This window comes from Echiichthys vipera, assembly GCF_963691815.1.
Source record: "Echiichthys vipera genome assembly, chromosome: 18".
Taxonomy (NCBI): domain Eukaryota; kingdom Metazoa; phylum Chordata; class Actinopteri; order Perciformes; family Trachinidae; genus Echiichthys; species Echiichthys vipera.
Window position 1 is genome coordinate 7,014,878 of NC_139843.1, and position 144,179 is coordinate 7,159,056.

A 144,179-nucleotide genomic window follows, 5' to 3' on the forward strand; every position below is an offset into this window, starting at 1 on the left:
AACGTTTTTCCTTATAATAGGCTGAGTTTTGAGTATACTCTTTTTTTCTTCATCTGTGGAGGGTGTTAAAAAATCACATTAACATATGCGAAGTACAGAGAGCCACTATTTAACGTTAATTTAATAAAACACTGTCTAAACGCAGCGCATGGTCATTCGCTTTTATTTGTCCTCTGTGCTTACCGTAGCGCTGAATAAATGCCGCGCTAACCGGAAGTTCCGCCCCTTTTCATCCCCTCTCCGGCAGACTGAGTGAGTTTCACGTTAACACATAAACAACATTCACTGTTTCTATCATCATCCATCCTCTTAAACACTGATAATAACATCCCCGGTTCTGCTAAATTATACTTAATCAACCCAGTAGCCAGATGTCGATCTCACCATTTGCTTTCCGACACTTCTCTGTTCCTTCGTTATAACCGATAAACTGACTCCATCTTTCTCTGCTCCTCCACAGCCTCAGTCCGCTGACACGGCAGCATGGTAAGGACTTATTCTCATTTAAATACCTCAGTAGTTAAGTCTGCATACATTTATAATGTTCTATCTTATGAGTGTAATAAAGGTGTAACGTGAAATACGTGTTTGTGGTGATACACCAGGCGTCAGATGCGTTTCAAATGGGCTAGCATTTGTCATTAGCATAGTGCTGCTAGCTTGGGCCACCCGGCTAACCGCCTGTCGCAGAAGAATGACGTGCTCACGACCCTTAGAGTGTGAATTTACCCTACTTATGAGGCGTAAATATCAAACTATCAGTCTCTCTATATTGCCTCTTCTGAACTCTGGGTACTCATAGGTGCTGGAAGTCTTAATTGTGGTGAATTCAAGGATTGAAAAGTGCTTGAACTGTAGTACATGGGATGGCATGCGTGATTGTAGCACAGAGAAAATAAGATCTGCATTTTTGAGACTGAAAACTGCTTTCTGACATATTTGCATGAAAAATTAGCTCTGACAGCAAGTCTATTTACATCATTTGTCACCCTTCTGTAAATAGCTGTCATAAAAAACACAAGTTCTGTTGTTTTCAACGCAGTGTACTGTACCTTATATGTATGCATGTGTAGTTTACCTTAACTGTACAGTGCTCGAATCACATCAAAATGCACCTTTTTAAATGCTTGTAAAGTGTCTGATTTTAACTATGGAGAAGGTGTAGGAACTCTGAGAATGGCATGTTCACGAGCCTAACCGTATGAATGTACTTGCTTGTACACGCTGGAGTAATTGAAAGAAAATAAGTCTCAATGTTACCTGTTCTGAACTGAAGCATGCTTTGCTAATGTTATGCTTACTGTGGATGCCCATATTTGATTACAAGTAACTTTGAATATAGACCAGTTTTGCTGTCAGCAAGACATGCAATCATCTCAGGCTGATGTGCTCGTGATGATAGTAAGTCTTGCAAGAGTAATGATGGACCTAGTGCTGGGTTTCGGTTTCTCACAGAAACATCAGTTCCACCGGTCCCTTAACATCACTGTGTTCACTCTCAAGCTGAGTTTTTATGCTTTGCCTGTATGAATAACACCTGTGACTTCTCTGTTTTTATTTCATAGCCTCGCAAGATAGAAGAAATCAAAGATTTCCTGCTGACCGCCAGGAGGAAGGATGCCAAGTGTAAGTTGGTCTTAAATGTCTCACTTGCCTGTTCTGGTTGATGTTAATGAAAGTGATGTACAAGGCCCATTTTAACTTAACATACTGACTGTGAATGTTCTGATTGTGATTTTAGCCCATGTAAATATTTGTTGAGTTGAATCTTTACCGGCTTGTCTTCCTTCAGCCGTAAAGATCAAGAAGAACAAGGACAATGTTAAGTTCAAGGTGCGCTGCAGCAGGTACCTGTACACCCTGGTCATCACAGACAAGGAGAAGGCTGAGAAGCTCAAGCAGTCCCTGCCCCCAGGTCAGCATTATCAAGAAGTAACGCACATTTGAATCTGAACATAGTCATGTGTTGTGTTCAGACCGGCTGCAAAACTTTGCTTTCCGGACTAAAGTTTAAATATTTACCCTTGCAAATTTTGCCTCGACTGTAAGTAATTGTGCTGCCCAAATGCAGTCGCTCTGAACCTGGGACTGATTTAAAATACCATGTGGAGGCTTGGACCACTAATTACTTAGAACATGTTTATATGAAGAGTCTGCCCAAGGATGCACAGGGATGGTATGAATCATGATGGCGATAGTGGTAAAAGTGCCCTGTAAAAGGAATCAATGTACTTGTAATGAAGTAACTCTATCCATGGTAAACAACAGTTTTCAGAGCAGTCCTAGAAATGCAGTGCAGATGTTTTACAATGTAGGAAATGGATCCAATGTTTAATGGGCCTCAGCAATATAACCAGTGCATCTTGGGTAGAAACAAATATAGAAACGGCAGTTGTTTACAATAAAAAAAAATCAGCTGGGTTTTGAAGCATTTTAAATGGGAGGAACCCACTGGGGTGGAGGTCCTAGTGGAAAATGAGAATTGCCGACACTGCTGCCACAAGGGTGTTTATTGAGGTGGGGGGGGGGGGGGGGTGATACTGGGCAGGACTAACAGACAGGATACTGTTAAAATGACTTATGTGGAACATGGTCTCATATCAATGCAACATACAGTATGACAACAATATTCACCTCCCTGTAGTCATTAAAATGGTTGACACAGCCATTTACAAAGAAGAAATAAATGTTAGTGTACAGCGCAGTGACTCACCATGTTGTGATGTTTCACTCAAAGTTGATGCTTACTTCTCTAAAGTTGTCCGATTGAATATTATTGCTGTCAGGATTATGTACTTAATGGCTGTTTTGCAGTTTAAAGGTCACCTGTGAGCCCAGGTGCATGTGGGGGTTAGCTACTTTTCATTCTGATAATCTGAGTTTGTGACCAGAATGTTTTAACTACCGTATTCTTTAGGTGGTTGCTTAAACATGATAAAAGTTGGAACAATAGTGTGAGGGCTAATGTGGGCTGAGACTGCAACTGTTTTTTGAATATCTAGTTTGAATGCAAATAGCTGTGCTTCTAATAAGAAATAAGTTTGACTCAAACAAAATGCAAATGTGAGTAAATGAAGCATACGGTTGCATCTTTCTTAAATAGCGATCCAAAAGCTGTGATGCAAATATAATTGAGTGATTTGATTCGGTTATACTGTGTAGTTGTTCGCATTCAGGTGCTTAAGTAAGTTGACAGATAATTTGACAATAAATCTCCATAAAGCCTCCATAATAGCCTTGCTGTTTAAGGATTTGGATTAACTTAAATGTTGCTGTCAGCTGTTTTCCAACGCTAACAGCATGACTGAAACCAGTCTGTTTGGTTTGTCAGATGATAATGGAGGCAAATGTATAGTGTTGTGGTGAGTCCCTCCTTTTTTTTTTTTACAAGGGATTTTGCAAAAGTGTCTTCACTGGTGGGTACTCGTGACATTTCTTCAGTTTCCCCACAAAGAAACAACGTTCTAAGAATGACGGGCGCAGAAAACAAGTGCCCTTGTCTTTGCTGGTGTGATATTTTACGTCTGAATGTTTTCTAACCTGTCGTCTTTGTCTTCACAGGTCTGGCTGTGAAGGAGCTGAAGTAAATCCGTGATGTACAGATAATTGTAATAAAAATTGGAAAACAAAGTTAATTGTTTGTGGTTTTGTCTGGCCGTAATGCCAACATGATTGAATCAAACTAAATTGCATCATGAAGCGTTAGTGTGTAGCCAGCTTTTCAAGATGGGTCAAACAAGGGGTTTTGGCATTTTCCACAAGTCGTCAGATTTGAGCTTTAGTTGGACGTGTGAGGAGAACATGCTCTAGTCCAGACATGGAAAAAGAAACCCTCAATATAATATGAAACTTTGATACGTCTAATTTCTGTAAATGGCAAACCTTTTCAGACATTATCTGAAAATGATCTATCTAAAATAATCATTTAGGAGTATATTTATATGTGCTATGTCATCAGTTGTGGCTGAGGATTTAAGTAGTAACTGTTAAATAAAAGCATAAATTAGTTACATTACAAGATTACCAAATGTTTAAGTAAACTCATAAAAGCAAATTTACATTTAGTTTGTCCTGTAAATTCTTTTATTTTGTAGGAGCCTACTATGCTGCTTTCAATCTTAAATCAAACACCAGTAAATGCAAAGGCTTTTCTCTATCACCAGTGCATGAGTCCTGTTACATTGTGTAGTAAATATAATACAAAAATCATACATTTTTATTCCATAAGAGTAAAGCACCCTGCTACTAAAACCTCAGGACATGCACACACCTGTGGATGCCCAGTGAGGACAGGGACTAGAGAATGGCTCATCTGTTACTGTGTTCTTGAGGCTGCTGTGAAGTTTTTAAGGTGTGAAAAGGACTTGAAATCGAGATTATATAGGGTGCAGCGTCTCCTCCCAGGTATTATGAAACTTGTTTTCCTTTTATCTTTCTGAAGAGTTGCCAGAAAACACAATTTTGGTTGTTTACAGCCCAATAAGATCAGTTTAAAAAAAAGAAAAGCTGCAGGAAGCCAGGATTTCTCCACAGAGAGACTCACTCATTTCATCTTCTACAGTTTGTGAAGAAAACACTTGCTGGTGTTTTGTCCGGACGTCCCATGAGGACCAGAATGAACCCTGCTGTGACCTACAGTAGTCTGTAACAGTCTCATCTGACCACCAGGTGGCAGTGCAGTATCTGATTCCGCAGAGACGCGGATGAAACAACAAACAAAACATTATAAAAAAATAACACAACTGCAAATTGCACATGTGTATTTTTCAACATTGGTACTTCAGCGTCCAGCCCGAGGTTTCCAAACTGCTCAAAGGGGCGTCTTTGCGCGCTCCCGTATCTCGTGTCCCTACTCGCTGCGCGTCCCCGCTGGTGGCTGTTTTGCGTGCGTCTGGAGCAGCTGTCGGTCGGATAGGAGCCGCGGGTCCGCACAGACACGGAGACATGGGCGCACTGTGATTCTTCCTTCTTTCATGTAAAGAAACAATCATAATAATCTGTCGGATCTCACTTTGCAGCAGCACCGCTCTCTCTGCGGGACTTCTTGTGCGGTTCCTCTCATGCGTGGCTGACAGTGTGTTTCCACAAACGAGCATGCTTTTATCAGTGTCTTTGTCTGACATGAGTCGGGATTAGGATCTCCGGGCAGCGGACCGAACAGTCCGCTTCGGCAAAGGGAGGCTAATTTAGGCTGTGGCCGAACTTTTTTTCTCGGGGCAGGGATGTCTTCGGCTCGGGTGGATTACATTGCGCCCTGGTGGACTTACTGGCTTCACAATTTCCCTCATATCAACCTGAGGTTTCAGCCCATTGACAACAGTTTCCAGCCCGAGGAAGAGAACTACCAGCAGGTCAGTAGAGGATGGGACACGGGGCTTGATCAGGAGCCTACTTATCAAGGCGGACGCAAGTAAAACAGGGACACAATAAGCCCTTGCATGGCACTCAGTAGTGACTTTTTAACGGTATTGGGACATCTTTCTATAACAATCCTTCTATATATGGCTCATCCTTTTGCTGACACTCCTGTTGTTTCACTAAAATGAATTATGCTTTCATCAGCCTTCAGATTACATTTTGCAGGATGACAGAATTGTCCCATAATGTCTCTCTGAGTGTCATCCAGTCCACTTAAGAAGCAGCCACCTTGGCTCCAGTCCACCACATTTATTAGGAGCCAGTCTCCAGTCACACATCAGTGGACCCAGTCCCAGATGCTTGGTGCTGCCAGTTTTAGTTGTCATTTCAGTGGTCTCTCCAAAAGCAACTCCTCTCTGCAAAATAATATGCATTACATCTTTGAGTTCTATGCTTTTGTTCAAGGTAAATTACAAAAATGTGCTTTTCCATTAGAGACAGAACATGCATTTATTGTCAAACTGCCCTCATTTGGGCTTGTTAACATTTTTTCTGTTGGACAAAGAGACAGAGAGAGAGAGTGAGAGAGAGAGAGAGAGTGAGAGAGAGAGTGAGAGAGGGGACCAGGAAGAGCACCCCTGTGTGAATGCTGCCATAGATGTTTCCCTCATGGGAATTCAAGTGGTCGGCGTCTAACTCCAGATGTGGTGACACAACTGTTTCACACTGTTATGAAATGGGATGGGATCAACTGTTGGATGACTAATAGCCTGCTTGTGAACACATGTCAAGTGCTATGAATGATTTATTGTTTGGCCGTTGAATTTTTCAGGGTTACAGCTTACTTTCTGTCAGTATACATACATCACGCTGAGGACGGGTGACGTTTAAGTCCATTTCTGTAGCGCCTTAGCACAGTGGTTCTCAGTGTGAGGTCAAGGGGCCTTCAGGGTTCAAGGCAGTCGGGGGGGGGTGTTAGTGACAGTCAAATGTAAAAGAGACATCCAATATGGATACACTTGCAGGGATGAGTTCCATTTTAGCCTAATAATTCCTGGAGGATAGGAAGGATAGAAGAAGTAGAATTCCTTTATTAATCAAGGAAATTCAATTCAATTTCACTATTATATTATTCAGGTTACACACTCACAGGCCTGAAACACACACACATGCACAGACAGGACCTATGTACATGCAATTATTGGAGAGATGTTAGAGCGAGGGGGCTGCCAATGGATCGGCGCCGCAGTTGGGGGTTAGGTGCCTTGCTCCGAACCCCCAACTGCTCGGGGCGCCGATCCATTGGCAGCCCCCGTGCTCTGACATCTCTCCCATGCACAAATGTCACAAAAGATGTGATATATCACTTGATAGAACTTCGGAGTCACGCTTTCACATCATCGACTGTACAAAAATATGGGCAACAGGTGGAGCTGATGTGGAGTGTGGTGTGTCTGGGTTCGTAATCTAGTGGCGCACACAGCTTTGTGAATTTCACCGTCTTCTCCAGGAAGCACACCTGGATGACCGCCACCACTAGCGCTACTTGAGGCACAGATTTTACTGTGATTTAATTGAAATAGACGGATCCAAAGTATGTCGAAAAAACGACATCAGGTTGCTGATTTGTAAAAAATCTGGAGTTTGGGTCAGTAAGGGCTTTAATATGCAGGAGAATCTCAATGCTGGTAGCTTTAGCGACACAGCGTCACACAAATGGCGCAAAATTACACAAATTTTGCATATTAGCCTCATTTGCTGGTGAAAATTTGTGTTTATTTGCGACACTGTGTGAAAAAGTTTTTGGTGTGAACACATCATAACAATTACTTTCCTTTTAGATAATTTTCGTAACTCTGAGGGACCATAGCTGCTAAATGCTTGCTAGGCGCTAATTTTGCCTGTCCGCTGTTTGGTGCTGAGCAGATAGTGTACGTTAGCTACTAATCGGTTAGTCTAAGCTGTTTGGGGAAAGAAATCCCTGTTTTTACATTTGAGGGTTTTTCCCCAACAACTTTTTTTGGCGGTGGGCCAAAAGTCTTTGGCCTCAACATTAACTGTAATGCTATTCTTTGCCTTTAGCGGCTATGTCAGCTCTACAAAATATAAGATGGCAACACAACTATATTGGATTTTTGACGTGCTGGTATCATGTAAGAGACGGAGAGGTTTTTTCCTCTCTCATGCTGCCAATTTCTATTCTCTGTAGCGCTGTGGAAGAAGAGTCAGGGCAACGGGGTGAGGGAGGGGAGGGCGGTGGTGAGTCTCAGGAGGAGAGCAGCACTTCCTCTTGGAAAGACATTCAACAACAGGCCGTCACGTCAGGGATGGGAAACCCCCCTCATCACAACCATCAACCTCTCTTTCTCTCCGACCTTTGTATCTCTGTTACTCTCTCGGACACAACCAGCTTTTTTTTTGTCTTTTTTCTCACGGATATAGGTCAAGCCCTTCATGCTTCCACTTTGTAGAACACTTTCCTGCACAGAACCAAAGCCAATGACACGATTTCAAGCTGATGCAATGCTATTTAGGCCATTACATTTCCAGTCCTTTGTGGGCTGTCAGACTTAATTTTGATCACCACCTCCTTGGTTGACTGCATTAGTAGCGGTGTGCTGCATATGCAAACAAGGGATGAATAACTGGGCAAAGAGGTGATATATTGCCCCCGGGTGTACTCGCATGGTCGTTAAGTTGTGAATTATTCTTGAATTATTGGGGGCTGGTGTTAACGTTGCTAATGAAGTGACACATACAATCAACCATACTGCGGTAAAAACCTCAAAATACTCTATGTTTGAGAGAATTGTCCTGTGTTGCTTTGTTTCCCGACGCTGCAAAGCATCACACTGTGGTATTAATGAACATTCTAGGTTCTGGGATAAGCCGGGATGACTAACAGCGTGTTTAATAGTAAAGAATCCACTCTAATGAAACCTAAATTAAGCCTAATATAATCGAGCCGTGTAATGTTGAGTCACTCTTTTGTGAAGGAATTGCTGAATTGATGTTTAGTTGGCCGCTGCTGTGCGGAGTATTGAGCAGATGAGCCGTGCCTTTACCCAGCTTGTATGCCTTTTCAGAGGAGTTGTAATTGGCTGGTTGTATAGTGTAGGCAATCCTGGTGAATTCCTCTGTTGGCTTTGGGCCATCGAATGTGATGGAATGCAGGGGTCGTGATCTTCCACTGTTCTTTGTCTGCGTGTGTGCGCGTTAGAGGGTTTCTCACCCTCCTTTGGCCACTGGTATTGTCAATAATGGAATGTCTGAATCACCTGACTGAAGAGTTTTCCTCTAATTTCTGTCTCCTGACAATGAGCAAGCTATTCTTCTTGGCAAATCTCATCCAGAGCTGCATCAGACTGCAATGTTCAGAGTTCTGCTGAGATGCTTGAAATGAACTAGGTCCTTACGACTTGTTTTAAACTCGCTGAAAGCATGACGCATGCCTTTATAGCTGCCTGTAAGCTGCATCATGCTGCCTCCCTGATCTCTCTCTAAAGGCTCAGGAGAGTCTGGACATTTTTGGTCATTCCCTCCTCGAAGGAACTCATGTTCATGTTATTACACTCAGTTCTACGCACTATAAGCACTGTGTCTTGATCATACTGAGGCCTTTACTGTCCTCTCGGTGTGAAGATCTCCTCAGCAACCATTCTCTCCTTCTCAACCAGGTCGGTCTGAAGTGTTAAATGTGTTCCTCCTTCTAGCTCTCTCTGTCCCGAGGCCGGGAAGATGGAAAGAGGGCAAAAACTGAAAAAGCTCACCCAAAAATAGGACAGGGGCCTAGTTTTTCTAAGACGCGTGTGTGTGTTTGTGTGTGTGTGTGCGCGTGTGTGTGTGTGTGTGTGTGTGTGTGTGTGCGTGTGTGTGTGTGTTTTGAACCAGACACCGTGTAGGTCAGAAGGTCCTTGTCCATCTGATTCCCTTCCCATTTCCTGCTTTAGGGCCTCATACTCTGATACTATCCAGCAGCCTGGGTCACAACAGTTCATTGGTGAATTTGCGGTCACTCTAAATGCTATTAAGTCTCTGGGTGACATAATGCCAGACTTCAATTTAAAATGCTGAGATGAGTTATGGGGGGAAATGTGCATTACACTGAATGTCTGTGCTTCTTTGTAGTGAAATACGTTTGTGTTGTTGTTGTATTAGTCTTTTGGTATGTGACACAGCAAGCTAGCAGTGTCATTGCCATTATCAGGGACAATCATATCCAAACAAACTGAGAAATGAGCATTTCAGTTAAATATGAAGTCAGCAGACGGTCAGCAACAGAAATGAAATTGGATAGAAAGGACATTCCCATTCAAATAAACATAGCAGAATGGTCAGAGCAATGGCCAAATACAGTACATGTATGAATAGAATTATTTAAATAGAAATTATTTATACTGGGAATAAACCGACTTGTGGCAAGTTGCGGAGGAGAGGTTTTGCTATAACAGTCAAACCATTCACTCCTGTCAACGCATAGGGAAGCACATTGCTATCGCCAGATGTCGAGTGATGAGTGCTCAGCTTGTTTTCTGTGACTGGTGTTTTATGTTTCATGTGACTGGTGATGTGTGGGGCAATGGTGGAGTTAGCAAGCTAGCTAACTAACTAGCCGTCTCGCTGTGCTTCCATGCTGCATTGGCGACAGGAAATGAGACCAACAGTGGGCTGGGTTTTGGCCGACCTGCTGCTGCTCCTCCCAGCGAGTTGCGACACACTTTATGGCCCCCACTGACTTTATCTGACAAGCCCAGTCACATCAGTACAGTGACTCATACCAACAACTGCTTATATAGAGAGAGATTTATCGTGATTGTCCTTGTGCTTGCTCCAACTTCAGGTCACTTTAGAGAACGGACTCAGTAATTAGAGTTTAATGCAAAAATAAACCCCTTTTATTACCTTAAGTAACATGGGCATTTGGTTAGATTTCACACTTCCTGCACCTAATTACAGATGATTATGTAACATTTGTCTCTCCTCCTGCACCGGGGGAACGAAAGCACTTTGCTTAATAGCAGCAACATTTGTCCTTGACTAAACAACGCGCCCCTTTCACGTCTCACCACTGATCACTTTAATGTCCAGCTCGGACAAGTTTCTATCGAAAGCTTTTATTTTGCTATTACGGCGACCTAGAACGATACGAGGTAAATGAACAAGCCACAGACTCTGCTGTTCAATTACGGGAGCAAACACACACTCTTAACCCACTCCACCTTTCTGCTTCATTGGCTTTTCTTACAGAGATTCCCTGGGAACCATGTTCCGTCCGAGTGCATGCAAACAGTCGCCTCCTCCAGACCTTTCTGCTTCCTCTGTTGTCTTTGTTTCGTCCATCTCCCTCTCTCGCTTTTTTCTGTGTTCATCAGCATTTCCTTCACCTTCCCCTTTTTGTTTATGGATGTTCGGCCTTCACATGCATCTAAATGGATGTGCAGTTGTGTCAGAGCCATCCGTGTGTGGAAGACGGAGAATAAAATATGTGTTTTCCTACTTTTGGAAAAAGATAATGTCCTTCAAGTGATGCAGTTATTCTGACTGCACTGCAGCAATGACTTTCCAGTGCAGTCACTATTGTGTCCAATGTTTTTGTGTTGCCAAATATTTGATTCTCTTTGCAGCAGCTCATCTTCACACAACGCTGTTACAATTTGACTGATTACACCTATTTTTACAACTGGGCGCGTACGCTGTTGGTGTTAGCCGTGTTCAGTTTGTGTGATGGAAATGGAAAATTATGCATACCACGGGCGAGAAATCTATTATCCGTTCAGCTGCTCTGATCGCATTGGAAATTTAACAACTCCCATCGCCTCCTCCGCGAGAAAATCAATCCTAAATCTGTCGTTCTTGATTTCCATGCTCTTTGTCCCACCTCAGCCTCTCCCTGAATCGTTAAAGCAGTGATTCAGCCTCTGCAACAATCATGATGTCTTTTTTCCCCCTATATACTCCTCGTTTGTGTCATGCACACACATAGAAAGATGCACTCACAATGTCCCCTCTAGCTCTCCAGAAGGTCATTAACCCCAATCTGTCTCTGTAGTGCTTGAAGCCACTGATTAGCATCACCCGATTGGCTGGATGGTACGACCGGGGCCTGTACTAATAAGGCAGTATTTTTTATGCTGATCTAACAATATTTAAACAGGAAATGACAGCAGCGAATGACTATTCATGGTGCCAGGGGTTTATTTTTGTTTAGTATCATGGTGCCAGGATTTTCTTTTGGGGGGGGGGGGACGGGACGGGACTGGGACATGTGAATTCACGCGGCCACATTCCCCTCCAGCAGAGACAACAATGAAATCTGCTCTTCCATGGAAGCTGGGGGGAGGTTTGGTTTCCTTTGTTGTGGGGGGTGTAGCATCAAAATCACAACCTCTGACTCCCCTGAAGGAAAGGTTTGGCTTCACAGAGGGTGTCAGGGAAGAACAGGGAGATAGCTCGCTTCAGTGCACTCCAAAGGCGTCCCCGTAAAACATGGCCCGCACTAGAGAGAGATTCATTGAGGTTACACTGCACAACAGGAAGAAGACAAACATTTCTTTAGCCGAAGCTGAAAAGAAAATCTTTGAAGATGAGCGAGCACCACACCTCACAAAGCTTCTGACACCCTCAGTTTGTTATGGCAAAGTGTTGAGGGCAACAAAGCAGTGCAGCCAAACAAATTTAAAGGATCCTTTAGCTACCATCCTCCCATTTCCTCCTCCTCTCATGCATCGCTTTGCTGGGACTTAATGGCATCCCAGCTGTGAACATGGGCAGGCCCAGTCGAGTGCACTCTGCTGGAAAGAGCCGCGGCCTCTGGGGCGTTCACCCCAGTGTCAGAGTGCGACAGGCAGCAGCATGGAGGAAGACAGTGAGTCGGACTGTTCAACTGATGTCTGGGGAGGCATTTCCTCATAGTGTCATTTGTCAGGGCACTCAGCAGCCTCCATTCAACCCTGTATGGTGCTGCAAATTCATTATATAAAGTGTTGTTATTAATCCGTGCTGTATCGAAAGAGCAAAATGCCAGAGGGATCGTTTGGGGCTGTTTTACAATAAGATTTATTCGAGGAATCTTTCTGATTTCGCTCAACAGTTCATGGGATTATCATGAAAACAACTGAAAACATAAATCTCAGCTTGAGCTTGCAATTACCAGAATCACAGGATCCAGTGCATTTGGAGCCTTAACGCCCCGACACACCAGGTAATTGAGCATGTTGAAACAGTGGTGGAGTCCGTCGGTGAGAGAAATCCCTCTGATGTTCAGCTTAAGCGAATAATTGCAGGAGAAGAAAAAAAGAAAGTGAGAAAAGCAAGCAAACGACTAAAGTGAAAAGGGCGCGAGATTGAAAACAGATTTGTTGGATCCAGTGCGATTATATTTGTAGCCATCGAGCTCTTTGGCAGAGACGTTTCGTAATCGTCGGTGTTATTGTTCACTCATGCACGGTAAATCTCGATTGTTCCTTCAACATCAGGTGGTTAACCAGTGTCTTCAATCCATCCTGTCGGCCTTCTGGTTTCCCTTTTTGAATGATGAATACAGACCACAGCCGCTTGCTGGTACGGAGATTTATTCCCTCTAATTCATGCGCAGAATGTACGTTCTAGTTGGCCGCTGGCTGTAGTTTTTGCGTTGTGCTCGAGTGCAACTTTTTGGCCCAGATACAGGCAACGTGAGGCAACGCTACGATTAGCCTTCGTTGCCGCTAGTTGACAGGACCTTGACCTATACTTGTAACTAAAAGTCAGGATATCTCTGCCTCTGCGACATCAGCTTTTCTCTTGTCCCCCAACTCTACGATGTGTGATGCTAAATCGCCGGCTTTGACTCTTAAGGTGGAATTTCTTTCTTTGACATTGTCTTCTTCCATCTCTAACTGACCTGACACCAGTTTAACCCCCTTTAAGAAAAAGAGTAGACTAAGGACTACAATCATCTCTACTGATTTCCAAAAGCGAGAAGAGGCTCCCGCTGCTCACAAGGCTTTGACTTTTAAAGGTGGAATTCCTTTCTTTGTCATTGTCTTCTTCCTTCTCTATCTGACCTGACACCAGTTTAACCCCCTATCATGTTGAAGAAATGTCACTGCCCATTTGGGCCACACACATACGTATTGTATCGATGCACACTGCGCCTGGAGACTTCCTCCACCTACACACAGCTGTCTGCCACCTGCTGTGGAGCAGCCACGCCTGCGGAAGACTCTTCATAACGCTTAGCGCGTATTTAGCTCTGCTCCAAGCTTGTGGAATACCACTGTTAGTCCTGCTCAGCAGATGCACTGCAACAGATGGAGGTGCTTACCATCTCTATATATTAATTATGGTCTCTTGTTGTTTATTAAAAATGGATTTTTAATGGCCGCTCAGCATAAGGACCAAACTACTGTATATACCACTTAGACTGTTGTGAGTTTGCATCTGTTTGGAAATGCAGCATGTCCACATTGTCTGTTTCCTGTCTCATCCCATTCTGCTCCAATAAAGCACATTTGAAACATACAGTGGAGTGCCCGTCAAGAGGTATTTATTCAGGTCAAACTTCGGCAAACATGGCATTCCTTTATAGGGGAACATTGAATATTTAGGGGGAAAATGGCTGCAAGAAATCTCTGTGCAGAGTCCTTCTGATTAAAACTAAGCTGAGTGAATGTGAGGCTCAAAGGTCCCGATATTTCCATGTCTGTTTTTATTATAAAGCCGGCAAAGGTGCTATATAAATACTGTGAAAGTATCAAAAACGCTGAATCCACAGAGAAATGCACACAACCTTTATTCAGAAACTGTCTTTAAAATAGATGTCAGGACTTCTGGGGGGCGGCTGTGGCTTGGTGGAATAGTGGAATAGTGGGTCGTCCTCTGTTCGAGAGATTGGTGGTTCGATCCCCATCTCCCCCGGTCCACATGTCGAAGTGTCCTTGGGCAAGACACTGAACCCCGAATTGCTCCCCGTGCTGCGCATGGGTGTGTAAATGTGGTGTGAATGATCAGAGTAGATGGCATGTAGATGTCCACTGCCATCAGTGTGAATGTCTGTGTGAATGCCGCTAGAGTACCGTTACAGTCATTCCCTGGTTGCAGTGATGGTACAGAGACACTGAGAGTGCAGATGTAGAACACCTGGAAACATGTTTCTAGTAGAAACACGAAATACAAGCATGAACCTGAAAATGAAGATAATACAGGACCTTTAAATATGGATTCATGGGCAGGAGTAAAATTGGATTAATTGCAGGGCTTTTCTTTGGATTTAGTGCTTAAATGATTAGTAGATGAATCAGTTACTCAATAGACAGAAGCTTAATTGACAATTACAATCTAATTATTGTTAAATAAATTGTCGAGCAACATTCACTTGTTTCACCTAGAAACCGAGGACTTTCGGATTGGCATTACTCATTATTTTTAACATTTTATAGATAAAATGAATAATTGATTAATTGAAGAAATGACAGATAGAAGACTCATAGATTCAAATAATAATTAGCAGTACCCTTAATTGGATTACATTGGATGCACTTTATGAACTGGCAGCGTTGGAGCTTTGTATTTGTGAGTAACAGATGGATCCAAAGTTCCTTTTTGTGTTAACTTTGCTGGGTTCACCTACGTGTCATACCTTAAAATAGTCAGCCTTTCAGGCAGAGGGCATGGCCGAGTGTTCTTGCCATGCGCTTGTGCGTTTGTACATCCAACAATGAGATTCGTAGGTTGGCTCACCATTTTTGGGAACAAAAATGGAGCGTTATGCAACATTCCAGCCTCAGGGGGGAAGTCAGCTACAATAGACTTGTAACGTAACAGGAGAGAAAGTGGGCCGCGCACCGAGTGATGAAGAGTCTGTCTGAGGTAGCCGTGTGGATGAGGAAGCTGTGTCTTTGTCTTCCCGTCATGGACACAGGCACGTGCAAACATACACTTTGTTGTTCTCTGCCTCCACCAATGCTCGAGTGTGTCTCTCGTCCACACCCTGCCGTCTCACTGTTTTCATTACCATCATTATTCCCTCCATCACTCTGTCACCCTGTCTCCCATTTCTCTTTTTTCCCCATCTTCTTCTCCCCCCCCACATCCACATCTCAGGGATTGCCTTTCCGCTCAGCTAGATCTTCCTTCCTTTCTTTCCTCGTGTCATCGCCTCGAGCCTCGTGCTCACCCCACCCCCTCTATATTGGGACAATTGAGAGGAAACAACAGAGAAGACAGAGGAGTGGGCCCCTTGAGTTAGGAATGAGTAAGTAAGGAGAGGGGTGTTAACATATCGAGTGTGCTTTAATGGGAAACTACTCAGACCTAATTTAGGTAGAAGTTAAGTGGACAGAGCTGCCAATTTGATTTTTACCCAAGAACGATAGTGTGCACACTCCGGTCCGTAAAAGATAAATGGTGTTTTTAAACTTAATGGAAGGTTGGAGCACTTGGGAAGTGATGGTTCCAGGATGGGGTTGTGCTGTGTGTGTGTGTGTGTGTGTGTGTGTGTGTGTGTGCAGGTACAGTCTCTGTGTGCGATCTTCCAGTGAATAGATGCTACATAATTCAGAAGCCATTATTTTTTGCGCACTACTACTGAGAAGAAAGGACTGTATAGAGAGAGAGAGAGAAAGTGCAGAGTGTTTTGGCCATAAAAGCTACCTTGGGATAAATGTTTCTCCGGTTACATTTGTGAAGTCCCTCTAAAGCCCTGTGCAATTTTTTAAATATACAGTGGGTTTTGAGCAGGTTTAGAGGCTCAAACACCATCAAACTTACATCTTTTTCCACCAAAATTAGTATGTATAGGTTTTTAAGCATGGGACTCCTTTCCCCTCGCCAGAACACAAGTATGCCTCAGGAAGGAGACAAGGAGGCTGCAGTGTTTTTGTTTCATTTTAAATATCTGTTACTTATTTTAAACTTGGTGCCAACTAATTTGGGCAACTTGACGAACTACACTGATTGCCAACCATTCCCAAACTGACATAGGAGACCTTTCTATTCAATGTTGTGAAACGGTCACAGTTTTAAACATTGAGTTAACGTTGTGAAACGGAACTACTTACACTTTATGTATTTTCTTGTTCCTTTTGTGCCTTTATTTGGACATTTACAGCTGGAGATTGACAGTAAATGAGAGGGAGAGAGAGGGGGCGACATGCAGCAAAGGGCCCCAGGTCGGAATCAAACCCAGGCCGCTGCGGCGAGGCCTTTTTTTAGCCTCTTCACTGTACCACTGAGCCACTGCTTCACTTTAGGCAATGCAAATACTTGGTTAGGGTAATGAAAAGAATAGATGGTTGTATGCCACAGACTTACGTACGCAACTTTAAAAGATGGTTATCTTAAAAAAAGGCAACACTGGCTTTTGGTTTCTCAAAGCATCATCATCAGCGGTCACATCAGTTAGAGTCCCTTATCTGTTTGACCCATCCACCACCCTGACCTCCTCCCTATGTGGACTCTGGGGTTCTTATTCCACATCACCTTACAGACTTAAATACGGGTCAGGCTTAGCTGCTTGCACAATCGCCATATACGGCAGTTTTTTGGTGAGGATGGTCTGAATTTGGAGCAGTGATGGAGTGCTGCTCGCACTGAATCTGTTGTTGTTGTTGTTACCAGAAAAAGGGGTTAGCGTGTTCTAGCCAACAAATACTTATAGCTGATAAATATTTGTAACTACTGTAGAGTCATTTGTAACAAATGGGACCGGGAATGAATGCGATTGTAAACTTTCCCACTAAAGACAAAAGCCAGATGTTAGCGGGGGTTTTTTTGTCCATTGAGTGATAAAAAGCAAAGTTTATCCCTTTGATGGGCCCTATAAGAAGCCCCAGCCAGGTCCCTTAACAAGTTCCCTCACTGGTTCTCCCCCTTCTGCCACATTCCCTCCTTTCTCTGTATTGCCTGGCTGCGGGGAAAATCACAAGACAGAGGCATGGCAATTTCGGCAGGCCCCGTCACATGCTGCCTAATTCAAATAGGCTGTGATAATTCGCCCTTTCACTCATCCTCCCTCCCTGTCGCAAGGGCACCAACTAACCTGCACGTTACCATGACGATACGAGCGGGCTGGGTGGCCCAGTGTTTGTGCGTTCAGCAGGAGTTTCCCCTCCTTTTCTCCTCTGTTGAATACTCTGAGGCTGTCTCTCCCACCCACCCACCCCCAATGTTCATATTATCCACCTGCGCCCCCACATTTCTCCATCTCGTTTTCCGTGTTCACCTCAATTACACTCAGTTTACACCAACTGTAGTCGCTCCAGACCTCACCCCGCCTTCAAACGAGATGAGGAGCATCTCTTTGTCTCACCTTGGTGCACACAATGCCATCCATCTGTCTGAGCGAACCCATTACCACATTTACAATCCCATCTCCTAAAAGTGCGGTGCTAAATTTTACCGCTAATCTCCATATCTTTTTTTTTTATGGGGCACCGGAGAATATGAGAAAGTTAAGGGGTCAATGACGGAAGATTACCCCATCCTTCCCTTGACACTGCTCCTACGTTTTCCTTTTTTCTTTGTCAGCAGATGTGTGGCCATCTACATGAAAGGCATGTAGCCGTGAAATGCGACAAGATGAGGCACTGCACCCCAACAGATGGAGCCAGGGAGAGGAGCGAGAATAGATTATGTTTAGGGGGAAGGGAAGATTCAAAGTGCAAAATTAGGGAACACAAAATAATGGCATCTATATAAACGATTTATTTATTTATTTAATTTTGTATTTTATTAGTCAAATCGCCACTAAAGGGACTGTGTCAGATGATATTAAACAGCTGTTGAGAGGCTTCTGGAGGATTATTCAATATCACCTGCCTCTTTTATAGCACTCATTGACATAATCCTGCAGATTCTTCCATTTCTGGATGCTAATGCCACTACTTGACTTGGAGGACACACAAGATCACAGCATGGGAGCAGATGGCCCGGCACCAAAAAGATTTTCAGACAAACTACAAAAAAAGGAAGAGTGAAGGGAGGGGATAAAACAGGAGGGACTGGGCTTGAATAAACCAAGTAAGAATTCTCCATCCATCTGTGAGCAGATGGATGCAGGATTCATTCGAGGCTGTTAGGACGGTCTTGTTGCTATTTTCGTCACGACACTCCATCTCTCGCAGAAGGTGGGACGAGGGCTAAAGGAGGAATGAGAGGGGGGAACGGGAGGATGAAGAGATGTGTGAGGAGGTGTCTGTTCACCAGCTGTACACAGGGAGGATAACAAGCTCCCAGAATGCAACCGGTTTTGTTTTGGGGGGCTGGTGAAGACATGTTCATTAGTGTGTCTTAGTGCTGACGTTAGTGGGAGCATCCAGACATTGTGACGCTCTGCTTAGACAGACGTTTAACAGAAGACAGGGATTTCTCTCATGTCATTTTGAGACTCAGCACAGTGTAACGATACTTTTAAACGCGTCACTTATAGTACATTTAGCTGACGATACTTTTTTTAAAATTGGATTTTTGAAGTATTTTTGCTACTTTTACTCCTCTGTGTCCCTGTAACCTTGCTTCAGAGTGCATTTTGTATATAATATCTCACTATTGCTGTTATTAATATTTTCCTAATGTAACTGCAGCAAATATCTGAATGAATTCTTAACTACCACTTAGTGTTTATTCTGTTTCTTACCTCTGTACAAAGGATCATTAACCTGCACTTTATTTTTTGGGTTCTAACCTACATTTCTCTCTCTCTCTCTGTGTACAATGACAGATAAGTTGAATCTAATAATAATGTAAAGCACATTGCTGTACCCTGTAAATTGCATCCCCTTTGGGGCTACGAGACAGAATCTGGTGATACAATACGTATCATGATACAGGGGTTACCTTTTAATATATTGCAACACTTTACAAATCTAATTTTAATAATAACATTTAAGTATAAATAGTATAAAGAACTCCATGAACATACATTGTCACATTGGATTGGAAGTGCCACATGGCTGTTGATGCATTGCAACACTGCTATCTTGCAGTCAGGGGTTTAAACAACACAACATGAACTTTAGAGCTTTAATTAGCCCTCTTCCCAATAAGCAAGCACCATGGTTGGTACCAATGGATGCCTCTTAGGCGGTCTAGTTTCGAGTACCTTCATTCCCGCTTTTGGAGCCTACTACAGCCTCGTAAAGACAGTAACGTTGGCTGAAATTGCAGACGGTCTTGCAGGTTAATAAAGAAGTGTGTATAAGAATCGATACAGTATCACAAACCATAATATTGCATAAATGTATCAGTATTTTCTGACACCTTTTATTGCTCTGCCTTCAGGTAAGTTAATCTAGAGAGAGGCACATTTTCCAAAGCCTAAAGTTACATAAAACCTATGAATTATCTTGAATGTTTGATGATAGGAGGCATTAGTCTCAGCCGACCATACACTCCAATTTAATCACATTCTCTCCTTCACTCTCTCTCCCTCCCTGCTTCTCTCTCTCTGCAGTCTCTCATCTTTCTGGGCTGTGTGGCGGCTGCAGGGCTCGGCCTCAACCTGTTGTGTCTGGCTATTTACCTGAGCTGTTTGTGCTGCTGCCACAAAGATGAAGAGGAAGAGAGCAAGAAGACCAACTCCTGCTGCGTCACCTGGTCGGCTGTGGCTGCCGGCCTCATCACATGGTGAGAGAATCAAGGCTGTAAACGGCTGATTACAGTGCGCACACACACTCTCTTTTGATGTCTGCTGTACTGCGTGTTTTCCCATTTTCTTTATTGGTCACTCAGTATTCCTGACGTGGAGCTGTAAGTGGCATGGTGTTTTCACTGCAAACACTCTCATTCTTTATTCCCGAGGGCTGCAGTCAACCAAAGAAAATGTTGGTCGATTGAAATTCTACCTACTGTTCAACCAATCGATTGATTGGTAAACAAACCTGCATGTTAGCTCTAGATTAACTAAATTGTCCCCACATATATACAGTATATACCTGCACGCTTCATCCTTCCCTTCCCCCAGAGCAGGTACTCTACCTTGTTCCGACACTTCCACACATACTCCAATTGCCTTGCACCAACTGAACAAGTGCCAGTTTACACCAAAACTCTCCAGACTAAGATTTTATATGTAGTGAAGACTTTGAAGGAATATAATAAAAAGGGATTAAGGGCATTTTTTGGCGAATCATGGATGCTTTACATACATCTTTAACCCGGCAGCACTGAAGAGCTAAACAAGCAGCACAGTTTGAAGATTAGTGTGTCTAATTCAGTATCCAACCAAGGGTCTCCTCATCTGTTCCTGCGTTATGGCGTTGAATACTGGATGGAAAACTGTTTTTTCACCTAGAGGATGATGTCACAGTGACGTTGACCTTTGACCTTTTGGATCTAAAATGTCATCATTGTATCCTTTTAGACATTTATGCTAAATGTTCTCAGAATCAACGTATTAATTCTTGAGTTATGGACAAAAATGGGTTTTGGGAGGTCACAGTGACCTTTGACCTCCTAATATGGAGTCGGTTCATCCTCCAGTCCAAGTGGACATTTGATGAAAATCCCTCAAGGTGTCCCTGAGATATTGAGCTCACAAGAATGGGAGGCGGGAGGCCATTTTCACCTGGGATAAAATGTTTTATTGACACATTGGCCCTTATGAAAGGAATGCCAGCGATTCTCACACCAATGAGAATTTGGTCAAACCAGAAGACGTCAGCCCTACTTTTCCCACATCACCTATTAGTTCTCCATAATGCCCTACAAAGCCAAAGTGCAGTAACTATGAAATATAATATATATAATAATATAGAATATATAGTTACATCAGTTCCATGGCAAACCAGTGAACCATAATCCATCATAGATGCACCAACTATTCATTTATGGGCACGGTACACAAACTCAAAGCCATTTTTTATTTTTGTTTCCATTATTTCATAGTTCCTGCACTTTGGCTTTGTAGGGCCGCACACTGTGTGTCTGATTTCCTATTTGTATTCTCAAGGTGTTCAGACGTCTGTCTTTTTTGCCTTCATGCCTCTGAGGCCACCTCTTTCTTGAAATACCCTGAGCTTCTATTTGCAGTCCTTCAGATACTTGTGGTTTGGGTTTACAGTAGCATGTGCAGTCATTTCTTTATTTCCTTCCCTTTGATGGGAAATCAGTCTTTGATCCGTCGCTCTATTAAGTCTTTTTTACCTCGGTGAGACATCGGTGTGCTTGATGTGGATGAAATCCCTCTGATAACCCTTACCCTTTTCACATCTCTGTGTGATTTGTGCTTTAAAAACCAGACATAAAATATACAAGAGAGTGGAAGTTTGTTATATTTGTACAAGCAGTGTTTTCCTTCAACATCAGAATGGACATTTTTTTCAATACCTGCTCCTGAAAGCTGTGGCCTCTGGTTTTGAGGGGATACTGGCAGAATCCTTTCATACTTCACCAGGCTTGAGTTTGCAATTGAACAACTTGTGTCTGACTCTCAAGCGACCAGGTCATCCTTATGTGGGTGCATTATGAATGTCCTGCAGACGATAGCTCCATTGTGCAGCCGACTGACAGACACATCTATTTACCCTGATGCTTTGAACCTCTGAATAGGATGCGCCGACTGAGTCTGCAAAACAAAATGCAAAAAGCGCCGTGTCAGATGCAATAAACTCTGTTGTCACTGTATGTTACTTTAAGTGCAGGCGTACAGGAAACAAGAGAAGATAAGACAGAGCTGCATTGTAGGAATATTTTTTTACATTAAAAGGGTTGTATACGCTTGACTGGAAAAAAAATACCACAATACAGATCTTGAAACTAAGTACAGCCCAGAGAATATAATGGATTTTTAAAAACTCTTACACTACTTGAACTCTCGGACTGTAAAGTTTATCAAGCGTAGACTATTTTGCTTCCGTAAACACGTCCCGCTCACATCGCTGGCTGGATAATGCAGCACAAATAATGGAAAACAGGTCACAGGTTACTAATGGTGAGTCAAATTGAAATGTTCCATTAGCACAAATCTGGCGTCACCGTAACAAGACATAAAAAAACAATGAATATCAAGCCTTAACTATCATGTCTTATGCATGAGGACATTTGTTCAATAAGCTTAAATGATTCAAATGAGACTATTTTTCGAGGAGAAACGATATTTTTAAGATGATATGTGACCGGGTGTTTCCCCGCAGAGTTAACAGAGGAGGAGCGGCGCAGTACGATGTGATTTGTTTTGGCTGCAGGCTGCCGGATCTCATCAAGTCTACGGTGAAGTGAAAACTTTCCTGATGTGAAACGACATTATGTTTAGCTGCGATAAAGACAAGTGATATCAGTATCAGAGCCTTAAGCTGGTTCCCAGACGACCCGGAGCAGTTCATTTATTTTCACTTGGATCCAACTTCCTTTCCCTTAACATTCTGCTGCTGTGTCAAACTTGCGAATCAACCCCTAATGCTGCTGACATTAACCCTTACAAACTCGTTCTCCGTCACGGCGTGTTATTAGGTTGCCAAAACACAAGCCGCGTTTCCACCCAAAGTTTTCTGGACATTTAGTCCCAGGATCAACTTTTCAAGGACCTAAGAGGTTCATTCAGCCCATTGTTTTCACTTCGACAACATTTACTGCTGCAAACAGGATGTAATGAATGAAATGAAGAGGAGGAAGAGGTACCCAAGAGTTTCTCCACAGTAAATCATCATCTGTTGAGTGCAGCACTGTGTTTGACCAGTCCGCAACGGTCTTCCCTGCAACCCCAACCTGGAAAGTTCCTGTACTTTCAGACAGTACTGCCCCCCATCAGATATTTTTCGGGGGGTTAAATATTCCCAAAACTGAATTCAGACCCTGGCCACTGCGGTCCAAATGCAATGAGTTCCTCAACAGGTTTTCAGACCACGGGGAATGTTCCTGCGGTCGAGTAGTGGCCGGACTGAACACAGTCAGCATTCACATCAACAGATAGAACCTATTAACCCGTCAATGAGATGTGCTCCCTCCCCTTCAAAGTAGCTAATTTAATTTGTTACCAGAGGAGTGGATACTTCTCTCAACCATGTGACAGTCATGTTTAGCAACCAGTCTGCAATATTAAATTAAGCCTCGAGCGTTATCGTACATTTATCTTTTTCCAGAGGAGGTTAATGGATGCCCTGAAAGCTCAGCACTGAGGGGGAAAGCGTGGTGATGGTGAATCACACCAATGACTTACATTCTCCTTTTTTTCTCCTCTTAAACGCAAAAAGGGAGACAATAAATGCGTCTTAAAAGGAAACATTTGAAATGTTTAACCCCTCAAATCTCAATTTGAAGCTAAAGGCTGGTTGCTGAAAGCACAATGACGAACGTTCTGCATGTCAAATTACCTTTGAGTCACAACCGGGAGAAACCGCACTAAAGCACTAACCGTACAACACCTACCTTGATGTCGCTCACATTTATTCAGCGGTTTCAAATAGCTCCTGTTCCCACCCAGTCAACCAGTCTTCATTACGTGACATTTCATTATTAATGTGCAGTTTCTCAAAATGCACAGTGACTCAAACGTGGCAGTCCTCACATTAAAGATGTATGTTGCACAATCAGAATTAGAAGGGCTTAAAAAATGCAGCTGCAAGAAGAAGCCGGAGACAATGAGAACGGAGGTCTGCGTTGTACTTACACACAGTGTATTCACATACAGTCATGTTGCAGTTTGATTTGACAGATTGGCTCAAGCTGTTGGATGCTGTTTTATGAGTTGACTGCCTGGGTGGTGGATTCGATTTTTTAACCCTAGAACACCATTGTCGGATGGTTTTCACAGGAGCAAATAGACGTATGTGATTTTCATTCTGCTGCATTTATTTGAGTGTCATGGGTCTCTGGTTAGCCTCAGCATTGTCTTTGATATCTTTGATGGCATGGTTGTTTTCCTAATCCAAAACACACTTTTCCCTGCAGGCATATGTTTGGGTGATTTTCACCCAGCAATAGTGATAGATGGTAGCAGTAGTAGTAATTTTTTGGTGGATTCTACCCAGGGAAAGTGTTATTTATGTGCCAAGGACACTGAGCCTTCACCAGGAATGGGTGGACCCAAAAAAAATGTCCATCTTCATTTTTTTTTAGGGATTTTTTGTTCCCAAATTCCTATATTTCCAGTAATTTTGGAGCATTTTGTATGTGTGTACTCAATATGCTTTTCTTTCATTTTATTAGACATGACACAGCAGGAAATTTACCCTCTAAAGAAAATCTCGTCCATCTGTCTCGTCTTCGCTCATAGCAGCTCAGGCTTCAAGTGGGAACCTCCTTGAGTGCGTGCGTCTCAAAATCCGGTATTTCAAAAGTGTCTGGCTGAATAGATCTGGAGTCGGTTTAGAGATCTTGATAAGCTGTAAGATTTAATATTGGGAGATGTATGAAGAGGAAACGTCCTGTGGGAAATCAAGTCTCCTTCATGTGATTCCCAACTTTGATTATGTCCGTCTACTGGATCCATGGAGGAGATATCCAGCGGGATTTGAATCGGACTGGGGAAAAAGAAACCTGGCTTCATTTTAATCCGGAGTCCAGATCCTCCTTTCACCCTCACTCCTCCTTTCCCTTTTACTTCCTGTCCTCCCCTCATCCTACTGTCTCTGCCCAAAGTCTTTCCATCTTCCGCTCTAATTATGTTTGACAGTGGCTGGACCTGATACGCTGCCATGTCCATCCTAATTAACACTGGTGTAACCGAAACAGATGTCACTCAGCTGTGGTTGTTGCAGCCCTGCCCATGGTGTGTAGCACATTAACTGTGTAATTACACTGTACTGTAACTGATCAAGCTGCTCGTGCTGAGGACATCTGGACTGTAACAAAGGTGTCTGGTTCACTAGAATATGAACCGTGACCATATGACCGTATAAGAAACTAGGATTTCTGAGCAAAAAAGCAGTGTAAGGAATGTCTCCAGACACTTTAATTCAGCTGGTCATGATGTTTGTTCTCATTCCAAGAATATTACAGACTGCTGTTGGGTTGCTTCTGATAATCTATTCACGTAATCTATCGGGATATTGTTGTAAAGATTGTGCAGGCGTATTTATTCATCATACATCTTTGCACATTTATCGTGCCATGACATTTTTCTATGATATTTTTATACATAACCTACCTTTGCAAGGATTCAAGCTCTCTAATGCATAATTGCTAATTGCATTTTTATTCTCGATGCATTAGAGTTCAAAACTGTTAACTTGTTTCTGGGTTTTAGGAATTATTCTTGCAGCACTTTATAAAAAGACGTATAAAATATCAGTAATCTCCAGTCTACTCCAGATGAGTTTAATTCACATTGGCAGAAGAGACACAACATGGTATTGATTGTGTTTTCACTGCTTATGCAAATGGCTCATCAGGAGCTATTCTCCTTTTCCAGGACACTTGAAATATTTATTTGTATTTGGTTACCGTGATAGGCATCTGTTGCCAAGCAGAAATGAGAATGGAGGACACAAGGAAAGGAAGGGAGCTGTTGGTTTATATGATATTGGTCCCCCCCCCCCCCCCCCATTGGATCCCATACAGAAATGCTTGGCACGAAGCTTTTCATAGCACGCCTACAATATCTGCAGTTAAAGCACAGCAGCGGTAGTGTCTTAAAGCCTTCATTCACTACTTTGGGGTCATGCTTTTTTAGTAACTCATAATTTATAACTTTGTCTTTGACTAAATTGACTATTTTGGAAGTGCATGAAAAATTTAGAAAGGAGCTATTTGCGTCGTCTACTCTAGGCCTACTGCATATAAAGGGGATTGTTTTGGGTGGCCCTCGCTGAGACTCAGGGCAGAGGAAAATATAAAATGTCCATATTTGTCATCTTAGGAGAGTTATTGCTGCCGTTTTGGGGAAAAAATCTCAAATATCAAACATGTCTGTGAGTATTAATAGTGGCTGAGGGCGTTTTCCTCTGTAGGCTGATGCTTTTGGTTCCATTCTGAATTCCCCCTCAATGTCTTTTATCCACTTTGTCATTCATCAACATGACAGTTTGGACTTTTGCTCAGTATATGCCAGCTCCAATGTTCTTTCTTTGAAATAGACCGTAGATATTTAAAGAAGCAGCACTAGGGGAACTGAAAGGGGTCGAAAACGAGAGCTGTTCTCTCTCTTTGCCCATGCCTCTCTCTCCTCCCAGTTTCCTTATATTAATTAGATTCTACCTGTACCATGTTGGCATGGTTCAAAGAAGTCCATGTTTCTCCCAGCTACTTTTACCCAATACAGTTTTTTTCTGTGTTTAGACACGCAGAGATGAAAGGAGAAACACTCCTGTGGTATATTTTACGGTGTAGGTGATGTGTTTTTTTTTTGGTGGGAAACAAAAAACATCCAAGTAATAAAATGTACCAGCATGCGTCATTATTAGTAGATTACTATTCAATATGGGTGCTTGGAAGCCTTTTTTATGTCTTGCTCTATTTGGCTTGCTTTCTGCTTTTGTGTCATATTTTTATTGTAAACTGTCTGTCTCCCTGCCTGCTATATATTCAGTAAACACTGTATGCTTGTATCACTGTCAGTCTGTCTCATAGACCATCAATGGTCCGTCTCCTTTGGTCGATCTGTATCTGTCACTTGCATTCTCTCCAAACTGAAGCTTTTTTCATATCTGTTCTCCATATAAGTGCATCTAGCCCTCCCTTTCTCCATGTCTCTCCCTGAGGGTTACATTCAAACATGCAGAGGGGATGATTCACCTGCAGGGGGTCAGTTAATGAGGTTCTGTCCTTGTTGTACTAATTAGGGAAATAGCCCCTGTTTTTTGCTCCACCTGCGCTCAGCATTGACCACCCAACTGCTGCACAGCTACAACAGCTCTGCCAGACTTCGGTGATTCCAGATGAACGTCGCAGGAAGCATCGCCGACTGTGCATTTACAGTCTCTTTTCTGAATATCAGGGAGGAGTCAGGGGAAACCAGAAGGTTAAGAAGACTGCTCTCAAGTCTCAATTAGGCTGACTTCTGCCTAACATCCCTTTGGTACTGACCCAACCTGCCTCTGACCTTCATCTGGATTTCTGATGGGACAGTGGTGATTTATACCAGTGATTCCCAACCAGGGGCACACCACGGAATAAGTCTGTAGTTATGTGGAAAGACTGTGTAACAGTTTTTTAAAGCACTTCATGTATTGAGTGTGCATGAAAACTGGTTAGCACAAATGTTTGAACAGTTAGCTTAATGGATAAATAGTTTAAATTGCTAGCTAAAAGTAATGGATAAAGAGCTTAAAAGGTAATTGTGATGGCTATAGCTAAGGGCCGTGTTGGGCGGTAATGAGTAATGACTCATTTATTTCATTTAAAGAGCTATTGTAATGGATACAGCTAAGCTAAGCTAGCTTAGCACAATGGAGAGATGAGATTTCGCTAAGAGTAAAACATGATTGAAATATCTGTGCTTGAAATAAATTGTGAGAGTTGATGAGGTGATTAAGAGCTCAGACAAATCTGTATTGATGTTTTATGAAAGTGAACCATACCCATAAAACCATGTGGGATTAATGAGGTCACATTGATCTACAATTTAAATCATCAAGTCAATATGCTGCATCTGCTTGGATGGTATGGATCCCTGTTAAGGAGTAGTCTAGTCGTCCTTCTTTTATGTCAACTGGAATTGATCAGATAATGTCATCAGGTCCAAACTGAGGTGTCAGTGTGAGGTTGCTCCAAAATAACCACGAGAAAAACCCTGAGACAATGAATGCAAAGATGCTTGCATAGAGTAAATGAGGGTTTGAGAATGATGTACTAAACAGTCAAGCCACTTAAACACTCAGGAAACTGCGGAGCAATAGGACCACAGTATAGTCAGCGGTTTCCACCAACTTCATCAAAACACCAGACGTTATGGAAAACACTTTCTGTTTGGTGTTTCCCACAATTTCTCAGCCATGTTAACAGAATCAACACTCTTAAACCCGGAACGCTTCATAAAAGTAGAGTCACCGCTGTCGAGTTGAATCGCACTGGAGTTACTGCGGTGGCCTACTCGATGACTCAGTCAGAGGTGCTTAGCCATGTCATCTCCTGAGTATTACAGAACCTGCCTCTAATCTTATGATCAATTTAGAGGAACTATGAGATGGTCTAACCAAAAGCCTTAGTCATTACAGCAACTTTATGGCCTTTACTGTGTCATTTACTGAATCATTTTCCCTGGAGCTTAATGTTTAGTTCCATAAAAGGATAATGATTTCCTCTGTAGGCAGCATGGGCATTATTTCAGGGCAGGCAGTCCACCTCTGCTACACTATAAAACACAGCAGGGAAATTTAACTGCACTGGGATTGTTGTTCACTTGTTCCTAATATTATTATGTAACATGGATATCATTCAATTCAATTCTATTCAATTTTATTTATATTGCCAAATCATAACAAAAGTTATCTCAGGACACTTTACAGAGTAGGCATAGACCCAACAATTCCCCCGTAGAGTACGGTGGCAACAAAAACCTTCCCTTTAACAGGCAGGAACGTCGGACAGACCCAGCTCTGTGGAGGACGGCCATCTGTCTTGACCGGTTGGGGAGGAAGAAAAGGAGAGAGAAAGAGAGAAACACATTGTCATTGTAAGACATTCTCGTCCAGTGCCTTCAGAGTGTGTTGTTGTGAGACTTGTGTATCTACGTCTGATTTACTTGTGGGGTTTTTATAGAGAAGGGGTCATCAATTTGTCCAAAAGGGCCAAATATCAAGAGTCAAGGGATCACTTTGAAAATGACCATGCCAGTTTTTCCCTTGTACCATTGGATTCCTTAGGGTGTCTAGTTTTATATGATACCAATATCTTAAAACAGAACCATAGCCTCTTAAAGACAGTAATGTTGTCTGAGATCGTTGGCAGACCTGCGGACTGTATGGGAAAGCTTTGGTGGGCTCTATGTGGCCCTTGGGCATCCAGTTGACGATCACTGATATCGAGAATGTTTTTGTAGCTGCTTTCAAATCCCATCATATAGCAGAACACTGCTACAGCACTTTGGGGACAAAAGAAGACTTAAGAGTGTCCGTTTATGTTGGTGCTTATTGTTTTTGTGCTGATGCTCCATCTGAACAAATGCAATCCTTGGATGACTGAGTATGCTTAAGCAGTGTCAAATTATACACACACACAGTCCAAAAAAACCCTGTATTGTATCGTTTCTGGTTCAAAGAGTGTTGTTTATGAAAATGAACACAGAAACAGAAACCGTCTCTCCCAGCTCCCGTGCTTTATAGATGCAGTGTATTTGTTTTGCCAAGCCATTCAGTCCTGAGGTTTGCATAATCACGACCATGAAAAGTAGGTTTGCTGCACACAGATTTCAGTTTCAGTCACTTATCCTTGTGTATGCTTTAAAACAATTAACACAAAGTGTCAGTCTTTGAGTCTGACTTTGTGGTGCAGCACAGAAACATTTTATGGAAGGAGCACAAACTCTGAATGAATCTCATTTAAAATCTCCCACAACCTTTAATTGTGTGTGAAGTCGCAAAGATGTTCTCCCAGGACACACACATCACACGTGGCAACTTTCCAATCCACTGCCATTCATTCTGTGTGGATGACGGTTCATCTTGACAATTAACTATTGAACAGTCAATCCTTTCACAGATTGTCCCAAAGTGCCTCATTACCTTTTGCATTTTTTATCCAAAAGTCAGGGTTGATGGAGAAATTGAGGATACTGCTTTACGATAATACCAGGGCGAAAAACAAGGCATGAATTATGCATAAGATGTTGTGTAGGTGCTGTTTTCTGTTCAGCCACTCTCCTTGTGGGTAGTATCTCTATTGTAGGATTGCACAGGTTTTAGAGCAGGATGAAAAAAATCGTATTTTAGGTTGCATTTGTCTTTGGACTCAAATGTTTGATAGCTGACAGACCTGACTGAAGAGGACTGAAAAGGACACCTCTAACATACAGGATTTACAAGCCAAGCAGCGTTGATGTTGTACCCTTGTTGTTTTCATTCATTTATCAAAGGCTTACCTGTCCCTCCATGCCTCTTCTCTCTGCAGCATCGCAGTGGGTGTGGGTTTCTATGGCAACAGCGAGACCAATGATGGCGTGTACCAGGTCACCTACTCCCTGTACAACGCCAATCACACGCTAGGCGGAGTGGACAGTCTGGTAGGTAAAACCGTTAGTGTCATACGGTGATATATGTCTCCCACACATGAAACACATGTATACCTCATACTGTTCCTGTGTGAATTAAGTGGCATCATGTTTCAGACATTCAGTTTATTTTCTTAAGAGAGTTCGCAGATGAGAGACCCGCGTAGTTATTAACAAACAGCTCGGAGTGAAGGCTTCAAAAAGGCTGGTCTTGTTTATATTTACACAAAGCCCCAGAGGACTCCATTTAGTATGCCTTTAAATGTTTTTTATAGCCTCTTATGGCTTTTTTACCGCTACACACAAATTGACAGCCTCTCCACACAAGAACTCTTTGCTCCCAGACAGACAAACTCACGCACACTCTCACCCTCCATGTTCCTCCTCCTCCTTAAAGCCGCTGTGGCCTCAGCAGAAACAAAGCATCACCCTGTGTCTTTCTTCTGCTCCCTTTAGCTCAGTATGTGTGCATGATCCTTTTTTCTATTTTTATCCGCCTCAGTTCCCATCACACAGACGCCCGAGTGTAGCTCGCTGTTTCACAAATTTCACACTAATGACAAGGCATTTTTTTCAGTCAAGAGCCAAACTCAGTCATCAAAAGACTTGGATATTTGCTCTCTTCAGATTCTTCCCACACCATTTCATTTTATTTTTATTTTTATTTTTTTTTATAAAGAAAGGTTAGGTTTGAAGTAATATTAAAGTCAATTACATGTCAACACAGTTGGTGAAAGCACTTGCCAATTATGGCTTGGCAATCCACAGAACTGTGTTGTCGTCTGAGCGCTACACGTGAGGGTCGAGATTTGGCTGGAGTCAAATTTGCATCATAAAAAGAATCATTTGAGAGTCAGCTCGGACTTCACTTCCAAAAACACTTTCTACACAGCAGTGTGATATTCAGATGTTGTGTCATTTTAATAGTGAAGAGGAACCTGAAAGACGTCCAACTGACTTTGGAATTTAAAGATTTGAGAAGATTTAAGATGTGAGGCTCATCTAGACCTGTGCAGTTCGATTTGAGTCCACCCCTGAGACTGCACAGGAGATTCTCTCGAAACTTGTACAGATTGACTTGAGACTTGACTTGAAACATGCAGTTTGACCTATTACTTAACTTGAGACTTGAGACAGACATACTTCAGATTTATGAGATTTGTAACAGATACCCTTAAAACTTGTAAATCTTAACACGAGACTTGTACAGTTGAGTGACTTGAGTCTTTTTCCAATGTAGTAGAGACCCTGGGTGATTTGCTGTCGAAGAGTACGGATTAACTCTCCATCTGTGTTAATGGAGATTAATGTGGAGGTATGTGAGCCACTTAGTGCGGTGACTCAACACGGCCTCAATAATAAACACTTTACTGAGAGGGTGTAGAGCCCACAGCACTACGGTAGGACTTCTACACTGATGATGAGGGAACACCGTCTCAGATTTTAATGGAGAGTAGTTCTTCACCGTCTGGCTCTGATTGATGCACTTTGTAAATAATTTAAACTGGGAACGTGTAAGAACCCTGTGATTACTGATGTTAGAAGATCAGTGGAGCTGCTGTAGATTGTCAGTGGGGATTAGTTCCCATGTGACGTGCATTAACCAGCTAACATACCCCATAAACATTATTTACTCCATTGAAATGATATGATGATAAGTGTGTAATACCTCAATGCGGATGGGTAGATACACCTCTTTGTCATGTCTAGATCGTCTGAATTGCTCACCGATAGTCTCCTTTTTCTTGTTAAGCACTTGGCCACGATCATTTCTCAAAGTCATATTAACAAGAGGAGAGGAATCATTAACATATAGCTCATCTGAAAGCTTGTCAGTGTGTTCCTCCGGGACGTGTGAACTCGTGCAAACACATAATTGGACATGGTGGCCTTTATTTCAGCAGCTTATGTGCGCCTATGTGTGTATGTGCGCCTATGTGTGTGTGTGCGTGCGTGCGTGTGTGTGTGTGTGTGTGTGTGTCTGTGTGTGTGTGTGTGTGTGTGCGGATGGATGGAGTGGGTTCATTGCAGCCAGCTATAGACTGTTAAGGAGTCTAGTTCTTGAGTGGGACAAAGAGCCCAGTGTGCCACACACAGTTCCCCGTCTCCCCCCACCTAATCAACCATGAGCCCAGGAGACAAAGCCGTTTGATGGGGAAGAACAAGGAGCAATGCTGGCCTGTCTGATTGGCAGTCAGGATTGAAATCTGTATTGAAATCATTGACAATGAAGGCCTCACTGCCCTTTGGCCCACACAAATGCCTTTTAGCCCGGCTCCATGAGAGTTTACAAGTGAGTCTGCTTCTAAAGACTCAGTATATAAGAGAGGAAAGGAAGGAAGTTAGGCTCATTATAACTTTTTCTCAGCTACTGTTGAGACCTCGATTAGTTACGGTCTGGAATATATGCATATGATGTGCTTATGAACCGAGAATGTCAATTAAAGAAAACACTTGCGTACAGAGAGAGGCGCATTTGGAGACAGTACTTTCAAACACAGATACAAAACAGGGCTGTTGAATCTGGAAACAGGCCAAATTGAGATGCTTTATCGATGCTGTGGGACTGATGTGACATTTGAAGTGTTTAGCCACACTAATAATAACTCTATTGTTTGGAGATGGGCGTTGTTAGAGGTTTTGGCAGCAAGCACTCACTGGACGGACTGGGTCAGTGTCTGGGTCAGTCATTTAGCATTTGGCCAGAGCTCAAACACGGTTTGGAAGTTGGCCCACCACATAATTACAAACATGCATACTTCCGTAGCATTTGTAATAACGAAGAATATTAAGGCATTCATAAACGATTGGGGAATTAGGAAAACTGAGACATTTTGTCTTTTGGGTAAGGGGGTTGATAATGTATACCTGATAGTCAACTAAGATTCTCTTTGTGTGGGAGGAAGCCCTCACAAAAATGAGGAGAACTTCACATCAATGCTCCCACTTGACCCATTTTGAGTTCAGACCTCCTTGATGCGGGCAGCACAGGCTTTGTGTCCGACCATCCACCAGCACTGCTCCACGAATCGCACTTGCATGCGACGTGTTGGCGATCCACCAGAGGGGTTCATCTGCCCTGTCGCCTCCTGTCTGAAGTCGGCTCAAACATGTAGGCGTATGGCTGATTCTCTCCGATGTGTTTTGCGGTTTGCAGGCTTCTCTTTCACCTCGGGCCTGCACGTCAACCTCAGATAGAAGCTAGAACATAGTCACTGAGGAGTCTCAACCCAGCACCTGCGTCGGCAAGAGCAGCGTTGGGTGTGGCGGGGCCAGATGCAGAAAATCTCAATAAAGGAGAAAGAATCGATGTGCTTCCAGCCCCTTCTTTGAGTTTGCTTTACTTTCTATGTAGGAAAACCAAGTTAAACTAAATAGTAGTTTTTACACACTCTAACTGGAGTGGGACTTTAACAATCTTTGCTGTGTAGGCGATTGGGTTTTCAAAGGTCTCGATTTAATGCCTGCTCAGTGTTTCTTCAGCAAACCCATACAGGATGACCTCTTAAAAGCTCTGTGGTCATCAAGAATCTGCGAGGAAAGAAGGAGGTAGGAAGGAATATATTTTTAAACAGATGTTCTGCTGAGCTTCGTTACCCTGGCGGTGAGGATGGTCCCTATCTTTGCGGTGACCGAGCTGCTGCTGAGGCACTTCAGACCCATGTTCCATTTCACGCTCTAACTCCCACATTCAATTTTAATTGAATAAAAGTCTCTCTCAAGCAGAGACAACCAGTTAGAGCAGGAAAAAAAGGTTTACTACTGTATCTTAACCTGTGTTTTACTTTACTTCAAATACTCTCATTGGTGCTCATTTATGAAGCCATTACAGGACGAGTACAGAATATTGTGGAAGCCATTCTTGGATGCTTGCTCAGTAAACTGGCACTGGTCCATAGAGTGTGATTCACAACAACAACAACATGAAAACCAACAATTTTCTGTTTCAACTCAAAGATGGACACTCAGAGGTTTGTATTTTAAAATAAAAATATGCTCTTACACCCTCTTTGTTTCGTGCTTTCAGAGTCATTTCTAAAGCATCGCTTTCTCTGAGGCTGTGTACCGGCCCCAACAGGCTTAAAGGGAGAGATAATATCCGAGTAGAAGGAAGTGGGATTTATATTCTGTAGAGCCTGAGAGGCAGTGTTGTAATTCTGCAGGCAAGACACAGATAATTCAACAAAGAGTAGATTTCCAGTCCTTATCTTGCTGTCTAAAAAGACCTAGGTTGTATATTTGGTTGAGTTGTGTACTCACTTATTGTCGCAAATGTTTCCAATAATGTTCAAACCCAGAGAATTCCTCGATTTGGATCAAGTTAATGGTCATTTATATTTCTTTTTTTTTTAACCAAATGAAGAATTTTAGTCATTAGACCTTTGGATCTAAAGTTATCAGAGATACAAGTCGAGCAAACAAGCTAGGTGTGCAGTCCCTTTGGACCATCCTGTGTTCGCAGAACATGGATTTACAACGTGAAACTGCTACTACTTAGTCAGGGATTTTACCGGTTTAAATCACTTGGTCAGTTTGTTTTGGAGAGGAGACCTCTGCGGATTATTCAGCTACAGGTAAAAACACCCACCAACAACTGTCACTGTGACGACGGTCGTGGGCACTTGGACCACAAAGGGTTCATCATCATCGGCCTTGAAAGAGGTTAAAAACCTGGATCTCCACACCAGTTAGTTGGTCCAGTCCCAGCCTGGTCAGATGCGTACATGAATTGATGAAGCCTCTTGGATGAGAGGTGAAACGTCTTCCTAATAACCAAGTCCAGTTGCTTTTGACTGAAATTGCTTTGGGGATAATTGAGCACTGAAGGAATCCTAGCCAGGAGACGGTGACTTCAGTGGCAGCAATGGGGGTGAAGACGACAACTCCCATGATCCCATGCTACTTCTCATGATCCCATCTGATTTACTATATAGTCGGCCGATAAGTAGAAGTTTAGGGCTATGTGAAAGACAAAGATCATAAATACCAGGTTTTATATATAATTAGAGATAATTAGCCAATAAGAAGTACACACACTTTAGTCTTCACAGACTCGCACATGTAATCGAGATTCTTCACGTAATACCCGTTGATGTATATTTTCTTCCCTTTCCTCAGGCTACAGTGAAATACATGTGATATTTGACAGCACTCACTTTTTCAGCCCAAGGCCACTCGTCATTTGTCGCCCTTATGTAATTAATCGTGATTTTGCACGTCTTTTTTGTTTTGTTCGTTGCTTACCCTGCAGTGAGTAAAAATGAACACCCCGCAGTAAAATAGCCTTGCTCCGATGCAAATTCTTTGTTTTGAACGACTTGAGGAAGAGAGTGCTTCCAGTGCCCTCACAACATCAGACTGAGATAAAGACCGAGCAGACTGGGAATCATATCTGCTTGATCGCAGCTGATCACTTACACGGTGTGGATCAGACCAAGACGAGGGAGAGATTAGCTGGATCGGTTGTCTCCCCGGGCATTATAGATTAGATTCTCACACAGGAGGCAAGGATCAGATACATGCCTTCATTTCTCACCTGCGATTTTCATCTGTCTGTGGAAGAAGCAGCATCAATGAGTGATCAGATAAACTACAGAGCCTGTGGATTTGATCTCAGAGGCTGCTTCAGTAGTTCAGTAGTTTTTTTTCGGTCATTTAAAATATCAGCCACTAAGTGTGGGATCTACACGGCCCTGTTAACACTTTTTTATTCTTATATCATTTTATTTATAGAATTACTTTTGACCAGGGTAAACAAAATTGCATTGTCATGAACCCCAACACACCCTTTTTTCCATCAAATTAAATTGCATAGAAATACCTACTTGAAATGATGAAAATAGAAACAGAATATTTTTTTTGTATATATATATATATATATATATGAAATGTTTATAGATAGATATATAGATATATAGATTTACACCAAACATCACAACTACCAACACAGAGAGGCTCATTTGCATAGAAAGGGGCCAGATGTATGCATATCAACTAATTTAAGTATGTGCAAAGGAGCACTGAGACACTATTTGTTTGGCTGCACAGTTTAGGTGCTTTGAGAACTACACGGTTTCCTTTTTGTCTTAGTTGTGCAGGTTTAGCGACCGCAAATAACGTGCAATCCTTTTTCCGAATTCGCCCCTCAGTGTTGTTGTTCGCAACCGTCCAGTGTGGGCCGCACGCAGAATGCAAACCCAACTAATTACTTCCAACCGGCGTCTCCTCGCCTCAGCTTCAGCAAAGCCCGTGCCTGACGAACACAGCAACAATATGAGTTTTCTCTCCTGTGAATGTCAAGTACCCAGAGCTGAATAGAAGCGTTTATTACCCTTTTTAATTATCAAATAGCAGGATGTCTCTGTGAATGCCATTTCCCTGTAAACAACTTCTCCCTTCAAGCAAAGTAAGGAGTAATTAAACCCATGGAAAGGGCTAGGGCCTGTACAGAAGACGTTCACTCCACACACATAATCTGGTTATATTTGTCCGGACACGTAAAATCCTGATGTGTAAAAATAAGTCTGTCTGTATTAAGTTTTGTTTGTCTTTGAGGATACACTCCCCCTCAGGGAACGGATTAGATTCTGTATGATTACACGGCTTAAACAGGTAAACAATCCGTCTCATTAGTGAGGTACCTATTCGGAAAAAAGTCAGACAAACAACAGCAGTCGTTCAATACAAATCTCCGGCCGCAGCGAAGCTATTAATATCTGTAAACTGCAAACTATTTCACTATCTCACTCTCTAGTTGTGGCTGTTTTGCAAGCTGAACTGTTTACTCAAAAGAGACCTCTTGACCCACACCCACACTCAGTATTCCAGCTCTCCCACACTGTCCCCCCTCTCTGCTCTGCACAGACCAGCCTCATGTTCAGGCCAATCTCACCTTTGGTCACTCTCTTTTTCTTTTTCTTGGAAACTTTCCCAGGCAGAAACGTTGACCAAAAAGACTTCCACATATGAGCAGTCTTCTGTGCCTAAGAGAAGTCTGTCAATACTTTGTTATTTTAGTAAAAAAGGTGGAGGATATAAAACTAGTATCTCCTCAAACTGGCATTTTATTCTTCTGGCAGTTTTTAAAACTTCTAACTGCTGCCATAGTGGTGCTCAATCATCATCCATCATCGTTGAGTTTAATGCGTACATCACTGTGCCTCCATGAATGGTTTGATTCATTAGCGTTCATACTCGATATTCCACTCCCAGTGGCAGTGCTGGGGTATCATCTATCTCATCCCCCCTCCTCTCCTCTTCTGTCCCCTCCAGGTGACTGGCACCATGGGCAGCATGAAGACCGGCCTGCATCAGCACCTCGCCAGGTTGGACGAGATCTTTGCCACGCGGGGCGACTACGTACAGACTCTGCAGTTCATGCAGCAGATGGCTGACAACGTGATCAAACAGCTGCTGGGCCTGCCTGACTGGGAGGAGGCTAAAGTGGACCTGGCATCCATCGCTGATCAAACAGCAAATATAGAGTACTACAGGTGAGCAACAGAAATATACATGTGTTGGGCTTGTACAGTGTAGTGTGGGTGGTCAGGAGCTCTGTTCACTCAGGAGGTAGTGACTTGGTTTTGAAAGCACTGATCGCAGGGTCGATCCCCAACTCCTCCTGTCCACATGTAAGGCAAGATATTGAACCCCAAATAGCTTGCTGCCATGTGTGTGAGTATCACATACCATTTACAATGCTGGCGATGCTACAGTTAGCTAAGCAGGAAGAGAAAACATGGAACACATCCAGATCCAGATCCAACTTATCAAACATGGCAGCTTGGTCAGTGGTCCTCGGCGTCTGATACCAATGCACAAGGCTCCCTCTAGCGTCTTTATGGAACGCACCTGGCTGTCAACTCCTGTACTGCGGTGCATGCTACTGTATGTAGGAGGTCGGGATGGATGAGGTCGGGATGGATTAATGCGTCAAACAACCACAGGAAATTCACCATGGAAACAGCTGTTTGTGTCTTGCGCGAAACCAAAAGTCAACATTTACTTATTTTAACTTACTTACTTCAATATCCATGTAAGCAAAGTTACCTAACATAAGTTAGATAATACATGTACTTATTTGAACCCAAACCACGATCTTTTCCTAAATCTTACCAAGTGCTTTTGTTGCTGAAACCTTAATCTACCCTGCACATTGACAAACGACTCCAAAAACAACTCCATAAATAGTTAGTTATTTCTTGGGAACAAGTTGATTCTTCATACACATACACGTTTGTTTGGGAGAAGACATCATCGGCCTTGTGAGAGGTTAAATACCTGGATCTCCACACCAGTTAGTTGGTCCAGTCCCAGCCTGGTCAGTTGCGTACATGGACTGAAGAAGCCTCTTGGATGAGAGGTGAAACGTCTTCCTAGACAAATAACCAAGTCCAGTTGCTTTTGACTGAAATTGCTTTGGGGATAATTGAACACTGAAGGAATACTAACCAGGAGACGGTGACTTCAGTGGCAGCAATGGGGGTGAAGACGACAACTCCATGATCCCATGCTACTTCTCATGATCTCTTCTGATTTACTATATAGTCGGCCGATAAGTAGAAGTTTAAGCCTATGTGAAAGACAAGGTTCATAAATACCAGGTTTTACATATAATTAGAGATCAGATTTTATCTTTTGATCGTAGAGCCAATAAGAAGTACACACACTTTAGTCTTCACAGTGAAGACTCGCACATGTAATCGAGATCCTTTACGTAATACCCGTTGATGTATATTTTCTTCCCTTTCCTCAGGCTACAGTATAATACATGTGATATTTGACAGCACTCACTTTTTCAGCCCAAGGCCACTCATCACTCGTCATTTGTCACACTTATGTAATTAATCGTTTTTCAAGTTGATTCTTCAGACACTGGCTTGTTTGGGAGAAGATGTTTGAGTATCAGGGAAGATGCTGATCAACCAGGAATCACATTTTTATGATAATGTATAAATATATTTACAATTTAAAGAGAAATATAGACGCATTCGCTTGGCATGGATGCAAAACACACTTAAGCTTATGATATGCAATGACTGAGCAACCTGTCAGTTGAACATGCAGCTAAATAGATAATTCATGGGTGAGTAGTTACGTACTGTATGACCTGAATATATCACATGATATTTAGTGGATGGGATGAAGAAAGGTGGTTACATATGTGTATCGTTCGTTCATGTGAGTGGGAAGTCTCTTGCAGACATGGTTCTGTGCTGCTTTTGAAAATAAAAAAGAATCCCACGCAATTATTAGCAACCGTTGCATCAACATTACAGACTTTAATGACAGAGACAGCCTCGACAACCACAGTGTGTTACGAAGTGTTATCCCAGGTCTTGTCTCATTACAGTTAAACTCTCACTCTTGTTATCTCAGAGCGGATACAGGCCTATTGCCAGTTTTTGTTTAGTGCTTGTGTAGGCTCGTTGGTATTTCTGAGGAGTCTGCAGTAACAGACAGGCTGGTGTGTTTGTACGTATTGATCAACGTGACTCCTCTCCTCCGCCGATAATTCAATAACCCACACAACTGCACACTGAGAGAGTGCCAGCCGAGAGCAGACAGCCAGACACTGTAAACTGTTAATGGACTCATTATCACTGCCTCACGCCCCAACACATAGTTGCGGTCAGCCCAAGCGTGCGTGTGTGTGTGTGTGTGTCTGTCCGTGCATGTGTGTGTCTTTGTTTTCATTTCTCTGATTTGACTCATCAAATTGGAAATGTCGTGCCAGAGTTGGTGGTCTATCTTCAGTGCACGTCTTAGAATATTTACAGTTTTCTGACATTTCCACGTTGACTTGAGTACATTTTCTGATTTTCAGCTAGAAACACTCCAGTGCTGGTTGTGTGTAAAATGTGCTTTGTCAAATAAACGTATAATTATTGTTTTTATCAATCATAATATTGCCCTATTTTTTCAAATAGGTGAGCTGCTCCTAATATTTCCACGTTCCTCACTGGCAACAGCAGAATTACCTGCTTTAAGTGTGTTATTCACCTTTTAATACATACATTTAATTATACATTTTTAAAGATTATTTTTTTGCCAGTTTTCAAGCCTTTTGTTATATAGGACAGACAGGAAATGGGGTGAGAGAGAGAGAGAGGGGGAGACGTGCAGCAAAGGGTCGGAGTTGAACCCCCGGCCGCTGCCTCAAGGACCTTCAGCCTCTTTACATGGATGGCTCTTAAACTGTGGCATGAATCATGAACCTCACAAGTCAAACCGCTTCCTCTGTATTTTCTTTTGAACGTGAGTTAAATACATACTTTTAAAACTGAATATATAAGTTTCTTGTAGGGTTATATATCTTGTCTTTGTGTATTCAGCCATAGTTGCTGTTTACTTGCGACACTAGAGGGGGACCAGTAAGAAGAGTGCGCCACTTCACGCACAAGTGACTGTAAAAGCGAGTCAGTCACATTAGCTCTGCCCACCCTCTTCTGGCCGACCAACCACTGCATGGTGATGGACTAACTGCATGTACAGTCCATCTCATGTACGTCTGCTTCATACTGGAAAACCTGACTCTGAATAATTACAAGAACAAGGACAAGATATGTAAAAAAACAACAAACAAACAAACAAACAAAAGATAGATCATCTCGTCCGCCTATGGTTTTCATTACATTGCGCAGCAGCTTAGCCCTTTCCCTGATAAAAAAAAAATCCTGCCAGCTCAAATTGAAAAGGGGACAGAACCACATCTAATGTATTCTTGCATAACTCACTCATTGATATGATAAACTGATCATAAAAAAAGAAGAAAATGTTTTCACCCAGCCTTCTAAAAATAGATTTTTAGGTTTCCTGCCTTACAGAGAGGGTTTCGCATCAGTCATTTATGGTAAAAAAGAAAGTGGGATGTGATTTTATGGGCTTCTTAATGGGGTCCCTTGGTGAGTTTGTTTCCTGGGTCAGCCGCGCCGTAACACCCGCTATTGGTAGATGCCTCTGATCTCTGACCTCTCTGTGAGTGAGGTTCAATAAAATGTCATTTCTATTATCAATTCATCAAGCTGGAGCTAGCATAAGTGCAGCTGCTTCTCTGTTAAGACGAGAATTAAAAATCAATTAGAAATGTAACTCCCCCCCACCCATCCCTGCGTACCTCCACTCTGCACTTGACTCTAATTGGATTAAGATGGCGCAGACAAACACGGTGGCAGTGTCACCCGAGAGCCTCCGTGTGCGTGTTGACATCCCAGCCTCTCTTGCCAAAGGGGGGGAAAGATGAAACGAAGAAGAAATAAGCAAGGAGGTGGTGGTGGTGGTGGTGGTGGTGGTGGTGGCGAGGGGAAGACAAGAAGCTGAAAGGGAAAGACACAGAGGGGAGGGAGATTCAAAAAGAGGAGGGGGAAAGAAAGATAGGAGTGCGTGAGTGATGAGGGAGATGCTGCCGTAGAGTGACGGAGACACAGGAATTCAAATACATAATTAAAAAGAAAAGGCGACTGTGCAAAGAAGTGAGAATGATGAACGCAGGAGGTGTAGTGGAAAAAGAGAGAAAGATGCAGGCTGATGGAGATGTATTGATTGATAAATCAGAGTGAAGAGGTGATAAAGTCGCCCCTCCCCCTGTTTTTTTTTCACAGTGTAAAACATTCAGCCATATGGATTGGAGTCCATTATTAACCATCTGGACAGGCTTTCTGTGTGTCCGGTCACAGACTGACCACTGCTCATATGACAGATGGGTACACTGAGGAGGGCAGGACTGCATAGGAGTACACCCTCGAGCATCAACACACACTCACACCTCAGAAGACAGCATGTGTCTGTTGAGGTGAAAATAAGTGGGACGCTCTCCCCTCCTGGTCTCAACCCCCACCTATTTTCTACAGTCACAGAGCTTTAATGACTTAAATGTCCCACATTCTGCTCATTTTCAGATTCATACTTGTAGTTTGGGTTTCTACCTGAACATGTTTTAATGCTTTAACGTTCAAACACACATTATTTTCTCGTACTGTCTGTCTGAATATACCTGTATTCACCCGCCTGTCTCTTTAAGACCCCATCCCATAAAAATCCAGACTGATCTCATTGGTCAGCATTTCAGCGTCCTCTGCATCTGTGCTGTCTGCATCTCTGCACCTTCATGCAGCCAGGGAATGACTTTCACAGCACTGCAAAGGCACTTTCTACCTTTATATAGTACAGTTGTGACAACACAACCGTACAGAAGTCCTGACGACTCGTTTAAAGACACAGTTTCTGAATACGGGCTGTGTGCATTTTGATCCTTTCACAGTATTTACAATGCGTTTCGAGTTGCTTTATAATGAGAAAAAATTTGGCACCATAAAAATTCTGCTTTATTACATATTTGCACACCTGATGTTTCTATAGTTACAATTGCTAAGCGTTGATTGGAGGACAGGTTTAGCAAACATCAGTTATCTACAGTACAGTGGTGTTGTTACTGATTATGGTATTATTATGGAATTATGGGCAAACGCTCCACTAATAAGGTTACATGCAAACAGAATTCCCCTTTAAGAAAACTCCTCTTACTTTGCCAAACCACAGATTCCCTAACAGCGGTTTAATTTTCCGTCTCTGTCTGTCTCTGCAGGTGGCTCTCATACCTGCTGCTCCTCATCTTGGACCTGATCATCTGCCTGCTGGCCTGTCTGGGGCTGGCCAAGCAGTCTCGCTGGCTGCTCACCACGTGAGTTTCATACGCACTGTAAAACGAGCTCTGCTTGCAAAGAAGAGAGGCAAATTGCTTCATGTTTTGAGAGTGAATAGGCAGGGCCAGGGTGTATGAGAGAAGGACTGGATTGGGAGATTAGCTGACTAAAGTAAATCACAAATAACTGGGCGGCCGCTGCGTTTGTCCAGATGTTACAACATGGAACTGCTGGAATGCACACATCCTAGCACAATGCTCACTTCTCCAATCAAACACTAGCTATAACAAGACCACCTTGTATTTGATCTCAGTTACTCCACAATCCCTTTTATTTGACTTCATACAGGTATAAAAGACAAACTTGGCTGTACGCTTTGAATTGGAGTTTCTACTAACATCGTGGCAGTTAAACACCCAAACATCCCCATCTTCACATCCCACTGAAGATCATTTTTAGTGTGAAATAATCCATGCTGAGTTTTACATTCACCTTTTATACCGAACAGGAACAGCAGATATATCTCACCAAATAATGAACTGAATAAGTATGAGTGGGCGTAGACAGAAGGAGCTGCAGGCAGGGGTTGCTTCTCTTCTCGTGGGAAATTGCCTGTGAAGGAGGCAGAAAAGTATTGGATCATGTCCTTGTACAAACACTGCCCTGCAAGCCCCGTCGTATTTCACCATTTGCCTCTCAGCGTTGCCAGCGGTAGGTTGAACTTTCTCAGAGTGTCGCTGTGTCAATAGCTCTACTCGACAAATTGGATTTGAGAGCTGCGGAGAGATGGGAGCAAAGCCATTTGATGTTATCAACAATATAACTTCCTGAAGGTTGTTATTCCAGTTTAACACTTGACCTGCTTTAAATGGCTTCAGACGTGAATTACGTCGGATAACAGGCGCAACATAGTGTATCTCCGGACCCACATATGGCAGGTGATTAATTATTTAACTTTGTATTTTTAGGCCTTTTTTTTCAGATGAATATTTTATCGATTTTACCTTTAAGAGTGACAAGAAAACAAGATAAATAAATAAACATGTAGGTACATTAAACAATATACACTTTGGTTTTATTTATTAAATCAGTTTATCACAATGTCCTCTATATAGGGAATATAACTCATATATTTTTGAGCTTTTTGTACAAAGAGGCAGGAAGTCCTGAGATAATATTCAATGAAAACAGGATGTGAATGACAGACGCTGACAGAATTATGGCATAAATAACACTCCCACATCTCATAATACGTGTTGATGATTACAGAGGATGATACGCAGCACAGAAACACTGCACTGTATATACTGTACAGTCATGCCTATGCTTTCACCTAATCTCTTTAAAGTATATATAGCTTAACTGTAACCATCTACACTGGAATGTTGTTGGTTTTTTTCTTTCTGCTGTAAAGGAGCGTTCACAGGGCATGAAATCCACCCGGGCCTCCATTCATCCAACCGAGCACTCTGTCTCTCTCAATCAGTCAGTTCAGGGTGTGAGCTGCACTGAACTTGCCCCACTAGCCACAAACCCACCCTCACTACACTTTCCCACCCCCTTCGCACACACAAGATGAGTCAGTGTCAAGAGTGTCTGTCCTCCCAAGGCATGCTCTCTTCCCTCAGAGAGGAAGTGGTTGGAGGCTTTCGGGAGCAAATTACACTCTAGCCAATTCCTTCACTGTGCTTATAACTTGCTGGCTCTGTGTTAGCATGACACGCAGTAACAGCTTAGACAGGATACGCCCACATGTGCGAGAGGGAGAAACATCCATAGACCTCGCTGTCCGCAGTTTCTATCTGGCGTTCTGTTGGTCTTTTTCCGCATGTTGCTGCTGAATTCTTCAATGGGAGCGCCGCAAACGCATTTCCATCCACCTCCACCTAATCTCAGGAGCTGAAATCTCATAACCTGAGTACACAGCATCTAGTGGGTTAAAGGCTGTGATGTAAATAAAGCATGAGTCTATTTCTAAGCTCAATGCAATGGGTGGTGAGATCGCGTATGCCCCTCATCCACAATAAAATATTGGAAAAAGAAACTAATTTCCCTGGATGACAGAGATCATTTGGGCTGTCATGAGCAAGGACGTACGTACACCAAAAGCAATTGTTGTTTAAACAAACAAAGCAAATGAGTGGGATGTGCCGAAATTATGAAGAAACACAAACACATAATTGTGCCTCGAGGCAGCAAATCATAGAAGTTCTGTGTGTGTTAGTTTAAAGTGACAAACAGTTTTACAGAAGAAGTAACAGGTAACCTCAATTGTCCGTTGTGTACCAATTGACTAAAACCCTATGAGCCTGAGGAAATGGCAGCAACTCGTTTCCCACCCTAAATAAAAATATTATAATTTATACAACAAGGTGCTTTTGGTTAGACACCATATTTAAAAAACAGATTAAAATAAAAGCCAGGAGAACCACACTAGACGGAACCCCACTTAGAGTGTCATAGAAAGGATTTTACGGGAAATATACAAATGGTAAATAGGTTCCTGGAGAAAAGTAAAAAAGTTCTTGAGAGACGTTGCTCTTGTCATACATACATGATTCAACACTTGATTAAACAGTGTTACAATGGAAATTGTAATTGCAATTGTGTTAATCTTAATTTAAAAATCAGGAATACACTCATCCACACAGCGATGACAGTGATGGGGTGAGGTGGCACCCCTCCCTCCAAATGCTCTAGAAATTAGGAACTTTGCTGCATGTATTTGAATTTGAACTTTCTGTCTTTACTTCTCTGTGCTATGCACTTTACTTCTGTCACTGCACTAAAATTCTATGTATTTTTATGTGGCAGCCTTTATGTCCAAGACAAATTTCTCTAGGAACAGATATAAAGTAATCTTAGACTTTTGTAACGCTTTCAATCCTGTCTACAGAGAAGGACTCAACCTTTTTACTTCAAAATTCACCCGCCCAACATCACTTGCTCCTCTTCATCCCCTATGGGACGTACGGCTTCAATGAGTACTCTCCATTGCATTCGGTCCCCGGCAGCGTGTTGGGCCTCTCCCCATGACAGGTTCATCTGTTCTGCGGCAAGTGGTTTTGGGCCTCCCAGGTTTTGTTTTCCCGGCAACTTAGATCCATGCATTCATGGTGTGCCACAGGGAAGTGTACTTGAGCCTTTGTAGTTCAGCTTCTATACAAAATAAATGAATGTCCAGGACAGTATACTAAGTGCAAACTCTACTATGTATAAAGATGACACAGTACCACATGAGTGGTAGGGCTACAGTCCAGTAGCTGCATATCCAGGTCACACCAAAAAAAACAGGTTGTTTAATGATTTATTCAAAATGCAGCTCTTCAAACATTGAAGAGGTTTCACAAAGCTCTTGAGCCATCTTCCAATTTCACAATAACTTCTAGTATACATGGTCAGACACATGCAAACCACTAATTGTGGTTTGGGCGAAAAATGCTCAAGAGCCCGAAGCTCATTAATTAAAAAAAAAATCCATATGTCCAGTATATATTCTTGATGGCCAAGACATTCTGTAGATCAAAGTCACAATTCATGAGGAAGTTGTGATTTCTTCAAGACACATAAACATAATTTAATGAGGTGCGAAGATCACACAATCACAAGGCGGAAGCCAGAATTAGAACCTGAGAGAGCGACGTGGTTATGACACGCTAATTGGCATTGGCAGCCCGTTCTCAGTTTGCATCTCTGCTTTGAGGGTCACATAACTTCCATGTGACTCAGTTTTAATTGACACATATAATGATGGTTTGTATAATGATACCCTCCGTTTACATATACGTTGTATAGACTGGATATAACAGCACTTTAAAGCAAAAAAAAAGGAAAATCTCCTTCTCACACTGATTTGATTCAGAGTGACTCGACCTCCTCCTCAGCGAGTGTATCCGCCAGCATCATCTGCATCGCCCATTGGCCTCTTTGACTCTTTCACTGGATGCGCTTTGCGTCAGGTTTACACCCGATTTGCTGCTATTCTGTGTTACGCGCCAGAGCACAAAACTGAATACAGTCTTCTGCCGACACTGAGGAGGCGATCAGAGGGTATTTCTCCCTTTTGCATGGTTGCCCAGTGTCATAGTTGTTCATAGAAGCTCATACAGTCCAGTATTACACAACATGCACCAACAAACAGTCAAATAGGCATGGCCTGGCAGACACATAAGCCAATTGGTTGCAATCATTTCTGTTTGTGGCCTTCAGTCAAAACCATTTCAACCAAAGCTCATTCTTATATAACATATTTTATAGATGCCCGATGAGGTGAAAGTACTCAATATTTCAGGAGAAAAAGAGAAAAGTCAGAAATAAAGGATACAACTTTGTTTAATAGACTTTTTTCCCCTTTCTACCCTTTCATCAGCTTGTGATTTATCTTTTGGAGCTGACAGTTAGGTCAGGTGGGAACAACTGCCACAACACGCATGCAAACAAACAAGTTGTAGACAGACAGAATTAGATTAGAAAAACAAGGCGCAGAAAGATCCAGGGCACTTGTGTATTGGTCTCAGTAAATACACGTTCCATGTAACCGTATGCATTCTGTGGTAAACCACACTAAACCAGTGAGACAGTTGCGACTTTTTCATCTGTTGTGCTTCTCGTTTTTAAATCAAGATAAGGACTCCTGTGACGCCTTGCCCTCCTTCCCATCTGTTTCCTTGGTGAGTGTCAGGGCTCAAGACGGCTCGGTATCACAGAGAAGGAGGGAGACAAACTACAGGAGTGAAAACAACGATAAAGAGGGAGGCAGAAGGCAGTGCAAAGATAGGGGAAAGGGAACAGAGAGAGTAACAAAATGATGATGGGGGGGGGGGGGGGGGGAGATAAAAGAAGAATGAGGCCACCAGTGGTGGCTTGTAAATTCAGTTTGTGGTGTTCAGTATCTGTGTTCAGTAGCACATTGTAAATCGGATCAGCCAGGGAGCTGTTGAAGGGAGAACAGGGCCTGGACATGCATACCCAAATCATATTCAAACACAGTTGACATGCTGTGAGGGAATATCTGGAAAGTACCACAGTTGACAAATCAACAGGAGCTTATTGGATTTCCTGGACATTCTTTCACCTAACAAGAGCTCATCTATGCTATGACCACTATTCATCTTCTAATGGATATTGATCTCCTTCTGTGCTGTTGTACGCACACAGACAGGCACCTCACCCCCTGCATTCAGAAATACTCACCGTCCCTCTCCATTTATGACAAATAACTCTGTCGTCATTTTGCTGATAGTCTGAGGTCATCAGGGAGGGAGCCCGGTGTAAAACAAAACCACATTTTAATGTCCTCGTGGGTGCAGGAAACAGTCCCCCACTCCGGGGGCCGTAATCCAATGTGGGCCAGCTGAGCGGATGTGCTCGTTCCTGGGTACTTAAAGCCACGGGCTGCAGCCGCGTGTTGAGTCTGCAGGATCAACCCCTGCAGAAAAAAACACGGCCCCTGACATCTCCGGTTGATGACAGGACAATGACATCACCACCCCTGGCCCACTGGGCTCATGCTGTTTCCTTTCAATAACACAAAACTGTTATGAAAATAACTCACTTTGCGTCACTGTACTCCCTCTGTAGGTTGCTGATAATAGAGATGGGCGTGAGTAATGTTTTCCAAGATCGAGGAATGGCGTGAATTTTTGAGCGTGGAATGATTCCTCGAGGACGGAAGTTTATTTTTGCATCACATCTCATGAGTCTTAACAGCAAGTCTGACTATCACGTCACATCAACGCTCTCTGTCCACACACTGAATCCCCTTTATATGTACTAAATGTGTGAAAGTTGTAAAATATACTCCTGTGATACAGCAGCATTTCCTTGTGTAAGAAATAAGGAGCTGGCCCGTCCCTTCACATGCTGTTTCCTCTGAGACTCCTCTGACCCTGTTCAGCTCCAACAACACATTCAATTAGGTTTTTGTAGAAAAACAGGGTGTATAATAACTAACTATATCCCTGAAATGACCTACATTGCACTGCATAGCTCTGCATTTCTTTAAAAAAAAGTCAGATATACTGTATATATATATATTTATATGTTTTTTAACCTTTATTTAACCAGTAAAAGTTGAGTTACAGTAACCCTTCTCCCAGTGAGTCCTGGCCAAGAGAGGCGGGAAACAAGTTTCAGAATACACAAAGAACAGGACAAAGGTCACACACTACGCCACAAAAAAGTATTCTGGCATGTGGACAAATGTGAAAACAACAGGCGATATGGAGGTCAGCAAAAATAATCGAGGTCATGTCCATACGATAAGTCGATAACGTAATTATTGTGACGGACAAATGTTTAAATGACAAACTCTTGGGACTCTCCCAGTTTTCTAATAATGTGAGAAACAGGTCTCCCCTTGTAGTCAATAAACAGTACATCATTGCAAAGAACCTATTGTAAAGTGAGACACGTGGTGTAAATCATTTACCATTGTGTTTCAGTTGAACATGCCAGGCTTTACTTCATTCAGATAAACAGCAAGCTTTACCCAGATATACCATCCTGTCCTGGCTGCCGAGGCTTCAGTTAATCTGCATTCAGTGATGAGTGTCCTGGGTCCCTCTGTGATCTCACTGTTTCTTTATGTCCCCGCAGGATGATGGTGTTTGGAGTGCTGACACTGGTCCTGAGCTGGACTTCTCTGGGAGCTGACCTGGCCACTGCTGTGGTGAGCCGCTTCGCTTCCTCACCCCTGGCTGGCTTGCTCGCTGAACCCAATATAAAATTAGTGTAAACTGATCTGCAATCAGGGCGACACTATGGTGTGGTGGTCAGCACTGTCGCCTCACAACAACAGGGTTCCTGCGTGGGTTTTCTCCTGGTTCTGCGGTTTCCTCCCACAGTCCAAAGACATGCACGTGTTAGGTTAATTGATGACTCTTAGTTGTCCGTAGGTGTGAATGGTTGTCTGTCTCTGTTTGTCTGTATGTGCCCTGTGATAGACTGGCGTCCTGTCTATGGTGTTCCCCCCGCCTCACGCCTGATGTCAGCTGGGATCGGCTCCAGCCCCCCCGCGACCCCGACAGGGACAAGCGGTTGCAGATGAATGAATGATCTGCAATCAATTCTTGTCGTGCCTGACAGTGATGATGAATCGCTTTGACTTCATGCACACTGCACTTGAAATATGTTTTTAAATGTGTGGCGAGGAAGAAGAGATGATTATACACTGCTGAACATGTGCTTACGTGAGTGCGCCTGCATGTGTATATGAAAAGAGAAAGTGTCATTACATAAGGACGGGAAACAATTGTCAGTGCACTCACATGACAACGAATGTTTCCAGTCTCAGAGACACGTGCACTTTTTGAAAAATGTTATGAGGATACAGTTTGTTGTCTTCACATCGAGCCTTTTCATCCAAACTATCGCACGTATGAGCTGCACAGCTGTCGATCAAGGGTTTTTCTAGCCTCTCTTGCCCTTATTACATTTTTCAGCCTTCTCGGTAAAAAGGTGTGCGAGTTAGACAGAGCCCTTACAGCCATGCAGTGTCATCTAAAAAGGTATTAACGCGCTCCTACTGCCCAATCTCAAATTTCTTCTGATCTTGTTTGTCTGTCTGTCACCTCACACGCTTTTGATCTCTGCTGTCAAAAGGTACACACTGCTGAAAATCGACAGACAATAGAACAAAATCCCAAACCCAAACCTTGTCAGCATCATTATACAAGCCCGGGTAACTTGATTCAAAGTCAAGGATTATGACAACAGCAATCCGATTGCAGCTTTTAAAGCCTATCAAGGCTGAACTGGTGAATCATTTCAGTATTTTGTGATATTCACCCCCCCCAAAAAAAAAAAAAATCAGACACAAATGTTTGAATGACCTTGAAAGGAATTAGAATAATATATCAAAACTAGAGAGATGCATCTGTATTAGCATCAGATGGATGAACAGGGGTGCTGCCTCGGGCGTGTGTTCTATTTTTCTCAGGTTTGTTGTTGGATGTTGTGTTTTGACCGGGGGCTGTAGAGGATTGTGAACGTGTGTGAATTTAAGTTGGAGATAATGAGCACCGTGTAGAACACAGAGAGAGAGAGAGGTGTGATCGGTTACAACAAATTAGTCTCTGGTTTCATCTGCTCTTTTCATCTCCTGGTTTAATGTCTCGACTCTGTGGAGGTCTACGTTTGCCTGGTCTGACACCATGTATGTAAAACAACAAAACAACTTCTGACATAGCAACCGGCTGCTGAAAATAGCACGTTTAGTGCAAATGCAATAAGGCAGGGCTGCATGGGTCTTTCAGTGAATGGTTGTAAAGATGTGCAAAGAATATGTACAACAACAAATAGAACAACTTCCTGCAAACGCCACCCCCAAGACGTTTGTAATTGGTTTTACCCTTAGTGCGGAATAATGCACTGTTCAGCCTGACCTATCTTCTAAAACAAAGTGTGGACATCTGGCTATGCAAGACTCACATTTGCCTAATCCTGGTGCATTCCTTTTGCTGCCCTAACTATAATACAACAAGTCCAAATTCTTACAAGCATGCATGTTTACCTCGCTGCATAAAACAGAACTAGGGTGTCAAAATCAGAAGGGGCTCTCTCTCTGGGGAACATGAACATTCACTGCGAATGTCATAGTAATCCAGCCATTAGTTAGCCACTGTAAAACGTAGAGAGTTTGGATTAAGCGCTGCCCTTTAAGGTGCATGAAAGCATCCAGTATATTTCATGGTAATCTCTCCGTTAGATTTTCTTGTTATCCGTGTACAAGTGGGAAATGTTTCCTGTTTCCAGCAGAGGAAAGGTCAGATGACAATCCATCCTCAGAGGATGAATATCTGCGGTGAGGTTGTCAAAAGTCAGTACTTACGAGTTACCAGGTGTTTAAAATCTCCTTTAATGTTTACATTTCAACAGTACCAAAGCTGTAAAAACAACAACAACACAGACAGCACACATTAGCTTACCACTAGCCTGTAGCTGCACTTCTCCAGACGCCATGGCCGCTGAGAGAGAGTCGGAGATGATGGAGAAACTGTTTAATCCTCCTGCTTCCCTGAAGTCACTAAGGCTGCAACAATTTGCCTTCCCCGTGAATTATGTAAACAGACAACAGCGGTAAAGCCTGTGGGCTCTGATGGGACTTCATGGTGCATTCAGGTGCACCTCGAAGAAGCTCAAACTGTCCGTCAGTACAGTCTGCACTGCTCAGAATAAGAATTTATACATGATTGTCTGTAGGGCTATTGTTCATTTATCATTTAGTCTTAAAATGTTAAATGCCCAAGGTGATGTCTTCAAAAAACTGTTTTAAAGTCTAAACCCCAAAGATATTCAATTTAAAATGATTCTATAGGACCCCCTTGATAATGAGATGCTGCATCTCAAGGGACTATCCTTTAATAAATTCAAAATATCAGACAAAAAAGAGAAAACTATAGCAAATAGCTCAGCCCTAGTACTGGGTAAGAAAACATAAATCTAATATTAATTATTTTTGGAAGATTTCTCTAGTTTAAGCATAAATTTCTTATTATTTTTCTTCATTTCTTTTTTTTTTCAGTAAAAGTTTAACTCTTGACACCATTTATCCATTTCCGGGGGCCCTCAGGGGCTGCGGACTGTAGCTAACACTGGATCATTAGTCAGCTAAAATAAATTGACATTCACACCTTTGGGCGGCTGACAATCACGTGAACTGGCTTTAGTGGTTGTGGACTGTTGAGGAGAGCAGGTGTGTAAGTGGGGAGAACACGCCAGCAGCGGTGGCCACTTAGCCATCACACTGCCCAACCAGACATCTGAAAATCCCTCAAAATCACTGGAATACTTTCTCTAACCTCCCCCACCCTGACTCAGAGTCGAACTCCTGAAAAATGTACTTGCCACTGCAGCCGGGCTGCCGTGCCCCACTTTAAGTGAGACCGAGTTTTGTGGCTGCGCTCTAATGATATCAGACAACCGCCACATCCAGAGAAAACCAGCATGGCTGTGTGGGGTATTAGTGTGTAGACGGTGTGTTTGTTTGTCCTTCTGATGATCCCTGTGTAGCTTCAGTCTGTGTTCACAGGTGTGAATGTCAGATGTTTTTCTGCTTGACTGACTGCTGATATTTGTCTGTCTGCACAGGAATCTTAAAACTGTGTGTGTTTGTGTGTGTGTGTGTGTGTGTGTGTGTAGGCTGCAGTCAGTGCCTCAGTATACAATAAAAGAATGCATAATGAATGCACCCCTTCTCAGAAACACTTAATTACAGACAGTGGGTAGTTAGAACGCCCGTTTTCCTTCAGGAATACTAACAAACTTGCTCCTCAATTGCAGGGCTCCTGCGAATCTCTTGTTTCTTACAAATTAGCTGGGGTTTCCTGAGGAACTCAGTATGTGCAGGGCTCATTATCAATCCTCCCTCCAGAGAAGGTTAAGCTACGTGCAGTGTGTTTGACCCGAGCCCAGGGGACTCTTAACATTCAGACGGCACAGTTCGGAGGAGACCATCGCTTCTCACTTTTGTTATTTTGCCATGGCAGCGTTCCTATTAGCGCTGTGCGGTGGAGTCAGAGTGGTTTTGAGTGACAGGAATGAAAAGCATTCCTGTCTAGACATGTGAAAGTGGATTAGTACAGCAGCATGTCCTCTTTATTTTGATGTCGAAAAGACTGTTAACTAATTATTAATGTCAAGTGTTTGACTGATTCATTCCGTCTCAACATTATACTTTATGAATTATGTTTTTAACCTTGTTATTTCAAGAGCCAGTCGTTCTTTTTTGTCCTGTTTTCTGTTTCACTGCTCTCTCACGTCTCCTGTTTTTATTCCAGGGTACGAGTGATTTTTGTGTGTCCCCTGACAAGTACCTCATGAGCCAGACAAAGGGTGCCATCGGTACTGGTGAGTGTCGGTGTGAACATTTTGAACAATATTGCATTCATGGAGTGGGAATTAAAAGAGGATGAAGCTGTGGCCGTGACACTAATTGCGCTTTTGTTTTGTAAAAAAAATGAAATTGCATTTAATTTGCTTCTTTTGCCCGTTTGTGTCTTTCACAGATATTGTTCATTACTACCTGTACTGCAACCAGACCCTCTCTAACCCCTTCCAGCAGGTAGGACACAGGATGCTTTGCTGAACGTTCACTGATTTGACCTATTGAGCATCGGTTTGTCAATGTTTAATATTGTACGATTAAAAACATACACACATATAGCTTTAATGTTCAAAAGTATATGGGTCTGTGTCCTGCATTCGGACCACCTCAGGAGCCATCCACAGAATGGATCCACTGGGCTGTTCTACCTATATTTAGACTTTATACTCTTAGCCTTTACTTCTTTTATGCCAACAAAATAAATAAACAAAGGGCTAGGGATAGATATTGGTCTATAAAATACCTTACATAGGGAAATACACTTGACCTTTATTTTGCATTTACCAAAATCTATCTGCTTGGTCCCGTATTATGCTCTTTTTCAGGTTCCTGCTTGTATTTTGGGTTTGTACTAGAACATGTTAACATGCTTTAATGTTTAAAAAAAAACACATTATTTTTATACCTGTATTCCCTCTCTGTCTGAAACGCTCCGTTTTAGCACCTGTCTCTTTAAGACCCCTCCTGATAAAGCCCAGTCAGCTGGAGAATGACTATAACGGCACTGTAGCGTCACTTTCTACCTATATATATATCGTGTAGTTGTGATCATAAACAAACAGAAGTCCTGACAGCTCATTGAAAGACACAGTTTCTGAATACAGCCTGTGTGTGTTTCTCTGTGGATTGAGCGTTTTGATACTTTCACAATAGAGTAAAGCCCCTCGACCTGCTTTAAAAAGATAAAGAATCAATTTGGGACCTTTAAACTCAAAGTTTGCCTCATTAAAATGCAGTCAGAAATGTAAGTTTTTGATACTTTGATAGTGCTACAGATACATTTTGATCAACTCCAGGGGTCTAAGGGTTGATGCTCAGCCTTAACAGAGAACTGAATTTCTAGAATATTAATCCTGAGTGTCCTCCAGTGTAAAGAACAGTACTTGTAATTAAATTTAAATAATGTATATGAATGAAAAAAAAAAGTCAAATATAGCCTGTAGCCGTAGCCAGGCTTTTGCAAAATCCTGCCTACAGCCAAATCTAAATGACTACTGTTGAAAGTTGGAACAGGTCCTCACTACATGGGGAAATATAGTCATTTAAATGCTGTCGAAAACATCGTTTCATTGACGTTTTCAAACATTCACTTTTCAACCACATTTCGCTCACTTTTAACCTTAATGTCATAACATCTTTTGACCCGTGTGGGGAGACGATTGCTCTGCCCCTCAGGCCTCATCTTTGTCAGGCTCTTCCTCTCTATGCAGCGCTGTCCGTCTGATTTACATCCTACCTTCACCTCGCAGGTCTGGTTGCAAATTTGCAAAGCATCTCTCCCCGGACTGTCACCATCCTTTTTCTCCCTGTCTCTTTCCACTGTATTTTCTCAGTCTTTGGCGTGTATCAAGCAAACAAGCCCACAATTTCAAAGTTTTCCCGAATCAAATTATATGAAAAGTGCAGCAATTTGGTTAATCTTCCTGTTGAGGCTCCGTGAGGTTACTCATCAGAGCATCAGAGTACATATTGTAGTTCATATCACCGACTCCACTGCTGACATCAGTCAGTGCCTAAGTCCACTTCTGCGAGCTCCGGCCCAGCAGAGCTCAGATCTTATTATCTGGCTCTCGTAGACATGCCCCCAGGAAAACAAGAGCACAGCAGCAGAGTGCAGAGAGCCGTAACCCCGCCCGGTAAACAAAGTCAGCACTCTTTTTTTTTCTGCCACACGTATGCCCAACAGGTGCAAAGTTCACGAGCAAGCTGCCAGATACAGGAACTCAAACTGATTGGCAAACAGACTTCCTCTCTTATGTCTCTCTCTCATGTATTCTTAGCCTGAACTGCAGCAGCGGCCCTGTAGTTTCACCCTCTGTGCCCTTGTATTTCATCACTCTGGGGCATTACTACTGTGTCAACTCTGCTTCTTTCCACAGCTCGTTTTTCTACTTTCGTCATCTTCATCTCCTTTCTCACTGTCGTCTCACATCCACTTTCCCTGTCCTATTTTTGACTTTATTTGGCTCAAGAACAGGCTCGTCCAAGCTGAAATAGAAATCAGAATGTGTTCAGGCCGTTAAATTGTGCTGCAGAGAGCAGTTTGACCACAGACACTCATGCAGATCCAGAGAAAAATGTCAGATCAGAGGAAAGCAATTACATTTATGGATGGTGGAGGTAATTGACCATATCCTGTTTCAATTTAACATTGTGCCACAGGCCAGGGGGGTTTCCAGGCTACTCGTTAGGTTGGGTGACTGTGAAGATACAATTTTACCTTGGCGATGTGACAGATGAATCCGTTTACGGTTATGCTTGAATGTTAATTTAAAAAAGAGGCATTGGGCAGAAGGTGGTCTCTCAGGTAGCTTGTGAATGCGGAGGCTTAGTCCGCCCCCTGTTGGTGGGAACCTAAACCGACACCCCCACAAAGACAGATTCAAACCACAGAATGTGTATATTTTATTTCAGTTCACTGCCCTACAAAGCCGCCACAGCCAACAAGCCAACCAATGAATCATTATCACTCACCTCTTTTGTCTCTGTGTCGTGTTCATGCTTGTGTTTTGTTTGTACGCCCCGTTTTTTTTATTTATACTGTACATGTCGACTGACAAATCATATTTTTTATCAGTTTTGAAGGACTTCTTATTAACATCCAAAAGCTCACTTGTGGTTTTTCTTATCATTTCATCTGGATTGACCTTTGAATAAACCAGCAAATTCAATTACAGGAAAAATAAGAACGGTTATGAGCCATGTGTTTTCACTTTGTGGGAGAACAAGATGTCTGCATATTTTTTAGGGGAAAATTCAGCTTTCAAATTCGTCATTCCTCTCGAAAAAGCAGGAACAAAATAAAGTGCCCCTCGGGCGTACGGCAATAAGAAAAAGGGAACTAAAACAAAAACAATAAAAACAAGCATAAGACAACAGGGCATTAAAGGAGTAACTTAAAAACCAGCAATAAAAACAAGCATAAGACAACAGAGCATTAAAGGAGTAACTTAAAAACCAGCAATAACAACAAGCAGAGAACAATACGTTTCAAGTTCAAGCACGTCATGTCATTTGACATTAGCTGCATTGATCACTGTTCACTGTTCACAGAGTGATATGGTGGAACTGCAGCGTTTCATCGTTATAGGATTGTATGGACACAGGCCCTGATCATCAGTAGGAGTGTGTTCTAGCAGCCTGGAGTGGCTTTTCAATGACAGTTTAACATTTTACCTGCTGCTCTTGGGTCAGTGAGTGCCTCGTGTTTTTCCGCTCCATGTGCCGCGCGTTTTTCAGGAGCGCCCTGAATGCCTCGTCCTGAAAAACTTCAACTCGGAGCAGAAAAGTGCCCGAGGCGAAACAGTGCGCCAAACTTTTTTACCAACTGCAAAATGTGCACCGTCTGGTCAGGGCCTTAAACAGCCTTGAGATCCTTTCATTTTTTAATTCTGGAAGCTGACTCTTTCGTTGTTGACGCGTCCCTTAAAACTAACATTACGATCAGTGTTTCCGCTTCATTTGCATTCTCTTTCCTCTCTTTCATGTTCGCAGCCTCTGACCATCTTCCAGAGGTCCCTGACCACCATGCAGATCCAGATCCAGGGTCTGCTACAGTTTGCTGTGCCTCTGTTTCCTACAGCTGAGGTATCACACACTCAAACCAAGCTTGGATTTTTTTTTATTGTAGTACAACAGAGTAAAATTATTTCGGGAGTATTATTAAAACGATTTTCTCATATGAAGTGCTTCATAATTTGTCAGTAATACCGTCTGGTGACCTCCACACAGAGAGACCTACTGGGAATCCAGCATTTGCTCAACTCCTCGGAGGCTAGTCTGCACCAGCTGACCGCCCTGTTGGACTGCAGGGGGCTCAACAAGGTCTGTTCACTGCATCCTAATTGGCATCACAACTAGGTCAGCAGGAGAGTAAGTGGCCGCGCAGGATTTCAGCATCAAACTGAGAGGGGAACTGGGAACTGTGCAGCGCAATGCACAACAGAGAGGATTTACTGAGAATAACTTTCCGTAGATGAGTTCCCTGCACTGTAAAACCTGCACAGTGTAGCTCAGGACTGCAGTGCAGTTTAAATGAATAATGTTGAATGTGCATAACACGAAATAAAATATACGTTCTCCTGGAGACGACACACTACAGCGCTCTTAAGCCCTTTAACAAAAGCCTCTGCTTCATTTCGTTGTTCATTGTGCATCTACCTTTTTGTCTGCTAAATTTTTTCTTTGACCTCTTTAGGACTACCTGGATGCAATGGTGGGGGTGTGCTACGATGGGGTGGAGGGTTTACTTTACCTCTGCCTCTTCTCCACGCTGGCAGCCTGTGCCTTCACCGTCATGCTGTGTGCTATTCCCAGGGCATGGAGACAAATTGCCTGCAGGTCAGTTTGCTCTCTGTTTCCCTCTGTCTGCCTGCCGGAGTGCCCTCATTTCCTAATCCTGCAGCCATCTCTATGCAGCTTTACCTACGGCCAACCTGTATACATAGGTGTGTGTGAATATATATATATAATTTTTAGAAATTCAGTTCAGTTTTAAACACAATTCCCTGCACAACTTCCAGCAGCATACGGCTTAATCCGGTGCCTCTCAGCTCAAGGACAGAGAACTTCCGAGGGACAAGACAGGACTGAGTACACTCACTGAGTCATTTGCGGCTTTGAATTGTGCAAACAAGCTTACGTTTCGACATTACTTCTGACTCTTCATCAGAGTCAAACAGAACAGCGACAGTGCAAACACATAGTCCATATATGCCTACAACAGGTAATTGGTTGAACAGGATTTCAAATCTATTGGAGTCAGTGTCCAAATGCCGCACCCTATCACCCCTATCTGTTTTGGGGAAAATCATGCTCTAAATGTCTGGAACTACAGTTCCCATAATGCTTTTGGGGGATGCAGGAAGCGTAATATTGTCATGAATTTAGCGAGTTACACTGCAGGCCACTACATTTTGTTAGCCTGTATTTGTTAACATGTTTGTATTGGTACCATTAACATAATTAGATATTAGCAGTTCCTATTTGCAATGTACCTGTGGTTGTACAGGAAACTATCACTCATTTACCATTATACTGAAGAAAACTCAGGCAATTAAAGGCAAGTTCTGCAGTTATAAGGAGCATATTTATTCCCATGATTTCTAAGCTGATTGGCAGATGTTTATTCTTAATGGGCATCTGAGATAATTATAACGTGTAGTAGTTTGAGACACACTGAATCTAGAAATATATGTATCATGTCTGTAGGTTTGGATTTGACTGAGTTATGACTCAGAGAGAAAGTGGCTAAAGTGCCTTAATTGTCTCCATGAGCTGTGTGCCACACACTGCTCACCGTGTTGATAGGCAGCGTAATCAGTGGGCAAAACTACAATTATTCATTTTCTGTTATTTTTAGAACACCAGCAGCTTGCATTGGTCCCTTTGACATCAAACCGTATCCGTACTCACCCTCCAGCATGGCTCAGTTTGAAAACCAATGGACTAAGCCAGTCATCTGGCTCATCTCCTGATGTTACTCTCCTGATGTTTCTCTCCTACCCTAGGGAACGAGATTATGACGATATCGACGAGGAGGACCCGTTCAACCCACGGGCGAGGAGGATCGGCTCCCAGAACCCCAACCTCACCAACATGCACAGCTTCTGCAGCTACAGCAGCAGCATGGGCAGCCAGAACAGCCTACACCCGCCCGCCCCGGCTGTCTCCAACGCCCCCGTGTCAGAGTACATGTGAGTGAATAGAAATGACGTGTGGAGCAAAGTGGGATTTCTAAATGGCGTAAATCCTCTGAGTCGCTCCTTCCTTTTTTCCTCAGGAACCAGACAGCTCTGTTCGGGGGAAATCCACGGTACGAGAACGTGCCTCTGATAGGACGAGGCTCTCCTCCCCCCTCGGTGCGTTGGGTCCCAGGGGCCAAGTCCTTTCTATGATGTCACTTCCTTCTTAACTAAGAGTTAACAGACATATTTAGCCTTTAAAGCACAGGAAATAGTTTCAATATGAATAACTGCTGCTTATTTCATTCCTATTTTTAATCGGTGACTTAACTCACTTGACTCGCTACCTTAAAATTATCTTTTACATCACTCAAATACTTATATACGCCATATCCAGTGGTGGAAGTACTGTACTTAAGTAAAAAAATATAGGTACTGTAGTATTTCCATTGTATGCTGCGTTATATTTCCATTTCAGAAGGAAATATTGTAGATTTTACTCCACTCTACATGTATTTGCGGATTTAATTACTACCACTAGTTACTTTTTACATTAAAAACATGAAATAATGCAGTGCAACACAACTAATCTATCCTGTAGTATACAAAGTACCTTAAATTGGCTTTGCATGAATGAACCACTGAACATTAAAATACTCATACACGTATTGATTACGTAACATTTTGACTTCCTGACTTTAACTTGTAATGGAGTATTTTTAGACAGCAGTATTTCTACTTTTACTTAAGTATCACAGTACTTCTACTCAAGTACTACTTCTACTTGAAGGATTTCTTTAAAGGTACCTAATGAGCTACTTGTTTCTTGTACACCGTGCCTTCCTCTGCCCAACATGACATACCGAGGCTGACTTCTAGTACCAAAGCAAGGAGAGGAGAAGTAATGTAGTTAATATTTAATCATGGAGGGAACATCGTTTAGCCTCCCTCAGGCCAGATTCCCAGGAGGAGGTGACCCGTGCTCGTTGTTGACACTAAAGGTTTTCCTCCTTGTTGAATAAATGTGCCCCCTGCTGGGCCTCTTGTCTCCTGTTACTGTACATTATGGCGATAAAAATAGAAAGATTCAATTTTCATTGGGCACAGCCTCTTAAAGTAGAACATGCCGCACAAGTGGGTGACGAAATACAGCAGTTAAATGCATTCTGCAGGTATCTAATCTACTTCACATCTGTGGTTTTTAACCTTCTTTTTAAAGGGTAATGAAGAGAGACAAGGCTGTGATTGTAACATCAGGAAATACAAAATAAATACATATTTTGCACATTATTATTTATTACGCATAGGTGTAAATTCCACAAAAAGATGTGACAGAGATGTATTTTCTATTTGTGTATTGCACAGTTTTAGTACAGTTTATAGATTAAAGAGAACAAATAATTTTGTTAATAATGCTGGTGATCATTCTCATTAACCTTCAGCTTTTATTCCATACCTCAGTTAACCAAAAAATGTGACGAACGTATGATTTGTTTCTTAATCAATGTCAGCAAGCGATGTGTAATCCAATTCTCCCTCATGACTTCAACTGTGCAGCATCATGCAGTAGTCTGCGGCTAACAGCTTCTTTTATATATTTTTTGTTTGTCCGTTTGTCATGTGTGTGTGTGTGTGTGTGTGTTTGTATCTTTCATTTCTATATTTCCTCTTTTTTTTTAATCGACTTTTGGAGATATACTCTCAGCAGTATAGAAACCGAGTAAGTCTTTTCAACTCTTCCTCAGGGATAACTCCCTCACTCTTCCCTCTGTTGCATCTCCGTCTTTTACCTCTCCTTCACCTCACTTCACTTTGTTTGGTTCCTGTGCAGTTTTTCCTGTTTGGCATGGCTTTAAACCTCATTTCAGAAAGTCTGTTTGACTTAGTGAGGGTTTGTCTTCCCCTGGCGTCCACAGGGTGGTACTGTACCGTAGTCCTCACAGTTAGCCTCCCTGTGCATGCAGTCATTCGATTCTATAGCTTGTTGCGCCACAGGGTGTTAAGCACCAGGCGTTGCGCACTGCTATAGAATTTATTTTACCCAGGTACTCACAGATATGGAGTGATATCACAGTTACTGTTTATGTCAGAGTGATTGACGTGTTGCTAATGGTACATTTAATAAGTAATGGATTGATCTGTTTGAAGAAACTGTAGATTGGGTTTTCTATGCCCAGAGTCAGTTTTGTAGGTATGAGTTAAATGAATTCTCTGCAAAAAACAAATCTTTTGAGCATTAAACGCACTGCAACTGTAGTTTGTGGCGCGCCACTTTGAGGAAGATGGCCACTGTAGTCGGCTTGGATTCACAGCAGTTACGGTGGACCCAATATCACCACCAGAGTTGCGTAAAACTGTATCAAAGCGTCCATAGAAACTTCTCAACCCACTCCTACAACATCATCCACAGCCTCGGCCATTGATCTTGTAATAAAGTGAAATTCACAATTCACAGACAAAACAGGCACAGTGGCAGGTATGCCTCAATACGCCCTATGTTTTGCAGAAAGGCAGGTTTTTTTATACATATATATATATATTTGACATTTATATCTTCACAGTGGCTTAACAGATTTGTACCATTCAAAATGCACAGATAGCCCTTACCAATCACTTACACTGTTAGCTTATATCAAGAGACACACATGCCCTGGGAACATAGGACCCATGGAACAAAAGGATCATCCCTATAGAAAAAGAAAACAAGTCCATAGAGGCATAACCAGGCAGGCAAAAGTCCAAAAAGGCAGGCAGGAAAAAAACACAAAAAAGGCTTAACATGGTGTAGTACCAGCGGTAAAGGGCTGGTATAATTGCTTGGTAGCGTATGAGAGAACTGGGATCATGAGTGCAGTTGGGTGTGGCGTTCAGGTGATGGACACCAGTGGGAGCATATTAGGAACAACTGCTGGAATGGCAGGATCCTAAAATTGTTAAAGAAATAGTTCAAAATTTGGGGTAAAAATGGTTTTACGCTAAGTTAAAATCTGTCCTCTAAATGCTGGAATACTGGAATCCAAGCTGACTACAGCCACCTGTCAAACCTACAAGTGGTGAGAAATTGATACTCAAAAGATCGATTTGCAGTGGACTACTCGTTTAAACCCCCATGACATTTTCTATCTTTCTAGCTGACGATTAGCCTCAGTCCATTATTGTGAACTCTCACCCTCATCTCACGGGAAACAGCTTGTAACGTCCTCTTGTGTGTGTCTGTGTGTTTACCCTTTCCCTCCACAGTACTCCCCGAGTATGCGGGCGACCTATCTGTCCATGACCGAGGAACAGATAAGACACTTTGGGAACGACTTCCAAGCATAGACTTCTTTATCCGACCGAGGAGGGAAGCGGCATCACACACACTCAACAACGACAGAGTGTGTGGCTACTCGGGGCGTCACAGAGGGCAGTGTGTAACATCTCATTTTAAGACTCCAGGCTGTGCCGTCTCAGGACAACAGAACCATAGCGGTACCGTTCTCCGTGCTCATAAATGATTATCCACACTGGTCTGCCCCGTGGCATTCTTAATATCTCTGACACGTGCTATCAAACTTAACCTGCTCTTAATACGCTGTGTTCGTCATAATGTGTCAGCTATTTGGTGAAGCATCTGCAGGTGAAACATGACCTAACATGACTTTAATGAAACAGGAGATTTTGAGGATATATTTCTCACAGCAGTATAACAATGCAGTGTTAAAGGTAAAAAGAAAACAGAAACGTATATGTCTGTTTTTCCTACATCACAAAACCTACATTTGAGTCTCCAAAGACAAAAATGTGAACGTGACAGCTGATGTAGACGTTATTTTTTTTTTATGTGTTATGCTTCATGCTTGATATTTGTGAAGCACAAACCCAGCACTGGCAAAATATAGCAGGAGGTATTGTTGAGGTATAATTTATTTACGTTCACACACACAGACACGCCCGCAATTGAAGCTCTATGTTTCTCCCGGAGACCTAGAGACCCAACAATCTGTATATAAGTTGTACAGTAACAGACTGTTATTCACTGTCATTCTGATGTGGTTTATTTTAAATTTTGTTGAAACAATGTGCCAATTTTTATATATTTTTTCTAGTTTTGTGCTCGATGTCACATAGTCACATAGTTTTTTTTATATTTTCTAAAGGGCCGTTTTAAATTCATGTTCTTTAATCCAGCTAATACAATACATTTGTAGTTTCTGTCGTAACCTGGAAAAGCTGTGCTGATCTAACCACAATTAACGAGAATATCCAGGTAATTATTTTTCATCCGCTCAAACCATCTAAACAGGACGTGTGTGTATTGACTAACGACGATTTTCTGTAGGGATTTAATACATGCAAGTTTTTGTTTATCAGTTATTTTGGTAAGTGTCATTCATTCAAGCATGTTACATTGTGAGAATGGTGCTTTATTGTGTGTGTGACCAGCAGGGTCTAACTGTGAGTTCAAATAAATCCGTTTTGAGTACAACGCGATGTGTCTTCACTTTGTTGGTGGGTGCTCATTTGTTTTCGGGGGGGTCATGATGCCACAGGGGAAACCACTGTAATCGACACCAAAGAGCCCTTTAAATCCTGTGACCAACAAGTTGTTTGAGAGAGGGCGCTCCGAGGTGTTTCTTTATTTTCCAGCAGATGTCAGCATAGTCTAGCAAAAACGTACTGCTCAGTGGAAGCTTTACTTATGTACTGTACGTAGAAAATGCTGTTGTGAAAAGGTGTATATACAGTCTATATAGTCAACAGCTTTGAAGTAGGCATAGACATGTTTTTATTTGCATTGGCGGAATAAGTAGGCTATTCAGGTCTTGATATCAAAGCGGGGAAGTTTGGCTGTTACAGTAAAACAGAATCAAATACAGGCAAGAGTAGAAAGTAACAGATACATAATAAGAGGTGCATGAACTAAAATAAGAGTAGATGAAAAAAATAGAGACTACACAAGAACATTTAGAGACAAAGGGACAGTTGTGTTGTTGAAGTGAGAGCGAGAGTAATACCGGTGTAAAATACTCTAAGTCCTAAAATCATACTTAAATTCAAGATTCAAGATTCAAGAAGCTTTATTTATCCAGAGGGAAATTTTTGTGCAACAGTTTCAATACAAAGATGGGAAAGGATCAGAGTAACAATAAGCATAAAAACACAAATCAAATAAAGCTAACATCAAATAAATCAAACGATAACTAAGTGTGACAGAGTGCAACAGACATTGTGGTTAAACGTAGGTTTATACAATATACAGCAATACGCAGCGTGCAGTTTAGCATCATGTTGAAATAAAATAAGTACAAAGTAAATAAGTGATAAGGAGCGATAATTGAAACAGTGTTAAAAATTTAGCAGCATTTCTGACAGAACTAAGTGACAGTAAAGTACAGTGAAGTGTAGCAGCCTTCCCCTCCAGAGATCCCCTCCAGATGTGTTTCAAGACATGTGCAGGTAGTCTGCTTGGAACAATAATATGTGTCACCGCAAAAAGGTATAATATCCACATTGAGAACTTTAAAACTCCTTTCACCTCATTAAAAATTCCAGAATCTATGAATATGCAAATGTTATTTTTGTTTAAAGTTTTCCAGCAAGATACAAGACATCTTCTCCACTTTAAGCCCATTCTCAACATACGTGCACTTGTCCTTTTCTGGAAAGTTTCTACATCACACCTATATATGTTGAATATTGGGTCAGCATTGACTTCCAAACTAGTTGTGCTGTCACAAATCATGCTTGAAGGCCCACCCATTCACATTGGATTGTGAATAAGCACAGAAATCTTTCCACTTTCAGCAGATAAATATATGAAAACAGCCTCCTCGTGTCTTTCTGCACAGTGAAGCTCAAATATCTGACAGGACGAACAGGAAGAAAAACATGTTTTTGAGTGGAGGTTGCCTTCAAGTATATAATTACCAATTTACATCAAAATATACTTAAGGTAAAGGCTACACCTCCAAAATAGCTCATTTCAGTAAAAAAATATGCATATTGGCCTGGGTTATAATTAGGCTATTGTCAGCATAATAAGTAGTGTTGCTATAAACATGTCATCATTCAGTAGTTTACATTTTGTATGACACATCTGCAAAATAAGTGGTAACAAAAGCTGTCACCCAGGCTAAATGTAGCGGCATAAAAAGTAACGTTACAGTAATTTGTTGCAGAGTATTACAGAATAATAAAAGTAGAAGTAGGCATAGTTTTTGTTATTCTTAATTCCCTGTTCCATGTTTTACTCACTCTGTACATTTTATAATTTTAATTAATTATTGTTACTGCATATGGAAATACATTTTTTGATATAACTCTGGAGCATGTACAAAAAAAGTAAAGCTGATATTGAATCTTTGCAATAAAACAAAAAATTAAATAAAAAAAAAAATAAAGTACCTGCTTACTTGAGTACATGTAATTGACGCTAGCGTGTGAAAGAAATATAATAATAATGTATAAATAATAATAATAATAAAGGAAAATCCAAGTTTTTATCTTATTGTCCTAAGTTGAGGCGCTCCACGGTCTCCAGGGGCAACGATCACGTACACGCGCGCGCGCTCTTTCACGCACGCACATAGCAACCGGCAGCGGCAACGGCAGCGGAGCGGCAGGAGAGGAGCAAAGACAGACGGGGACGTGCCTGTGGCAGGTGGGCTGCTATCGGTGTAACCTACCGCTACCTCTCTCCGGCTCCTCGTCTGCTGCCGGGTGAATTATCCCCGGGTTTCGTGCCTCTAACCTGCGGAGTGGAAACGCGAGCTGGAGCCCGGACGCACTTTGAGAGAGAGACAGAGACAGAGAGAGACTGGCTGGAGGGACCGAGGTCGTTAAAGTGAGAAAGACACGACGTGAGGCGGTTCAGGTTAGCTCCTGAGAGACCACTGCGGAGGATAGAGTCCGTTACTTGTTGTGTGTGTTGTTGTTTTTTAATTATTAGCGTAGAAAAGAAGAGGCGACATGCAGGTTCCGACAGTGCGGAGGACGGTTCAGTGTCCCGTTTGACTCGTTATCCTTCACTCTGACGGAAAGTGACCATGAAGGACACGGGGGAATCAAAGGACCACCAACTATCTGTGAGTTCAAACGACACAATGCTCTTTTTTTAATGCTTCTTTTAATGCCTGGGTGTAACTTAACATTTCAATAACCTAGTTTATATACAGGGGTTCCCTTTACTCAAGCAAGTTGTTGTTAGTGCTCGTTAACGGTAAACCATTACCATGTAATACAAAGAAGTCAACCCGGAAATATGCTGCTAACTGTCCACTCACTGACCACTTTATAGGATACACCAGTACAATCTGATGCTATTCAGTCTACCTATATGATGCCTTTGACTTTCAGTTCAGGTCTTGTTGTAGGTGTACATCCATGAGGGAAAAAACCTCTGAAAACTATGCAATTTAGTGACTATCATTAATATCCACAGTCCACAACATCAGCACCTACTGTGACCTCAGTGCTAAACATTCATATTATTAACACCTCTTTATATCTTATAGGCATCATAAAACATAACATTTATGGCTGAACAGTTTCCACGATAGACTGCACAGGTCATTTGTACCTTATAATGTGTATATATATATATGTATATATATATATATATATATATATATATATATATATATATATATTTCAGCATCAATTGTTGGTGTTATATTGCCGTTCCATGTTCTGCAGCCCATGTCTGAATAATTAAAGTGGCTGTTTCAGTTGCCTAGCCTCTCTCTTCTCTAGCATGTAATGCACTTTCTACAGGGCGCTGACAGAGAGAGTGCCTCATTATTCCCCCTTTTTAACTGCTTATGTCTGTGGGTCACAGGTATGCCAGCCTCTGGGTACATGGCATCACTGCTGTGATTGCTATTGTCTGTTTTTAACCCATCAAAAGCTTTCTTACTGATCTCTGAATGTTGTAGAGAACACGTAACAACATGCTGACCAGGCACGAGTGTGGTAATGTAATAATACAGTACTTAGTTGTTTTTTATCAGCCATATACTGCCCAGTGTGTTCATATTGAAAGGTAAATTTACCCTGTACAATTATAGGTGTCTATTTGGGTGCAGATGATTGTGGGATCAGCCTAATTTGTTTCTTCATTTTTGGAGGATAACTTGACATTAAATAGGTTGTATGAAGTGACTAAAAGTGGAATGTGGAGTACAGCTAGAGAGTCAATCCATTCATCTGTTTTCTATACATATTTATCATCTTCACCATGGCATCTAACGTAGTGAACATGTACTGGTCAGAAGCCAGGGTAGGGTACACCTTAGACCTGTTACTAGTCCACACACATAGATAGTCAAACACATTTATGCTCAGATTTACATCTACAGACAATTTTGAGTTTACCTAACCTGCATGGGTTTGATCTGTGGAATTTGGAACAAATGAAAAAAACATGTAAAAACAAGGATAATATGCAAAAATCACACAGAAAACAGGATTTGTTTTAAGCACAGGACTTTCTCAGTATGAATGTCCTCCATTATCTGGTTGAATAGGAGAAAAAAATGTACATCTTGTGCTTGTTATTGTATTGCACTTCCATAGATTTGGACTACTTTTTTTTTCAGTGGTCAAAATCAATGAAGATATCTAGACTTTTAGTCCTTACTCCGGGTCAAGCTTTGGTACGACTCAGTCCTATACCTCCCCTATTGCAATGCAGTAGTGTATTTTCTTAAGACGTCCCTGTCCAAATCTACATCTCCTTTTTTGTAGTACATTTTGTAATCTCAAATCTCAAACTAGGAAAATCTTGATGTAATCTTCAAAGTTTCCCTGATTATAACCTGATTCTGAGGTTTTTAAATCAGTGGAGCTTCTCCTTGTGAAAACAGAGGAATTCACACATATGTTGCAACTGACACATTAATCAACATTTTCTTCTCTACCACACTTTCTTTCAGCTCCGAACTAGATCTCTCAAAACACGTACATTTTCAATTCAAATCTAGCTACAGCTGAAGACAGACTCCAAACACACATCCATGAAATAATTCATTTATTGTAGAAAGCAAAGTACTCTTGTGTGCTGTCAATGTCTGTTCTTCCCATCAAGGTAGAGTTGAATCATTTTCGAACCTATAATTTCAGCAAATTGAATATCTGTGTTGATTGAATTCAAGGGCGACTAAATTCACTCTGTGTGCCGCAGGTTGCCTTGAGGATCCGACCCCTCAGCGATGCTGAGCAGGAGGAGGCGGCTACGATCGTGGCCCACAGAGTGGATGACCAGGTGAGATGCTTTCTGCCGCTGTATGTATGTGTGTGTGTCTCACTCTGTTTACCTCTTTGTGCATACAGTATGCATGCACATGAGTGAGTGATGGGGTCAGTGTGTGTGTGTGCTCGTATAGAAAAGGGTTGTTGTCTCTCTTGCAGAAGCCTCTCCCTGCCTGTCACAAGGCTGACAGATAAGGTATCTACCTCGGTAGAATCAACAGCTCTATTTAAAAAAAGAAAAAACTCATTTGTAAAGCTCATATGTGACATTTCATGTCTAAATGAATACTGGATGACTCACACCTGTAGCAAAGAGAGTGACCTAACAAGTGTGAGAAAGCCTCAAATGCTTTTAGAAGCAGATGGCTGAAACCTTTGCCATAGTGAATACCTCGGTTTAATTGGACTTCGACCACTGCAGATCTGTGCAATGCTGCTTGCATGAAACATTTGTGCTGATGGTAGTTTGTGTATGTGTGTGTGTGTGTGTGTCTGAATGGCAAAAGGTTACAACTACAGTAAAGCAGCAGTAGTAATTCATTCTGTTATGGATGAAGTAACATCCGTCTTGAATTTGGTTTGAAATTGACATGTTTTTAAGTCATTGATGTGGTTTTTTTCAGAAACCAGAATAGGAAATGCCTCTGATGCCTCCTAAAATGCTAGTATTGGTATCAGCGAGTACACAAGACTATGCACCAATCAAATACAAAGTAATTTAGCCTGAAAAAACCTAATAAGTAGTCTGTTATTTTCATTTACAACTTCCTCAAACTAGACAATTAAGCATTTATTTTGATAATCAATGGATTCAGTTATGTTTAAATTGCAAACATTGATGTGGTATTTCTTTTGCTCTATACTCGCATAGACCAAGCAAGCAATCAACAAGAAACGAATTATGTGAAAATAGGTAATACTAACAACATTATGCCTGACTCTGTTCACTTTAATTCCCAACGGTCTTGTTTGTTTTTGCCCTACTCAAATGAGATGGCATTCTAATGTATTTGGCAAGTAAACTGCTTTTAATGGAGCCATTATGCTAAGTGTGTTTTCCAGTAGTAAACCATGACATGAACACAATGTAGATTTGCTACTGTACTGTATGATTGTCGCAGTTATGCACAACAGCAGAGGGCTAGTCTTACATATATATATAAATTACACTAAAGACAGATTCTTGATTTACAGTATTTATTCCAAAGCAATGAAAAAATAAACTTACTGGACATGGATTGCTATCACACAACAGAGGTGTTTTCCCCTCATAGGATCCTGTCCTTAGAGCATGACCGCTGTGCGCAGTATGTAATGAGGTTGTTACCATGTGACCATATGAGAAGGATGTACAAGCTCCACGAGGACCATGTTTAACAGCAGCCCTCACTTTTGAGCGGGTCCCTCTTGGAGACCATTTAGCGGTACCAACAGTGTGCGTGTGTGATGATGATGAAGTGAGTGCAAATGATAATGAGCATCGTGACTGGGAACATGCTGAGGTGTCTCCTCGCTCAGCGTAGGCTGATTGAGGTGGTAGTGGGCATACTGGCGGTGGGCAGACAAAGCAAGAAAAGTAACAGCATAGCAACAGCTGTCATAGTGGCTCAGACTGGACTTGGTCTAACAGTGCGGGAGGGAAACACCTGTGTGATTAGTAGCGTCTGGGTTTTTACTAGAGCGTGCTTCTAGAAACAGGTAATCCACGGCTTGTTTGTCTGTCTTCTTAAGTCTTAAGGACAGCATCAGCACTTGTGACTGCCATGACATCATTAAAATAGGCTTGGGCACATGGGATTAGAGCATAGTGGTAGTCAGGAGGATATGGTGCTGACACAGCCATCATAGCAAAGCTTTGTTATTATCTCCAGCTCTTTCTCTGTGTTTATTTCCTGTACAGCTTCATCTGCAGTGCGTAGATTATATACCCCTATGGCATAATTCATACTGTGTTATGTCTGTGGAGAGAATTACAACCAGCCAGAAATGCTGTACAATGCTTACAATATACACACTTGTTATAGAGACAGTGGGGTTGTGTGAATCTGCCGTTTACCTATGTCTTAAGAAAAGCTTACCTGTGTTGGCACGAATTAAGGGGATATAGTGAGGTAGGTCACAACAACACAGGGATGTTGTGAGATTACAGACAATCAATCAATCAGATTACCTACAGTATAACTGTCACTCCTGCCCAAGCCATCATACAAGTCACACGCAAATATATGCAGATATGTACTCTACCTACAAATAACCTAAATTCACCTCCGCACGCTGTCCCTCCACATGTACACAACACAATGGACTGACTACTTTGCTCGTGAGACAGGCAGACAAGCCAGCTCAGACGGATTAGCATGATGCCTGTGGCTGAATGGGTCGACTGGGCTGACTGGGTGCCAGTACCCAGTACCCAGATCTGGCTCTCCGCAGAAAACAGACAACTTCAAGGAGTCTAAGCCCGCAGAGATGAGCTCATTGGATGGGTTTTAGCTCAGGTTAAGCCTTCTGCCACCTGCTCTCTTTCTCTCTCTCTCTGGCTTTACTCTTCCCATCCCCTGACAGCTCAGGGGATCTGGCTGCCTTTTGTTGACCACCTGTTACGCTCAATGGGCTTTTCTTGTCGTTGAGTGAGTAGTACACAGGTCAGACGTCTACTGAGGTAGACTTATGAATGAGATAACTCAACTGGAGACATTAAATATTTTGATTCAGTCAAGGTAGTCATTTTTGAATGGAATAGGAAAGTGGATTTTATCCCAAGCTGTATAAAAGATACTAGACTTTGCCATATCAAAGTGCAAAGCAGGCTTTTAGTGGAATTTTGTCATGGGAATTGAGTAAAGTTGAATAATCTTTTAATATGAGTGTAATGTAAGTACATCTTTCTGGGGGAAGGAAACCACCATTCTGGCCAACTTGGGGAAATTAAGAAACCGGCCCAACCAGTGTTGTTTGGGACACTGTGGACATCCATGCATACCAGATACTGTTTCTAATGGACATCCTGAAAGGTTACAGTTGTTTGTAAATTGTAATGGGTTTTAAGTTCTAAAGAATATGAAAAACCAGTTCAGTAGATTAGAAACAGGCATTCATGAATGGGTTGCTCATAAGTGGTTTTGGCCCATACATACCTGGAATACAGCAGGTAATAATAACCAGTCTAAAGCATGTTTCAAGTCTCTGCAAAAATACATTTTGGTGGATTTTTTCTTGTTCATTTATTTCAAATTAAGAATTAGAATAAAGCTGTTGTTGTTCTCACATGACCTGAGACCCAACTGATAGTAACCTTGGTCGGACAGTGTTTTTCATCCCATGGAGTAAAAGACCCAGAGAGCTTATGTCACCTCTCCTTAAGAGGCTAACAGGAAAGCTATGTTTATCCCACAAGGGATAAAGATGGTCGTTCAACCTTGTGAAAGAGACACCCGAGGGGACCTTTTTATATCACTACCAATTTCACTCTACTTACAAAAGACTGCTGTGGTCTTGGAGGCTATATGTACTGTACATTTATTAGGGAATTAGACCATAAATTAGATAGGATACATGTATTCTGTTGCACTACAGAATACATTTAATTCCTAACCATACCATAGTTTTAGTTTTAGTATATTTACACAGATCCCAGCTTGTTCCTGAATCTGTTTTGAGGTCTTGTCAGTGTTTATCAAATCAGTTCAGTAATTATATTTATAAATGTATTCACACACATGTAGATCTAAATGTCTTCCTCTTAGGAATGAGTGTTTTCACCAGGCAGAATATGTCTTACTTGCCCTCGAACTTGTTAAGCATGTCTAAGGCAGGGCTGGCCAGTCAGGAGCACACAGTGGGGAATGCTTTATGGTGAGGCCTTGTCTCCATGGAGACACATAGACAAGGTCAGGGCCATTGTGGGTTTTTTTTATTTTTTATTTATTTATTCCCGTTCCTTGGTAGTACAGTCTAAGTAGAATATGGATACACAACAGGGGAACAAGGCTCCATTTTGTTTTCTTTTTTTTCATGTCTGCAGATGATTTGGCCCTAATAAATATGTTCTTTGAAGGAACATTATGTTCAGGTGGATCGTTGGCAGGCTTCTCAATGTAATTCAGTGTGAACTGTAAGTGTGATAGATATCACACGAGGTATTGATGGTGGCATTTCATGGTCAGGGAGAATTCTGTTGAGTGCAGATAGAAGGGGACTTAAAAGTCCTTATTCATAGAGACTTAAAAGAAAATACTTTCCTATTCTGTATTTTTTCATGTTTTTATCTGAAAAAAAAATTCTGATCCCTGAGAGAGAGAATGCCAGCCAGCGAGCAAACAGGAATGTATCATCAAGTCCTCTTAAAACAATAAGCAGCATTCAGCCTAGTCCAAGTACAAGTCTACTTGATAACAGTATGCCATGAATTGGCACATTTTCTGCCTTACAAAGTCAAAAGTACAAAGCACCTCCTCACAAGTGCTCAGTAGTGTAGTGTAGTGTTTCTTCCATTCTCTACACAGGTCTGTCCATGGAAGGAAATTCAAATTGCCTTTACCTTAGGGGCTGCAGTGTAGTTAGCCTGATGCAGCCAAAAACAGCTCCCCTTGGAAAACACACTACTTTAAACTCCAAACTCCAGAGTGTAATTTGCTGCTTTCTAATACATTACCATTAACACAGGGATGTAGTGAGATTATAGTTACATTTATTTAAACTTTTTTGAACTAATTCCAGGCAGCTGTTCACTGAAGGGCAGTGGACAAATTGACCAAAACCAAACTAGAAGATTTGTTTTAATAATAAAATGCACCCCTCGCCTTGTGCAAAAAGGCAATAACCTGCATCAGAAATGCACAAAATCTGCATAGAATTGACCAGTCCCCTTTTTGCCTTAACGTTCCCCATCCTCGGCTGATGTTCTTTCTAACACAGTCCATCACCATAAAAGCCTAGTTAAAAATCTGGGGGAAAACAAGAAAAAGGGCACACTTTGTCCATGCAGAGGCTTTTTTTATGAGGCAGTGTTTGAATAGCTTCACGGCTGAACAAGAGAGGGAAAGGAAATACAAATAGCCATGTCCTTCTAAGCTGTGAAGATTTAACCTCCACAGAGAGAGAGAGAGCGAGAGAGCCAGGAACGAGACCTGAACCTATAATGGCAACAATGGCACAGCGGAGAGACACAGACATGAACAAGAAGCACATGAGAGTTTATTTTGGGTCACTCACGTCCTACTTTTTTGCAAAGCTCGGTCAACCTGTCAACACAAATAGACTGTCTGACCTTCTAGAGTGGATAATCTTCGCTTTCCTCATTTTCTCTTGACTCCACTTCTACTTCTCTGCTTCCGAGCAACACTCTCCCAGACTCCCCTGATCCCTGCCCCTCCCATGAGTCTCTTTTACAACAAGGGCTATTGTGTGTGGGTCTGTGCATGTTTGTGTGAGCTGTATGTGATCCCTCTCAACACACTGCCTGCTCTTCCACTCTAATCTTGTTGAGAGGGCAGGGCGTGGCAAGTCACCACAAGCGGCCTCTGAAGGAGACTAGACGCTGGAGTGGCCCTGTTGTGAGTTCTTCTGTATACACTTATTGCCCCTGGCTAACCCCTCTGGGAGAGCAGCTAGGCCTTTGCTGTAAGGATCAGGAGATGCAGTCGTAATCACAATCAGTTCATTATACAGTTTGATTAAAAATAATAGTATACAATCCAACAATAAAGGACATAATGTAGCAGGTGTAAATTGTTCACACGATGATGCATCCGTCCTTGGGCACCTTCTGAGTCATTCTGCAGTCCAGAGGGGGTTAAAGAAAAGGAAGGAACTACCAAAAGGGCTAATTATGTCACAGATAGCATAATCAAAACACCTTTTTCATTTTAGGAGAACATTGAGAGCACATCATTTCTTGCTGTGTATGTGTGTGTTTTGTAACAGAATCACAAGCACAATGTTCCCCTGCTTCCTTCGTGACCAACTTATACCTCTTACACAAGCAGGAAGTACAGCCGCAGGGTCATCGGCCCATTTTAACCGTGCCGTTTTTAGTGAGATCCTAGCCGGAGGACACGCAGGCGTCATTCCATTTTAACCAATTAATTGTAGTCAATGGGTTGTTAGTTGTTAAGCAACATTCAAAAAATCTACAAAACACACTCTGAGAATATGAAATGTGAAAGGAAGAGTTGTGAGAAGCAGAGTGTGGTGAGTGGGAAGAGCAGCAGGTGGCGAATCAAGACGGAGAAAAGGTGGCCCTGAGGACAGACAGATTTGCAGCTCGCTGTCAAAGAGTGTTTACAAAGGCAACATCTCCCATATGTCTGGTTTTAAGGAACCAGTGGGAGTAAGGCTCCGAGGGTGTTTTTTATGTAATGGCCCAGTCATAACAACATGTTTGTCTGGTAAGGCTCATCCATGAAACCACATTTCAAGGGAACTAGATGATTGAAATGTTAAAGCACAGTACCTCAGCAAGAAGTAGTAAGACCTAACTGTACTTAATCCACAATGGTGGGGGATCAGAAAAAGTGGAATCGTTTTAGGACAACAGCCTTATTATATTGTTTTTAAGTCCAACCCCTGGCTTTAAACCAGAATGCAAACATGCTCATGAAGTGGGCTGAAAGGACCTGAATTTAATGCAAAACCCACTGAAGAGTAGAGTAGAGTAGAATGGACATTTAACTGTTTGCTGTGGTCATTTGAGTAGTTCAAAAGAAAATGGTGTTCACTGTACATTGATAAATAAAATGAGTTAGCCCGCTACAATAGGCACAATTCTTTGAAATGGTAATGGGACACATAAAAATCCCTGTCACTCTTACCATCCCGCTATGTTGATGTGAATGGGAATGGCCACTCTACTCTCGTTCTATTTCTATGGCTAAAACCAACCTTACAAGCTCACATAAAACAACGTATACCAAGTGTTAGCATAACATTAAACCTAGAGTACATCCACAGGTCAAGTCTAAGTACAGATGAGGTTAACAGCTTAAACCAGAGCTTTTCATACATGTTCGCGGTGACAAGAGATCAATGTACATAATCGTTTTGCAGTAACAGCAATTTATACATGAGATGCACCAGTGCATGTCAATTAGACTGCAACCTCAGAACACTACTGACAATTAATAGACTTTACAGAGAGAAAGCAAAATGTTTTTCCAATGCTTTACTGCTGTTTGTTTTGCTTTCTGTCTGTCTCAACACCATCATACTGAATTATATCAGCACACTCAACATTTAAAGGATACTTCATTTTGGCTCTCTGCGTACTCAAAACCAGTTTGTGTGTCTATTTTTCATCCACTCAACAATTTGGTTTTGTGTGTAATGAGCTTCACTGTCTCATGGGCCTGCTTGAATTTGTGGCTATACTTTATTCTACTTTAGGACATGTGATCTTTCATCTTTAAAAAAAAAAATTAGAGCCCTGCAGGGGGTTCATTGCGTGCTGTGGCCGCAGAAGACTTGAAGCTACTTGGAAACACTAATGGCTGCCTTTGTGTTACACAGAATGCATCTCCCACTCTGTCATGTCTGATGGAGGCTGAATGGTCTAAAATGCTTCAAAATAGCATGGTGTTCAGCACCATTGTGCTATTACTGATGCCATTACGTGTGAACATAGCTGTGAAGTTAACTTGACACTGTACTAAATGGATCCTTGCACAGTTTGCTGCTGCTGCCTTCTGAGTAGACCCTCCACAGGGTGTTACTTACCAAAGGTTCAAATCATGTTCTTCTGCCTTTACATGTGTACGATATAATAGATAAAAGGCAGAAAAACACTGAAATACTAACTATAGAGAGGTCTGTATACTTGTGAAACAGTAAATCACAACACTATATAATGTTGATGTATTATCATTGTAATGGAAAAAGAACAACAAAACAGAAGATGCTTCGTTAATAGATTTACAAAAGCACTAGAACTGGTTTGGCACTGTTCCGTCTGTTCTGTTATAAATATATCTGATATGGATGATAAATATTCATCTTTATCAAATATTCATGCAACGTACCGGCGATCAGACAAAATACAATGGATTGGGGCTGATTTGGTGTGACTGCAGCCTGAGTTGGATGCTGTAGCTCCAAGTTTGAGGTTTGGCATGAACTCATTTTTATTTAATTGTTATTAATCAGTATAAATTTGCTCTTTTGTCGAAATGCAAAAACTACCATTCAACATTTTTGGCTGTCAGTCGCCTAGCAACAGTGTTCTCATGATTTAAACCACCTGAAAGTCGAGCATATTGTCTTGTGTATCAAAACCTCACGTTTCATTTGAGGACAATAATTATTCCTTTTTCAGAAGACTCGCACAGCTGCACTGCACACACTGTTGAGCCTTCATACTTGTTGGCAGACTGTCTAGCTCTACGGGATTAGCTGGAAGGACTTATTTTTCCTTCATAATGATCTGTTATGAAGACAGATGCACAGCAAGAGTGACTAGAAGGAGATACAAATCTAAATCTTACCTTACCTGGTATTACAGTTTTACATTTTTCACATTATAGGACACGTGAGTCTGAGTAAAGGCAGGCTTCTATTGGAGTTTCCACTAGACTTGATTTGAATCTTCTTTGACCCTGTTCTTATATGCCAAAAGTACAGCTTCACAGCTTCCTCTTTACCTTAAGTTGTTCCTTCGGCATTCAGACGGTCAGCCTGTATCTAGATGTGGACTAACAAAGACCACAGGGCTGTAACATGAGAAGTGTAGTGTGTGTTGTCGTCTTGGTAATTGCCGTTTGTCCTCGTTTGTGTGTTATGGCTCTGCCCTCAACGCTACCTCTGACCTTTAATAGCCAGCAGCCTGTGCCAGTCTCTGGCATCGAGCAGTTGGTCTACACTCAGATGTTTGTTGCTTTGCTGGTAATCGGCCTAATTATCTCCACTAAGAAGGTTGTGTGTTGGAGATTGTCTTTCAAATACCAATGACACACGGAACAAGGAAAAGGAAGGATTTTGTGATATTTTTTCAGTTTTTGAAATAACGACAAGCGACATATGGACATTTAATATCTTTTATTATCTTACACTGAGGTTGACATTAATGGCAACATTTGGGGGGGGGGTATCCTCATCTTCACACTTAATTGAGATCACAGGTTTAATGAATTGCTTTCATGGGTGACAAATTGCTGTATTGTTCCTCTTATCCTTTGTAACCATCTGTTCCTGTGGTATCCAATAATACATTTGTGCGACATGGCCTCAAAATAAATGATAGGGGTAATGAGCAAGGGAGAAAAAAGGACGGGTGGCAGAAAGAAAAGAAATTTCTCTCATCCAGTTCTTGATCTTTCGAGATCTCTTGTCACCTTGCGTAAATGGCAGTGCAAGTGTGTGTGTCGGCAGGTCCACACCAGTGCTCGAGTCTGAATGACAGTGACCCACGTCCGACTGTACTCATCTGGTATTCGTCTGCCACATACAGAGATCTTATGTAACCACAAATGAAGAGCAGACCTTGCTATCAAGCACCCTGTATCAGGTACACTGTGAATCCAACATACACCTCTGAGCCCCTGAAACGGGATATACAGTAGCATTGTTGGGGTGTGGAGAGGGCAGCTCTGAGGTTTTCTATCAGATAACCAGCCGCAATTGTGCCCGTAAGACTTTCCAAAGCTTCGGTTGCGTTTCTGAAAGAGCAGCCTGAAAGGTCGCCCTGTAAAGGTCAGCGCTTAGACATGGTTGCTTTCTTTTTTTGATCTTGATAATTTATTCAAATCATTTATTGTTTTCACACCTATCCCACTCTCCTGCCAATAACCAGGTGTAATTTAATGCAATTCTAAATATTGTCTAAGATCAAAATATTACAGCCTCGTTGGAGCACTGATGATGATCTCAGAGAAATTCACCAAGCAGTTGAAACTAAATTGCAAACATGTTTCCATGGTAACAAAAATGTCACATGGACGGGTTAAATAGGATGGTGTCTCTTGTGAAAAACAAGATGCATAGATCACCGACATGCACTAGAGATGGCACACTGATACATGACTCACAGATAGAAACCTGTCTCTTAATCTTTCCAACACATGCACGGTCAACCCGATGAGCGTGATAAAAAAGGATGTAACTTTATGACCTTTGAAACTAAAGCATTGAAAAAAGGTTACAAATGTAGGCAATAAAATGTGACACAAGTGTGAACATGTGGTATCGCTCTCATTCAGACCCTCTCTGCTTGTTTTTGTTAGACATATCCTTCTCAATATGTTGTCTTCCTCTCTTATTCTTTCTTATTCTTGATTTTATCAAGCTTTATTTGTGGCAGCTGTATCTGCTAAGTGACTATCTTCTTGTAGAAATGTTTGAATGTGCTATGTGCAAACAGCTATGTAAAGATATAGTGGAGTATGGCATCCTGAGAAGAGAATGAAGTCAAACTCCTTCTGTGTGTTGTTTTTGTAGCTGGGCCGGCCGTACTGTGCATGCAGTTCCTCCTTTTGATACTGTTGGCTCTCCCTGGCACACTACCGTGGCCGGACATGCGCAGGAAGGTGGTGCTCATAAGGCCTATTGATATGTTGTGATGATCACAGTCCTGCCCTTTGGGTCAGGACTGGTTTCCGCATTTGGGCATGTCTGTGCCGTTAGAGGTGAGACCCATGTTTACCTTTTTAATAAGATATTTTGTCCCTTTCTCTCCAGTCTCACCTGCTGGCAATGATACCAGATGGATGCCTGTTTGTCATGGAGAAGAAATACTCAAACTAAACAGGGAACCATTAATTGAGCTTCTCATCCAACTCTGTGTTATTACAGATGAGTGACGGCTAGCAAACTGTAGGCCCTTTATATGATTGAGATTTCCAACTGCTCTTTTGTGTAATGAAACCAGTGCCTATGAAAGCGGTTGATATCTACACGACTGCTGACTCTTGTTGGTTGTCTTGGCAGCATTTGCCACTTGGCACACAATAGTGGAGCAAGTCAGGGAGAACCATCCAGGGCAGGTTTGTGAAACCGTACCACATCCAGGCTTTGAATTATGGATCCGTGGTGGGAGCTAGCGGTGTTATAATCAGCAAGATGGCCAACCAAGTCAACCCTGCCGCTTTAACGACCCGAGCAGCAGGTCTTGTTGATTAGAAAAGCCAGCAGCCAAGAAAGGCGGTGGGCAAGGGTGCTTCATTGCACCCCATTGCTTTTTATGGCATTAACTCCATCATGCTAATTGGTTTCATGTCACTGCATAAGCAAGCTGTTGTTTTGACTTTGGCTGATCCTTGTGAGGGTATGAATATTTCAGGAGGCTCTTTTTTCATAGCCACAGTGTGTAAATTCACGCTCGGACCATTTGTTTTGTCAGCCCCTCGGGTCACGTTGAATTGAGTCAAGCCCTGCATCCAAATGAAAAGTGGCCGTAGCTTGTGATGTCCATTGTGAAAGGAGACAGTATGATTAAAACTCCTAAAAATGACACCACGTTTAAAGAGGCTGTCGACCAGGAAATTGCTTTCTTTTTCACCTCATGTGGTTCTTGGGTCGTTCTGTCCCGCTTGTGTCAAAAGTGACGTCTGCTTTAGTGGTCGCCATGAATAAGTCAGTGAAAAAGGGGTGATTGGTCCCAGCAGAAAGAGCAACAAGGCCCAATTTAGAGCCCCAGCGGAAAATCTGACCTTGACACCACTCAGCTGGACCACAGTTGAGAGATTTCTTTGTCTACCAATTTTCTGAACTTTCCCCGTCTTTGAAAGTTCATCGTTAACAAGCTGATGCAGTGAACCATCCACTGCTTTCCTGATAGAAGTGCATGTAGTAGCTAAAGGTCAAACAAAAATAACTATCATCATGGATGTTTGTTAATCATGCTGAGGACTCTACTCTTCACGGCAGGGAAATATGACTATAAATATATTTTTTTTTTCGCATTGTAGCAAAAATCAGTGGCTGAACTTTGTTACAGCAATATTTATGTCATTTGGATGACGCTTTACATTCTGGTCCCTGCACATTATTAGCATTTTGCACTAAGGTTCTTAATGAAATGAGTAAATAAATAAAGAGTAGTATACAAAAATAGGTTACAAGAGAACATTCTATGTCGTGATATAGATCATTATCAGGATATGAAAGTATGCCTAGTGCTTCTCTACTTGCACTGTCAAGTCTTCATTTTAGAATTGCTGCCAAATGTCTGTCCATCCATCCATCTTCAACCGCTTGTCCCTATCGGGATTGCTAGGGTGGGGCTGGAGCTGGTCCCAGCCGATGCGGGGTACACCCTGGACAAGAAGCTAGTCTATCGCAGGGCACATAGAGACAAACAGAGACAGACAACAATTACGGGCAATTCAGATTAATCAATTAATCTAACACCTGCATGTCTTTGGACTGTGGGAGGAAGCCGGAGAACCTAGAGAAAACCCACAAAGACGGACGGGATCGGAACCAGCAACCTTCTTGCTGTGAGGCGACAGTGCTAACCACCACATCACCAAATGCCCCAGTAATTATCACTGCCATAGTTACAGCTTACCCACTACTTTGTTCATTAACGGCGGCACCAGAACATTTCTATTAATCTTATCAGGTTCTGTGTGTTTACTCTATTGTGCCAGTTGTGTTTATGGAGTGGTTGCTGTGCAGCTGTCCACTGACTCACAGTTGGTTTGATGATTCAGGTGCAGCAAATACGAGGCACGAATCTGACAGCCTTTCTAAGGATGCTTCTGCTGATTCCAACTGCCTGTCGGATCGGCTGATTAGATTCTGCTTTGATCTCTGCCCGTGTGAATTTGTTGGCTAATCCATAATCTCTATAAACAGATTCTGCATATGAAAGTAGAATGTAGGAAACAGGACAACATTTGGGTAGCAGAAAAGGTCTGGTTTCTGTTTGTATTAGTCGTATCGACCAGTCATTTGAACATGATTTGATTGCATGCAGGTAAGCAGTCCGTATGGAGAGCAAACGAGGTGGAAAACATTGGCTTAAATGCAATCACAGAACCCATCGGCTGTCATCTGGCAACAATTTATCATTTTAATATTATTATTATTATTATGTTTCGGCATTCATATGCAGATATCTGTTTATGGAGATGCCGCCTTGCAACTCCAAATCCATCATGGCTTCTCAGGTTCATATTTGGACAGTAGACAATGACCACCACTCAATGGTTAATTCAAGTCGAAATAAACCATGAGCTTCATGCAGACATAGAAGTTACTTGGCACAGTGTGTTTTTTCTTTATACATTAATCTACCATTTTTTTCATGATGAATAGTTTGGTCTGAGAAGTTTTCAAATATTTTGTTTTGTCTCATTAACAGTGCAAAAACCAAAGATATTTACTATATCAGAAGAGTGAGAAAACCATAAAATATTGACAATTGAGAATTTAGTTTGTTTTTGCTTAAAAGAAAAACCTCAAATGATGAATTATTAATATTTAAAGTATTATTAAAATAGTTAAATAGATAAACCCTCTCTAGATTAATCTACTGCCCTGGATGATAAAATTATCTTTTTTAACTCTGAAGGTGTTAAAATCTCGTCTCCATCTTGTTTAGTTTTCGCTTCATCGTTGCAAATGTACATAGATCAAGGGAGTCACTGCCTGAGAGCGTCCTGCTTACACTCAAGCACGTTGATTTTCCGTGTGACAGTGTGCTGGGCCTAGCTCTTGTGGTCAGTCATGCCTCTTGCCACCCAGCTTGCGCTGACTTGCTTGTTGCAGAGGACATGAAATGCTGCTTTCTTCGTTGCTTTGTGTGTGTGTGTGTGTGTGTGTGTGTGTGTGTGTGTGTGTGTGTGTGTGTGTGTGTGTGTGTGTGTGTGTGTGTGTGTGTGAGAGTACAGTACATGTTTCCACACAACTGTGTTAGGAAAAAAGAGGATGTGTGTCAGATTTACAGTAATTGTTTCCTTGAGAGTGCCATGTTTCCAAATGCTCCTTAACCTGTTCTGTACGCTAGAAGTCAACGCTCAACAGCTTATTCTGATCCGTACTTCACCCCAGAATCTTTGTTTATCAGAAGCTTCTTAACTGCACCCAGGACACTCTGAAGGGCACCTACTTTTCCAACGTCTAATCTCAGGAATGTTACCTGTAGGGCACAATTGGCATCAACACCCTGAGGCACATGTCCAGACATCCAGTCTTATGTTGCCACACAGTGAACTCATTAAGCCCAGCATCTTACGGTCTTATCAGAAGACTTATTAGTGGTATAGAATCTGCCCGAGCAGCAGCTGCTGTATGTGGATGTTGGGCGGAACTGTGGAAGGTACTGTAACTCAAGAAACACAAGCGACAGATGGGACTAGAGGTGTTATCAACACCCTCGGCCTTTAATGGTTTCCCCAAGTGCATGCACACAGACAAAACTCTGCATGGATGAGCACACTAATGATACCTACTATACATGCAATCATGTAAGAGCATTGTTGCATGCTCATCAGCTTTCTCAAGAAACATGGTTACACACACCATGCATGTAGTGGACCGGGCGATGTTCACACCAAGCCGACTAAGTTTGAGAGTGCATCTTTTTCTCCTTGCACCCACACACAAGTGGCATTTTTTAACATTTGCAAAACTGTTCTTTACACAGTGGCACAAATTTACACATTTTAGTATGAATAAAGACAGTCTACCATAATGACGATGCATGTTGTCACAGACATGTGTAGAAGAAGCTCTGCTATGCAGGTGGTGTTGCATCGATATTGTCAGATGACTGGATGACAGTCTTGGAGCAGCACAGGGATTTTGCACCTATTCATATCGGCCGATATTTGCCTTGTTGACTGCCTTCGGCCTATCAGCAAATATGATGACATTCACCCATGGCATTGGCCGATGTTTATCTGTTGTGTGCATCAATTTTGCACTGGCTGAATGTTGTTTTGTTGGAGAAGAAGCCACTGACTGGACATGACTCTGGCATGACGTAAGGTAGATGGTGCTGTGCACACGTGTTTTGTTTTCAATTAAAAGTGAAACAAAATGTCAGTCGTGTGGAAGTATTACACTGTCTCTGAGAAAGATCAGCGACAAGTATATGTATTCTGTATGAAAGATAACCCCATTTATGTTTCTAATCGCTGTTAAATGTAATTTATGTTTTGCAAAATTGAATTTTTGTTGGGCTATGTGACTATGGAAAAATTATTGATTCATTCCTCCTCATTGAGTAAATACATGTATAGCAGGCTAAAAGGCTTTTGGAGCAGTTATTTTTCAACAAATCTATTTTTTATTTATTTTCTATTCTTTATATGAACGGTTATTTAAAAATGTCATTATTGGATTTGTGCTTAATGCCCATTGAGAGTTATTGTAATTGGATGCTAAATGACTTTAAAAAATTTAAGTTCTTCTTTATAATGACGATGTCTTTGTTTCCCTGGCAAAAAAGGGCGAACAAATAACAAGAACTAAATAAATAACGACAAAACAGCTGCAATCAGCAAAATATTATTTGAAACATTGGCTCAGGATTTCCTAGAAACTGCAAAATTATGTCTTCTGCTATATTGAAACAATACATAGACAGGTAGAAACAGGTGAACTGTAAAAATGCTACAAGCTACTGCTTTCTAAACGATGGCTGTGTTGATTCTCAATTTTGTTATTTGCCAACTCAGCTTGTGACAATTTACAGCCATAGATTGTCAGCGATTTAGAAGAGGACAGCTAATGCTTCTGCTGATTCAAAGATACTTTATTTATGATTTATTTATTGTGTGTTGGGTCAAAATGTATAATTGTATTAAACTCCTAATCAGTCTGCTGTGGTAATCCACTAGTAACCTCCTACTCAATATGTATTGTGTATTTAGAACTAGAATCGGATGGAAAAGCCTGTACCATTATATAAAACAGCCTAAGCTCTCTCCCTCCAGTGTACTTTCTGTGTCTGTACCCTCACTCATCTCACAGTGGGCTCCTGCAACACATGCTGGCACTCAACTCTTGTCACTGGCTGAAAAGCCACAAGAAACTACATCATCTAATGGCAAAAGATTCACTTGGTACACTTTTCGGGACAATGATGGGACTACAGCCTATTTCCAACCCTTATCCTAAATTTGACACATTTTTAGATGAATCCACCTTACATGGTCTTAGTGATGTCCGGTCCTCTTGTGACTCAAAAGACTCACTCTGTCTTCTTGACAAACTAATTCTGACTTCGATGCTCTGAAGGTCATTGGATTGCCAAGATTAAGTGGCTTAAGTGCGTCTGATACTAAGAGAAGTACTCCCTTGTTCACATTACGTTTCCTGTGAAATGCGATCGGAACTCGCACGTCAGTGCAAAGTTAGAGGAGAAGCGGGCAGTCAAGAGAATGAGGGGGGGGGGGGCATTAACTGCTGCACATGCTACAATCTCAAATGCTCTCCTCATCTTTTGCATGTGCATGCCATAGTCAAGCATTCACTCTATGAGGACAGCAGCATGAAAAAGCATATTTTGAGCCCAGTAAATGAGTGAACTCGAAGGACAAGCAAGTGTTGCTTCATGTCTCTCCCACCTCTCCATCTTTCCTCTCCCTCCGTATCTCTCCTCTTGAATTACAATTGAGAGGCTTCAAAGTGAGCGGCTCATTGGTTGAGGGGGTCATCAAACAAGCCCGGTGATTCAGCGTTACAGGCCTCAGAGGGCTCTCCAAGCAGAGCAGAATAACCTGGCAAACTCCCAGCTGCCCTATTGTTGTACCTGGAATACACTCAAGGGTTCTCATTCTTGTTTTCTTCATTATCATTGACTTTTCTGCCAGTTGCATAGCAGAAAATTGAAACCCCCAACTCTGAGAGGAATACGTTTCCTTTAAGCTGTGGACAGTCTGTCAAGTCAATTGCACCCACTCTGATTTAAATGCTTTGTCAACAGCTTTAGAATATTTTCTTCTGACGTACTGTTGCCCTCTTTCTCTCCGTGAGATGTTCTTTTGAAGAGCTGTGATTTGCTGATGAATGTGGGGCTAGCTTAGGCTTTGTCAAACAGCACAATTGGAACAATAAGACCTCTCAGTCTCTGTGTATTTATATTCAAAATGCTCAGACTGTCACATGCGCAAAACACACTTGTATAGCTTTAGCATTCACAATCTACCACTGATCTCTCGCTGATGGTTGGGTCATTATGTTTCTATAGCCCGGACTCAGAGTATGACAGATGGCTTGAGTGGATGCCCATTTGCAAACATGGATGCATACATGTTATGAAGTGTCCCCGATCTGAACAGGAGCTGTTTTTGTAACAAGGACAGCATGTCATACATCGAAGCAGACAGCTTTCATTGATTTCCATTATTTCCATACCAACAGTTGAAATGTTGAAAGAAGAAATAGTTTGAGTTTATCATATTAGACGGTGGGTGAACATCAAAAAAAGGGTTGCGAACCATGGTAGTAGATAATCCTGCAAGAAGCTGCAGATGACTAATAATTAGCTGCACTCGTAGCTATACAGTTCCTATAGAAAGTCATGATACCCTTTTAAAATAGTCAGTTTTTCTTGTTTTACAGCCTGAAGTGATAATACATTAAAAAATCGAGTTTGATTTACACATTTTACCTTACAACATTCCAGTGATTTTTTTCTTTCTAAATTTCTGAATTTGAAGAGGGATAAAAATGAAAAACTAGAATAGCAGGGTCGGAAAAGCGATGAGTTTAAGACTTTGTGGAGGCGCCTTTTGCTTTAATTACAGCCATCCGTCTCTTTGGATATGTCACTACCAGCTTTGTGCACCTAGATTGGGAAATATTTCCTGCAGAATTGTTGGAGTTCAGTCAAAATCTATGGTGAGCGGCGCTGGACTGCACTCTTCAAGTCCATCCACAGATGTTCTGTAGGATTCAGGTCAGGGCTTAACCACTGTCTTCTTTTTATGGTGGTTGGTTTTGGGTCATTGTCATGCTGGAAGGTGAACCACCTGCCCATTTTCAAGTGTCTATCAGAGGGCTACATGTTTTTCTGAAAAAATTTGGGTGTACTTGGCAGCATCCAATTTCCCTTCAATCCTGAACAACTGCCGAGTCCCTGCTGAAGAGAAACAAGCCCACAACATAATGCTGCCACCACCACGCTTCGCTGTAGGTATGGTGTGTTTTGGGTAGTGTGCTTTGTTTGGTTTCTGCCAAACATATTACCTTATTAACATTATACCTGAGAATGTTTATAATGGTTATTCAAAAGGGACTCATTACTTTTCCAACCATGCTATTCAAGTTTATTTTTAATGTATTATCACTTCAGGCTGTAAAACAAAAAAGTGACTATTTCAAAAGGGTATCAGGGCTTCTTTAGGCACTGTAACTGTCTGATCCAGATGAACACCACATGCTAGGATGACCAGATGCCCTGAAAAATTCTGGACATTCCCTGAGTACGAGCAGTTGTCATGAATCTGGAATCCTGTCCTGTTTGTCCTGAAAGAAAGAAACGCATCTGCATAGTGTGCCTGTGTAGCCTTCCTGTTGTTTTAGTTCCCGTTTACAGCTTTTAACACATTATAATCTGAACAAAGAGCAAATGATATCAGTGGCTCCCAGTGAAACTATAATTTTCTCATCTGTGAACTGTCCAGCTGCAGCCGAATTTAACTGGGACAGTAATTTTACATTTGAGTTGCGTTCTGACAGTCCTTTTCATCATTTACTTTGACCACTTTTCAAAGCTGAACCTCAGTGAGCATAACCGAAGGCTCATTTGATTTGCTCATAAGCTCAATTTTCCACTGTGATTGACACCAAGTTAATTGGCTACTGAGACGTCAATATGGGCCTGAAGACTCGACACCCACTCATACGTTGTTTCTCTTTTTTCATTCTCTTATCTCTCTTTCCTTCTTTTGCCTTGCTCGTCATCATTAGATGGTGGTTCTGATGGACCCTATGGAGGACCCGGACGACATCCTGCGTGCCAACCGTTCCAGGGAGAAAACCTACGTGTTTGATGTGGCGTTCGACTACTCAGCCAGTCAGGTCAGTCATGAGTAAAAGTTTGAATAAAACGAAAAACAACATCAAATATAAGAATGTGACATAGCATTTGAATCCCTAGAATATGCACATTAAAATGTATTTTCTTCTTCCTGTGCAGGAGGAGGTGTATCGAGCTACAACCAAAGGGCTGATTGAGGGCCTCATATCAGGCTACAATGCCACCGTGTTTGCCTACGGACCCACAGGTGTGTATGCGCTGCAGGGAACCCGCAAAGTTAATTGAGCACCCTGTTTGAATGGACAACCACAAGTTACATGTGTTAGCTCTCTGGTCATCCTCTTTCTGAGTCATCTAGCCAGCACATGAAAGGGTGTGACATCGTCTGTTTTGGTTTTTAATTTTAGTGCAGGTCGGATCAGAAAATGAGTCATGCTTTACCTAGCTGAGCGCTATAATTGCTTCGTGAAGTTATTCATCCATCTCCTCTTCTTCAGATTTCCTCTGCCTTCTGTCTGTCCGTCTGTCTCAGAGAATCACAGGTCTCTGTCTCCTCTGGTGGAGGTTTTAGTGTGTTGTTTGCGCCTGTGTCCAACAGCATGGACATAAGGACAAATTAAAGCAATTCTCAACTTTCTGAAATGTCGCACAGGGCTTAGAACATTTTTTAACACGAACAACTCTGCCTCCTTCCAAAGTACCACCCCGTTCCCCCCACCTTTCAAACTGCTTTAATTCACGTTTTTGGGCCTTGGAGTCCTTTGAACTTATAAATGTGTTGTGGAAAACATTACATGTTTTTTTTTTTTCTGTCTTCAGGTTGCGGAAAGACTTACACCATGTTGGGAACAGACAAGGAGCCAGGCATCTACGTTCGAACGCTGAACGACCTGTTCCGTGCCATTGAGGAGACCAGTGACGACATGCTGTACAGCGTCTCCATGTCCTATCTGGAGGTCAGAATAACATCTCACTTAAACCTTTCTCCAGACATTTATTCTCATCACAGGCTCACAGAAGCATCTAGTTAAAGCAACACACGATGATGACACATCTCTTAGTTTCCCTGAAGTGGGGCTTGAACTATGCAACAGTTCCAGCATTTACTGCAGTTCAAATATGTCTTCTGGTTTTCCCACATGAATTGTCTTTATCCGTCTCTGTGTCTGTCACACTCACAATTAGAACTTTTGCACTGATACGATCTGAGGTTGTTAGCTGATGCCAGTCGCAGGCAGATAGTTCTGGTATCCTTTTACTTTTGTCCGGCATTCGTTTCCCATCTGAAATGAGCTGAGCGCAGCCTTGTAAACAAGACCAGACACAGATGAACGACAAACTTCGCAGAATGTGTCGATACCACACTGGTAAATGTGTGTTTTTATATGCCCCGTGTTTCTTTCATGTCTTCTCCTGATGCATTTTTTATGTCTTCTGTTAATAACTTTGAATTGCCTTTTGAATTGTTGTTGAAAGGTGCTGTAAACAAACATGCCTTGCCTCCTGCTGCCTTGTTAAAAACAATTAAGGCCTTATTTATTCCTCTACAGGCAAAAGACCTCACGTTAAAACAAGGCTTGAAACAATCAAACACTTTCTAAATTTGTATTTCGAGCAAACACAATGGCAGCCTCGTTAGTTTTTTTGTCTCTTTATTATATACTTTGGAATACAAACTCAGACTGATTGTTTTCTCTCATATTTAAACAGAATATTCATTTGTTCTTTTCATTTAGCTGGCTTTAGTGTTTACACTGTGTTAAAGCGCATTTTCCACAAAAAGAATAAAAGATGAAGTGAGGCAACGTGAGATGGTTCAAAGGGATGACTCACTCAGACTTTATTAGTATTACTTCTTTCAGGTCAGCCTGGTGTGTCAGGGGCTTTAGATGAAGTTGTTTGTAATATCTCCAGTAAGTATCCCTTCATGACTTCATGCTCAAAGAGATAGCAGTAACGATGTTTCCAGATCCAGACCATAACCGAAAATTAGCTTAAAGGTCCCATATTGTAAGAGGTGAGATTTCAATGTATCTCTTTGATTATAAAGCAGGTGCTAAATAAATACAGTGAAAGTATCAAAATGCTCAATCCACAGAGAGATGCAGACAGTCTGCACTCAGAAACTGTACCTTAAACAAGCTGTAAGGACGTCTGTACTGTTGTGATGTCACAACTATACTATATGTAGAAAGTGCCGCTATAGTTCAGAAGCTCTATAGAAGCCCACAATACAAGTATGAACGTGAAAATGAGCACAGTGTGTTCCCTTTAAAGACCGAGAGTGTTTGTCTTTCTTATGCCTCATTATCTGTTACTTTAGCACCACAGTGCTGTAGGTGCAGAGGTGCTTTCTGCTGCACAGAAGCCCACAATACCTTCAGGTGTAGAGTGATCTGTGGTCCTGTTTGCTGAGTGATTATCTCTGCCTTTGTCACTGGATGATGAACCACGTATAATATGGCAGACTGGCGATGGCAGTTTCTCTATGTGCCTGCTGGCTGTAGTTCAAAACCTCATTACTGAGAAGCAGGTACAGCTCAGACTGTGTGTTTAATGACAAAGCCCTTAATAGCACTGCATACAATGGAGTTGGTTCATTCGACTCTGTTAGCAGTATCTGAGCCTCACTGCTGTGACTTAGTGTTCTCATTTAAAGAGGTAACTTTTGGCTTTTTTGACTAAGGTCAATTTTAAATAAGTATAGTTGTGCAGAGATTTCTTTGTGCATATGGTATTCATGGTTCTGAATGAAGTCATTCTTTCAAAGTCATCTATTTGCACTTTTTACCTTGCAACAGCTACTCGGCCTTTGTGAAACAGGAAATATTGTATCGTGTGAACCCTGGAAGCTGACGGCCACATTCACGGATCTATTCACTGATTTTAAGTAAATCATTTTCCATCGTAATTTTGCTCCTCAAAAAGTCCTTCTGGAGAAGATGACAGCATGAATATAAAGATGAATGAGTCAGATGTGTTCAAAAATGTCAGAGAGAAAGAGGCATATGATTAATAGAACCCTGTGAAAAGAGAAATATGAAAAGAGCATTAGCCTTTAACTGAAAATGATACAATACACAAAATATAACTTGTTGGGTACAAATTTTGCCTTATGGGAGAAGGGTTTGCATCAGACATTGATTTTACATTCTGCGTTTTCGGTGGCAACATTGTCATTATGTGCAGTGATTGACAATGTCTTCTGAAGCTCAGCTGTTTAGTAGCTCTCTGGGTGGGCGAAAATAAAAGATTTCCCATTCAAATGCCAATCATGGAGTGGGGATGTTCTGACCTATATTGAACTCTTCGGGATGAATCCTGACACAGGGCTGCGTGTGACGTGTGTTTGCTGTTTCTAGGGAGCAATCTGTTGCCACTGCTGCCTCGTCACAAAGATGTTAAACGCCATTTTAAAAGCCCTGACCGAGTGATCCGCACACATCTGCTTCTTTTTTTGTTCTCCCTATTCATGTTTGCAATCTCTAAAATACACGCACAGAAATGCATACAATGAATGCAGATAAATGTACTCTAATGGATAAAAAAAGGCACCTTCAGGTATTATTTACCTCTCCCATGCACGCAGTGTTCCCGCCTACTTTTCTTTTGTTTATCCTGGTTTTATTTGCCACCTCTTCTCACATTTAGTATCCTTGTTGGAAAGGAAAAAGCTTTTTTTAGAAACTGTATGCTAGCTACCGTGGCAATGTGGTTTTTTAACCAAATGATTAATGACATTCCCATTGCCTCAGCTTTGTCTAGTGCTAATAATAGATGTCAGCATGCTAAACTAAGATGGTGAACATTATACCTGCTTAACTTATTTAGCTCAAAGCACCATTGTGTCTTAGCACAACGTCCCAAAGAGGCCAGCGTGGCCTTTGATTCCTCACTCTTCACCAGCATTGAAAGAGTAAAGATGAAAAAAAGCAATTGAACAAATATCCAACTGTCAGTGTCCGTTTGTGGCTGGGGTCAGCTTGACATATAAAAACTGTCTTCACAGCTCTAACCTCCCAGTGGTTTGTTGTCCAGTGGTCACTTTCCAGGATGTCACTTCCTGCACTCAGCTTATATGTGGGTTTAGATTTAGCTGCACCATCAATGTCCCTTCTGAGAAGTCGCCTAAATTTGCTTTTTGAGAAAGAACAGCACTGACACTGGCCAATGACAGCCTGCCACCCAACAAGCTGTGGTTTCTAAATGACAAGTTGCTGAAAATATTAGCACTTGATGTGTTTGTGCTAGGTTTGGGACTGTGTAGGAGGCCTGACAGCCTGAATGGAGCCTTTTCAGAGGACATAAACACAACACACTCAAAAGGAACTTAACTTTAAGATGTTGAGCAGATAGATATACTTTAGCATTCATCTGACAATTTTATTACCTGTCTTTTTAGATCTACAATGAGGTGATCCGTGACTTGCTTAACCCGTCCTCGGGCTTCTTGGACCTGAGAGAAGACTCGAAAGGAGTGATTCAGGTTGCTGGCATCACAGAGGTGTCTACCATCAATGCACAGGAGGTTAGATAAGCTACCTATAACTGCATGACATGACTTCTCATTTATTTTAGTCAAAACAATCAAATTTCAACCAACGCGAGTGCACACACAACAAAGTATGCATGCTGCCTTTGTGTTTTCAGATCATGGAGTTGCTGATGAAGGGTAACAAGCAGCGCACCCAGGAGCCGACAGCCGCCAACCAGACGTCGTCTCGCTCCCACGCTGTGCTGCAGGTGGCCGTGAAGCAGCAGAGCCGGTGTCGAGATGTCCTGCAGGAGGTCCGCTTCGCACGCCTCTTTATGATCGACCTCGCTGGCTCTGAACGAGCAGCACAGGTGCGTGTATACTGCAAATGTTCAGTCAGGAGGTGTCTGAATGACTGAAATGATGATGTTTAATTGGTAGTTTTGCAGGTGGACAGTCTGTTTGATGTTTGTGTTTCTAGGTGGTGGGTGTAGTTACTTTTGTCAACTACTTTTCTGCAAAACTCAAGTTCAAAGAATTGGCTGTATGGACACATTACACATGTGTAGCCTCAAAACTACAAGGGTCTGCTTTGTGAGGGTCTGCTCACCGGGGATGCTTGGCAGCGTAATTTTACAGCAGTCCAGAGGATTGAGGTTCCCATAAACCTCCGGAGACTTTAATAAAAGCCTCTTTATGTCTACCATTATGGCCCGCTATGCAGTTCATTAAAGTAAGACACCAGCACTCTGGCAAATGGGATCACGTAATAGTGCAACTCACCACTTTGAAGTTTAAACTGTGATTGGCACGAGTGGAAAGTACTTGTATTTACTTGAGTATTTCCATTTAATGCCACTCTATACTTCTACTCTGCTTCATTAATGTGGTAACTATAGACACTTAAGATTTTACACAATCAATGAGATGGTGATGTGGACAAATGTTGTTTTTTGTTAAGCACAGTTTCATGCTTTGAGCTGCTCTGTGGAAAATATGTCTCTGTCTGGTGTTGCACGGGCATGATCGAAATTTGTGGAGAGGGCTGTATTGTCAGAGAGGAGGAGAAAAAGTATCTGTGCTTTGACCTTCTCTTTTTAAGCTGTCAAGTGAGCATTTTTTCAAGTATTTGTTCAATTTATTGTCAGCACTTTTTCAACTTGAGTCTGCTTTTGTCGATGAAGGGCTTGTCATTTATGCCCCATCCTTGCACATATTAGAACAATATGCAAACAGTTGGGTGTAGTAGGTGAGTTAGAGCACTTACTTACCTTGGAGACAGCTTGAGGTGTCCGCAGCCATACTATTGATGAACAGCACATATGGCCTCCATTAGGTATTGAGCAGAAGAACAGAGAGTTGTTTGTCACTTGAATCGACAGAGAGCATTTTCTTTGCCTCTGAAGAAGAGTGCATGTATCTAGCAAAAGCTGAGGAGGTAATGCCATCTCCTGGGCAAGAATGGAAACATGAGGATGACTCTGAAACAGCCAAGAGTCTGGATGTTTAGACGTGAGGGCATCCTGGTGGATAAGGGGTTTAAAGCCCCTAAAAATGGGGTTTCAAATAAGAATTGTGCAATGAACATCTGCATTACTCAAAACGGAATAAAATGAGTTAAAAAAATAATTACCTATTATTTGATATCCACTATACTAATACTGTGTGTCCGGGTGGTGTCCGGGTGGTGTCTGTGTGGGACTCGAACGTTTCCAAATTTCATAACTCTGGAGCGCTGTAATGTCCAAAAGTCATTTCCAACATTCACACCATGCTTTTACAAAATTATTCTGCTTCAATCAATATTTGTTGGCCTTTAGCCTTTCAAAAACAAACAAACAAACCAAATTTACCTAAGGGTACAAATAAACAGAACCTGAACCTGTATTATCAGGGTCCAGCAACAATCTAACATCACCAACACTTAAATTGTATATGTCCACAAAAGCAAAAAAAACTTTTTCTGCTCTGAATTATTATATTACTGACCATGTATTCGCTCAGCCCCTTGTTTGAGTGGAGCTGGGGACCTGTGTTTCATGTTTTTCTTACTGGCATCTGTTTATCCATTAGACTCAGAATAGGGGTCAACGATTGAAAGAGGGCGCCCACATCAACCGTTCCCTTCTGGCTCTGGGCAACTGCATCAATGCCCTGAGCGACAAAAACGGCACCAAGTATGTCAACTATCGAGACAGCAAGTTGACTCGACTACTTAAGGTACAGCACTTATTAATTTAAAGTTCATACTCCAGGATATCCTAACTGTATTTTGTGCAACGTTATTAATTTTTTTCTTCTTCTGATGCCTTTGATTGGCAGGACTCATTGGGTGGAAACAGCCGAACTGTCATGATCGCCCATATCAGCCCCGCCTCTGTAGCTTTTGAGGAGTCTCGTAACACGCTGGCCTACGCTGACCGTGCCAAAAGCATTCGAACACGGGTGAGCTCAGAACTAATGTTTCATTTTTTTAAATGGAGAGGGGTGGATTTCATTAAACAAACGAATATTTCATTACATTTTAGTTCCATATTTTATTGTTTACTGCACATTTGTCTTTGTAAGAAAGAGTAGATGATTCCAGCTGTTTATTGAGGTTTTATTTGTTGCCAATAAGGCAGATCTAGGTTTTCTTTTGTTAAAAGCACTTAACAAATGAAGCCATTTACCATTTAACAGTATTTCATTCTGTGGTGTAGTTCCTTCCAATAACCGATTTACTACTTTCAGTGGGGAATTAAACACTCCTAACAATTGTATTATTTTCTTTGTATTTTTTCTCTCTCTGCGCTGCAGGTAAAGAAGAACCTGATAAATGTGTCATACCACATTGCTCAGTACACAAACATCATCTCAGATCTGCGCTGCGAGATTCAGCGGCTCAAGAAGAAGATAGCAGATCAGGCAAGCCGCCAGCTCAGCTCAGACCGGGCTGACATCCGCCACGTGCAGGGTAAAGTCTTGTCCACACTGCCCCTCTAGTCCATGAAGAATACCTGCTGTTTTCCAATAATTGTATTCTACGCTGCCTATATATGATGATATCCCTATTCTCCTATCTTCTCTGTTCATCCTCATCTTTTCTCATCTTTCGTCATCTTTCGTAGCGGAGGTCCAGGCCCACTCCAGCCACCAGAGTCGGGCAGAGATGGACCAATTGAGGGAGCAGCTCCTGGATGCCTTCCGCCAACAGATGGAGATCAGAAGGAGCCTGATGGAGCTGGAAAACAGTAACATGGAGATCCAGATCGACACCTCCAAACACCTGCTTACCATTGCAGAGTCAGTGTTTAGGAATCTGCCTCTTTCTTTCCTTTCCTATATGATCGCATACAAACAGTAATATGTAATCTCCTGTGTGACATTCAGGAATTAGTTGACAAAACGGTTGAAAATAGACTTACAGTTGACTTACAGAATATGTATCTCATCCAGTATTTATTATTCCAGCTCTGGTGAATAGAAGACAAATTATAAACCAGATGACATAATTATTAATGGCCATTCAAATGTTTGTTTATCTTCTAGCTGGGAGCAGGAGCGGAGTAGGCGCAGGAAGAAGTGGCGAGCCGAAAGGAGGAAGGAAAGTGTCAATAAGGACGAAAGCGAGAAGGACTCGGACTCCCCGGAGACTCCTCCGGACAGCACAGAGACCCCGCAGGTGGCGATGGCCCGAGAAAACCTGGTTACACTCATGGCTGAACAGAAAAAGATCCATAAACAGAAGGTAATATTCTCAATTCACCTGTTTTTATTAGTTTCTGTATATTATATAAAACAAAACAGTGCACACATCTTAGACCTTTTTGTTTCCCGCTCATCTTCAAGGCGCTGCTCGAGCGCAGATTCCTGGAGCTTCGGGATCGGGGCCAACGCTTGGAGGAGCTGCTGCCTCGGCGGGTGAGCTCGGAGGAGCAGCGCGAGGTCCTGTGCCTCCTCTGCAAAGTCCACGAGCTGGAGATTGAGAACGCAGAGATGCAGTCCCACGCGCTTCTCAAGGACAACGTCATCCGACACAAAAACTTTGTGGTGCAGCGCTTCGAGCAGCACAGGCACCTGTGTGATGAGATCATACAGCAGCAGAGACAGTTCATTGTTGGTGAGTGTGTCAGCTTTAACTCCAAAATGTGAAGTAGAGCCTTTGTATAATCTGGTGTTTGGTTAATTGCTGCTATTTTGATAATCTTGTCGAAGTCATTCCAGGATGTTTTATAGACTGGCCTTAGTAATTGAGAAAAGAATCTTTATTATGTTGTATAACAGCGATTGCACAACTTGAAACACTTAAATCCAGGTCCACAGGGATCTTTAAAGTAAAATAAAATATTATGGTTTCTAATCCCAGAGTTATTAATAAATGCAAATAAAATATTCTTACATTTCTAACTGAATTTCCTGTTTGTTTTCTAATTGAGACGTGTTACTTGTGTAATGTGCATTGGCCTTGGCTGCCACCTATTGGATTTATTGTGCACTACACAAAAATAGTTTCTCAAAACTGCCGTCACAGCATTTGCTGCTGTATCGATAACATAACATCTGCATCGATGCGCGTATCAGCAAGTAGTAAGTCACAATACATTGCCATAGATATTTCGAGCCCAGCCTTATAATTAATAGTCTTAATAGTTAACTTAATAGTTTTTGTTTTAGGCACTGTAATTTTCTAGTTTGTTGAAATGTATGTGTGCGTTCCTGATCCAGATCACAGTCTGCTAGTACCTCCACACCTCCAGGAGCTGTATGAGATGTACATGAGGGAGCTGGATGAGAGGAAACTAGACAGAGCCATGGCCCTGGATAAGGTGACCACCAGACACACCATCAAGGTAGCCCCTGCATGACAAATAACATTTTGAAACTAGATTATAAAAATATTAATAAGGGCCTAAATTAATATTGATACGTATAACTGATAATCATTTCTAGGAGGGCTCTCTACCCAAGATCACCCTGCCCGGTCAGGGCCGTGACAACACGGACATGGACTCAGACCAGGAGAGTTTACGCAACATGTTCTCTGACAACAGACGAGGCCAAGCCAAGATCCGTAGACACACTCTGCCCCCTATTCTGCATGAGCCTGAGCTGTAAGAGTACATCTCATTCATATTTCCCATTCAGAATTCATACAACAATCACAAACCTTCATACTCCAATGATAAGTTATTGTTCTTTCTCTTTACCTGCGACAGCAACAGAGTTTTTAAGAGCAGCTCCCATGCCAGGCAGATGAAGAACTCGGCTGTAAGGACGCCACCTCCCATTCACATTAACGGGAAGGGCAACAGAGAGGTGAGGACCATTCTAATAACCATGATTTGCCTCTGGTTCATTTCAGTTTCAATAGCTGTCCCTGAGAGGAATATCATGCTGTGAATGAATACAGTCTCGTCTGGTGTAATATGAGTTCTGGTTTGAATTAAACTCGCACAGATATTTCACTCTGGTGGACCAATTTCATGTACGACCCTCCACAAAAGAAACTCCTACATAAGCTCTGAACTGTTCTCAGCTCTTGCTTTCAGAGTTTTTGCTCAGCTTTTCATGTTGAAATTTGCACAGCAGCAGAGTTACATCTTTGTTCCAGGCTTGAAATAATATTACCTCCATCTAATTGTGTCTATGCAAATGCCTCAGGAGTGTGACTCAAAGACGAGATGAAGTAAGAAGAGTTTATGAGAGCTAGAATCCAAACGCCCTTTACAAAGTAAAATTTTCATATTCAAGAGGCAGAGTGTTGAGTCAGATGGCACTCAATCTGACCTCGACTGACAGCAAAAGACTGAAGTGAACGTCTGATCATAATGTGACACTGTGCATCGCATGTTTACAGCTGCAGCCACTGGCTCCTGAGAGCTCTCTGAGCTACAGCCATCTCAGCCACAGCGTCAGCAGCCACCTGGACTCATCACCTGAGAGCAGCGAGGCCGGGGCTGATATCCCCCTTTCGCGAACTGGTAAGAAGTTAAAATGGGTATATATATGCAGTACAGGTCAGTGGGGGGACAATGGGGTCAAAGAACCGTTGGACTGGTGTGAGCTCGTCCAACTTAAAGTTCCCATATTAGTCTCATTTTCAAGTTCATTACTTGTATTTTGGGTTTCTTTTAGAACATGTTTACATGCTTTAATGTTCAAAAAACACTGTTTTTCATACTGTTTGTTTGAATATAGCTGTTATTAACCCCTCCCGAAAAAACCCACATTATGCTCTGATTGTTCAGCATTATCAAAACCATAAAAGCATTATGAGTAATTCTCTTTCTTTCTGAACTATCCCTTAAATGGGTGGTAAATTAAATCAAACATGTCCCTGTGTCTCGGCAGAGCGGCAGCAGATCCTAAAGGGAGTCCAGAACATTGTGGTAAAAGCAGCCCATCGGCGCTCCAAAGCCCTGGAGGTGGACGCCTTGCGGTTACCGCCCCCCTCTCCCCTGGACCCCAAGAAGCAGAAGAGCAGCCTCTCTTTGAGTGAGGGACCCCCTAGAGGTTTGCCAGTGCGATGCGGCAGGCAACCTAGCCCTGAGCTTCGACACGCCACCTCAGACGACAACCTGTCCAGCAGCACGGGGGAGGGGCCCAGCCAGCAAGTGACCTGGACACGCCCACGTAACCTTCAGGTCGCCACTAAGAACCAAACGCCCCGTGAGGTGGACTTTGAGGCCCGCCGCAAGAAGCGTCGCTCTCGCTCTTTTGAGGTCACTGGTCAAGCAGTGAGTATTTTCCAAATTCTATATGTTTAATATTATCATGGTAACAGTTCTGATGTATTTACATAAATATCAATGCAGTTCACACAAAGCAGCCACTGCTTTTTAGCCAGTAAGGGAAAGAAAGACTGCCTTGATATAAGACAGCATACTGTACACACAAACAAACAGAAACGTATAAAAGGTATAGATATCCAGTTTCAGATTATTGTTAAATTGTTGGCACTTATTTTGATATAATAAGCCTCAAAGTGGCAAATAATTTAAATACTCAATCCACCACCATGACAGTAGCGAACCTGAAGATTTCCATCTTATCTGGCTTAACCTGTATGTTATTGAGCACCTGCACATGTAGCAGAAATTCACCATTTGCATTTTCTCGTCTTGTAGCCTGTTTCTTCCTGGTGTAATGGTAATATGTATGTAAGCTGTAAACCCATGAACTAAGCACCATTAGACTTTCTGTATCAGAGAAGTTTGATATATTTCCTCCCCCCCCCCTTGCTTGCAGCTGCCTCAGACCAAGACAACCACAGCTCAGAGGTTCCGTCCTCTGGACAGCACATCAGACCCCCACCTCCACAACAACGGGCAGCCCCAGGCTCCCACGCTACGCCCCCAGTACAGAGGGGTTCCTCCTCTCGCCAAAATCAGGGCACCCCACAACATCCAACAAACAGGTGAAGCGCTGTCACTACAAATGTAGACTAAGTGGTATTCCTCCGTAGCAACCTTTTTTATTGAGATTTGTTTTGTTACATCCCTTTTTTTTAACAGCTTTAAATGCAGAGTCCTCCGCAGCCCACATGAATCACCTGAAGCGAGGGCCCCATCTGCGGCAGCCCCAGCCTCTCCTCTACATCACCACCACAGGCACCGGGGGCCAGCGCACACGCAGACACTGAGCCCTCAGCCGAACGTATCCTCAACACCAGCACTAACACCCAAACCAGCTGAGCCTGAAGGGGAACCCCCTGAGCACCCAAACCCACTCCAACAGTTAACCCCTCAGTGGCTGACATTAGGTAAGGTTGTGCGGCAGTGTGCCTGAGACAGTAGGCGGACACTGAGCGACAGCGTTAACAGGCTCTGAGGCCTACCAGCCTACAGACGCCAAATATTGTACAGTGCGTGCTCCGTTCTGTCAAGTGTTTCCACTTCAGCTTGCTGTCGTGCTGAATTGTGTGTCATCCTCAAGTCAGGATGGTGTCAAGCTCACTGTGAATGCAACACTGTACTAATGTTTGTGCATTATGAGTATATTCGGTTTGGTAATGTTCAGTGCTCGTTATGAAGGCCAGAAACTAAAGCACCAAGGTAACGGGGATGTTTATGGGGCTCAACCTCGTCGTAATGGTGTAAATGAGAACCGAGGCTGAGGATGTTAAAGTAACGGCAGCGTAAAGACTGTAAAATGAGAAATGGCCAACTGTCAAATTCCTTCAGCATCTGTTTTTCTTGTAGTGAGGTTGTTTCCATTTAATAACACACTAATATTTGAGTAAAAAAAACAAACTTGATTGTCGTGCACTCCTGGATTCAAACTCAATGTTGTACTCTCACACACCCCGGGTCTATGCCTTTTCTTACCCAAACGTGACTGTTCAATGTCATGTCTGTTGTGTAGATATAGAGTACCACAAGTTGCTTTTCCAGATTAGTTGGCTCTATTTTTAAGGATTTATTTAACTGTTGCCTTTTCTTTTATGTCGTCGTCATCAACATTGTTTTCATATTACGACTTTCTATGCTTTATTTTGTACATTTTTTTTTATTTGTACCCAAATAAATTCAAATGAGACAAGTGAAAGGTTGCGTGTTTTTTCACTGGTCACTGAATTGTGTGTTTGCAGGAGTTTGAGAAAAAGAGTATCAGGTCAGCCTTGTTCACAGCATTACACACACCTCTGAAAATTAGATCTCGTCTGTAACCATGACACTTCTTAAGACATTTCAACAGCAGACAATTGTTGATTAGGACAACATTCATTCATTCATCTTCAACCGTTTGTCCCTGTCGGGGTCGCAGGGGGGCTGGAGCCGATCCCAGCTGACATTGGGCGTGAGGCGGGGTACACCCTGGACAGGGCGCCAGTCTATCACAGGGCACATAGAGACGAACAGAGACAGACAACCATTCACACCTACGGGCAAATTTAGAGACATCAATTAACACATGCACTTTGGAAGGAAACCAGAGAACCTGGAGAAAACCCACGCAGAACATGCAAACCCTACACAGAAGGGCCCCAGCCGGGATTCAAACTAGGGAACCCTCTCGCTGTGAGGCGACAGTGCTGACCACCGCACCGCTGTGAAAGATAAACAAGTGGACCTGAGTTAAAACCAACACATTGATTGGGGAAATTGTTCTTAGAACAGTTTGGGACTAGTGCTGAAGACTATACTCTATAATGTCCAATGACCACTTCCTTACTGAGAGTTCATATGTTTCTCCGAAAAGAGAAATGTGAGTTTTGATTTAGCATTTATAATTCAACTTTGGGATCAAACTCATTTTGTAAGTCTTTCTATGGCTGATATTAGAGGTTACAGTCATTATTGCATATGTTGTATTATAAGCAGCAAGTTCCTTTGATATTTAATTTCCTATAATAATACTTTACCCTAGGCACTTTTCAGAAAATACAGATTAGGATCAATATGATTAAGTATAGTTGGGAAATGGGTATTATTCTGTCTCCTGAGTGCTGTCACACGGTGGCTGAAGGGTGATTTGTTATAACAACACACCATTTTTGGCTACAATACCATTATTTCGGAGATGAAAAACTATGACCATAAACCTTTCTGTAATACATGTTGAAAGCTCAAATTGATCATTTAGTCGGCATATGTCAAAACTCACTGCCCTGATAAACCAATGCCCCAAGTAATGATTAGTCATTATGTCAATAACAACTGCCGTGTGTCAGTTAATTATTGCTCAGAGCATCTTAATATGTTAAAAACATTTGACCCTCCCCCAATTGTTAAGCGACCTTGGGTACCATGAAAGGGGCTATATAAGTACAAGTTATTATTATTATTAATATTACATTTAGAATCATTGTTTTGCGTCCTTGAGTCTGGCAAGGGCACCCCCCACCCACCCAAATAACAATTATAATCACAGATGCATTTTTACATTTGGTAAAGGAGAAAAAGAAAGAAAGAGCCTATTTTGTTCCTGATACGAGGGGGTTAGCAACCATCCAGGTAACCCGATAACACAGACTGCTTCTTTCACACTCCTAAAAATAAATATATAAATACATTAATAATAATAATAATAATAAAGATAACATTTATACATCTGGTAAAGGAGAAAAAGAAAGAAAGAGCCTATTTTGTTCCTGATACGAGGGGGTTAGCAACCATCCAGGTAACCCGATAACACAGACTGCTTCTTTCACACTCCTAAAAATAAACATATAAATACATGTAATAATAATAATGATAATAATAATAATGATAACATTTTTATATAGCACCTTTAAACTCAAAGTTTACAAAGTCCTTTGACAGACAAAGCAAACGCAAGAAAAACTGTGAGTGAGTAAAAACAAGAAAACAAAAGTTGCAAAAAAAACAGGAGTGAGAAGACAAATAAAAATAATAACATGACAAAGGCACAAGTATCATTTTTAAATCCCATTGTATCTGCTGGGTGAGCCTTAACCGGAAGTACGGCCTCTTCTGTTCTATTGAAAGCACGCTTATCCAATCAGAAATCACACGATGCTTGAGTGACATGTCACTCGACCAATGAGCGGTGAGATCCCGGCTCCGGGGGGGTGTTAGCGCGTAGAGCTGATTTGCAACCCGCCGAAGCAACAGCAGAGAAGGAGGGAAAATGTCGCTTTCTTCGTCGCGGACCGTTCTAGGATCAGTGTCGTTGTAGGAGAAAAAAGCAGACGGCAAACCGGTGAGTGGGGCAGCCGTCACTAGTTGCATCCAAGGTTAGCGGTTCACTTCGCTTTGTCCCGTCCAGAACCGCAACCGTTCGGTACAATGTTGCCCGTTTACGGAGCGTTTCAGGCCGTTGAGGAAAACCCCAGCAACGGCCGCGCCTGGCAGCCATCATGAGTGTTTGTTACAAATGTAGCGTTGTTGTCATTCTCGTCGTTAGTCGGTATCTTCAAAGTCAGCCCTTTTCCCTCATAGTCAACCTTCGTCACTGTGGTAGTTGAATGTATGTAACATGACAGGTGAAGTTAGTCGTTAGTGTTATTTACCAAAGTTATTATTTGTATCCTGAGCGCGAGGCTCACTCAAACACCTTTAATCACGCGCTCGTGCGCCCCACTACCCCGTTTACAGAGTGAATGAGTTTATTATATGAAAGGTACCATGACACACACACTGTTCACTTATGTTAGCTCTCCTCTCTCTGTGTCCCGTCCAATCACAGGCGTTTCTTCCCACTTGAGTGGAATTCAATTCAATTGTATTTATAATGCAAAGTCATAACAAAAGTTATCTCAGGACACTTTACATAGAGACGGTCTAGACCACAATCACTTATTTATGATTTACCGAGACCCAACAATTCCTCTGTGAGCAGCAGCAGCTCGCAATGTCTATAATAATAATAATAATAATAATAATAATAATAATATCTACATACAGTATTTATAGTGCCAAGTCATAACAAAAGTTATCTCAGGACACTTCACAGAGTAGGTAAAGACCACACTCTATGACTTATTTATAATTTACATAGACCCAACAATTCCCCCGTAGAGTACGGTGGCAACGAAAACATTCACTATAACAGACAGCAACGTCAGACAGACCCAGCTCTGTGGAGGACGCACATCTGTCTGCACCGGTTGGGAAAGAGGAGAAGGAAAAGACGGACAGAGAGAGACAAAGACAGACACAAAGAAATAATTAAGTCAAAGGAGATTTAATCTAAACATTTTAAAATGGGTTAGAGGTCAGTTACAATGCAAAAAAATCAACTTAACATTTGATCCTAACAGTTATTTTTCCTTTTTTCCTTCAGAATGAAACGTCTGCTGTGGGGCCGCTATGAGAGATAATACGCTCCACAAAGGAAGTGAAATGTTCTAACAGGGGAGGGTGTGCCTTGACATAGAGAGAGAGAGAGCGTCAGCTTACGGCCCCCTTTTGTCAGGTCAGCTTTAACCATAACCATTTAAGAACAGAGGGGTTTACTGTAACTACACGGGCCTCTCAGGGGACCTGATCGGATACGTAAAACCTCTGGAGCCTCCTCCCTCAGCTAGAGAGATAACACTTCAGTGAAAACATGGACCCATCTACTAGGATGGTGGGTCTGGATGCCCAGGGGAACATGGTCTTCACAGTGGTAAAGCCAGTAATGGGCATCTTCCAGGTGTCTTCAGAGCAGACGGGTATCGTTGGACAAGGGGGCATGGGGCTTCAGGGTTTATCTGAAAACACGTTGATCCTCCCTCAAGCCCAAGGCCAGGCTCCACTAGACCAGAACCAGATGGACATGCACACCATGCAGCCTCATATTCAGATGCCCCAGATGCAGGTTTCTGCCCCGGTTCAGACTGAGGTTGTACCTCAGAGTCAGGACCCAGCGCCAAACTCGAGCACAAACTCAGAGTCCACTACCCACATGCCCTTCGCAGAGGTGTCGTCGCTGCTGGATCCAAACATGAAAGGATCTAAAGCTCGTAAGTGACCCGTTTTTTTTAACAACACCAGTAGTCATTAAGATCAATAGCACATGTATAATCTGAGTCTGGCACTTAAAATTAAGTTCAATGTTCTTAAGAAATATATATTGTTATGGGAATTTTGGATATTTGTAATTCAAAATCATAGTTTTGTCAGGTCAGACACAGTTCAGTGTCTCTTCTGTTTAACCTTATCATATGACTGGTACATAGCTTGTTTGTGCTAAATGGACAACATATATAACTGCCTCTTTACATGGTAAAATGGCATATCTGTGCTTCTGTAGATCCTGTTTCTTGCAGATAACTCTTGACTGTGTTTATGGCCTATGTGGACCCTGTGTTAGAGACCTTGTGATGAGGGACGTTCAGAGGGGGAGTGTAATGTCTAAGGCATGTTTTGTTTGGTCTCAAGACGTCACCCAACCAAGGCTTAGCTCGTTCTATCTATTACCTTGTGACCCTGTCTGTCTGGATGGGGCGTCTCCTCCTCTAAAAAGCTGAGCACCAGTGGGCTCAGGGTCATTTCTGCTAAACTTTGAGCCTTGTGAGGAAGCAGGGGTGAATGTATTTTTGTCTGCAGAAGAAAATACTTTGTCAGAATATACTACAGAGAAAAAGCTGATCCTGTTTGTTGTTTTTTATTGAAGAAATCCACTTCCACAACACTATAAAAAATGGGATTAAGATTTGAGAAGCAAACCATTCACCTCCTCTTTCCCCGCTCTTATTTTAGGGAAGTATCTCATCTCCTATGATGAAATTAAGCGGCGCCTTCAGGCCCCAGAGAAGATGTCCCTGCGCTCCCTGGCAGCCTACACTCGGGTCAGCAGAGGCCCAGCCAGCAAGAAAACACTTCTGGAGTCTCTCAATGTCCTCGGCCTCACGCCAAGCACAACTACCTCTGTATCCTCCTCTTTCTCCAAGCTCACTGAAGGTGAGAGACGTGTGTCCGTGTGCACGAATGTTAAAAATCTGACAACGCAGAGAAGAGTGTAAGAAATTAAACTTTTATATTTGTGTGTTTAGGAGACACCGGAGCTTTGTGTGACGATATGAAGGACTTTGCCAGTGACTACATCGACTACAGCAACATGGCTAAACAGCTCATCCCCGAGACAAACACAGTTCAACACTGGTCCAAAATTATCGAAACTAAGTACGTACTGTATGTCCTTGTTGTAACATCTGTAGGTCAGAGCAGTCGCCCCATCTAAAGAGGCTGAAGATCCAAAGAGGCAGCGGGTTCGACTCCGACCTGCGGCCCTTTTCTGCGAGTCACACCCTCTCTCTCTCTCTTTCTCTCTCTCTCTATCTCACCCCATTTCCTGTCTGTCATAATAAAAAGCTTGAAAAACTGCCCAAAAAAATTATCTTAAAAAAAACAATATAAAAATAGGGCGACACGGTTGTCTGGTGGTTAGCACTGTCGCCTCACAGCGAGAGGGTTTCTGGTTCAAATCCCGGCCCTTCTGTGTTGAGTTTGCATGTTCTCCCCGTGTCTGCGTGGGTTTTCTCCGGGTTCTCCGGTTTCCTCCCACAGTCCAAAGACGTGCAGGTGTTCGGTTAATTGATGACTCTAAAATCACCCGTAGGTGTGAATGGTTGTCTGTCTCTGTTCGTCTCTTTGTGCCCTGTGATAGGCTGGCATCCTGTCCAGGGTGTACGCCCGATGTCAGCTGGGTTCGGCTCCAGCCCGTGACCCCGACAGGGACAAGTGGTTAAAGATGAATGAATGAATGAATATTGAAAAAAAATTCTTTCATCTCTATCTCAATGTTGAAAAAAACCAGTGGCCCAGCTGTGTTATAGCAATATTTACTTCATGTGGATGATGTCTTACGTTCTGATCCTATCCTCATTGTGCAGCACAGTTCTTAATACAATTTGAAAAAAATGTATTGAATTAATGGAAAACCTGCTACAACATTATCCAGATATGAAATGACCTATGATCTGGATAGAATAGGATTTTGCCCAAATCACCCAACCTTATAACACACTCTCTTTCTCTAAGGAACCACTTGGAGGATATGAGAAAATGTTTCAAGGACCCGGTCAACAGCGGTGCGTTTGACAACGTCACTCACGGTCTCGGTCTGGGAATGTTGGACGTTGCCCTGGACATGATTGTGATGGTAATTGAGCAGCAGATTCGGATCCTGTCTGGCGCGGCGGCGTCAGACCCAGCTGACTCTGGTCCACCAATGCGCCGCATCCGCAGGCGCCACCGCAAAACCCGCTCCACAGACAACGAGAACCCACATAAGGTGTCTGGAGGAGTCAAAGAGCAAGGGAAGGCCATTTCAAAAGGCAAGGGGCGAGGCAGAGCCAGGAAGAAGTTGAGGCAGGAAACTGGAGCTGCTGTTCCTATGGAAACCCCAGCAGAGCAGTGCAAGCCAGACGATGTGGAGAGTAATGTCCTTACCCTGGTTTCTGTTGGATATGAGACTGTTTCCAGTGGTCTCAGTGCAGCAGGAACTGTTGGACACCTGCAGTGACGGGTCCAAAAAAAATCGTAGTCCCATTAAAAAGGGATACTGAGCGATGGGACAAACTCTGCACGTTGAGCTCCTGTGAACATGAGCACAGTTGTGGTGAGCTCAGCTTCAACGTATGTCACGTCTTGAAGTCCAACTTTAAGGAGTAATTGGGCGTTTTGGGAAATACACTAGCTGTCTAATGGTTGCAGCTCTTAATCAATGAAATGAATTGGCAACTGTTTTGCCAATCAGTTAATCGTTAAAGTAAATTTTCAAGCAAATATTTGAGAAAATGCTGCCTTCAGCCTCAGCAACACTAAAGCTCAGCAGTTAACGCCTTAACATCTACCATGTTTAGTCCACACACACAAAAACAAAGTAGTGGTTTTACGGCGGTTATGTGCTGGAATATTTCTTGGATTAAAACCAGCTATAACATGTCGATTAGTGAGATTTAGAAGTTCTGGGAGGCTGATTTTGTTAGCGTTTGACACGGCACAACCAGGTGCTTCCATCTCATCTCATCTCATCTTCATCCGCTTATCCGGGGTCGGGTCGCGGGGGCAGCAGCTTTAGCAGGGGACCCCAAACTTCCCTTTCCCGGGCCACATTAACCAGCTCTAACTGGGGGATCCTGAGGCGTTCCCAGGCCAGGGTGGAGATATAATCTCTCCACCTGGTCCTGGGTCTTCCCCGAGGCCTCCTCCCAGCTGGACGTGCCTGGAACTCCTCCCTAGGGAGGCGCCCGGGGGGCACCAGGTGCTTCCACATTTCCCAAAATGCCGAACTATTCCTTTGAGTGAATACTGTTTGTTTAGTTGCAGGTTTGGTATGTGTGTAGTCTAACTGAATCAATTATCTCTAGTTTTTTTTATGTTTTGAGTGAACAGACAAATGTCCACTGATGTATGTACACATGTAAACATGTTGAACACTGAGAAAACATGTCCATGCACAGCTGCACAGCCCATAATGTAGAACAGACAGTGTCAAAGCTCTGGATTACAGTGTGATTTCTGCTGGTGGTACAATGTCTCCCGTCTACCTGGTGTATTTATTGTTTAGTTTTCCAATTGAAAATCTATGGCTATGTACTAGACTGTTGAAAATAACTGTTTTTACTGGAACCTCAAGAGTTAAGTGACATATAAAGATTTAATTTTTATAACTACTTTGATTCTGTTATTGTCTTGTGACAGATGTCATTAATGGAGCAAGCGGTGTGATTTAGTAGGCAGTTTAAAGGTCCCATATCATGCTCAGGTTCATGTTTATATTTTGGGTTTCTATTAGAACATGTTTACATGCTTTAATGTTTAAAAACACATTATTTCTCCCACACTGTCTGTCTGAATATACCTGCATTCACTCAGCCCAGTCTGCTCTGATTGGTCAGCGTTCCTGGGTCTCCTGCATCTGTGCTCTCAGCATCTTTGTACTTTTATTGCAGCCTGGGAATTACTGTAACACCACTGGAGCAGGACTTTCAACCAAGTTATAGTACAGTAGTGACATCACAACTGTACAGGACGTCCTGACGGCTCGTTTAAAGACGCAGCTTCTGAGTACAGGCTGTGTGCATTTCTCTGAATCAAGAAATGCTTTATAAAAGCACCTCAACCTCTTATGATTTAAATAATAAATACATGAACATCTCACTTTCACAATATGGGAACTTTAAAATCGAGAAGGTGCTGAGTCATTTAACATATTGTGATGATGTTGAGAGATCATTTGGAAAAGTTAATAACAAGACATCAGGCTGAAGAATTGCAGACCAACTCTGTTCAGCATTCTGGGGAAAATGCCATTTAATAATAAACTTTTGAACAGAAGCAGATGCCAGGTGCCTACCTACCTGTATTGTTGTTTTGTATCAGATTTACTAGAAGCTGAAAGGCATTGTGGGAGATTTTGAGGGTGGTAAGAATACACTAAGCAGAGTCAGCCAAATGCTAATACCTTAACTGCACACACACATGCAGGGAATGAGAGAGAGAGCAGCTTTAGTGAGGATTTTCTCCGTATTAACCCTGAGAGGGGACAGAGCCACCTGGAGTACAAGGAAGACAGAAACTACAGGCGTGAAGAAAAAACAAACAACTATTTTTATTCAGCACAACAAAACGGCATAGGATGGGAAGGGAGTGAAGCAGTCGGGTGGAAGCGAGAGGCCGTGTAGGATGATGTCCTCAAAGCCACACGACTCCAAAGACTGCCGCTTGAAGAAAGAGATCGGGCAAAAGGAAAACAACAATTAAAAAACACAAAAGTTGTGCATTCTGCATGAAGATGTCAACCTGAGAGAGTTTCCCCAGCAGCTGTAGCACGGGGCAGAATGGGACACCCTAATGTGCCACTCATGTACACTTACGCACATGCCCACAGGGATAAGCACAGATCGAGTCGACTGCAACCCTTAACATCACACGGTGAGTGGAACAGTGACATGATTGATTTTTTTACAGTGTAGAGTCGGTTATCAGTAGATGCTGACTTTGAGATTATGTCAAATGGCTGTGGTTGTAATAGGTGTGGTGGTTAGCACTGTCGCCTCACTGTGAGAAGGTTCCTGGTTCGCGCCCTAGCTGGGGCCTTTCTGTGTGGAGTTTGCATGTTCTCCTCGTGTCTGCGTGGGTTTATTCCAGTTTCCTCCCACAGTCCAAAGACGTGCACGTGTGAGATTAGTAGATGACTCTAAAATTGCCCGTAGGTGTGAGCGGTTGTCTGTCTCTGTGCATCTCTACATGCCCTGTGTTAGACTGGCGTCCTGTCCAGGGTGTACCCCGCCTCATGCCTGATGTCAGCTGGGATCGACTCCTGCGACCCCGACAGGGACAAGCGGTTGAAGATGAATGAATGAATAGTAGCAATACTTGTTTCTGTTATACTCATGCTTTACATCTGCACATGGACCTCAGACTTTAATACTGTCGGCCAGTTTAATTAAACAAGTTAAAGGTCCCTGCTCATTTTCAGGGTCAGACTTACGGATTTTGGGTTTCTGCCAGAACATGTTTACACGCTTTAATGTTCAAAGAACACTATTTCTCTCATCCTGTCTGTCTGAATATACCTGTATTCACCCTCAGTCTGAAGTGCTCTGTTTTTAGCGCCTGTCTCTTTAAGACCACCTCTGAAAAAGCCCAGTCTGCTCTGATTGAGCTTTTCCAGGTGTTCCACATCTGCACTCTCCATGACTTTGCACCGTCATTGCAGCCGGGACTGACTAACAGCACTGTAGAAGCACTTTCAACCTAAGTGTATATAGTATAGTTGGTACTTTCACAGTATTTATATAGCACCTCAACCTGCTTTATAATTAAAAAAGACATGTAAACATAATTTTTTGCAATATGGGACCTTTTTATTAAAAAAAAAAAATCAGTGGTAGAAGTAACTTTCTTGAAGTAGCTTTCGAAGGGAGGAAATATTATTCATTCACACGTCAAACATACCGTATTTTCACAACTAGTGAAGAGACTCAAACTTGTGATCTGAATCTTAAAGGACCATGCCGGTGTTATCCCTTAACTCTTTAATTAAAAAAAGACCAGGCAGCCATTGTTTTCTATTCATTCATGTACAAATTGGAAAATCAATAAACAGACTTCTGAAATGTGCATGAGTCGTGTCTGAACGTCAGCGTTGCATTAATGTTTCGCCAATTTACATTATCATTGTGCAATTATGCAGGTTGATTTTGCCACATTACCCTTTTCACCTTAATGGATTCAACAATTGAAGCGAGTTTTCAGTGTTAGCCGATTTTCATATGCGATGGAAGAGACTGGAAAGTACAGTAAATCCTGCAATGGTAGGACAAGTACACTGAGATGTGTCATATACACACACACACACACACACACACACACACACACACTAGATGTAAGGTACACATGATTTGTTGTGAATGGGATAAAAAGTGCATAACTATTAATACAGTCCATTAAACCCCTGCTTGTTTCTGCAGTGTTGGCTGCAGTAAGGGCTGGAGATACAGTGATTACATCCACTAATCACTATGTGTCACTGAAGTTAATTAAAGGACCACTCAAAAGAATCGCGTTGGATGATTTTATATTTTTTTACAGACAAGCTGGTAACAATATGCAAACATAGCCCTGCTTCTCTCTCACCCAGCTGTAATGACTGAGATTTCCTACACTCCCATACCCGTTGGCCTTTTACTTGTAACCCCATTTTATGACTCTTATTAATATGTCTCCACCCCCCCCCCCCCCCCAGACAACCTGAACAATGCATTAGGTGCCATCAGAGTCCTCGGTTTGGAGCTGATCGCAGATGAACTGAAACCGCATCTGAACACAGTGCTGACCAACATCAAGGAGAGGCGTGAGTTTGTTTACACTCTTTTACATATCTTATTTCTAATTGGAACGTGTTTCAGGGTATGTTATCCCTAAAGCCTCAGCTGAAACACTTTCTGCTAGACGATTCTATTTTCCATATAATCCCATGTTTTTGTCTTTCACATGATGTGATTTGACTTCCGAAACGCCAACAATCCTGCTGTCACATGCAATTTACATATTAATGTCTTCCCATACACGTACGCTTTAAGACTTAGTGGCAGCTATATCAAAACACCTCCACATTTGTAACGATAAAACCTGTAACACAAATCACATCAGCGAGGGACGGGGGAGCTTGGGGGTTGAGAGGCTGTGAAGGGATCAGGTGTGTGACAGTTAAGTCCTCGGTAGATGTTAAGCTGTATTTGTGTCTCCCAGCAAGAGAGCAACAGGGGGATAGAGGAGGCAGAGGAGGTAAAGACGGGTTCAAGGGATCATGTTGAAAGTCAGGCTGAAACACAACTCATTGCCATTCTGCTCAATAATTAAAAAGGAACAAATGTTGATTAAAAATGCACTTTATGCAACGTCAGATGCGTACATGACCTGATGAAGCCCCTTGGATGAGAGGTGAAACGTCTTCCTAGACAAATAACCGAGTCCAGTTGCTTTTGACTGAAATTGCTTTGGGGATTTATGCAACTTCATCTTTATAAAGTGATCATAATGTTGCGTTTATTGTGTATTTGTATCAGTGTTGTGTTAACATGTGTACTTCCGCTTGTGTCCAGAGAAAGGCGCTGCGGAGCAGGTTGTGATCAGTGGGATCCTGCCTATTCTGTCCCTGACCCTGAGGAGCAGAGGGCCCCTCTCTCTGCTCACCGCAAAACTGGTGGCTGAACTCGCCAAAGAATGTAAGCTATTCATAGAAATATGTTGGTCTATGATTTATTTTGACATAGCTTTTTTATTTAAGCCTTTTTATTCTCTGCGGTGCATTTCCTGTTTCCCTTAAAGCCTGATGGCTCTTCCTCATTCTTTATATCTTTTTACCCGTGAAGTTTTTATGTTAATTCTTTATTTTTTTTTGGTTTCCTGTTAGCTGTGGTGCGTAAAGGTTTCGGCGATGCAGGTTTGGTTACGGCTTTACTGTCTGTGCTGACCAGTCCTGACCAAGAGCTGCTCCTTCACGCTGCAAGAGCCATCTCACGCATGTCTTATGATAGCCGTAAGTAAAATCCACCAGTCGGTCACTTAATAATCATGTGTTTAATGTGTTACATGAGACCGTTCTCCACAGGATTTGAAGTTCCACTTTGCAATGCTACGCAATCTAAACAACTTTTGTCTGTGTCTCTCCATGTCCCTCTGTCGCCTCCAGCTAAGCTGCAGGAACTGTTACTACGTCGAGGTGCGGTGCCTCGTCTTGTTGCCGTCCTGCTGCGTTTCCCCGATAACGAGGCCCTGGAGGAAGTGTGCCTTCAGGCCCTCTGCAACCTCAGTGGCATGGGAGTGGCAGAGGAGGCTGGCATGGTGTGGGAGAGGGGCGCCTCTGTGAGGCCAGGAGAGTCGGTTTTTCATGGCGTTTCTCCTCACACCTGTGGTTTTGCCTCCTCCGTGACTCTGGTGTGTGTGTCTCAGTGGGCGCCGGGTCAATATGCGGTCAACATTGAGGTTTTCCAGCGCTGCTCCTCCTCTTTCTGGAGCCTTCACGGGAACAAACAGAGGGCTCATTGGTTCCCCTTCTCCAGCTTGGGAAGCTGTTCAAATCTGTACAAAGTGATCAAGTTCTCTACGAGGAATGTTCCCCGGACCAAAAGTCTGAAGACACGCGTGTTCCACACTTTCCTCTGACCTAACTTGAATATAAAACTCTGTGGGGTTACTACAACTTTTACACCACCAAGTATCGGTACACACCAAAACATCTAGAGAATGTTTATACACCATAAACCTGGACGTGCACACTTGGACATATTCAAACTCAAAATGCTTCCAAGGGTCTTTTGTCTAATCCTGTTGACTTTTATCTTATACTTTGGCATTTTGACCTTTAAAAACACCCGCCTCATGTAGAAATACAGTCAGTCGCAGCAAAGGAAAAGAAAAAGCTGTTGATCGACAATCAAATGAAGTTCAGGAGTGATCCAGGTACTCAGAGAGGGGGATATGGAAACCTGAAATACGAAAGTGCCCAGAGGACAGTCAGTGGACGTGAGCCAGTTATTGCTCATCAAGAACAAACAAGCGAACAAACATGAAAATACGTCCTCTGTGTCTGACTTCTGAGGCCGTGCAGCCTCTCTGAACCAACTAGATTACTAGAGCCGAACACTAGATGGCGTGCGTGTGCCTTCGTAGTCTTTGTGCAGTGCAATATTAAAGCGCTTGTGACTGTTCCACACATGGACTGGCATCTTGTCATTGTTAGATTCAGACTGCACATCTCATTGGATGTTCTCAGATATTTACAGAGATTTCATTTGTTGACTTTTCCCGTTGCTGATATGAAAGGGGTTCGTGGTAGTGTCTGGGTTAAATTGAGCGCCTGCCCTTTGACTGGGAATCTGTTAACTACAAATGCCAACACAAAGATAGACACAAGTGTATCCCCCCCTTTCAATCTTTCTCCCATTTCTCTTCCTCTAATTACCTCTCTTATTGGTTCCATCCCGCTCCGGGCGTCCAAACGCAGGGGCACGTCCTCTAATCAATCCTAACTTTATTACTCTGGGAGCCACTTAAATATTTGATGTGATAGAGATGAGGCTTTGGAATTATTTACAGGTAGACAATAGGCACCTTTTCCTGACCAACGCGGTTCCCCGTGCACTCGTTAAAGTGGAACAAAAACAGATTTACATAAGACAACAGCTTTACGGACGGACTCAGATGTCAATATTCTCATTATAAGGAAGTAAAAAGTGCATTAAATCAAAATCAAAAATGCTTTATATGAAAACTACGTTTGTACAGCAAGAAACTTGTTGAAACAGAGCTAAAAGGTCTGTTCGGAGAGGGTTTTACAGAGAGCAGCGCAGCTCCTTCACTACTCCCACAGTGAGCCCTGTAAACATGCTGTTTTTTTAAAGGTTACCGTAGCAATGTGCACATGCTTGAGTCGTATAAACACATCTGAAGAAAGGAAGCGTGCAGTGATTATTAAAAGATGTCAGTGTTTGCTTTGGTTCTCTTCTGTTGTATAAAAAAATACTGCACGTAACAGATCTGCTAAATTCTGCTTCTGTACTCATAAGAGCACAGATTTGAGGGTTTGTGGGTTCCCGGTTTGCCGTTATATTCCAGTCACAGCACCAAGCATCTGATTTTCAAAATAATTTACATCTGTCGAGACCCAGAAAGTCGTTCAATAACACTTGCTGCTATTCTGAAGGTACTTCTAGGATTATGAAAGACTCACCATCTGGCTGTGGAAATATTACGTCTGTTACATGATTTTTAAAAAAAAAAGAAGAAAGACAGGCGCTAAAACATAGAGTTTGAACACAGAGGGTGAACACAGGTTTATTCAGCCAGACAGGATGAGAAAATTAAAGTGTTTTATGAGACCAGAGAGTGAAAATGACAAATCTCGCTTCAAAAACATACATTTACGCAAACACGCACACACACAAGCACACGCACACACACAGACACACACGCATGCACGCATGTACGCTAAAACTCAGTGTTTGAACACAGAGGGTGAACACAGGTGTATTCAGACAGACAGGATGAGAAAATTAGAGTGTTTTATGAACATTAAAGCATGAAAACATGTTCTAGTAGAAACCCCAATACAAGTATGAACATGAGCACGATATGGGACCTTTAAATACTCCCTACTGTTGCTTTTCTTACAGCAAGAGTTAGATATTGCGTTTTTGACGGAGACCAGAGAGTAAGAATGACAAATCTCACTTCAAAAACATACATTCATTCATTTATTCACACACACACACACACACACACACACACACACACACACACACACACACACACACACACACACACACACACACACACACACACACACACACACACACACACACACACACACACACACACACACACACACACACACACACACACACACACACACACACACACACACACACACACACACACACACACACACACACACACACACACACACACACACACACACACAGGATGAGAAAAATAAAGTGTTTTATGAACATTAAAGCATGAAAACATGTTCTAGTAGAAACAAATACAAGTATGAAGATGAGCACAATATGGGACCTTTAACATCTAACTCTTTGGAGGTTGGAAATTTAAACTTACTATATTTTGTTGCCACACTGCTGTCGAGAATATACGCTTTTCCTGTGGCTGTTTCCCTCCGTCTTTGCACAAACAAGTGTTTAATCAATAGCTCCACTTCTGCTTTGTAATAGGAAGCCTGCATATATTACTTTTAATATAAGATTCATTAATAATGCATGATGACTTTGCATTATATGTCCTCAAACCCAGATAACATAGCGGGAGATGGTTTTATTGCTTGTCTTTGCAAATTAGTCATTTAAACTTTAATCCTCTTGTTGATTTTTCCATAAACAGATGCGCGTAATTGCATTAGGGTTTCATGGAGCTGAGATTCTAATTACCGCTTTCGTCATTTCACTATTGTGGCCTCGGTTATTCTTAGCCCGTAGCATCCTTCAGAGATAGACGACAACGATCTACCGGGATGACTCACAACACACGCCCTCCCTTTTTGATATGGACACACAAACAAACCGCTGAATAGAATGGCAGACACAGATATTCATTTACGTTGTGAGATCCTTCCTCGGGGGTTTGCCTCCTGTCTTTAAATATAACAGGATGGATTGTCAAGCAGACAAGTTGATGGACCCCCGATTCTCCACCGCTCTGACACGCCGTTGCAAAATCCCCACTTATGGATCTCTGTGACAGGTCGATGACATCGATCGATGCCTCTGTCAAGTGCAAGGGAGTTTTTGGAAGGATTCACTCGGCTGTATTGTGTCCTGTTCTTAAATGGGGACAGCGGAGCCCTCGACCTCAGAGGGGAGATCTTGTGAGGAGAGTTCAAACCTAGAGCCAGGGGAAAGTGACATCAGCAGCCTGTCTGGCAGGTTCATTAAGAAAGGCACTTGAACAATACGCAGTCTTTAATGTCATCAACATATTCTCATGGAACTGACACAAGTACCGGGTACACGGGCTGATATAACACTGCTCATTTCATTCAATTAGGCTGTGACTTAGTGCTTAGTTTGACCAAGGACTGAACATTAGTGCTTAGTTTGACCAAGGACCGAACATTTGTGCGACAACGGGGAAAAAATTGAAGAAAAACCAAATTTGATCGAAAAATTATAAAAAGGGAGAACGTGTCACTGGAAAGAAAGGTATGTACTTTATTATAGAAATGCTTTGTAACAGCATCAGTCAAATAAAAAAGCCTGCATGTGTGACACCTCACATTCCAGTCAGGAGAGACTTCATTAGGGTAAAGACTACATTTATTATGGTGCACAAAAAACTTGTGAAGTCGTGGTAATTAGACCCCTATTGTGACGTAGGATATCTAGGGTAGGTGTGTACCTATGATATCGATCTCAGTCAGTTGCCACATCTCCTCCAGTCTCCATCACATACAGTGCTCAGTCCTGCTCCACATCTCATGATCAGATCTTCACCACCACCACCACCAGTTTCTAGACCCCTGGAGTCATATTTCTAAAACTTAGGGAGATTATGGCAAAATCGAGAACATCAGTAGTTAGCTGATAGAGTAGAAGCTGATAGAGTAGAAGCTGCAAAGCGCAGGAGATTGTGAGCGAATAAGAGCATCCTCATTGAACTTTTGCTAAGCTTCATTATTACCAGTGGTGTAATGGAGGGTGCAGCTAGATGGTGTATATCTGCCTCTTTTTACTGGTAATTTACGATACATCCACATATCAGCCCCGAAAGCCACTGGAACAGGACAGTGTACCCCCTTCCTCCTCTGTAACCTACCCATTTATCTAGTAGTACACACACCACATCCACTACACCACTAATTATAACACAGGAGGTTTACCCTCTGCTGCTCGGTTGGGAAGCAGTGGCACTCGAGTGTCAGATACGTTCAACTGAAAGTTTCTATCAACCGCACCAATGGATGAGTGAAATGTCATTGGTAGAGACGAGGTTTCTTTTCACTCAGACACATTGTTACAAGAACAGGTAAACTTACTACATTTACTGAGTAGCACCAACATTGACCTTAATGACAGCCACCTTTAAACATTTAAAAAAATATATTTTATTCTTTAATCTCCATCACTCAAGGACAGCGACCGCCGTATGCAGTGTCAGACAGTGTCAGACAGTGTAGCCTTGGTCATCATAAATAGTGTTGCACTAAAATGACAAATTGTCAGTTACAATATCAGCATCAGGGGTGGTAGTGTCAATGCAATGAGACTTTACTGAACCTTTGTATTTTCATAAATGTACTGTGATGTAAGTAATTTGGTTATACATTAAATAAAATACCTTTCCCAATAAAAAACAATGGGATGCTACTTCTGACTGATTTGATCCTGGGGGACAAACACTGAAAGTTGATATTTCCCTGCCCCCGCTGTATTTTGTCTCTGCTGTACCTGCACTGGAAATTTTGCTTTCAGGGTTATGGTGTTTTTTATAGCCTTGCGAGACCATCCTGATCTACCATTGTATTTTACCCGCAGATCAGTCTGGTAATGTGCGTCGGAGAAAATTTGGAGAAGTTTGCCAAGTGACCGAACCAATCAGCGTTTGTTTGCGAGGCGAGTCGAAGAGTGACGCAACAAGAAGCGACTATTCAGTGTAAACAACATGGCGGTTTCCACGGATGGGATGAGCTCAGCTATCGAGCAAGCAGCTCACTTACACTTTTTTCTCTTGGATCCTTCTGTTAAATATGGACCGGGCACCTGAAACTGTGCCCTTTTTCTGTAGATTCACGTTACACAAACGTATATATAATATCCTTTACCGACATGATGTTTACTTTCTGAGCTTTGTCTCGACGCTGTTAGCACGTGATACGCTTCGTTGATCTGATTGGTTGATCTGACCCGTATGTTGGTGATAGATAGATAGTTTATCCAATCAGCAACCAGTATTTTTCGCCCTTTCCCAAAAGATCTCCAAACGAGAGTTCCCAGATGGATATGCAGAGCAAATGCGAATTACGCGAATCAATCCATATGGCGGAATCAGGTTAATTTTTTTATGCCTTTATTTGACAATACAGGTTACAGTCAACAGGAAATTTGGGAAATGGAAAGTTGACATGCAGCAAGGGGCCGCAGGTCAGAGTCGAACCCAGGCTGCAGCGGCGAGGACCCAGCCCAAGTACATGGGGCGCCCACTCCACCAGGCGAGCTACTGGGGGGCTCATGTTATGGTATTTCACAGTGGATTCCTCCTTCTGTTCCAGCACATGAAGCCACACAGAGGCCAACATTTCAAACACATTTTATACTGATCAGGGAAATGGAACTTAATGTTCACTGTAATGCCAACAGTGAAAACAATCAATTGAAACTCCATCCAGTCTCAGCTGAATGCTAACACACCTGTGGTCTCCCCGTCAAGGTATGATTCTGTAAACCAGGTTATGACAGGCAGATGTTAAACTCAACACCAAAGAACCCAACACGTCGCGCGCAGCTTATTTTTACCCCGGGATGTCAAGAGAGCTGAATGGTCGGTTCAAACGCCAATTCCTTCTCTTCTATTTCTGTACAGACATCACAAGCACACTCGGCACAGATGTAGCTCTCTCCTGCTGCTCTGAGCGACAGAATAAGGCTAGTACCGGAACAGGCAACAACAACCACGACCAAACTCTGAGGCTGTGCTTCAGGCGTGTGTGTGCACGTAAATGTGTGCGTGTAGTGGCGGGTTGCTGGGAGAGAAGACCATCTGTCCTGGCCTATCACGTCCATCACAGAGGGGCTTTACACACACACACACACACACACACACACACACACACACACACACACATACACACAGAATGTTGTGGTATATAGATGGTGTCGGAAAGGACAGCGTAAAAACTTTGAACTCCGCGCACTGCGTTTTGTTTAATGGCTGTTTAAAGGGAATATTGCATTTTGACATTATCAGCGGGAACACGGCGAAAGGGACAGAGGGAAGGGCAGAGCGATGGCGCACAGAGATGACACGGCAGATGGCTGATTGGAGATTATCACCATGGGAGGACACGCCAGGAAGCCAATTATGGGAGGGGACGGTGACGCGGGAAGGATGAATTAAGTTCTTCATACTTGAGTTTTAGTGTAAATCTGATTTATTATGTTGCGTTCATCTTCCAGACATACGGAAACACGTCCTATTGCATGATTGTTTATACTATATTGTGTGTTTATTGCTTATATTATACTTTGCTTATTGTTTATTATATATTATTTTTCTAAAAATGTACCAAGGGGGAGTAGCACTCCAACTTCGTTGTATGCAAATGCAATGACAATTAAGGCTATTCTATTCTATTCTATGATTGTGTGTGCGCGGCGGTGTGATTGTGTGTTTATTAGTCCAAAAGTGGAGGTGTGCAGCGACTTCCGTGAGCTCTGAGCCACAGACTTAATGAACAGTTTTAATAGCTGATTATGGGCGAGACCTCTGAGACGCTTTTTAAATCAATGATAACATGACAGGAAAGAGAGAGTAAGTGCAAGTGTCTGTGTCTGTGTGTGTGTGTGTGTGTGTGTGTGTGTCTGTGTAAGATGGTGAGGGAGGCTGGCGAAAGAAAAAAGACAGTTACAGACTGAAAGACAAAGATAGAGGCAGAATGTAAGATGAGTCACTCGCAAAGCAAACAGAAAAGAAGAAAAGATGGCAGCAGCAATGAGACAGAAGGGGAAATAAAGAGCTGCCTTGATAAAAAGAAACATCAAAATGCTCCTTCAACTTTCTTTTCATCTTCCTGTTTTCCCTCCATCGAATGTTTCTGCTGTGCGTGTCTGTTGCAGTAAAACAGTGTCCCTCAGCCTGTGGGTGTACAGTAGCATAATAGTCATCCTGCTCAACATACACTGATGAGACAACGGGCTCCTGTGTGTTTTTTTGTGCTAATTATGCATCTTTTGGAGGTTGTGTGACTCTGCGGACGTTTTTTTGTCTTTTTTGGATGTTTTGTGTCTGTTTGAGGCCATTTTGTGTCTTTTTGTGGCCATTTGTTGTCTCTTTTTGGATGTTTTGTGTCTGTTTGAGGCCATTTTGTGTCTTTTTGTGGCCATTTGTTGTCTCTTTTTGGATGTTTTGTGTCTGTTTGAGGCCATTTTGTGTCTTTTTGTGGCCATTTGTTGTCTCTTTTTGGATGTTTTCTGTCTCTCTGTGGCCATTTTTTTGTCTTTTTTGGATGTTTTGTGTCTCTTTGCGGCCATTTTTTGTCTTTTTTGGATGTTTTGTGTCTCTTTGCTGTCATTTTGTGTTTCTTTGCTGTCATTTTGTGTTTCTTTGAGGCCATTTTGTGTCTTTTTTTGGATGTTTTGTGTCTCTTTGCTGTCATTTTGTGTTTCTTTGCTGTCATTTTGTGTTTCTTTGATGCCATTTTGTGTCTTTTTTTGGATGTTTTGTGTCTCTCTCTAGTGAGTTCATGTCTGTTGGAGTGACATTTTTCAGGTGAATGCCGCAGGCCCTGATATTTGGGGCCCGAGATTTATTCAATGATCCATCTATGCTGCAGATGAGTTATCCCTTTCTCCCCATAAATGACTTCACCTCCCCTGACAGACGATCCCTTGGTCAACTCTCTTCTTCAGGAGAATATTCAGTACCTCATATGGTACAACATGCACATACAACATTTGAAAGAGCAAACAGCTGACAGCAAGAGCTGAGGAACGTCTGTTTTAAGTATTAAGGCTCCCCTGCTACCTATGACTCACCAGGAGTTAAGAGCTCAAGCTGGCGGCTCTTAAACACACAAAACAAACTTAATTCAAACGAAAGATCAGTTCAAGCTCGGCCAATGAATCTCAATGTGGAGGAAACATGAATTGTCAGTGAACGTGTGAAAGGCAGGTGAAGGGGGTTGGGGGGAGGAGGGGTATGCTAATGTCTCAGTGCTGCTAATGTCCTGAATGCGTTGGGCCTGGAGGACGCTAACCTGAGAGTGATAACTAGTGTGACCCGTGGAGAAGCACTTTTCCTGACACCGGAATGATTGACTGCTCGGCAGCTAAGAATATGCTAATACATTTAACTTTTCCATGGTCTACGGTTCAAATTGATCTTAGACCAAATTGGAGAATATTAGCTTTGCAGGAATGGGGAACAGGGGCACAGAACATAAATGTAGAAACTCATTTAAATGAAATACAGATAATGAACATAAACTCAGTATATGGTCACCTTCGCCCTTGCATTTGCACATAAATTCTGACCGTCCTCACCCAACAAATGGCTGTAAAAGGTCAACTGTACAAGCAGTTATTATGTCCCATGTTTACGTTTGCTAGGCGAACACCTCCAGTGGTTGCTGCGTAGACTGTATATACAGTAGATGGATGGCTAGACAGCCCCCAGAAAGTAAACTCAAAACATCCTGCTCTTGTGTAAAGCCTGCCCACAAAAAAAATAAAATCCAAGTAACAGTTCCTATCATTTTCGGTTTTGATCATGCTGATGTTTGATTGACCGCTGTGATCGAGTCACAGGAGCATTCCTAGGCTGTACTTTGCTAGGCAATTAATCAAGATCATGAAATCACGTGAGAAAAGGTGATCACGCGTTTATCTGTACAGTCATGCACGTTTAAAGAAAACTGTAAACAAACAAAAGCTTACTTCTCCTGTGGACTTGCTTGTGATTTGTGATTTTTGATTTTTGTGCTTCAACCATGGACAAGTAGGCTATGAAGTTGAACATGTTTGTTGATGTAATGATTTAATATATGATTGGAAGTCGGCGCAGGCTGTTTTATTGTGAAAACTGAAAGGATGCTCCATGCCTTTCCTGTATCTGACTTTCTGCCTGGCTCGATATGCTCAGTGCAAAAATAGACAAGGCGCCTATCCTTAACGAAGCGGAGTGAATGTCGGCTTCTGGGACACTTCTGAAACGTGCCATTGCATGCCTGGTGAAATCCCAAGCATTGACTAGAATGGACGTGATTGGCTCCTGCATCTGGTAGAATTTTTGGGATAAGGATGTGAAGGGAGGACCCATAATCAAAAAGGTGTTATCTTTTCACTCCCGCTCAACTCACTGAGGCAAGGCGGAGTGCTGCTCTTCAACACCCCTCACAAGCTTCATTAAGATACTCAGCTGATTACAGGCTTGTCTGATTAGGTGGTTCATTATGTCTGCCCATGGTGAGGGCTTTCACACCGACTGCAGACCATCTTTGATATCATCGAACGACACCAGATGGATATAAGCTTAATGGAGCACATTTTCAGTCTTTAATCTCTCTTGAAACATTAACAGGTGCCTCCTGATGATTCACAGGCAACACTTGTGAAGTTGTTTTTTTCCTCTACTGTCCCCACCTCCCGCATCTCCCCCGATTGAAAGACAAAGCTGCCAGGCTTCCCTTCTCGTCGTCGTTGTTGTCCTCTCCTATAATTTCTTCATGTCTCGCCTGATCTGTCAGCGAGTGTCTCCCAGCCATCACTCTGTCTGACAGACGGACCCTCTCTGAGTCGTCAGTCACTTCCTCTCGGCAGCAGTCATCTCCAGCCGGCAGGGACACCCCCTGCAACACAGCCATCATACTGCAAATGAAGAGAGGCCCCATGTCTCCTGAAACAGGGGGAGCCTGAGAGGAATATTTCTACTGATTAAGGAGCCTCCTTTCTCATGTGGTCATTAGCATTGCTATCATTCAGGATACGGTTTGACCTTGGAGTTGGAGAGTGTATTTCTGCTTTAATCACATGTAACACACTCGAACTATAAAAGCCAGATAAAATAAAGTAGATAATATAAAACACATCCTGTTTACCAGAAGAAGAAACCATGATGGCAATCTCAGGTGAATACATGCATTTTAAGAGCAGATGTTCTTTGCTTGTAAAAGAAAAGAGTTCAAAAAGAGAGTTTCATTTCCAGCAGTGTTGTAAAACGGAGGAAAGTTCTAGTGGGAGCGCGTCTGATTGACACAGAGGAGTAATGCACAGACACATGTCAACGACGAGCAGAGACAAGAAGTGCCTGTTGCTTTGTGTAAAATTAAATTTCCCCTCAGCAACGACAGAATTAGAAATGAAAGGTTGGTGCAAAAGTGACAGAGAAGGTCATGCTCTGTGATAATACTTTGAAATCTCAAACAGGTTGCTACAGTAGCTCTTATGTGACCCCTTCTTTCAATGAGGTAATTTACAACAGGCGAACGACACAAGATCATTCATTCATTCATTCATTCATCTTCAACCGCTTGTCCCTATCTGGGTCTCGGGGGGCTGGAGCCGATCCCAGCTGACATCGGGCGTGAGGCGGGGTCCACCCTGGACAGGACACCAGTCTATCGCAGGGCACATAGAGACGTGCAGAGACAGACAACCATTTACACCTACGGGCAATTTTTAGAGTTATCAATTAACACGTGCATGACTTTGGACTGTGGGAGGAAACCGGAGAACCCGGAGAAAACCCACGCATGTTTGTTCTAATTGGGGATGTTAGTGGTTCACCAGAGAACATCTGTGGTTAGTTGCACATTTCACGTTGCAGATTATATCAAGCTGAAGGAGCCGGTGCGTTATTTGATCATAACCAACAGAGTCTCTCTCAGTGCATGTGTGAAAAGGGGCATTAGTTAGGTTTTCCATCAGCTGGCCAGACAACTGGTTGACAGAGAGGCCTCCAAAAGATAACCGAGTGAGTTTATTGGCTACAGTAAAAACTTACATTAGGAGAGATTTCTTTAATGTGATTCATTTCACAATTTAACCTATAACCACTACATAAACTTGAAGAACAACTCCCATAGTAGCAACAATAGAGTGACAAAATTACAGCAACAGGTGAGCATTTGAAATCAGTGTCATTAACCAGCAACAACAGGAAGATCCAAAAAGGGCTGATGACATTTCTGATAAAGCAAGACTAGCCGCACTCTCTTGCATCAGTTTCCATTGTAAGAACCATATCCCACAATCCCCCACGGTATTTTTGTCTGCAGGTAAAGATGCTCACGCTCGTGCCTTGTAGGGATTAATGAGTTTTCCAAACAACATCTTTGGTAACGCCAGCGGTGTGACCCTTCGAGGCGAGTTCCATTTAGACTGGAGCAGTCATCTGGAGAGGCAGAGTTATGAATGTATTTCCCCCAAAGCATGACAGATAGCTTTGATGGATAGTGAGGTGTGCACGTGTGAATATGTTTGTAGCGTTAATGAACAGAGCTCGATTTGGATATACCCACCGGAGCCCCCTCTGCAACTCAATGTAGATACAAGATACTAAAAAAAAAAGGGAGAGTGAGTGCACACAAAATGCTAATCATAATGTGCAACACTGCATCACCGTGTGGATTTTTACCAATAAACCCAACGCACTCGCTTCATTCTCGACAGTTTTAAAAGAGCGATGTACCGGAGAGTAGCAGCATAGTCTGTTCTCTCTCTCCTCTCTGTATCTCTCATCAGACACAGTTTTCAGGATCCTCAAGTAAACACAGACACGCTGCTCCAGTTTGTCCTCGGCCAATAAAAGCAGCTCATCTAACAACAACAACAGCAGCAGCAACAAGTGAATCAGTGAATAAAAATAGCCACAAACTCACTAAACACAGAGGACGATCGTTCGGTGCAGTGGGTGTTTGAAGTGGCATCAAGTGCAGTTTCCAGTCCAAACATTCAGCACCGCTGCTCACACAAATGTCCACAGTGACCTTGCTCTGTCTGTGTATCCACAGATGACAATGTGTGTTCGTGTGCGAGACTGAGCTTTTATATATTCTGTGGTCGAGGTGGTGCTGATGCCAGATGATCAGGAAGAAGCAGCAGCCAGGGAACCAGTTCCCAACCACATAATACAAAAAATATTTACCTGGCGAAACAAATCTTGTGACTTCAAAGAAAAAAATGCTTATTTATATATATTTATTAAATGCCTCATCAATAACATCCAAGTGTATGAAAAGAGTTGTGAGTACATGGACACAATATATCCCACAATTATTCCAAATTTAATACAGGTTATGTAAAATGAATGTGTGAGATATGGCAGTATCATTCAGGCTTTAGAAGCATTCCTTTGGCATGTATGCAGTACATTCAGAATATGTCTCATTTGTTTTTTTGTTTTGGTTTTACTGCACTTTACAATGGTCAGCTCTGGATATTGCTACTTCTATGGTTATTGTGCACAAACCAACTAGGCAGCAGTCTTCAAGGCTGCAGTAAAGATGCATGCCCAAAAGAAAAGCCCACATTTCTGGTCTGAAGAAGAACATCGCCGACCTTTTCAACAAGGGGGTTGAAGCACTGAAAGAGACGGGCTGAGTTCACCACAGGTAGAAAACTTATTTTTTCTTATCTTTTGTCTTTTTCAGAATAAGGGCAGACATATTGTGATAGAAATTAGAAATAATAATGAAAATAAACCATAAATACAATGGCAAAAATAACAGCTGCGGGCAAAAAGGTTGTTGGGGTTTTTGTTTTGTAAGCAAAATCTCAAACAGCAATATCTGCCCTGATGCAGGTGACCTAGTGGAAGTATGGTCTTTAACATTCACTCAAGGTAGGTTTCAAAATCAACTGAATCGGAAAAGCAAAAGACAGTAAAGAAGTCTCAAAGGGGCCTAAAGACCAGAGTTTCTGTCTGACACTAGCTGCTAAAACGAGTTCTGCATGAAGTCAGGAAAGGATCAGAATGAGCAATTCCCCACCTCTCTTAAGCGCTCAAGAAAGGGCGTCGTCACACCCTGATTGACCGAGAGGGGGAATGTACCAAGCTGCTCTCAATTGTTATTTAGGAACCAGTCACCTGAAACCTGTGCAAAAGGTGATCTGAATTAACGTCCAATCAACTCAGAGGATTGTGACATTCAGCAAAAACACATTGGGAAAAGAGAAATGACAGCAAGTGACAAAGCATGAGGGTGCTACCACTGATTATTGATTAAGCATGTTCTCCCCGTGTCTGCGTGGGTTTTCTCCAGGCTCTCCATTCCCGTGTTAGTTTCATTGATGACTCTAAAATTGCCCGTAGGTGTGAATGGTTGTCTGTCTCTGTTCGTCTCTATGTACCCTGTGATAGACTGGCGTCCTGTCTAGGGTGGACCCCGCCTCACGCCCAATGTCAGCTGGGATCGGCTCCAGCCCCCCTGCGACCCGACAGGGACAAGCGGTTGAAGATGAATGAATGAATGATGAATGTATATATTTAGTCAACTATTCCATATAATGCAATACTGTAAGCAAGATGATATTTTGTGATTTTTAAACATCAGATTTTATAAAAACTGTTATAGTACAAAGGACACGCCACCATGTGTTCATGATGTTACATTGGCATGGAAGAGTTAAATGGCTGAAGATTCACTATAACTCTGCTTTACTGTAAAATGAGAAAGTTTATGACCTGGCCGCCAAAACAAAGCAAAAAGTCTGCTGTCTCAGCATCTGTTTTCAGTCCCAAATCCTGGCGTAGCCTTCTGTCAAAGGCATCCCCGATGTTGACTGGTCTTTGGTTCCTATGTAGGTCACATTTCCTCTTGGTTTCTTCCTTTTCCTCAGTCAACTTATGTTTTAACAGTCAAAACCTGGAGTGTTTAGAATCGATGCACTTCGGTCATGATTAATGTTCCTACACACACACACATACATTCACACACACACGCACACACACACAGACACACGTGTCGGGTGTGTCCATAACGACAACCATTAGTTATCAGCATCTGTCTCTTTGCTGTATCCCTCCACAGATCCCAGGCCAGCAGCCCTGCGCTGACATTGAGGCCAGCTGTTTCACTGCCGAATCATGTGACTGAGACCAGAGGAGGGGTGGGACAGCATTTCCTGGTCCAAGAATATAAGCGGAGAAAAGATGACCGTCTGTCCTCACAGGGGCCAACACAGTACTTTTAATCACCTCCCACCTATCCTTTGTTCCATCCTCCCATCCCAGATGCTCGAAGCAGCCAGCAAAAATCAAAGGATCATTTTTTATCAGGTTTTCACATTCTCTCCGTTTGCTCTCGTCCTTTCTTTGTTCCATTTCTCCGTCTGTTTCTTTCTTCCCATGTCCTTAACTCGCTCCGTCTTGTTGTCCTCGCTATTTATTACTTATTGACCATCCCTGTCACTCTCGCCCTCTTTCTCCGTGTCTCAACATTGAGTCTATGAAGACAAATGTCACCCCAAGGATACATGATACCCATTTTCCAGCCAAAGTCAATCTGCCACCATGTAACAAGGATAGATCCTCACTTAAAAGGACAAAGAGGTAGAGAGAGAGAGAGAGAGACAGAGAGAGAGAGAGAGAGAGAGAGAGAGAGAGAGAGAGACAGAGAGAGAGAGAGAGAGAGAGAAAGAAAGATGATCTGTATCTCAACAAAACAAAATATTAATTTTCTACACACACGTTGGCTCAATCAGATATATGACCAACTCTTTCCTGGCAGGAGAGAGCGTTCATTCATCCTGTCTCTTGGGTAAAGGTTACATCTGGTTTGTTATTATTATTATTATTACAACCTTATTTTGGAGATCATTTCTGTCCGTCATGGTGAGATCTGTAAACATGGCGACATCGCTACGACAAAGTCAGACAGCAGTCAGACCATCAGACGGGTAGGAAACAAGTCGGCAGATATTCTACACCACTTTCCTCGGAGTTAAAGCTGAAAGTATCCGTAATAATCTCACATTGCACATGAAAACTGTGTAACATTCAACCACAGCGAGTGCAAAGATATATCCTAGATATTGTATTAATATATAATCCATTTGTTTCCCAATGACGTTGTGATGGAAAACTACATTTCTGTTTGAATTATGATGATGTTTTATCGTGTTTTTTTTTTTATTTGAAGGAAATGTAAATGTTTTCATACAAAGCAAAGGAGAGTGGTGGAAAAGTGGTTCAAATATGGAGACCTGTATGTTAAGTGTAAGGCTCATTTATGCTCCCTTTACGTACGAAAATTCATTCATTCATTCATCTTCAACCGCTTGTCCCTGTCGGGGTCGCGGGGGGGCTGGAGCCGATCCCAGCTGATATCGGGCGTGAGGCGGGGTCCACCCTGGACAGGACGCCAGTCTATCACAGGGCACATAGAGACAAACAGAGACAGACAAACATTCACACCTACGGGCAAATTTAGAGTCATCAATGAACCGAACACGTGCACGTCTTTGGATTGTGGGAGGAAACCGGAGAAAACCCACGCAGACACGGGGAGAACATGCAAACTCATGTGTGGCATAGATGTTAAGGTATAGATTCACTAGGGGGCAGCTCAGATTCAAAAGTTTTTGACAACAACAACAAACTGCGATTTCTGGTGGTAGTGCTTCGTTTCTCCCGTGTGTAAGCTTTTAGAAAACGTGCACAAATCGGGAAGAAATTACGGACAGAAGGTTCCATCTGTAGCTCACGTTTTGCATTAATGAGCCTTTAGTTAACAAAAGCAATTTTGCATTATATGTCAATACAATAAAAACATCATAGAGATAGCTATCGGCCTACATGTTTGAGCCGACTTCAGACAGGAGGCAGCGGTGCAGTCAAGCCCCTTGGGTGCGGCCAACTCATGGAGCCCCGCAGGTGGATGGCTGAACACGGAGCCCAACATGCCTGTCATCCACAAGGAATCTGCAACTATTGTTCGGCATCCTGGACCCAACATCCGTAAGAACCAGACTCAGATAAGGAAGCTGTTGTAAACCTAATGCTGTGAGTGCCTTAACATACAGAATGGCTAATAATGCTATGAGCGGATATCATATGAAAACTAAATTAAACACGTTGCCAGTAAACATTTTCCAGATGCCTCCAGTATCTATATTTTGCGACTTGCGAGATTCTATTATTAGCATTTCCATATGAAACTGATAAAAATATGAGTAGTGTGTAGTGAGTACGGATGTTATTTCTAGGAGACAGGGCTGGTAAGAACGATGAAAAGCCAGTCTGTAAACTACAATGAATGTTCATCCAGATCTCGGCAATTACTGTAACTGGCTGAGTCCAATGTTAGTGAAAGGGATGATGGCCAAATCTACAAAAATAAGACTCCGACCACAATCATTTAATGAGCCTGTTCGTTCTATTTTGTCATGGGATTTAAATCAACTTACAGTACTACAATGTGTGAGTGCATGGTGCTTGCTTTAATACCATAATAGATGTCAATGTATGCGGAGGAATGGGTAGCATGCAGAGGTTGTCTGTGTGTGTGTGAATGTGTGTGTGTGTGTGTGCGTATTCTGTGCATGACAGGGCAATTCATTCTGCTGTGACAGTAATTTTGAGGGATTGTATTGATTGGTGCTGATGGAGGCCGACATATCAAGCAGAAGGACACTTTTCTCTGTCTGTCTCTCTCTAGCTCACACACACACACACACACACACACACACACACACACACACACACACACACACACACACACACACACACACACACACACACACCCACACACCCACTCAGAGATGTGCCCAGTTGCCACATCAGTGGATAGAAATAGAGAGTAATCACACAGTTAAGCGATTATAGACGACAATCTCAGTCTACGAACCAGTCTTTGCCTCACCCTTGTGAAGTCCACTGTGTTTTAACGACTGAAGGGGAATTCAGTGGCAGCTCACTTCATCACTACCTTTCAGGAAACACTCCCTCTTCATTCCCTGGATGTGATCCACTGTAAATGCTCTTCAGTTTTATGGCCAAATGGCTCGTTTTGGAAAGCTATTTTTAAAATGGATTATAATCTGGCAATTCTGATTCACGGGTTTGTCATCTTCGCCTGCCATCCACTGAAAAAAAACGAATGAACGAATATGTTGTTTAGGTAAACTACATGATAAGCAGTGACCCTCTGTCATGGGAGTGTATAAAGTCAGTGGCCTCGCAAGATCAGGATGGTCTTGCGAGGCTACTGAGCTACTGAGCTACTGAGCTACTGAGCTACTGAGCTACTGAGCTACTGACCCAGCTCCATTGTATTGGTAGCTTGCAACAGAGAAAATTTGGAGACAGAACCAATCAGCGTTGGTTTTGAGGTGGCTCGAAGTGTGACGCAACGAGAAGCGACTGTTCAGTGTAAACAACATGGCGGCTTCCGCGGATTAGATGAGCGCTGCTATGGAGCAAGCCGCTTGCTAACACCAACAGCAAATATCCCCCTATCAACATGTGGTTTACTTTGCCTCGATGCTCTGTTAACATGTGAGACGCTTCACTGGTTGATGATTTATCCAATCAGCAACCAGTATTTCCGCCTCTTCCCAAAAGATCTCCAACCCAGAGTTCCCATGGATGGATATGCAGAGAAAATGCAAATTATGTGGATCAATCCATCTGGAGGAGTCAGGTCAGACAGTCAGCACCACTCCAGTGGTTCAGCGTGACGTCTGACCATGTGGCTGTCAAAACTACACTGCTCAGGTGTTGGGACTGTTGGTTCAGACCTAACAGGTACTACACTCTCATTATTCTGTAATGGCTCTTTAATTGGTCTTTTAATGGAGATTTTTTTGAGGGCCTAATTGGTGTTTTGCAGAATAGCCAGCAGTCCTTTTCCGCCTGCCAGCGAGAGCGAGGCTCCTCTCGGGCGCTCTCAGGAGTCTGAGCGGATTGCCTGCCTGCCTGTTTGCTCTCAATCTGTCAGTGCTGCGGCCATGCTGGCATGAACGGAAGCGCAATTGCGAGAGAACATTGTGTGTGTGTGTGTTCCTAGCAAAGGCGTCTGCATGGCCCGCCATCCTTCAGGCGGCGTCGCGACAGGACCCATCTGCCAGCCAAAACAGGGCGACTGGTCGGAGCAGCTCTGGCACGGGCCGCCCCAAACACACGCTCGTGTCACCTCTCCACTCCACCTCTCCCTTTAATAAACCTTTTCTTCCTCCTCTGCATTCATCCAGTTATCACTCTCCTTCGCTTGCCTTATCCACCCTCTGCTGTTCATCTAATTTCCATCCTCCTTCTCTGAGAGCTGTGACTTATCCCGGCTCTCTTGTGAAGCCTCTCCTCCTCTCACTGCAAACAGATGAGCCTGTATCTCTGTTTAAAATAAGAAATATATAAAGCACACTCTTAACTGAAACCCGTTTTGGACTCGTGAAATGTTCCAAGTTATAGTTTATTTTTGTATTAAATCCCTTTTTATACCCATCACTGCCTTTCTTTACCCCTCCCACTCCGTCTCTGAAACAGGTGGGTGGATTAACACTGTATTCCTATTGATTCATCCAACTGAAAAAGCAGATTGCAAGTGGGTGTTTTGCAAAACCATTAGTGCTATATTATACCTGCAGACTTAAACTGTCTGCATCGTGTGCTCTGCTAGTTTGACCCCTGCGGTACAAATTAAGGAGAGTCAAAGGTCAAGAGTCGTACAGGTGGGCGACACTTGAAGCTTTCTGATTTGTAGTCAAAGTCCATAATATTGCTGTGTGTGTGTGTGTCAGTGTGTGTGTTTCTAGGCTTGTTTGGCCCCAGATCGGCTAATTGGGAGGTGATTATCATCCCGTCACTGTTGGAGTGTGACTGACAGGCTGGCTCATCAGGAAGCAATGAGTCACTCACACAAACGGGTAGCGATAGCAAACATGCAGGTGCCTGTACATAAATACTCAGGGCTGATTCATGGTTAAAACAAACAGTACTATAAAGAAATGTACAAAAAACAACAAAATACGAGGAAATACACACATTTGCAAGGGCACACACACACACACACACACACACACACACACACACACGCACACACACACACACACGTACACACACACACTATTCTGTTTGCTGTGACCTGTCTGATGCATGGTCAGCCGTGTAGAAAGTAAATGTTTTTCCATGAGCTTAGTTTAATGAGAGAGAGAGCAGGTTCAACCTTTACACATGATAGACAAACCATGATGCTTTCAGGAAGACTGTCCACCCGAGAGCACAGTGGGAGAGTTTTTTCACTGATTTTCACTTATCGTGTCTTATATTTCCACTTATTTAAGAAACTGTCCTGTAAATAGGAAGCTGCTATAGGGGAAGACTGTTGGGAGAGGGCTGGGCAAAGTTAAGAGAAAACTCATAACAGATTAAATGTTGCAGGGATTTCTCTCCACATCTTAAACAGACAACTGTACTTTTCATCAAAATGAACGCTAGGAATGACAAGCCAACTAAATTCGAGTAGCAGTAGCAGTCCCCCTCAGCTCTACGTTGCACACAACCTGCCCAACATCAGACAGGCAAAGTTAGTGACTGGCATTTCACCTACTTTGGCCTCATCCAGCTCATAGTTATGGGTTAAGAGGGCCCTGCTCTATCTACCAGTAGGTTCAGAAGGTGATTATGTATTCACACCATAACAGTCAATGTGACCTCTTAGTTTTACTTTTTTAGGCCGTGGGAGTCTTGTTGTGTATGCAAACAAAAAAAGCTTACTTGGTTAGGTTTGGGCCAAAAAAAACTACATGGTTAGATTTAGGAAAAGATCATGGTCTGGCTTAAAATGCTAAAGAACATTATGTCCTTTTTGTTTCGCATGGGACATGAACGCTAGCCTCGCGAGACCATCCGGATCTTCCATTGTATTCTATCGCAGATCGGTTTGGTAACGTGCGGCGAAGAAAATTTGGAGAAGTTTGCCAAGCGACCGAACCAATCAGTGTTGGTCTTGAGCCGAGTTGAAGTGTGAAGCAACAAGAAGCGACTGTTCAGTGTAAACAACATGGCGGTTTCCATGGATGAGATGAGCGCAGCTATGGAGCGAGCCGCTCAGTAACACTTTTTTCTCTTGGATCCTTCTGGAATATGGAACGGGCTCCTGAAATTATGCCTTTTATCTGTAAATTAGCGTTACACAAACGGCAAATATCCTTTAACGACATGATGTTTACTTTCTGAGCTTTACCTCAACGTTAGTGCGTCGTACGCTTCGTTGATCTGATTGGTTGAGTTGGCCCGTATGTTGATGATAGACGGTTTATCCAATCAGCAACCAGTTTTTTCGCCTCTGCCCAAAATATCTCCAAACGAGAGTTCCCAGATGGATATTCTGAGCGAATGCGAATTACGTAATCAATCCATCTGGTGGAGTCAGGTTACATGAACTGTGATCTCCGGAGTGAAAGTTCTGTGTGTGACCCGTCCACCACCCCAGCCTTCCTCTTTACGCAGAGTTTTCAGCCTTTAAATACTCCTTACTGTTGCTTTTCTAACAGCAAGAGTTAGATATTGCGTTTTGGATGGAGACCAGAGAGTGAAAATGACAAATCTCGCTTCAAAAACATACATTTATTAACACACACACACACACACACACACACACAGGAGATAAATGAGCTGTCATTACAGTGACATCATCCCTAAATAAACAGCCTTATGTGTTGTGTGCTGTATGTATGAGGGTAATGTATCCTTTTTATGAAGGTTGACATGAAACAGACATGCGAGTGTGCCGGCCACACACACTGTTAGAACAATCAATGTCACCCAAAGTGATGATGACATCTGTTAACGGTTATTCATGGTGGGAAAAGCCTGGATTTCAACTAATCCGTTATACTTTCAACATTTTTATGTTACAATATGGGCTCTCTATCTTTGGATTAAAATCATACACTGGCTGAATGCTTTTAATGATACGGGGGGATTTTGCTATGCTTAGGAGTAAGGGCACAGCTACTTTGCTGGAGATTCAGGTATTAACAATTCCGTAATTATCATCTGTGTCATTACGTCCCTTCCTCTCCCCTCCACCGCCCCTCACTGCTCCTGCTCTTCCTCTCCCTCCCAATGGTAAATTGAAATCATCTGAAATATCTATCACGGCACACTGCCCAAGGCACAAAACTGTAATACCTGCAATGACAGAAGTGATTCATATCCACAGCTTGCTCATTATATCAACACGGACGCATTGTAACGGCTCAAACATTTATTCCCTCAATCAAAGTTGGAATTTTGATTCGGTACACATGGATTTTTATATTTATCTAGTCTAGAGTCTTTGGCAGTGGATAAAATACTGTAGGGATTACTGGAACAAGTCAGTGGTTTAATAATACACATTCATTCTGGATATTAACTTCTGATTGCGGAGCTTCATGGTTCCATTTCAAAGATTGTGAACAAACTACGTCTTCTTCAAATATGAACACTCTCATTTTTATGAAGTATAAAAAAAACAAATCCTCAAAGCTTACAGTTAACTAATTGTTACCTCCAGAACACATTTAATTAGCTTAGTGTCTGAAAACAGATATCACTGTATAAATCACATTCACAGGGTGTTTGTGAGCGTGAATGCGCTCCGCAACATTAACAATAACAAATTCCTTAATCTCAAAAGAAAAAAGCTGTTTTTTAAGACGCTGAGCACCACAGAGCTCATCCGAGGCAGGTGCAAATCTCTAAAAACAGCACATTATTAATGGCAAAGTTCCTGTGTGAAGTCTTAAGCATATGTTGTGTGTAGAATATTCATGTATAAACAGCATTTTGCACCCTTAGGTGTTCCAGTAGCTATATGCAGAATACTGGTGGGTATGTGCCGTCGACACAGCGGCAGCTTGCGAACATCGTATTTTAGGCCAAGATCCAGTTTGCAGCAACAGTTTTGATGTGTTTGTTTGATGTCTAAGGATTTGGAGAAAGAACTTGAGAGGAAGTGTCAAGTTACTACAAGCAACTTTCACATTATAGTCATTTGAACCATAAGCAGTGTTTTTTGATGCAGTTTTGAGTAAAAGTCGCAATACCGCACAGTTAAAATACTCTGTCACACGTATAAGTCCTGCATTCAAAGTGATACTTTGTATATGCATGGATAGATTACTGAATGGGTCTACTGGACACAGGCCCAAGGGCCCAAAGGTTCCCTGACTCAAGATCTTGCTGAAAAAACACACAAAGTAACCACAAAGAGACGCTAAATGACTGAGAATAATGACCTAAAACAACCAAAAACATAGAAAACGAGCGCGAAAAGATGCGAGATTCCTAAAAATAGACGTAAAACAATCAGAGATGAAAAACAACTACAAAATGAATGTTGAAAGGATGCGCAAAACGTAACAATGCCTATAATAATGCCATTTATGTAGCGCTTATCAAGGTACTCAAAGACACTTTACACAAAAGAATAAAAATGCATGAATTACTACGTTTTACTTTTTGTTGTCGTGTAGGAAAAATGCCTGAGAACAGCCTGACACAAAGGTTCTTAAGGGATTAAAAGGTCTAAGATATAATCTGACGCCAGGTCATGAAGAGTCTTCAAAATAAGACCTAAGATCCTAAAATCAATCTTAAAACAAACAAGGAGCCAATGTAAAGAAGGTGATGTGATCCGACATCTTGGTTTGTGTTAAAAGTCAGCAGCTGGGCTCCGCACAATCGGTTGGTTCAGAGTTTTTGGATTAGGTAGGTAGGTTAATATCCATCTTATTGTTGAGCTAAAATATGCAAACTGGCGGTATGTCTGTTTGAAACCCCACCGGCTTCCACACCTTCCTCATCACTCTCAGTGCTCTCATGCAGTCAGTCACCTTCCCTGTGGTGAGCTCCATGTTGGAGATCATGTATCAGGACAAGCAGGGCGGGGGACTGGGGTTGCTCTTTCTGGAAGAACCCCCCCTTTGGGTTCCCATCTGTCTGACAGTGGGGTCGAACCGATCTGTGCCGTAAACTGTGAGTGCAGATTGCAGAGCAGGGAGCTACACTGATTAAGATCACCCATGTGGATGCTTAGGGAGGCTTGCGTGATTGAGTTCTCGCTTAAAAATCAACAGCTTTAGTTTTGAGTTCAAATGCTCAAAAGCACCACACGCCGCTGTACAAATAAATCCTGTCTATTTACATAAGATTGGGCATTTGTTTAAATGTCCCATACTGTTCATTAGTTAGCAAAGACGGAGGTTAGACGTTACAAAAGTTTGAAAGTGCGTTCAGATTACACAAAGCAAAAGACTGCTCTCGAAACTTTACAGGAACTCCAGTTGTTTTGTTTTTGTTGTTCTTTTTCCAGACCTCTCTTGTTTTCCTCTACTCTCTGTACGTTCATGAAGCGCCGTCTTACAGCCTCAGGGTAAGTGCCAATTTTTTACTTTCCCCATCTTGCTGTGGGAACTGTTTTTACTCCAGGTACTCACAACGGATAACGATCCAGATGGATAACAACTTCACTGCTGAAATTGTAGGTGTGAAACAAAGCCGCTAAGGCCCCTTCACTCTCAGAGTTTTTCAGTCGTCACTCTGGGCATCGACCTTAAAAACTACCTCAGACTTTAAAAGTGGGAAGATGGATCAAACCAAAAAATCCTTCACACTGGTGCTGAATTCACTGCACCACAGAACGCTGCTGGACATCAATCCATAATTTAAAAATATGTTACGCGCTTACTGAGATGCCTGAGAGTGTTTCTATCCTCGAGCTTCTCGGTCGTCACTTACATTGTTGGCTTCTATAAATGTACAAACCCAAAAGGGGAGACGTGACACCCTGGAAGTACTGTTAGATTATACCTGTGTAAAACAAAGAGCAGAGAGGATGCCTTTAATGCTGGAGAACAGGGTCATATTCAGTCTCATGCAGCATGACCACAATCTTTACATCATTCGCTGTCTAAATCTTAAGTAAAAGAAGTCATTTTTTAATTTTTTCATTATTACCCTTTATTTAACCAGGATATTCCAGGGTATTCCTGGCCAAAGGCTCATCTGATAGGATTACTAAATGTAATTTCTATCATAATCCATTAGATAACTCAAATTAAGTAATGTACCCTCAATACTTTTGGGATCATTCAAAATGGTCTCGCAGAGCTCATTTGTCTGGGTCTTAGATGTCAATGCTGTCTGTCCGTCTCTGCCATTGATGAATGAATGAATTTTGGAGCAAATAATACAATAACAAAGAAGAGTGCTGACCTCCGCCAAGGCAACTGCAATGTTAACAAAAGCAAACAGATATTGTTACGTTCGCCCTGTGTTTCAGAGCAACTCCAAAATTTAATGGGTTCTTCCTTAGCCCGTGCTTCACCCTTCCACCAAGTTCATAAACATCCAAGGGGCGATGACGTATAAGCAACAAGCCGTCGAACCTAGGCTCGGATCAATTCACGTAATGCGAATACAAGCGGGCCTGGGCCACAGGGAAGGAGAGGATCACGCTGAAGTACAACAAGGACCATCTGGGCGTGAGTACGTCATAAAATGCAAAGTGGGGCCACTACCAGTAGCCCCCCCCTGCACCCCGGGGCTTCCCAGACACCAGTGTCTAAAGTCACGTTTGTTTACACGCGATTTCCGGTTTTGAGTTCAGACTGGTTCAGACTTTGGTTGTTCGTGAATAGAGAATAGAAGATGCTTTGGACAAATCGTTGTTCTCCACATACTATAGGAACCAAACTATTAAATATATTACATATGTGGGGTCACTCACATTTATGGGCCACAGACTTTATTGTGGTGGTATGAGGACTTTAAATACATGTACGTGGGTGAAACAGTGAAGTAGTGATGAGTGTGTATATACTTGTGCAATGGGTGGAAAACTAGGTCAATGATGCAATCATTTATAGTTTTATTCATTCAGTTTTTTCTTGAGGGATGTGAAGCGTCGCTCTGAAATGGGTTTAACTGATGTTTTTTAGCTACATCGCCTTGTCCCGTCCTACATAAAACAATCTTATGATCATTTTCACCTTACTCGCTGTCTATCTAGCTGTATATGTACTGTATGTCGAGGTTTTGTTCTGTCATTGGGAAATGGTGGATTTGATGTCTGATCTTGAAATTGACATTTACAGCTTTATGTTGTTATGTATGAAAGGACAAAGAGGAGAGACAGATTTACTTCATCACGGTCTGTCTTTCCGTTGGTGTCACAGGGAGGTCAGTGTATGACAGACATCCATTTTGATTTTGGGTCACACATAGTAGCCACTGTGTATCACGAGATAGGAGGGAAAGGGCAAAGAAGCTTGAATGGAGTGTCACATGGCACACAAAATCAAAATATAACTAAAAACAGGGTTACCAACATATCTTTAAGCAGCATGAATCTGGTATCTCTCAGCTGACTGACGGATACATTTCAAGGGTAAAGAAAGGACTGGAACAGAGTGTTTAAGGGCGCACTCACACTGTCCACCCGTACCGTGCCCAAACAGGTTCCACAGGTTAAAGTGTAGTTCGTTCGGCCAGTGTGAGTGCAACCGTACCGCGCCTAGCTGCGGCCTGCTCGCCGGCCACGGACCGTTTGGGAGAGGTGGGCTTTTGTAAAGCACGTTTGCACATGTACGAGCACGAGCGTGCGCACGTGTACGAGCACAAGCACGAGCACAAGCACGAGCACAAGCACGAGGCCTATGAGGCTCTGACGTCATTTTATGTGCGCCTGTTTGGAGATAGAAGCAAAGAAGGACGGACCATGCGCGTACATTTAAAACAATGGCGGCGAAAGGTTCACGTTGGTGTGAAGCGGAGGTGGAGTGTTTACTGCAGATTTGGTCAGATGAAAATATTCAAAAACAGTCGACAAGACGCACAAAAACTCAGAGGACTATGGAAAGATTTGTAAACAAAGCGACGCATCACGAGGACGTCAATCAATGCGTGTGACGTGTTACGGCGTGATGACGTATAGGCAGCAAGAAGCATTCGCCGATGCCCAGGTAGTGTGAGTACAAACGGGCCTGGCCCGCGCGGGGGGGGGCAAGTATCCTAAAGCACGGGGCACGGTACGGACAGTGTGAGTGCGCCCTAACATACAAAAGATAGAGTCAACCTACAATGGGGAGCGATCATCATCATTGGATATCATTGGTTATTGACAATGGCAGCACCCACTTGTGGATTCATCGTCGAATAGATTTGAAATCCTGTTCAACCAATTAACCAGTGATGATTGCTCACCTGTTGTAAGTTGACTATATATGCGTTGACATTGTCTTTGTCCTGTTTGATGCTGAGGAAGACATAGTGGTGTCTTTTTGCACAATTATAGGCTGCAAATGAATCTGTGTTCTCCAGCCCTTTCCCTTAAAAGACATCAAAGTAGAGTAAAGTTTTAATATCCCAGAGGAGCAATTTGTCTTGCAGACAGCAGTCAAGAATATATAAAAAAACGATACTAAATACAATACCTACATGAAATGGTAGACACCAGTACGCAGTATAATTCCACTGTGGAAGCAGTGGAAGAAAACTTAGAATTGCAGAAGAAATCACATTTTGTTTAAAAAGCCAATAGCTGACGGAATAAAGGCTCTCATAAATCTGGTGGTGTCACCTCTCGGGAGGTAAAACCTCTGCCTTGAGGGTAGCAAGTTGAACTCACTAGCAGAGGGTGTTGGGAATCCAATAAGAAGACCTGGGCTTTCTGTGCGGCTCTGATTTGATACAAGTGGTGCAAGTTAATTTACATTTAGACCAGTAACGTTACGGCACACGTTTACAATTTTTAATCAACTAGTTTTTGTTTTTTCATACTGAGATTACCAAACCAGCAGATTATAGCAAATGTTAAAATGAACAGAGACTTGTCAACATTAAAACGTCAGTCTTTGATTTGCCTTTTTATGAATAAAATCAGTGTTGGAATCAAAATGATATTCATCAAGCTGCTGGACTGCAGTCACAGGCTCCTCTGTAATGGTTTGGGAGCAAAGGAAGAAGGTTTCCTGTGACTGTAGTCCAGCAGTATAAAATACCTGCTACTTAAACTCAAACCTCTAACTTCACACTTTGTCGATTTCAAGCAAAGGATAACCTGAAATGTTTCTTGATTAAATTCACCGGAGATTAGAATGATTAGAAACCATGTACCATATTGTTCGGATTATAAGTCGCAGTTTTTTTCATAGTTTGGCCGCGGGTGCGACTTTTACTCTGGAGCGACTTATGTGTGAAATTATTAACACATTACCGTGAAATATCAAATAATAGCCCGGGCTTTTATTTATCTCAGTCACGTAAGAGACTAGGCGTATATCAGCAATCGTCACACACGTCAACCAATCAAAATTCGGGGGCGGGTCACGGCAGAAGTGCACTGTGAAAAAAAAGATGCTAGCTGCTACTTCCGTACCGTTGAGTTGGCGGAGTTGTTGAGAAGTGACACCAAGGAAGAAGAGTTCAGTGGATTTAGTGATTAGCAGTGACAGAGTGTTTGGTAAACGTAGAGCATGTTCTATATGTTATAGTTCTGTGTGATTAGTGACAGAGTGTTTGGTAAACGTAGAGCATGTTCTATATGTTATAGTTCTGTGTGATTAGTGACAGAGTGTTTGGTAAACGTAGAGCATGTTCTATATGTTATAGTTCTGTGTGATTAGTGACAGAGTGTTTGGTAAACGTAGAGCATGTTCTATATGTTATAGTTCTGTGTGATTAGTGACAGAGTGTTTGGTAAACGTAGAGCAAATTCTATATGTTATAGTTCTGTGTGATTAGTGACAGAGTGCTTGGTAAACGTAGAGCATGTTCTATATGTTATAGTTCTGTGTGATTAGTGACAGAGTGTTCGGTAAACATAGAGCATGTTCTATATGTTATAGTTCTGTGTGATTAGTGACAGAGTGTTTGGTAACCGTAGAGCATGTTCTATATGTTATAGTTCTGTGTGATTAGTGACAGAGTGTTTGGTAAACGTAGAGCATGTTCTATATGTTATAGTTCTGTGTGATTAGTGACAGAGTGCTTGGTAAACGTAGAGCATGTTCTATATGTTATAGTTCTGTGTGATTAGTGACAGAGTGTTTGGTAAACGTAGAGCATGTTCTATATGTTATAGTTCTGTGTGATTAGTGACAGAGTGTTTGGTAAACGTAGAGCATGTTCTATATGTTATAGTTCTGTGTGATTAGTGACAGAGTGCTTGGTAAACGTAGAGCATGTTCTATATGTTATAGTTCTGTGTGATTAGTGACAGAGTGTTTGGTAAACGTAGAGCATGTTCTATATGTTATAGTTCTGTGTGATTAGTGACAGAGTGTTTGGTAAACGTAGAGCATGTTTTATATGTTATAGTTCTGTGTGATTAGTGCCAGAGTGTTTGGTAAACATAGAGCATGTTCTATATGTTATAGTTCTGTGTGATTAGTGCCAGAGTGTTTGGTAAACATAGAGCATGTTCTATATGTTATAGTTCTGTGTGATTAGTGACAGAGTGTTTGGTAAACGTAGAGCATGTTCTATATGTTATAGTTCTGTGAATGACTCTTACCGTAATATGTTACGTTCACACACCAGGCACGTTCTCAGCTCGTTGTTAATGCGTCATATAACGTAAACACTTATTCAGCCTGTTGTTCTCTGTTCTAGTTTTAGTTTAAATTGCCTTTCAAGATGAAATGTCGTTTCTTGGTGTTGGATTTGATCAAATAAATTTCCCCAAAAATGCGACTTATACTCGAGTGCGACATGCCGTTTTCTTTACTTATTATTTACTTCTTTACTCCAGCAAAGTAAAAGATCGTCCTATGAAAAGACACGTTTTAACTCATATTAGTTCACAAACGCCACAAACCAGAAACAAAATCCTGAGAAATTAACTTTAATCAGAGGCTGACGGTGAGGGGGAGAGTGCTGAGGAAGTTTGAGAAGGAGATTGTTGTTTTATTTAGGAGGCAGGGGAGACAGTCCTCATAATCTGTCGAGGACTGCACCTGTTCTCTTCACAGCAACCAAACAGGACTGACACTTCATCGCCCTGCATGAAGCCGCCATAGGGGAAGGACTGGAGAGAACACACTGTGTGTATGCCTCAGTGTGTGTGTCCTCCGGTTCTGCCTCAGGACTGTGGGTGACTTTGGACTCAGTCAGTTTGGGTTTTAGAGGTTTGGGCGGGAATTTATGGACTATTGCATGACGTTCAAGGATCACCTTGGTAAGGAGAAGAGCTATCATTTAACAGCCAACATAACTTATTGTGTTTGATTTTATGGCTTTTGGTTCAGTACTTTTGTCTTTCCTTCAGTCCGACAAAACGGCTGCATTTAAGAAGAACAAAAAACCTTTTTGATGAGGAAGATCTAATGGCCTTAATGACTTAAGTCCAAACCCAAGCCTGTCAGCCCTTTTAGCTCAAGGGGCTAAAACACCCAAGGGGCTCCTACACCCAAGCTGGTTGGGGGAGCGTTACAATTGGTGATAAGCCCGCTTCTGTCACCTCAAGGCAACAGTTACAGACAGCAGAAACCCAAAAATGGCCTTACCCCGCTAAAGGAATAATCGGATTATTGAAGTTCCCCACGTATGGGTTGAATGGGGAAATGACGGAGTAGCTTGACCTCCGGTACCGTAGGTGGTGCTCCGCAATGTCCAACTGGTCAGAATACAGCTCTTCTTCCAGGTTCACCTTTGTCAAATTCACAAGCGGCCGACTTTTGGACAGAATGAGGACAAAAATGATTTCAACTCGACCCACCTCCGGGCTAAATCCCACCCACTTTCGCATTAGGCCACGCCCTATCAAAGTACGGATATGGATAATTCATATGGTAAATGGATACAGATTCAGATACAGATCATGCTGTACTCTCTCATCCCTATTATTTACACATCCAGCAGTGAAAGAGCAATATTATCATCCGGTTCCTGTGGTCAGAGTGGATGTTGTTGCTATGGTGTAGTTGGTGGTTGCTAAGGCATGTCACTCGTGTGTTTGTGGATCATTGTTGGTGATTCCTGGTGTTTGTTTGAGAACTCAATGAAAGAGTGCTGTGATCTTGATCTTGACAAAACCTTCACATTGCAGTGGAGGCTCAATAACTTCCCCTGGTTTGATGAAAAGCATGTCCAGCTGTTAACAGTGACAGTGCAGAGCAGCTCACAGTGGAGTGTGAAACAATGTTAAGCAGAAAGTTATACTCCGAAGCTAAACTTTGATGTTTTTAAATGTAACCAGTAAAATATTACTCTGCATATCTTTTTATCTCCTCTGCTATTCATCCACTCACATCCACTTGCCAGTCTGCGATCGCCTTGTGATCTCGCCTAACTCCTCTTCCTGTAAACATATCCACTGTCCCTGTAGTGCTGCTCTGTGGCAGCCCATCCACACGTTACAAATGTGTTTGACCCTCCGCTGAGCATCAGACAACACCCGTCTTTGTATTCCTGGCTCAACGCAAAAAGCTTCAGCCTCAATTTGCTCCTGGCTCAAACGCCTTTTGAACAGTCTGTTATTTATTTTTTATCTAAAGGTACAAGAGTCTGAGTTTATTTTATTGACTATGGGTTATTCTCTCATCCTTGAAGCTCGACTGCATGTTTTTGTTTTGGTGGTGTTATTTTTGGTATAAGGATGTACATA

General features: G+C 42.4%; 4 protein-coding genes across 4 annotated transcripts; all 4 read left to right on the top strand.

The window, feature by feature from the left end:
* Nucleotides 1-219: 219 nt before the first annotated feature.
* On the top strand, nt 220-3,630 carry rpl38 (ribosomal protein L38). The gene is made up of 5 exons (XM_083933093.1): nt 220-252; nt 461-486; nt 1,566-1,626; nt 1,793-1,915; nt 3,562-3,630. Exons 2-5 carry the CDS (start codon nt 484-486, stop codon nt 3,585-3,587), a joined length of 213 nt encoding a protein of 70 aa, XP_083789219.1. The 5' UTR covers nt 220-252; nt 461-483; the 3' UTR covers nt 3,588-3,630.
* Nucleotides 3,631-4,951: 1,321 nt separating this feature from the next.
* On the top strand, nt 4,952-64,187 carry ttyh2 (tweety family member 2). The gene is made up of 14 exons (XM_083932233.1): nt 4,952-5,351; nt 19,790-19,962; nt 30,319-30,430; nt 37,691-37,911; nt 43,002-43,097; nt 49,657-49,729; nt 53,838-53,907; nt 54,066-54,121; nt 57,659-57,751; nt 57,896-57,988; nt 58,362-58,504; nt 59,674-59,859; nt 59,946-60,024; nt 63,088-64,187. The coding sequence occupies exons 1-14, from the start codon at nt 5,223-5,225 to the stop codon at nt 63,166-63,168; spliced, it is 1,605 nt and encodes a 534-aa protein (XP_083788359.1). The 5' UTR covers nt 4,952-5,222; the 3' UTR covers nt 63,169-64,187.
* Nucleotides 64,188-66,875: 2,688 nt separating this feature from the next.
* On the top strand, nt 66,876-100,098 carry kif19 (kinesin family member 19; the record flags this gene model as incomplete). The annotated part of the gene is made up of 20 exons (XM_083932467.1): nt 66,876-66,914; nt 69,011-69,091; nt 87,931-88,041; nt 88,160-88,247; nt 88,820-88,956; nt 92,403-92,528; nt 92,651-92,845; nt 94,548-94,694; nt 94,797-94,919; nt 95,274-95,430; nt 95,585-95,759; nt 96,006-96,204; nt 96,306-96,576; nt 97,182-97,306; nt 97,407-97,567; nt 97,673-97,772; nt 98,314-98,437; nt 98,808-99,193; nt 99,705-99,873; nt 99,971-100,098. The coding sequence occupies 20 exons, from the start codon at nt 66,876-66,878 to the stop codon at nt 100,096-100,098; spliced, it is 3,042 nt and encodes a 1,013-aa protein (XP_083788593.1).
* A 2,931-nt stretch (nt 100,099-103,029) lies between these two features.
* Nucleotides 103,030-108,446, top strand: LOC310960480 (uncharacterized protein). Its single transcript, XM_083932190.1, has 5 exons — nt 103,030-103,121; nt 104,205-104,868; nt 105,608-105,808; nt 105,901-106,030; nt 106,889-108,446. Exons 2-5 carry the CDS (start codon nt 104,472-104,474, stop codon nt 107,370-107,372), a joined length of 1,212 nt encoding a protein of 403 aa, XP_083788316.1. The 5' UTR covers nt 103,030-103,121; nt 104,205-104,471; the 3' UTR covers nt 107,373-108,446.
* The last annotated feature ends 35,733 nt before the right edge of the window (nt 108,447-144,179 follow it).

Coding starts and splice junctions, on each gene's coding strand:
- rpl38 (XM_083933093.1), top strand. Junction 1,627..1,792: donor CAGGAGGAAGGATGCCAAGT/GTAAGTTGGTCT, acceptor GTCTTCCTTCAG/CCGTAAAGATCAAGAAGAAC. Junction 1,916..3,561: donor CAAGCAGTCCCTGCCCCCAG/GTCAGCATTATC, acceptor TTGTCTTCACAG/GTCTGGCTGTGAAGGAGCTG.
- ttyh2 (XM_083932233.1), top strand. CDS start 5,223: ATGTCTTCGGCTCGGGTGGATTACATTGCGCCCTGGTGGACTTACTGG. Junction 19,963..30,318: donor GCTGCCGGCCTCATCACATG/GTGAGAGAATCA, acceptor TTCTCTCTGCAG/CATCGCAGTGGGTGTGGGTT. Junction 53,908..54,065: donor AAAGGGTGCCATCGGTACTG/GTGAGTGTCGGT, acceptor TGTCTTTCACAG/ATATTGTTCATTACTACCTG.
- LOC310960480 (XM_083932190.1), top strand. CDS start 104,472: ATGGACCCATCTACTAGGATGGTGGGTCTGGATGCCCAGGGGAACATG. Junction 105,809..105,900: donor TTTCTCCAAGCTCACTGAAG/GTGAGAGACGTG, acceptor TTGTGTGTTTAG/GAGACACCGGAGCTTTGTGT. Junction 106,031..106,888: donor TCCAAAATTATCGAAACTAA/GTACGTACTGTA, acceptor TCTTTCTCTAAG/GAACCACTTGGAGGATATGA.